Source organism: Heterocephalus glaber, unplaced genomic scaffold (assembly GCF_053883595.1).
Source record: "Heterocephalus glaber isolate CG9 unplaced genomic scaffold, H.glaber_assembly_v1.0 deba00000122, whole genome shotgun sequence".
Taxonomy (NCBI): Eukaryota; Metazoa; Chordata; class Mammalia; order Rodentia; family Bathyergidae; genus Heterocephalus; species Heterocephalus glaber.
In genome coordinates, this window is record NW_028258138.1 from 63,593,390 (window position 1) to 63,705,755 (window position 112,366).

Consider the following 112,366-nt stretch of genomic DNA (forward strand, 5'->3'; position numbering starts at 1 on the left):
TTAATTACAAATTAAATTTGCTTCATACTTAAGGCTATTCAGTCTTCCATTTTTTGTTTTGAAACAGTCTTGTTAAATATAATCCACATACCATACAACTCAGCTGTCATAGCTGAGTAGTAGTCCATTGTGTGATTATCACACATCTTGTTTATCTATCCACTTATCAGTTGATGACTTTGGATTATTTCTGCTATGGCTATTACGAATGTGATGAATACAAATTTTTGTGTGATGATATACAAGTTTTTGTGTGGACATGTTTTCCTTTCTCTGGCATATATATATCTAGTAGTGAAATTGCTTTATCATATACTTAACCTTTTGGAGAACTGCCAGACTTTTTTTTTTGAGACAAGGTCTCACTTTGTCTAAAATTTTAAACTTGCTGGATGAGTTAGAATATCCTTTTATTAGCAGTAAGTTCTTTTTTTTTTTGGTACCAGGGATCAAACTTGGGACCTTGCACTTGCTAGGCAGGCGCCAGAACCACTGAGCTAAATCCCCGGCCCACCAGTAAGTTCTTAGTGATGTCCCTTCTCTCATTACTAATATCAGTAATTTGTGTCACTTTGTTAGTTTTATTTTTTCAAAATGGCTTTTGCTTTCAGCTCATGTTGGCTTCAATTTACTGGCTTCTGCTCTTTATTATTTTCTTCCTTCAATTTTCTTTAGGTTTAACTAGCTCTTTTCTTTCTCTCTTCTTCCTCCTCTTTTTTCTGCAGTACTGGGATCAAATCCAGAATCTTTCATATATCAGGCAAGTGCTCTACCACTAAGCTACTTGCCCAACCTTCTTTGAGACAGTCTTGCTAAATTGCCCAGGCTACCTTGGAACCTGCAATCGACCTGCTTCAACCTCCTGAGTAGCTGGGATTATGACCTGCACCACTATGCCTGGCTTCTGGTTTTTTAAGTTGTAAATTTAGATTCTTATTTCCAAACCTTTCTTTTTCCATATATATATTTAGTATGATAAATTACTCTTTAAATACTTCTACAGCTGCATTTGGCAGCTTTTGATGGATTGTTTTAATTCTTTCTGTTCAATATTTTCTAATTTCTTGTGATTTAAGACACAAGTTATTTAAAAGTATACTTAATTTTCAAACATGTAGAAATTTTTCCAGATATGGTATCAAGCTTCTTAAATGTACAGTGATTTACACTATGACCCATAATTTGGTCTATTTAAAAAATTTACTTGAGCTATGATTAATATAGAAAACACTGTACACACTCAATGTATACATATTGATGAATTTTGATAAAGTACATGTGTAGCCATCATCACAATGTCGTAAAATACCCATCACTATTAATTATCTTGTGATAAGAACACTTATGTAAGGTTTACCTCTTAGCAAATTTCTAAAATGTAATACAGTATTGATAACTATAGGCAGTATGCTGTATAGTAGCATCAATCAGAGTGCCTAATACATGATAAGCTCTCCATAAATGCTATTGTAAAGAATCAATCCAATGCAAGGCAGTGGGGTAGGCATGGCATAAAATATTCTTAAACTTATCATTAGGCAAATGTAAAGCCATATTTTTGAAAACTGCCTATTTTGATTCCTTTTTCCTTTATCAATTGTATTTCCTTTGTGAATTATTTCTATTATCAAAAATCCCAGTTTTCCTTAGGTATGAAGTCTTTAAACACTGAGTAAATCAAAATCTCCCCGGTCCCAGCATGTGCTGGGGATCAAACCTCTGCTAGACACACCAGACAAGTGTACCAGTCACACTCCCGGCCTTAAAAGTCTCTTATGCAGAAATTTCCAGTTACTGATGCATACAGCTGTCACTTTGCCAAGTCTGACATTAAAGTCATTATAACTCAACTCCAAAGCTTTCCAGATCACATTCAACAACTGTAGTATTCCTTCCTAAAATTTCCTGTTTTGATCTATTAGTTTGGTCCTCTATTATTTTTCCAAATGCTAGCAAGTTATCTTATACCTGTATACCTGTTATCGTATACCTTGTATCTTATACCTGTTACTCTTATACCTCCTATAGCCTTATGATGCCTCTGTGGAGATACCCTCAAAGCACATTTATCTTGTTTTGATGTAATCTTATCCCCCCTCCCAATACTGGGGATTGAACCCAGGGCCTTTGCTACAAAGCTACAGACGCAGTCTTTTTATCATTTAAAAAAATTTGTTGAGACAGGGTCTAAATTCTTCAGGCAAGACTGTTGGATTTGCAATCCTCCTGCTTTGACCTCCCGTTAATTTGTAACTTCTATAATTCTAACAGGTGAGTATGCCTGTTACAATTTGCTAAACCTGTTTTGTGAACATTTTTGTAGATGTGGTATACCATCCCTTTATCTAATTCACTCAGTACACGTTCCTTAAATTCCAAAGGAACCTAATACTATGTGTAACCATTTTTACTGAATGGTCCTTTCTTTTGTGATCATTGTGAATATTTTCATTTTTGGCTATTATGTGCTTGCAGAATGCTCCTAGAATTTGTCTACCCTTTTATTAAACTCGGTTCTGTACTGAAATATTGCTGAGACATCTTAAATTTTTCAGTTCCAGTCTTACAATGACTTCCATTTTTTTCATTCATATGTAAAAATGTTTCAATTTTTCAATGCCATTTGGACTCACACCTATATTGGTCAAAGGCGGAAAAAGAAATTAAGTGTTAAAAAAATAATTTGACATATCTTAAAACTCAGGCAAACTGTCCTGTAATATATGAAAGGGAACAAATTTGGAAAGATGTTTTCATTTACAATTCTGGAAAATTATGCCTCTCATTATAGTACCTCATGGCAACTGAAAAAAAATAGTATTTGTTTCCTATCAGTTTACTAGGTGTCACCAGGGTAGGATCATACCCCTTTCCCAGTATCAGTGCCCATTTTATTTCGAGTCCCACCTCATGATCAAATTTCATGTCAGTGTACTGAGCCTGTAAATTACAAGGAACATTTTATTTTAACCTTGAGGACTGATGATAATCCAGGAAAGATGCTCTAAATTTGTCCCAAGGTACATATTATAGGCCAAACTATTTGGTGTGGAGACAGTTATTTTATGTTGGCAAAGGAGAGCTACCAAGAAAAGGGGAGGCTAGTAGATACCGAGTATTCTGTAGTCATACTTGTGGGAGTTGTTTTAACTATACCAAAGTAGAACACGAAGTGCCCGGTCACTTGCACATGTTAAATATAAACAGGAGCTATCTTGCTTATAAGTAAAATAAGTGAAATTTCTAGTAAGTAATCATTCCTAGGGTCAGTTAACTGCAGAAGACTCTGCACTGACCAAAAAGCAAAATGATGGAAGACCTAGGGAAGCAGATTGCTTTGGATATAAATTGTTTGGGAAGTCACTCCTAATCTGACAAGACCCAGCTACGTCACCAGATTTGAGCCTGTTGGCTATTTTTTAATTGTAGCTCGAGAAAGGCAGGTTAGGGTGGGATAAGCTACATGGCTCTAGGGAGACATTATACATGATGGAATCAGTCTTTAATGATAGCTTCTGTGGCATAAATCCTGAACTTGCATGCCTTTTGCATTCTTCCATACTTCTACACCTCAGTACTTTAATAGCAAAAGACCTTTTGTTTATACTTGAGCTGATGTTAAAACAGGCCAGTGTGGGGAACATTTCTGTCAAGTTCCTTCCAAAGTGACAGTGAAATCAAGATCCTTAGGAGAGCTGGTCTGAACTGGTAAACACGAATTCTACTTAAAGTAGAATTTTATTTACCCCATGGGTCTTATGTGGCATGGTCACTACCATATCCCCAGAGCTTGGAAGAGCAGTACACAATACATTTGTAGAAACAATTTAATACACTTGTAGTATCTGATGGTTTTATTACACTTCATGGTTGGAGATTGCTATTGTTGACAAGTCAAATTCAAGATTGTCCAAATCTTTATAGAAGACTGTTGATACTGCCAATATCGTTTCTCAAAGATGAATAACTAAAGCTGGATGTGTTAGCACACATTTGTAACCCAGCACTCTGGGAGGCTGAGGCACGATCCCAAGGTCAAGCCCAGCCTGGGCAACTTAAGTGACATGAGACCCTTCGTCAAAATAAAAAAAAAAAAGGACTGCAAATATAGTTCAATGTAGAGGGTCCTGGGTTCAATTCCTACTGAGGATGGGGGTGGGAGAGCTCCAGAAACTTGGTCCAAAAAAGACCCTTTAAGTCCGTTCCCGGTAATAACAACAAAAAAAGACAGACCCTTTAATCAGATACTGTTAAAGCTACAGACATTGAAAATATGCTTTAGACATTTAGATCCCTCATGAGCTCAGATAACCTGAGGTTGGGTTTTGTTTTTTATTTTTGAGACAGGGTCTAAGCAGCCCAGGCAAACCTCCAACTTGCAGTCCCCTGCTTCCGCCTTCCATATGCTGAGATTGCAGGCATGCACTACCACGCCTGCGGAGGTTTTGAGGTCAGTAAATAAATTAGGAATGTCTAATTCATTTTCAGAAAGTCCAAAATACTCTACCCAAATAGGTATCTCCTTATATGTTGAATTTAAGCTTTTATCACAAACATAAAAAGGCCACATGGGCCGCGGATGTAGCTCAGTGGTTCTGCCACCTGCCTTGCAAGTGCAAGGACCCAAGTTCGATCCCCGGTACCCCCTCAAAAAAAGGCCACATACAAGACTTTAAGTAGCAACTGCTTCACATTACTTTCAGCTCCCAATTATTTCTGCACCAGACTTTTAATTCTAGATAATTTTTACCTAAGAAATCAAGTGTTTTGAATGCTGCAGAATTCAAAGGTTGAGAATTTCTGCCCTAGTAACAGATATAACATCACATTTCTCCATGTTTTGCCAAATCATACCTACATTTAAAAATCTGACTCAGTAATGTTACTTGACTGTATCGTAAAACAGGATTAATTTCCTGTGCCTTGAAGTTTCTGTATGCTCATTGCTGAGTCTGAGACAGATTAATCCCCCTCTGAAAACCTAACCACAAGAGTACAATTATGTCCACTCCCTAATTCTTTTACATTGAATTACAAAGTACATTGCTTTATCATTTAGGAATCCCTTCAGACTAATAAAACATGTTACCAACTGACTTTGTAATTAACAAAGCCCAACATTTTTCCTAAGCACTGTGACAGCCAGTTAGCCTACAAAACCCAATAACCCCCATTTCCCAGCATTCACATCCTTGTGTAGTCCCATCCCTTGGTGTACCATGGTGCTATATTTGGTCATGAAGAGAGCTTCTGTTTGTTCTCTTGGATTACCTGCTCTGGGGGAATTTAGATGCTGTCAGCCAGGCAGCTTTTTGGAGATGTTCATCGTGAGGCGCTGAGGCCCAAAGGCCATGTGAGCGAGCCACCTTGAAGGTCCACTTCTCCAGCCTTAGTCAGGCCTTCAAGATGATGCAGCCCTGGCCGACAACTTGACTACTGACTTAAGAAATCTCAAGTTGAACATTAGGCAAGCTACATCTAGATTTTTGAGTTAGAAACTGTGGGGAATAACATGTTTGTTGCTTCAAGCTGCTAAATTTTGGGCGATAACTAAGATATACCAGAAATAAGTAAAAATTTTACTTATATCTTTTTAAACTAGAAATATTAAGTACTGAGTTAATTTTGTCAAAGAGAAAATTTTAAATTCATGTTTATTTGATTAGAGGGAAAACATTCTCAAACTGACTCAACTACGAAAGAGAAAAAACCCTGTATACCATTATAGTTAAACAACTCAAAATACAGCACAACAGGACAGCTCCTTAGATCTTTTCTCACAGGATTAAACTGCAGATAGTGGATAGTGTTTCTAGCAAGGTGCAAAGGGTCTGAATTAGGGATCAAACTCGGGTCCTTGCGCTTGCGAGGCAGGCAGTGGCACCACTGCGCTAAATTCCCAGCTCCCTGTACTATTTTTATTAGTTCTTAAATATAAAAGCAAGCCAGGCATGGTGGCACAGGCCTATAAATCCAGTGCTGAAGGAGGTTGCAGCAAGAGGATCAGAAAGTTCAAGATGCCTCTACACAACTTAGTGAGATCCTAAAAAAATAAAAAGGGAAAGGCATGGAGCTCATCACAAAAGGTCTAGGTTTGATCCCCAGCCCTAGTATTGGGGGAAGGTGAACAAAACAGTATGGGCAACAGCATACAATGACTACCTATAGTTGCTAACTGCAGAATTCAGCACAATGTGGGTGTTCCTTTGACATTTCATTTAGACATCACAGATCACTACCAGAACATCACGTAAGTTTATTTCAGATGTAACAGCAATGTTAAAATTGAAAAGTTAAATTTTTAACTGCACCAAGTAAACTTAACCACTTAAGTATTTTTAACGTTATTCCCTCCAAAAACTGAGGGAGCTTTTCTTTTCCACCACCACAAACCACGGTTTCCCAGTAGTTCTTTCTGAAGGATTTTTCAACCGATGAAAAAACTGCTTTGGAGATATTTTAGAACTCTTTTCCTCAAATGAAAACTAATTTGGACAAATTATATATTGCATAGATTTCTCTACAGATTCTTTTTTAGACCTAAATGCAACTTATCATGTGGTATAATTTTAACCTATTTGCCCCACAGTAAAAACCATCTATCCTATGTCTGGGGATTTAGCTCAGTGGTTTCACTGCCTGCTGCGCAAGCGCAAGGACCCTAGTTCAATCCCTGGTACCAAAAAAAAACCCCCCCAAAAAACTCAAAACAAACCATCTATCCTGAAAAGTATGATGGATATATCCTGTGATCTTCTAGTAAACAGAATTACTGATTTATCTCCAAGATTATTTTTACCATTTGTCAAAATAATCAACTCAACGCTGGATATTAGTCTTTATTGACTCAAAGATATATGAACTAGTGCCCAGTTTCTATCTCTTCCACATTGTCCTTCCTATATGTGGAATTATTTAATACCAGTTTGATGGAGGACAATTAACCCTTTACAAACACTAAGAATTTAGATTAAGTCATTGACTAGTGTAGAAAAAGAAACTATAATGGGAAGCCTACACACTCAATTCAAACTTGAATATTTTTCTTCTGTCTTTAAATAACATGTACTTAATTGTGAGGCAGCTATTTGGCTTTCAATAACCACATTTAGGGATACATTCATAGGACCGCTTAGATAGTCCAAGTGAAATAGTTATAGAAATAGAGGCAGTGTTGTCTCAGAAAATTCATATATATCAAAATCTATTTTGATATCCGGAAGTTTACAAAAAGGCTGAATTCTTCATGCTAATTATGCTTTCTGTAACTCAAGCACTCTTTTCTTGGCAAGAGCAAGCTGAAACATCCATGAAGGTAAAGGTGCTCAATGTTAAACGTTTCTTCTAAGCTTGGATTTGGATTAATAAACAGATACCAAAGAAATCACAGCACGGTCTTTCTACATTTTCACTAAGATTAGGACCCTACAGACTCATTCATTAACCATCTTTCTTAAAAATTTTTCTTGGCACTCAAGACTGAAGTCTATTTTACTTTGTACTTTCACATTTTCAAATGAAAACTTAAGTTTATAAAGTGTGTACAAACATTTTGTAAAGTAATTTTGCCATGTAACTTATTTGGAGATGAGACTTTTACATATAAGGATAATTATAATTATTACAAGTCAAATTTCCTTTTAAAGTCAAGTAACAGAGAACTCAAGTTTTGTGCGTTTCTTAATTCTACCAAGAACATTTCTTGAGCCACCACCGACAATCTAAACAAACTGCAAATATTAGAGATTGGACAACTGGAGGAAAATGTAAGTATTTCAAGTGTCTCATCTTATAAAAAGTTATCAACCTGTCAGAGCCACTCCCTACTTGCCAAATAATGATCTAGCATAAAACCAGTCCTGTCACTAGAGGAAGGAGGTCACAGTGATATTTGTACTATTAACACTTTACGCTTCTACTTTTCCAAGAATAGAAGCAATTTGTTTAACAATTCCTCTTATCCCAAATCCTTAAACTCAATATTGTAGGCACAGAGTTATAAGCAAATCTGGGATATTCTCCAACAGATAAGGAGTATCATAACTATGTTATTCTCAAAAAATACTGTCTAGATATTCTTTCCTATATAAGCAAACACTGGCCACATTTTTAACAGCCTGTATTAGTTGACATTAAATGCATTTATTGTGCCACAAGTCCATCTAAGCTTTCCTTTAGGTATTTTAAATATGTCTAAGAGAAAATCATCTGCTTCAGGTTTATTTAGGTGTGTTAACCTGTAAGTACATCAACTTCATTTTAAAAGTTAAACTCAATATAGTATTGTTGGGCTTACTGAAGAAAAAGGACAGGAAAAAAAACTAAATCACAATAAACTTCTTTAGGTCAGTTAAAGGCCATTATCTCTAGCTGGGATATTAAAAAAATTTAATCTCACCAGCTCACACTCTAAATGTTAATACCTCTAGTAACAATAGCAGGAAAAAAAGACCTGCTGACTACCAGTCCACTTGTTAACAAAAAAAGTTTAACTCAAATACTTAGGCCAAAGTATAACACTACCTACCCAAACTGTCCCACCCATCAGCAAGAAGAGAAAAATCAATTGCTTTAAAAATCTAAATAAGCTTAATATTTCTTATAAGGATAACAATGGTCCAACTCCTGAGAGAGTGCTCAGAAGGACTAAAGGTGGAGTGAAGGCAATGTCCAGGGATAAGCATCCCAGAAATAGTTTTTAAAAACCCAAAGTACCACAAACACACTAAACTTGTCTATGAAATCAGAGAAAAAGATATTGCTGCTGCTTCTTTTAGTCTTTTGGAATAAACAATATTTGTAGGCTCTGCCCTTCAATGTGAAAGCAGGACATTAAAAAAAAAAAGCTAAAAAATTTGAAATAATTTGATACCCAAAATTTTTGGGTTATACATCTTAACTATGAAACTGAACAGATCTTCTTCCTTCAATCCAACCACCTCACAAAACTGAGAGAACTAAAACAATCCAAACATGATTATTTTTAGAAGTCCTCGAAATAAAACTTTTAAAGGATCAAAGGGCGGGGGGGACGGGACCAAGAACAAGAGAACAAGGAGGGAAAGCTTAACAAAGGGGGCTGGGGAATTAATGGGCCTCTCTTTTTATTTGGCGACAAGCAAGTGCAAGAAAGTTCATTTGTAATTTGTTCAGTTGTCTGTCTTTTGCGCATCTGCATTCTGACCAGAAGGGACTTTGAGGTTTTTCTGAAGCACATGAGCATCAGCAGGCTCTATCCTCTTATAGTAGTTCTTCTTTGTCTCAATAATCTCAAAACCAAACTTCCTGTAGAAGTCAATTGCTGACTCATTGCTGATCTGGACGTGCCTAAGATGTAACAAGGTATAAAGATAAAATAATAAATTAAAATTTATCAACTCTATGTCTTCTCCACAGACAGGTTCAAATTGGTTCTGGAACGTTACATTCTCTTCACAATTGCTAGTAACCAACCAAGATTACTTCATGCTTATCACAGAACCTTTTGATGACAATTTGAAAATTTTAACTTTTTAATTCTTTCATTTGCAAGACAGATGGCTGAGATTAGGATGCCCTCATAGTTAACAAAGAGTAAAGTACTATGTCTGTCATATTTTTGACTATAAGGGAAGATTTCTGTAATTTAAAATGGGTTAAATAACCATATGGATGAATCAAAAGTCACATTAAATGAGCCAAAATAAAAATGATTAAAAAAACAAAACAAGAAACTAGGGTCTCAAATGCCTGAATATATCCTATCATATATACATGAAAGAAATGTTGTATTTTAAATGAAGAAATCTAAGCTTTCTCTATTACTCCTCAAAATAACATTGCATAATTTAATCTCTCCCATCACCTAAACTGAATTACAAACAATCCATGGCTATGATTTTAGTATTGGCTCTTAATCTGTAAACTCTTGAGATCCAAATATAATCTAAGCTAGGTCATTTTTGATTTTGATTACTAAACTCTACTACAAAAACACACAGGACTGATCATCTTGAACAAAACACACAGAGTGCTAACTACATGGCACAAGAAAAATGCTATTAATGATATTAATGGTCTTGAATTCTGAACGGTTGTGTTTTAATCCTGGCTTTATCATAACTTGAGCTCTCCTCCCAATATAATTAAGCTATGTGTTGTACCTTAGGTTCCTTTCTATTATTAAAACAAAACAAAACTTTACTAAAAATTATAGTTGGTGTTCCATATCCATGGAATTTGCACCTGTGGATTCAACCAACACCAGACTGAAAAATATTCTGAAAAAACAAAAAGCTGCATCTGTACTGAACATATACACATTTTTGACATTCCCTAAATAATTCAGTATTTTTACATAGCACTTAATTGTATTAAATATAGTAAGTAATCTAAGTCGGTTTAAAATATATGGGAGGATATCTGTAGGTCCCATGTAAATACTATACGATTTTATATAGAGACTTGAGCTTGTCAGATTTTTATATCTCTAGGGAGTTCTGGAACCAACACCCTACGGATTCCAAGGGACAACTATACTTCCATGATATTTTCAAGGATACAAAGTGGCCTGATTTTAAAGTTTCTAGTAAAGATTTCTACTGACAATTTATTAAATTCATAGAACATTAAATATTATTTTACTTACAGATAGATGTTGTCAAAAGTGCCATCTTTTTCACAGATGTTTAAGACATGATTTAGCATTTTAGTTCCTATTAATGAGATAAACAACAATAAGTAACTTTAGGAATCAACCTTTAAATTCTACATCTTTTTATGTCCTAATAGAATTTACAAGATATCCTTATTTTCCCAAATTCTGTTCTCTCTATAACTACATATGTTTAAAACTATTAGTAGGAGAACAATCTTTTATTACAAACTTTTCCAGACAGATTAAAAAAAAACCAAACTCGCCAGGGATTTAGCTCAGTGGTTCTGCTGCCTGCCTTGCAAGCTCAAGGTTCCGAGTTCAATCCCTGGTAACAAAAAAAAAAAAAACAAAACCAAAAAGAAATAAACTATACTTGTTAAAAAACCAAAAAAAACCAAACTTGATCTAAAGGATATAAACTTACAGGGTTTTCAATTGAATTATGTTAATAAGTAGACTTATTAGGTCATACAGATAAACAATGTATTTATACTTGTTTGAAGAAAAAAAAAAACACAAATAATTTTACCTATTCCTAGCCTTCGGTAAGGTGCAAGACATCCTAGTGTCATGATGTAAAGTCTCTTCTGATTCTGTGAATGATCCACCCTGCAGCATACTGCGCCTACAGCAATATCATTGAAATAGGCTGCCATGGAAAATATAAAGATAAAATGTTCAATGAACAAGATAACACATTTCATTTAATCTCTTCTAAAAGACTAAATTGTTTCTATTACTGTTAAATTTTAATCAACTACCTGATGACTGTCAGTGGCCTCAAAAACCTCTTACATTATCTTAGGAAGGTTAAGCCTCCTTTGAAGAAAAGCCAAATCCGTGATAACACACAGGTACATGCTAAATAGTAAATATTTTGTATTTCTTTTTAAAATTCAATTATTCTCTCTAAATTGTTTCTCAGAACTTGGATCACTCCAATTTCTCCACTTGTATAATATAAAGACTAAATTAGTTAATGTCTTGCTCTATTATTAACAGGTACAGTTCAAAAATACACATTTTTAAAAAGGATTAAAAGAAAACAGTATACCAAGTTTTGCTAGCTCGCCAACCTCCAGCACATCCTTGTAGAACTTGTCATTATAGCTGACTGGAAAGATGACCTGGTTTAACCTCTTCAACTGTTTGATATTGTGTGGTGTTACATCTCCGAGCTCGATCCGGCTACTGGAACAAATCAAAAGGTACTCAATAAAATATAATCAGGTTCATTTGTTATGATGAACATTAAAAAGAGGCACAAAACCTTTTTTTATGATTGACAAATCCAACCCTTTCACAGTGACTTTATATTCCTCTAAGATTACCATTTAGGTCTAAGTAAACTTCATCAGACATTGAATTCAAACTCTACTCAGAGCTTTTGTACACATTTAGTGACAAAGACAGCACACAGCAACTACTAAGCAGGCCAACGGGCCAGGGATTTAGCCCAGTGGCACCGTACCTGCCTCACAAGTGCAAGGTCCTGAGTTTGATCCTCAGTACCAAAAAACCCCCCAAAAAGCCAGAATATCCTACAGTTAAGATGCAACCATCATTGATCAAAATAATTAATATTTAATACTGGCAAGGTGATAGCAAATGATATTCTTAAACCTTGTGCATGAGGATGTAAATATCATCTATCTCTTGAGGAAAATCTAGCACTATGTATTGAGAAGCTTAAATAGTACATCTTCTTTATCTAAGTAATCCTACGTCTAAATTTATTTTAAGAAAATAATTCAAATATGCAGTATGTGCGTTCTATTCATTAAGAACAGTGGGGACTGAGGATTTAGCTCAGTGGTTCTGGCACTTGCCTTGCAAGCGCAAGGACCCGAGTTTGATCCCCCATACCAAAAAAATAAATAAATAAATAAAAAACAAACAGTGGGCCAGCCCAGTGTGGTGGTACACACCTGTAATCTCAGCACTCAGGAGGCTGAGACAGGAGGATCACTATGAGTTCGAGGCCAGCATGTGCTACATAGTGCCTTCAAAACCAGCCTGAACTAGATAAAGTCTTTGTCTCAAAAAACAAAACAAACAGAAAATCCAAAAAGTTGTCCAGGAACTACTTAATATCAGATTCACAGATGTGATATTTAAAATTCACATTCCTAGACACCTCCTATTTCAGAACCAGAATCTCTGGAAATAAAACATTTTGAATGGAATAGAATCCACATTTTGAAAAACACATTTGAAATTACCTATCAAAAATGCAACAGTATTATTACTAAGAAACCATCATGCAATCGAAATAATTAGTTCCACTGAAAAAGGGACTAAAGCCCCAAAATTTGACTTACAGTAACCAAGCTATTTTGCCTCCAAAGCTGTCAAATTAAATTTTTAATAGCTCGTCAACTTTACTACAAGATAAAGGCTCATCAAATGTGATAAGGCAAACCTAAACCAAAATCTACACAATTTTTATTCCTATCATAGCCAGCACTATGAATAATAGAATTGCTTATTACTACTTGCTGCCTTTTTTTTTTTTGCAGTGGTAGGGACTGAACCCAGGGCCCCATGCTTATAGTATCTATCACTGAGCTACACTGCCAGCCCTATTTGACTTCCAAAACATAACAGTGGGTGATAAAAACAACAACAAAAGAGAACACTAAATAAAAATAAAGTAAAAAAAATTAAAATGATGTGATGCCCATCAAGTGGCCAGAAAATCATGGCCACTAATTAATTCATTTGGTGCTAGTCACCGTGGTCAACAGCAGTGACATCCAGACAATGTTTGTTAATTAATCATTTGTATTCTATTTGTAGTATGAAAATTCTTTGTTGGAGAAATAACTAAACAAGAATCTTAATTACTGTACTTTAATAATAGTAAAAAAGAAAAAGGATGAAAGTGTAAGTGTTCATGTATATAGACTGGTTAAATAAAACATGCTATATTCATGCTCATACATTACCATAAATATGTTGTAATATATTTTGTAAAAAAAGCACATTCCAATGACATACATAAAAATCCAACTTTTGTTAATATATACAGAAAAATATTTGAAAGGATACTCAGCCTATTATCCTGTTTACTTTAGAGGCTAAGGCAGGAGCAGTGTAAACTCTGGGCTACCCTGGGCAATTTACTGAGAACTGTCTTACGGGGCCAAAAAAAAAAAAAAATCACAAATTATAGGCAATTAAACAAACAGTATTCTCTGAAATGTTAAAATTTAGATACAGGAGAGCTCGGTGTGGTGACGCATGCCTATAATCCCCAGCACTTGAGAGGCTGAGGCAGGAGGATCACCTCGAGTTCGAAAACAGTCTGAACTACAAAGGGAGACCCTATCTCACCACCACCCCAAATTTAGATACAGGAAAACCTAGTCTGTATAACATTCTGCTTCCTAAGGAATTAGAAACAAAAAATAAGAAAACTTCAATAATTTTTATGCCAATGTTTTTCAGCATTTACTACATCTCAATCACCCTTGTATATCTTTATGTATTTTCCTAAAACCTGAGCACACACATTTTCTCTGCAGTTACAGATTTTTATTTTCAATACTGGGGAATCGAACTCATGACCTTGCACCTGCAAGGCAGGTGTGGGTGTCACTGAGCTAAATCCCCAGCCCACAGATTTTTATTTTCCTTTCCAGTTTCTAGCCACTAGTGAAGAAGGTAGTCTTCTCCCAAGCATTGGCAATTACAATGAATTCCCTGTGTAAGACTCATGTCTTCTTGTAGGTTATACCTCATTCACAGAACTCCCTCTTTATTAAAGCATATCTTGTTTTTTTTCTTAATCTTGAAGTAAATGACATTTTACCTAAAACTTTTTTTTTCTATCTAAACTCTTAATAGGCTTACTGCCCCATGGTCTACCACTCACATTTTGAAAAATAATGCAGATGTTATCCTGTAAAACTTGAGATCCTTTTAAATGTGGAAATCAGGAGCCAATCAAGCAGCCAGAAGGAGGCTCCCCGGCCACCACAGCACTGCTCCCAGCACAGAGGAGCAGAGCCATGCAAGTGCAAGCAGCACCAACCACCCCACCCACCCCAGTCAAAATGAGAAGACAGGTAAACAAGCCTCAAAACCAGACTTGCAGATCACCTAAAGCAACCCCAGTGGGAAACAAGATGGAACAATCTGATACTCAACCACCTGGACTCCCTGACCTGGCAACAAGAGAGGATCTGGAAAAAATGAAATCAGAAATACTTTCTCACATAACAGCAGAGAGTGTGTGCATAGTGCAAGACATGATTAATACTCTAGAGAGGACACATTAAAAAAATAGAGGAGCCAAGGAGCATGATGGAATCCCAACACAGGAAACAAATGGAATCCATAAAACAGATACAAATTTCCAGGAGAGTAAAATCTCCATCGAAAACTTACATGGCAGAATGAGCCAATGTGAGGACAGAATTTCAGATATAGAAGATACGACTGCAATTAGTGACCAGGAAAAGAAAAATTGCTTTAAAATTGTAAGGGACCACGAGAAATCAATCCAGCAGCTGCTAGACGATACAAAGAAGAACAACATAAGACTCACTGGAGTCAATGAAGAAACAGGAGAGAGTGCAGATGACATAAAAAAACTGTTCACAGAACTGATGGCAGAAAACTTCCCAAGCAGGGGAAAAGAATTTGACATACAGATAAGTGAGGCATATAGGACTTCAACTACCCTTGATCAAAAAAATTCTACACATAGGCATATAATAGTTAAGATTCCAGAAACCCAACAGAGGAACAAAATTCTCAAGCAGTTAGAGAAAAAAAAACAAATCACATACAAAGGAAAGCGCATCAGAATCACACCAGACTTCTCAATGCAAACCCTCAAGGAAAGAAGAGCTTGGAGTGAGGTATTCCAAGCCTTAAAGGAAAATAGCCTTCAACCCAGATTGATGTATCCTGCAAAACTATCTTTCAAAATTGACAGAGAGGGCCAAGGATTTAGCTCAGTGGTTTTGCCACCTGCTGCGCAAGCACAAGGACCCGAGTTCGATCACCGGTACCAAAAACAAACAAAAAAAAATTGACAGAGAAAATACTTTCATGACAAAGAGCACCTTAGGAACTTCATGAATACCAAACCACCACTCCAAAAAATTTTAGACAATATCCTAGGAAAAGACAACAAGGATCACAACCCCAGGAAGGCCAACAGAATGAATCTGTTAGGCATGACAAGAAATTAAATGCAAAGGGGGAGAATCCAACAAAAAGAAAAAGTCATGACAGGGATAAGTCAATGAGTAGCGTATCAGTTATAACCATCAATGTTAATGGTCTCAATTCACCATTCAAAAGAAATAGACTGGCAGAATGGGTCAAGGCATTTTTGGTGAAGTATGGACTATACGGCTTATCCGTTGAGAAAGTTCTGTTCTACTTCTAGTCTCCTGATAGCTTTTACCATGAATAGCTGTAGAATTTAGCCCAATATGCTTTCTGCAACTACTGACAGGATCATATGGCTTTTCCCTTTCCTCTGTTAAAATGACTTATGGGGGTGGATCTTCCAATGCTGAACCAACACTGCCACCCCTATAATAAAACCACTTTCTACATACTGCCAGATGTGACTTCTAATTGTTTTGTTAAACAAATTTTTATCTATGTTCATACTTTTTTCTTCCATTATCCTTATCCAGTTTTAGTATTAGCACAATGCTGATTTCCTAAAATGAGCGGAGAAGTGTTCCTTTTTTTTCTCCTTTAAATGTTTGATATAATTCATCAGTTAAAATGTATATGAGCCTGTTGTTGTCATACAGGTAGGTTTTCAAGCTAGGAATATACTTTAATAGGTGCTATTCAAATTTTATATTTCCTCCGAAGTCAGTTTCATTAATTTGTCTTCCAAGGTACTTCTTAGAAGTTGTCAAATTTATTTCAAAAAGGATTTTTATAATATGCTTTCTATATCATTTTAAATTCCGTAAAATCTGTGGTAATGTCCTCTAAATTTTGGTACTTTAATTTTAAAAATGTATAATTGATATTGTGTAATAGGAAGAAAAGGTCTAAAGAAGTAGGGGAAGTGGGAGGGGTTGGGGAAAGGAAAGAAGGGAAAAGAAAAAGTATGAGAAAAGAAAAAAAATGGAAACAGTCTTTGCAAACAGAGAAGGGTGGAGCGGGTGGCAGGCAGGGGAAGGCGGAAAAAAATAAGAACCAAGATACATCATGTAAAGGTACAAGATCCCAATGATGAATGTAACTATTTCATATCTAAAATGTATCAATACACTTAATGGAAAAAAAATATGGAGATCATCTTTCACTCATATTCTGTTCTTTAATTTACTATAGTGCCACAAGTTAGGTGCACTAATTTTATATATAATACAGCTTATACTGATTATATTCAGAGTATATCACTTAAAAATTCTACACAGCATTTTAATTTAATTTAAATTTTGCTTTCTTGAGACAGGGTCTTGCTATGTATGTATTCCAGGCTGGCCTTGAATTTATGGTGAACCTCCTGCCTTAGCCCTCCCTCTGAGTGCTGGGATTACAGGCATATACTACCATGCCTGGCTACACTGTACTGTATTTTTTTTGGTACCGGGGATCGAACTCGAGTCCTTGTGCTTGAGCAGCAGGCAGCGAAACCACTGAGCTAAATCCCCGGCCCCTGTACTGTATTTTTAAAAAGGCATAACCTCTTGTATTTTAAAAATGATTTTACAATTACATTATGAAGTTTAATTAAAAACAATAATAAAGAGTACCTTAAGAACCTAGGAAGCTAACTTTCTACATGTAGAGAGAAATGGTTGAAGTTTTTAAAATTTTAAGAAGGATTTCATGGTAATTACCAGGCTTCAAGTGTATTTACAATTTTCAAAAGGATAATAACCAGGAATTTCTTGGCTTCAGACAGAAGAGAAAGGTGGTTAGTGCAATGTGCTAGACTGAGTCTAATATAAGTAAACTACTTAAAACTATTTGGGCCCATCAAGCCTAAATAGAGGAAACAACAGTGAATAATTAGAGAACAGGCAGAGTAATGTTTCTCTGCCCAATTTTAATGTCTTGATTTAAAAAAAAAAATTATAGAAATGACTTAGAAAGTGAAAAATTCTGTAAGAACTGACCAAAAATAAGTTTAATATGGTCTTCTAATATTTTTCTATATACAGTTGTGCCTTAAACAGAATTGGGATATGATAAATATTGTTTGGTAGCTCTTTGATAATTTAAACAAGTTTAATTCTTGTTAGATGGTTAGGACATACTAGAAGCAATTCAAAGTAGCCATTAAATATAACAGTGTCAGCAAATCAAGCTTCAAATATAGTTTAACTTTCATAAACATGTCTCAATGAAATGGAATACTTCTGTAATCCTGATCATGTAGCTCCAAATTATTTAAAGATGTGGATATTCTAAATATATCAGAGTAATATCATCAGCTTGTAAATATAATTTCACAAAGAACATGCAAGAAGGGAATAAGCATAAAGAATATGTAGAAGTCAAGAAAATGAGAACATCACATGACTATAAACCAACAAGGAGTTAAAAAATTGCAAATCAAATTTTAAAAAAGCCGAGTACACATCACTTCTCAGCCTTTTGGCTAAGATCAAATGTAGTAAAAAAACCCCAGCATTGCTATTAGAAAATTAGTCTAAGATCAGGGATGGTATCTCACACTTGCAATCCCAGAACTTGAGAGGCTGAGGCAGAAAGATGGATGCCGAGTTTGAGACCATCCTGAAATATGCAGAGAGACCCTGTCTCAAAAAAGAAAAATCAAGAAAAACACCAGAAAAGAAAATTAATCTAAGAATATCTTTTATGAATTCTGTGAATCTAGCTGGGTCTGGTGATGCATATCTCTAATCCCAGCACCTGATATGCTGAGGCAGGAGGATTCCAAGTTCTCGGGCAGACTGAAATATGAGTCCCTGTCTCAAAAAACAAAAAGAATTCCATACCTCTAAATTTTTCTGGAGTTACCTACTCAAAGCACACATCATTTCTCTTTCAATAAAAATATTTCAATACCTAATATGAAATGCAAAGACAGATATATACTACATTAACGTGCTAGTAACAGCATATGTACACCAAGTACTAAAATAGTACTAGAATAGAGATGACCCTGGGAAAGATTTTTAAGGATGACTAGGAGTTTGTTCTGTGTGAAAGCAAGAGACACCATCTCTGAGAAGGAAAGCATGAACAAAATAGTGATGAGTTTCCAAAGCTATAATGAGTTGATAAGGCTGAAATATAAAATGCACTTGTGTGTGTACATAGGAAGCTAGAGTCTGAGAACTAATTCTAAGAGGGCCCTGCAAAGCAAGATGTGGTTATTATCATTACTTATTCTTAGTGACTGTATGACATCTCACAATCTTGACTTTAATGTTGCCACTTCCAAATTTCTGTCTCTAACCTTAAATTCACTCCAGAACTCCAAACTCTTGTATCCAAAGCATCTAATAGACAACTCAAAGTAAAAACTCAAATTTCCCATCAACCCCTCTGCACAGTCTATTTCTTGTGCAGCTTTCTGTTGATGGCTTCTTCACCCTTGGCTACATACTCTCCATTTAACATGACAATCGGAGTATCTAGTCTAGTCAGACTTAGCATGATCAACTTGGTCAAATCAAGTCTACAAGTTTGCAATTTTCAGTTTGTATAAACTTAGTTGTTCTTTACTTTCCAGTTTTTTTGAGGGGCCATTTTCTACAGGACTTTAACCTTAAATTCATTTTTTGGGTGTGCAGTTCTATGAGTTTTATCAAATGCTATATTATCACACAATCATCATTACACAAATATGTATAATTATGTAATCATGTTATCAAACATATAACAGTTCTATGACCCCAAGAAACTTTTCCATAAACTTTTGTAGTTCAATTCTACCACTCCTAGGCAACCACTAATCTCTTTTCTGTTCCCTAGTTTTGCCATTTCAAGAATGTCACATAAATAGTATTACAAAATACATAGTAATTAGCTTTTCATTCAGCATGCCTTTGAGATTCACCATGCCGTTGTATCAATACATAGTTCATTTCTTGTTCATCTGAGCAGTATTTATTAATATAGATGTATCATGGGTTTTTAAAAATATTTTTGTGCTGGTGGCTGAACCCAGGGCCTCATGCATACAGAGCTACACTCCTAGCCCTATCCTCTTATTGAAAGAGATTCTGAAGTTACTATAAACATTTGCATCCAGATTTTTGTGTGAACCTAAGTTTTTATTTTTAGTAAATACCTAGTTGCCGGAGAGGGCAAAATGGATCTGTAAAAGTTAAATTTTTTTTTCTTTTGGAAACAAGCTATTCCAAAATTCCTCTAGTGAAGGGTGTAAACTGTTTCCCAGCTGAATGGACAGAATATGCAGAGTCTGTCCCCAGAAGGTCAGGGTCTGATTTTGTTTACATATGGAAAAGGAGCCCAGAAAGAGAGGAGTTGATGATTTTAAAACAAGCCCAGTCATCTATTAATCTCACTGTATTTCTTCTCCCCTCTCTATAAAGGCCCTTGCACATCTGAACACAGTGAGATGTTGATTTGAGACAATATGAGGCCCCTTCATCTCCTTGGAGCTAGCTTTGAATAAAATCTTTTTTACTTTTTACCAAGCCTCCTTTTTTGGGGGGGGGGTGAGCACACTATTTGAGCGATCTTTAACACTCTGCGTGGGAATGCTGGGTTATAATGTAAGTGTACCAGAATTCTAGTTTTTCTGCACTCTCTCCAACAAATGGCACTGTCAACATTTAAAATGTATGTTATTCTATTAAGTGTGCAATGGCATTTATTGTCGTTTTATTTTTTAGGTCCCTAAATAAAAAACAAGCTGAGCTGGGGCGGTGGTGCACGCCTGTAACCCCAGCACTTGGGAGGCTGAAGCAAGACGATTATCTACTGTGAGTTCAAGGCCAGCCTGAACTGTACTGAGACCCTGTCTCAAAACAGAAACAAACAAACAAAAAACAAAGCTGAGCATCTTTTCATGTACTTCAGAAAAAAATTTTACATTTTGATCATTGTCCTTTGGGATTATGCTTTTCAGGATCTAAAGTTTACAATGAGTTATGTGCCCCCCCCAATCCATCTCATTTCCATTTCTCTTAGAAGTTTTACACTTGATTATTTGAGTCTCACCACCCCCCTTTCTGACATGCATCTCATTTCCTTTTTGCTTAAGTAGCCACCTTATTATGTTTCGTTTTGTTTTTTGGGGGAAGAGGCTGGCCTTGAACATGCTGCAATGCTGGGCTCAGCCTCCTGAGTGTTGGGATTACAGGAATGCGCCACCACGCCCACCAAGACCTTATTTCTAAATAAAGTCACATGCTAAAATTCCAGGGGGAGATAAATTTTGTACCCGTCAGCACCTTGATTTTAGCCCAGTGAAACCTATTTCAGACATCTGACCTCAAGAACGATAAGGCAAATGTAACACAAGTGTGTTATATTGAGCCATAAAGTTTGCAGTAACTGTTACAGAAGGTAATAGAAAACTAATAGTCACTACACTGTTTCCCCCAGGTGGCTGCCCCATTTATATTCCTGCCAGTAAATTATCAGAGGATTCCAAATTTCTCTACATCTTTGCCAGCACTTATTACCTTTGTGTTCACAGCCATTTTAGTTAGTGGAACGACTGATAGCTCACTGGACACACATTTCTCCAATGACCAGAAATACTGTATGTTCTTTGATAAAATGTCTATTTAAATCTTTTGCCCATGATGTATAGGCCTGGGAATAAACCTGTGATTCTGACACTAACTTGATTCATAAGGAAAGAAGTTGTTGTAAAAGTTCTTCATATATTCTAGATACAAGTTCTTTGTCAGGCATAACTTTGCAACTACTCTGTCCCAATTGTGGCCTGTTTTCATTTTCTTATGAGTGTACCATAAAAATGTTTAACATGTCAATAATAAACTGAAAATTTTCTGCATCATGTCTGTAATTTTTAAAAACATAAGTATTTAAAAAGATTATGATTAGGCATTAACCAACCAAATCTGGTGCAAACAAATCTATTTTAAAGGACATTTATAAGACACATGAAAAATTCAGATGGAATATTAATACCCTAGTTCCAATGGGCTATTATAATTTTTTAAAGTCTTTTTTCTGTAAAGATTCATATTGAAACACACAGGTAAGTAGGATAGTATGTCTAGAACTCCCTTTTAAGTCCTCTAGCTTTAAAAAAATTATATATATACACATACATATATGTGTACACATGTATACACACACACGCATATAAATAGTGTTTTAACCAGGTGCTAGAAATGAATCCGGGGTCTCCACCGAGCTACACTGTCAGTCCCTAGATATTTTTTTTAAACTGGAAAAAGGATATTAAAAATTTATTACATGCCTAAGACATGAGTGTTGAGAGTATTGAGTCCATACTTTTCATTGGACTAGCACTAAATACTTTTAAGGAAATAACCATTTAAAAAAATTATTTACATAATGTAGTTCAAGTGTTAACCAAATATGACTGGAAGCAATGCTAATATTAACTGATATAGATAGCAGAGGGAATGCAGTTACTTTTTACATGAAAAAAATACTTTCATAACATATTATTTTTAATTTCTTCCTCCAACACCAAATAGAAATACTGTACTTTAAGTAACACTTAATTTAGGAGTAAAAGAACAGAAATCCATAAGGATGACCAGGACACAATTTTCAAGAGTAGAGGAAAATAACCTGCAGTGTCACAGAATCTAAGAATGGATTCCAAACTTGTGTATACACCACAATCACCTTGCCAGTTCAAAATTCATGGTACAAAGTTCCACCTTGGAATCTTTTATTTTTCAGCTTTTTATGTAAACCAGCCAATTTTACACTTAAATACAGTAGTCCTCCCTTATCTGAGGTTTTGCTTTCTATAGTTTCAGTTACTTGCAGTATGAAAATAAACGGAAAATTCCAGAAGTAGTAAGTTTAAAGTTGTGTACCATTACAAACAGCATGATAAAATCTCCTGCCTTCCCAATCAGTCTCACCTGGGACATGAATCATCTTTTTGTCCAGTGTACCTGCAATGTATACGCTACCCATTTGTTAGTCACTTGAAGCCATCTTGGGTATCAGAGCCTAATACTGCAGTGCTTGCCTTCAAGGGACCCTTACTCAGAATCCCCATGCTACATCAATGCCATTTGCCTCACTTTACCTCCCCACATAAAAATCATCTTACATCACCATTAGAAGTAACAAATTTTGAGAGACTGCATTCAGAAAATTTATTAGAATGCTGTATATTTTTAAATGTTTCCTACTCTACTATTACTTATTGTTGTTAATCTCTTACTGTGCCTAATTCATAAATTAAACTTTAGGAAAAATGTAGTATGTATATACAGCGTTCAGCATTATCTGTAGTTTCAGGGAACCCACCAGCGGGGTTCTTGGAACATACATCCCTCACAGATAAAGGGGAACTACTTAAACTTCCCACTGTATGTAATTTCTAAATCTGAGGAAGCTTATGAGGGGAATATAGTCTAAGAATGGATACTAACAGGATAGGTCAGTGGAAAAACAGGCTATATGATCAAAATATATTGTTAAAAATGCCGAGCATTTCTCTTATGCAAGTAGCACAGTATGGTACCCTAGAGTATTAATTTATGTGTGACAAAGCTAGAAGAGCTGTGACTCAAATTCAAGTCAGCTTTACCCCATACATGGAGTTTTAACTAGTATACTGATTTTTTGGTTACTTCTGATTAAGAATTCAGTAATTTGGCTAGGGATTTAGCTCAGTGGTTTCGCCATCTGCTGTGCAAGCGCAAGGATTGGAGTTCGATCCCCGGCGCCAAAAAAAAAAGAATTCAGTAATTTAACAATGTAGACTATCCTCAAATTATTGGCTTAAAAATTAAATCTGCCAAGTGGTCACACCTACTTGAACCATAGTTTTTCTTATGATTTTTAAATTAAGTTGACTGCTAATACTTAAATAAGATTTTTACATAAAGCCTAAATTTGCAGCTTCTCTTGATTTACTCATTTATCTTACCTGCTCAGTCTGTTGGGACTAGTTTATAATCCTAATAACAGAAAACTGAAGACAGCAATTATTAAAGGAACAAATTATTCTTAGTGCAAATAAATTCATGTGACTTTTGTTCTTGATTTTTAAATCTGTAACACTCAAACCCCAAGTCATAAGCTTTTAGATTAAGGATCAAAAGTGGGGCAATCTGTGACAGAAACAAACAGCAATTTCAAAAGTATCTACAAACATTTGTACTAAGTGCTTAGATCTGGAAGTTGCAGCTAATTGCTTGCCTCTTCATACAGCCCATTAACTATTAATTAGTGTCAGCACAGACTAGTCTGTTTAGTAAAAAGGGGAAAAAAAAATTTTTGGCACCACTAGGGAATAAAGCCAGAGCATTGCCCAAGCTAGGTAGCACTCTACCACTGACTGCATTTTTTAAAAATTTGAGTCAGAGCCTTGCTAAGTTTCCAGGGTTGCCTTGAACTTGTGATCCTTTTGCCTCAGCCTCCCAAGCTAGGATTGCAGGAGAGCATCACTATGCCTCACTTTCAGTCAAATTTTATAACTGTAATCTTTGGGTTTAGAATATGAAAGGAGGAAACCTTTACTCTTGGTTTACAAAACAAGCTGTGTGATAAAAGAAATAATACATGCCAAAGTTCAGTACAGCAACTTCAGATAATAAGCACTGTCTTAGTCCATTTTCTGTTGCTGCAATAATACTAAAGACTGCGTAAATTATAAACCACACTTGTTTATTAGGCTCACACCACTGGAGGCAATGGAAACCAAAATCAAAGGTTCAAGTCATACCCTGGGTAAGAGGTATCAGATGGTGAGAAAGGGAAAAGGTGGCCCACCCAATCTCCCCTCTTTTGAAAGTGACTCCTCTGATAAAGGTATTTAATTATGATGGTTCAACCCTCATAACCTAATCACCTCTTAAAAGGTCTTATCTCTCAGAACTGTCACAATGGCAATTAAACTTCAACATGGGTTTGGAGGGGACAGTTAAACCATAGAAAGCACATATTTATTTTGAGCTATTAAAGGCAATGCCAAGGCCAGGGATTTAGCTTAATGGTTCTGCTGCCTGCCTCCCAAGCACAAGGTCCCGAGTTCAATCCCCTCAATCCCTGGGACAAAAAAAAAAAAAGGCAATGCCAATCATGTCCGTGATTGCGCAAACAAATTTAGTAGCAATATTTTGAAAGGCCACAAGATGGGGATATGACTCCAAATTGCAGGTCTCTCTCTGTAAAAAGTATGACCTTAAAAGATATATAGCAAAAAGTGAAAATAAAAATACAAAGAAAGCTTAAAGCTGTTAATACTTTCACTGAGTATGGTGTACAATGGCACAAAAATTTAACTATTTGGTCATTTTTTTGTGCAATGTTTGATCTGGAAGTGACCTCAGAAACCACTGAATCTATTTTCCCTTAATTTTACAGACAATAAAACCAAAGCCTTGAGAGAGAAATGTGCTATAGAGAGTTGTTGACTCAAAAGAATGGCTCCAAGTTCTTTGATTTAAAAATCTCAAGGTTAGAGGCCGGGGATTTAGCTCAGTGATTCCGCCACCTGCCCCACAAGCACAAGGTCCCAAGTTCGATCCCTGGTACCAGATTTAAAAAAAAAAAAAAAAAATTCAAGGTTAGAAAATAATTAACTTTTACTTAGTGAGCAATACTCTTGTTGTAAACTTTTGGCTTCAGTAAATAACATGAAAGAGTGATTCCTCTAGAGAACAAAGTTCTTCAACAACTTAAAAATAAGTCTGTTCAGAATTTATACTAACAGTTCGTGAAATCTTAACCTACCCTTCGCCCCAAGATGTCTATCTCACGTGAAATATGTTTCTGCCCTTCCAAGACACAACTTTCTTGCATGGCTACCATCTGTTCAACTAAACTTTAAGTATTAAAATATAATACTTAAAACAAGTATTCAAGGACTCTCTAGCCTTTAATATAATTGATGGGCTCTCATCCAGATTTTAGAGTTTCTCAATTTCAGTATTACTAACATTTGGGGCTGGGTAATTCTTTTGGGTGGGCTTTCCTGTGCAACACAGAATGTTTAGCAGCATCTCTGGCTTCTACCCACTCGGTACCAAAACTCTCCCCGCCTTAGTATGAGAATATGTAAAACGTCTCCAAACATTTATCAACAGAATAACCGGGAAGGGTGTCTGTGCTTGTGTGTGGGGGTGCCCATGGTTGACAGTCATTGCTCTGGTGGTCTGGCAGGCATCAAAAAAATGTGGGTGTGGTGGACCAGCTCTCCAAATTGTATAAAAATCTCGGCAATTATATAGTTACTAATGCTAATCATGGACATTATTCAAGGACATAACCAAATTATTCTGTGAAAAACTATCTACTGTCATCCACAATTAGGAAAGCTCTTTTCCAGGCATGGTTTTTCTTTTGCTACCATCTAAATGTTAATGTTTTCATTTTCAAATCTCAAGCCAATCATGTACTTCTGACTGATTTCTGGCGGTAGACGCAGGAACCTCAAATTCAACTTATTCAAAACTGACCACTTCATTTTCCCATAAAAAATTAGAGCACCAACGTCTATTCTCTATCTTTGTGAACAGCCCCATCATCCTATGTAGAAATTTAGTTTTGATGTATTCTCAGATGCTAATTCCTGTTAATTCTGCTTCCCCAAATAGCTTCGTAACATAACTTCATTAATAGCTTCATAATAGTTCTTATACACATTCTCTTAGCAATGATTTGAGCCATCTAGCCTAAATTCTAATAGCTTAATAAAAGAGAGTAAGTCTAGAACTATAAAGAGAAAACAGCACCACAATGCAATCAGAATAATCTTTCTAAAGGACAAATTTATGTCTTCTCTGCTTAAAATCTTTCAATAGCTGCAGATAACCTAGAAAATGAAATTCAAATAAACACAGACACACACACCCCTCCCTTCACCACTTGTGATCCCTGATCTAGTTTTCCTTCATCATTTCAACTGCTTTTTGCCCATATAGAACTACTCAAAACCCACCTACCTAGCTTTCCTTCTTAGCTTACTTCTGTATCTACTTTTGCACTAATAGATTATAAATATTATACCATTCTTAACAGCAATATTATGAAGATTAAGAATACAGATGGGCATGGTGACACACACCTACCTCTGAGGCAGGAGAGTCACAGTTAGTTATGAGGCCAGCCTGCGCTACAAAGTGAGTTCAAGTCTAGCCTGAACTATGCAGTGAGATCCTGTCTCAAAAGAACTACTTCTTGGTCCATTAGGTTTATTAGGTAACTGTTAAAAGACACACACACACACATACAAACACCAAAAAAAAAAAATATTGAGAGGAAGGGATGAGAAAGTAGGCAGGCACAAGAACAAACTAATCCGTTTAAGAAAACAATTCAAATATGACTTTAAAGTTTTGTTTCTTGGTTTCATAAAGTGCTGATGGAGAACAAAAATAGCAAACACCTGACCTATGTCACAGTAGTCATGGTAGGTACCAATATAAGTACCTCTGTTTTCAGTCTGAGAATTTATCAAAGCCATTGATAATTTAGACAACCACAATGGATTAGAACTTTCGTGAGTTAGAATATTTGGCCATTCTGTCAGGTTCAAGCCCTTCCCTTTAAAGAGAAGGGAACCAAGGCCCAGAGGTCAAGAAACTTAGAAAGTGGCTTTACTGCTAGCTACTATTTGTGGCACACTGAACAAAAGCTTAGTTGCTTTTAGTTAAATGCTATTTGTGTTGCAGTAAGTTTCCTTTAAGTTATACAATAAATTATATAAACTATGGGCTGGGGATTTAGCTCAGTGGTTTTGCGGCCTGCTGCGCAAGCGCAAGGACCAGAGTTCAATTCCCAGTACCAAAAAAAACCCAATTATATAAACTAGAAAGTGCATTCATTCCACATCCTTTTAAAATTTTCTTTCAAATGATCTGGATCTTAAACTGGCACCACTCTGAACATTACCTTTTTATTATTTTGTGATCTGAGATACATGCAATCTATATCTCAGTTAAAAAGCTGGTAAATTATATGAACATGTAAGTCACAAAGACATACAAATGACCACTGAAAAATAGAAAATGTCCACCTTCAATAACCATTTTTAAAAAGCCATTTATTACCTAATCCGCAAAGTAATATACTACAGTTAAACTTACACATAAATATGTACTCAAACCACCTCATAAAGAAACTTATTTTTTTCATTTTACAAACATTCAATGTATATAGCATACTCCAGACAAAAATTTATACCAATCTTGGCTAGACAGCTGCTAATGCCTTCCTTCAATTTCTTTCGATTTTTACAAGTTTCCCTCCTCTTTCAAATCTGCCCTTATACAAAAAAAATGTATCTCATACACTGCTGACAGTATAAATTGCTACCTTTGGAAGTCAACTTGTCAACAAACATTGGAGTTTACAAAAAAGTATCTTTTGATCCAAAAAATTCACACCTAGAAAATTAACTGGAAGAAATAAGGATTCATGTCCTGTAGTTTTAAGAACAAGCACTCACTACAGCATTTAGGGGGCTGGGATGAGAAGCCTAAGGACTTGAAACACTCTGGGGTTTCTTACAGCTTTAGGAACAGCAGCAGAACTCAGGTTGCACTAGCTCAAAGAAGGGATATACACACTGCCAGTTATATTCTCCATCTACAGCAGACAAGACGATTGAAATAGAACACTTCAATCAAACACTGGAGTGGTAGTCGGGGATGGTAGCATGTGCCTGTAATCCCACCAGAAGTGAGGGTAGGGCAGGAGGATCGGATCGCAGAGTTCCAGGCCAGCCTGGGCTACACAGAGATCCAAATATATGTAGATCTTATTAACACAAAAAACTGGAATGGTGGCCTCAGAGTCCTTTGCCACAGAGGTATAAACAGTTATAAATTAACTGTTGGCCCATAAGTTGAAACATTCAAAAATATCTACCATTTAAACTAGATTCTAGGGAAGAATTCTTGTTTTTATACCACTTTTTTAAAAAAGCAGTTTAGCAGTAATAATTTCAGGTAGATACATAATTTAAAGTTTTCTAGGCTCCACATTAAAAGGTAAACAGGAGAAATCATTTCAACATGTTTCCAAAACAACACACTAATGACTAACCATTTTTAAACCCCTTTTATACGAAGTTTTAAAATTCCAGCTTTATCAATGTAAATTTTTATGTATTTTCCTTTCATAAAACTTACAGTAGATCTACATTTCCGAGTTGTCTCAAACATTCTTAAAAACTGTCCAATAACTTGAGTTTTAAAATTTTAATGTATGCGCAAGGTCCCGAGTTCGATCCCCGATGCAAAAAAAAAAATTTTTTTTAATGTAAAATTAACTTTTTATTAAACTTAAATATTCAGCAGTTACTCAGCCACAAAGGCATATTTCAACTGCTCAATACCCAATCATAACTACTGCACTAGACAGGACTAAAGTTTTGAGAGCAAGTTAAGCACTGAATTAATTTAACTAGTTGATAGAAAAAATAAAAAGGAAAGCAGGGTGGACGATAGCACCTTTGTGTAATTTTGTACCTTTAAACTATAATCCATACAATGCTAATATTCTTGACGGAAAGAATGGTTCCACTGGCTACTACTGCAGCTCTATCGGTTATTGTAGGCCATATTTCTTTAAAAAGACGAAGGAAAAACATTTGAATAATCGGGTAAGTACATCTCTTCAGAAGTCTCAAAGTTGAAAGCTAGAGTTAATATCTAAAAGAGAAAATTCATATTTTTACAGGACGAAACACCAAAGTGAAATTTAATACAGGTATTAGTTTGATCTGGCAAAAGCACTGGCTTTGAAAAATAATACTTTATGAGCTTAGGAAGAAAAATAAATTGTTTTGAGGCAGGGTCTTGCTATATATGTAGTTAAGGCTGGCCTCGAACTCCTGTCCTGCTTCAGCCTCCTGAGTGCTGGGATAAGTTTGTGACACCACACACAGTGGGAAATTTTAATTGATGATAATTAATGTCCTATAAGGTAAAATTAATTGGGCCACAAAGCTCAATAACAGGAACATATAACGTAAACCAATTATAACAGTAATCCCACTTACCCATTCTACAGATCACATGTGCACTAAAACTCAGCAATAATCAGGATGTTAAAAATGATAATCAAGGAATATATATCTTGATGCAACAGACAAGTACTCAGCCCCCTCGATAACCTTTAAAATCTTTTCCAACAAAGAAATTCTTAAGTACCTTTTGTTAAGAGCTTTTCTAAGAGTTGCCCACAAGTTTAGGAAAAGAAATCACACCACTAACGGCAATACAGCACAGGTCACCAGTACCCAAACCTGTGTAGGTTACAGGTACTTTCTAAATTATATAATGATTCTTTTTAGGGCCAGGGATTTAGCTCAGTGGTTCCAGCGCCCGCCTCACAAGCGCAAGGACCAGAGTTCAATCCCCGGTACCGGAGGGGGGAAAAAAAAAAAAAAAAGATTCCTAATTTGTTGAGAGGAGTTCTTAAATAATGATTCTTTTTACAGATAGATGCAAACAACTGTCTTATGTTTTGCAGTATAGCTGTACCTGACCGGTGCATACTAAGATTGTATCACTTACTTTTCCATTTCTCTTTTGTAGTAGGGCAATAAATGGATATTTTTTAGAAAACTGTAGCATATGTAAGTTATTTTTTATATGAACTGATCTCTACATAGCAAAGGGGACTTTAGAAAGTATTTGTTAAGATTCAGCATCTCAATCAACAAACATAAACTACTGGTTTCACAAAGCAAGGAGTATGAATTGCAGGTTTATAAAAATTGTCAAGTGCTATTTTAGCCTGACTTTTCCTTGTTGACAAAAACAGTAATATAATCTTAAAAATGTTTTACTGACATATAAGATACATACAGCAAAGACCACAAATCTTGTTTATAACTCATTTTTTTACATATATATTATTGCGTGTGTACATATATATCCTATGTAATCAATCACACAGATAAAGACACAGACTATTTCCAGCACTTTCCTGTACCCCTTCCTAGTCCAAATGCTACTAGAGGCAAGTACTATTCTGAATTCTTCAAAATAGTTTTGTTTCTGACTGCAGGATCTTATATTTCAATTGTATTTTCTAGTAACATTTGGTCAAAATGGCTCCTTTAGATATTTTAAGTAAACTACACTGTTACACACTTACAGTTTTGTTACCTACTTTTCTGCCTATACTTTGGTCACAAGTATTCATGTTAAAGCCATTTTTATTATAATTTGCATTTCTTTTCTAAAATTGAAGGATAAAAAGGTTAGTTTTTCTTTCTATTATACTATTGACTAATTACATTGCCACCACAGTCATGGCTGTCTATGGCAAACATCTTGCTTGAATATCCTCTTCCCTAGAAAGGACTAAAAGATAAAAACAATCAGCTTACCATTCACAAATTCAAGCCATAACGTCCCTGGTTCATAAAAACAAGCAACCTCAGCCTAAAGGAAGCAACATTTCATGCAGAGTTGCTGGCACGAGATTTCCAAAACTCAGGTTTCCTCTAAATTTAGTAGCTCAGTGGTACAGTGCTTCCCTAGCATGCCTGAGGCCCTGGGTTAGCATCACAAACTCCACCACCAACACCACCACCACCATCAAAAAAAAAAAAAAAAAAGTCTCTAAATTAGTCGTTAGTCTTTTCTAGGTATCTGCATCCATCACGTTACACTTAAATATTCACTAAAAATGAAAAGACAATTGTTTCATGAGTGTATTAATTTACACTCAGTGTAATAATTTACACTCAGTAATATCAACGGCCCCATCTCAGTTGCCAAGTTAGGTATCAGAAAGATTCTTACACTCTATGGAGACAGAGCTAAATTTTGGATCTACACATCCAGAATAATCTCTTGGAAGACCCCCCCTTTAATCCATGGCAATTGCAACACGAGAAACGCTTCAGCCTTATTACTTTAACAGAATGTGATAAATATGTATTAAGTACATGGCATTGAAAATACAAAAAAATGAAGTCAGAGAGCATCTATACTCAAGGAATACAGCCTACCAGAAAAACAAGACTCTCTAAATATGTTGTATAACACATGAAATAGTCAAACTTCCTGAATCAAGATTTAAGTGGAGCAAATACTTCCAAGATATGCAGTTCAACACTGCAATGAATATGCAGTACTTAATGCAAAATCAGAGTAAAAAATACATGCAATAGACCTAAGAGCAAATAAAACTTTTCTCAGAATCTTGTAGGTGCGTTCAAATACAGGTACATGGAAATACTATTTAGGCCCTTATTTTAGGCAGCAAGAGATTACTTTGAAAAGTGATTTCAGTCTCAAAAGAGCTGATGAATAGTTTAAATAGTTTCACTAACTTCCAGCATAGTTACAATTCCTTAATCAATTTTTTTTTTTTTTTTTTTTTTTTGGTGCCGGGGATCGAACTCAGGTCCTTGCGCTTGCGCTCCTTAATCAATTTAAAAGAAAAAAAATCACCTGGAGCATCTCAGAAAGCTTTTAACGTTTACAAGCTTCCATTTTATTCTCAAAAGATTGTAAAGGCAAACTCCCAAACGGCTTTTTAAAGCAAAGCTTTATATAGTGCTGTGTAACTAGTATTGTTGCAGTATCTAACTTAATGATAAGGAAACATTTTATTCAAATAAAAACAGGTAAACCAAAATAATTCCTCATTTTATTCAAGACGGTGGCTGAAAGATCGAACCTTAACTTTGCCAACAGACTGAAGAAAAACATAGTAATCAGGAAGCCCCTCACTGAAGTCAGGGGCAATTCAAACTGTTGAAAGCAACAGCTCCATCTACTGATGCAAATACTTCCTTAAACATGCTGGCACCCCAAATCGAGCTCATTCCCCCTCCTCCACTCGCTCTGACCCAACCCAAATCTAGTTGAGTCATTAGCTGTTAATACTCATCCCTAGGCTCTTTATTCCAACTCCTTCTTCCTCCAGAAGGTTCTGCAAGGCTCCCAAGTGGGAATAAAGCCGAAAGATGTCAAACACAGCAGTTCCAGCGTCCAGCCTGGACTTGAACAACAGGATAACCAGACCACTGCACCTGAAATAGTGGGCTGGAGGTGGCCCAGCCGTGCGTTGCCGGCTAGGAGGCCCCAGGCGCCTCACAATAACTCTTCCCTGCTGCCCTAGTCAGCCCACACTCGTCCTCCGGGCCGCAGTCCTGGTTACCTTCCTCTCTCCTCCGTCGGCCTTTCAGCCCGCCAACAGCCTCGCCTTGCCTCCGCCCCCTCCGGGAGTGGAGTTCAACCGAGAAGCCCAGAACTCTCCCTCCGCCCCGCTTCGCTGTCTCTCCCTTCCTTCGCAGCACTCCGTTCACACGGGCCCGGCCCTTCTACCTTGCCCGCTGGCCCCTGCCCGGCTGCCCTTCCTCACCCTTTCATCTTCCCCGCCTGCAGAGGCCGTCGTCCCCGCCGCTCTGAGCTCTCCGCGCCCTCCGCTGGGGCCACTCAACCCAAGCCGGCCTCCTCGCCTAGGGTAGAAGTTGAGGGGGTGACGGAGGCCGCAAAAGTCGAGCACGGCCCTGAATCTACGGACCGGGCAGGGACGTCTCCCGCCGGCGCGCAGGTACCTCCGCTCCTCCACACGTGCACACGGGGCACTATCCTCCCGCCCGCCGCCAGCCAGACCCGCCGCCGCGCGGTGACCTTTCACCCCGCCCCCTCTGCGCGCGGCGCGTCGGCCGCCTCACGCGCAGCCGCACTGCTTGCCTCCGCGCACCCCTCCCCCTCCACTCCTGGGCCTCCATCTTTCTCCTGGGTTGGGCCTCCGGGTGTCAAGCCCCGCCTCTCACCCCTTAAGACACTTCTTGTGGGGCACGCTTGGTAGGCCCTGGCGGTAAAATCCGGATTTTTCCCAACCCTCTTCCACATCAGCAAGGTCATTCTTTCTTGACCCCGTTATTCGCAGTCTGGCGTCTCTGGTGACCTTCAAATGCTCTTGTATCCTAATAGGGTATTATAAATGGCTCTTATGAATGTAAAGAAGTCTGGAAAAGTCAAATATATTCGGTGATTTTTTAAAAACAAACGTAATTAACAATCGGCCCGGTAACTTAGCTCCTCTTCTGCACACCTCGTTTTACAATCACGTGACTGGTCCAAACCTCACAGCGCTGGATTTTGCCGGCGGGGCCCAGAAATACCGAACTCTGCCATTTCCGGTCCCTAGATTATGGCTTGAACGTCACTTCCTTAGCGATGCTCTTTAACCCTTGCCATCCTCGCTTTCTGCACTGCATCTCACAACAGTCTTTGTAAAAATGTATGTTTATTTTTTCCTTTAATCCCAAATACATTAATATTCAAGCGATCCGCTAAGGTTCAAGTCCGTGAGACGCCGCGAGCCAGGATGGGGGAGACAGGGCGGAGCTCGAGGTCACGTGTCTAGCTGGACCCGCCCCCCCTGCAGTTGAAGACATCCCCTCCCACAGTGACAGAGCCTCCGGGTCGGCGGTCGGAAGTGTCTGCTTTTCCAGTCTCAGCAGGTGAGCGGCCACCTTGTGACTGACTGGGGTAGTAGAAGGGGTGGAGGCTGTAAAGAAGGGAGAGTGTGAATGGCGGCTTTCACTGCTTGGGGCTTCCTCGTTGCTGTCACCCTACACTGGCCAGGCGCTCATTTCTCCAGATCTCCTGACCCCCGATCCCTCCTGTGGTCGCCCTTGTGCCTAGGAGTTGAGAGGACCACCTTTCCCGAGGTTGAGAGTGAGTGCGGCCATTATGGTTCCCTACTGAAGTCTTTGGGGCTCCACCTGGTAGGAGTACTTCAGCCATTCCTTGGAGTCTGCAGCAGCCCCCAAGTCTCATTCCCCAAAGCTCGTTCTTTGGCTAAGGCCCTTACCCGAATGAGGGTAGGAAAATCCCTGGAAGCAGAGGCATCTCCAGTGAGATAGGCTTGGGAGGGAATGTCACTGATACAGCCCTCACCGCAGTCACTGGAAAGCTTCCTTCCAAATGTGCTTTCTCAGTAATTCTAAGGATTTTATCTGACGAGAGAAGTTCTGTGGATTTTCACATGCTTCGGGTGGTACTAGGAAGCAGGACTTTTACCATTTTCTCCAGGAGAAAAGATAGTCGAAGAAATAAAAATGTACTGTCTTCAAAACGGTGTTGTTAATGCGACAGTCTCGATTGAATGGGGGAGCACTGAAAGATGCTGTTGCCTGTGTCGTGATGTGCAGGAGGCCCAGGCTAGCTTATGGAAGAGTGGCCAGGTTTTTCTGAAAGGGAAATGACTCTTGGGAAACTGATTAGACTGGACGTATAATTCAACCAAATCTGTTTGATCATGACTTGGAAGGCAAGAAGAGTTAAGTCAGGATATTTCTGACTTCATGTTTTCTGCCTTGCGTCTTCTCCTCTTTGTCATTCCTTCCTAAAATCCTGCTAAATTCCTAGTCAGTTTCTTGACCAGCTTTCTGGTAAATTTATGTTAAGTAGCAGTTATAGTCCTCCTTTGCTTTCTCCCTATGTAAAACTAGGTGACCTCTTCTGATTTTGGTGCATAGTATTTTGTGAAAATATAGAAATTGTTTTGCCTAGGTTTTTGCTCAACCCAGTGTACTCCCATTTTATATGTAATGGTGTAGACAATGTTTTGACCCCAAACATTGTACTTTAGGAAAGAATGTATTTTAGTTTGGGGGTAAACTTAATATGCCAACTTACAGAGTTGTTTCTTTTAAATAGAAATTTGATTTTTAAAATTTAAATTACACATTTTCTTAATATGAAAAATCATGTTCTCAGTTAAACCTTGTAGTTTTCTAGCCGTAAAATTGAGGAATCTACTAAAAAGTCAGCTGAAAAAATGAATATGGAACTATTATCTTTCAGCAGTGGATGAGACTGACTTTTTTGTATCTTTCAAATTCTCTACAATAAACGGGTCTCACTGTTAAGATGAGCTCAAAATCAGAACTCTAGGATAGAAGCAATATAACAAAATAGAAAAATTGGCCTTTTGATACTCCTTACTAGAAAACATAACCTTGGTCTTGTTATGCCCAAGTAATAAAGAAGATCACTATTGTCTTTCATGGATTTACAATTTTAACATTTTGTATTTATGACCCATACTGGACAATGGCACTAATTTATTGATAGGTCTATGTAGCTAGGCCTGTTACAGATATAAGTACAGTACTATAGTTTTATCCATTACTTTTCTCCAGAGTAAGGTTCTCCTGAGAGGAAAGAAAAAAATAAGAAATGTTGCTTCCTTGCCCGGGTGACATTCCATCAAATAGGGACAATCACTTTAGTGTTCTGGAAGTCCAAGCCAGTTCTGTCCAGGTGCACCAAAATGGACAAGAGAAAACCAGCTAAAAAGTATTGAGTACTGGAGAGGAAAATGTTAATATGAAAGAGGTTGAATGAGTCTGCAGTTTTACTTCACAGTTTTTCCAATTTTAGGGAACTTAAAGCAGTTACTTAGACCACTGATGAAGTCTGGAAGATTAGCAGCAGGAATGGTAACTGAATTGCTGCAGATGTTGGATATAAAAAGAGAGCTTCAACGTACACCGTTCATGTATATATACACAGTGACTTGAAGCTTGGAAGACATTTATGAAACTAGCTCTATCAGGTTTTTTTAATAGTCTAACAAATAAATATTTGCCCACCAAAAATGACATATGTTTAAAGTTATATTGAAAAGTTAATTTTCCAAAAGATATGAGGAGATTGTCACCATGAGCTCAATCAGTGTTAATGATCTATGAGTGTTAATGTAGAAATCTTAACATTTGGCGAATTGTGCTATAGTCTCCCATTAAACAACTTACTCTGAGGTCTTGTTTTCACTGCCTTTGTAGATTATCATTATCAGTACCTCCAAGGATGCTTCTTTCCCCCATGGTTAGAGCCACTGTTTGCTAGACTGTTTCTCAGTAAACTGTAAAGCTCCTAGGAGTCCAAGGAGCTATTGTGTCTTCTGTGCAAGAATGCTGACGTATCTGATAGATACTCAGTAAATTGTTTATTGAGTGAATGTTGAACAATCAAACAAGATTAAACCACTTTAGCTCTTGTAGATCATAGCTCCAAGGTTGTCCACTAAGTATTAGCTTTTTTAAAAAAAAGTCAGTAATTTTCCAAATCAGAGTCAGTAGATATAAACCTCATGTGCAGTGACCAACTTACCCTTTACCACATGTATGTTCACTGATGGGTATGGTAGTCATCCAGATATGACAGGGAAAGGAAGAGGAATGAGTTGTACTGAAAAAAAAAGTGACTGCATAAGCCACAAGTAGCATGTTGCTAGACTAAAAGTCCCCTGATATTTTTTTGGGGGGGGTGTTATTCTGAGGCTTGAACCCCAGTCTTGCACATGCTAGGCAAGCTACTGCTGGGCTATGTCCCTGCTCTTTTAAAAAAATTTTATTTTGAGGCAAGGTTTCACTAAGTTGCCTAAGCTGAACTGGAATTTGCAATCCTCCTGCCTTAGCCTCCCAAGTAATTGCTAGGATTATAGATATATTACTACACCCCACAGTCAAAGGATCTTCATTCAGCTCTGCTACCTTATTACATGCCTTTAAAGCTGAGTGGTAGGGGTTTGACACTTATAAACCTTCCTCTCAAGGATATTGTGAGTTTCAATGAGGAGAAACCGGATACCTTATTTGAAAGTATTTTAAAAACTAAATGGAAAGTGAATATAAAGCAGGATAGTCCAGACTACATGAATAGACTCCCCAATCATAAAAAACTAGGTTTAGGTTCTAGCCCTCCCTGTTATTAACTGTACGATGCTGGATACTTTACTTAAATAAGATTAAATTTCTTCTTGTTTTAGTTTGTCTCAAAGGTGCTGTTAAATTATATCATGAATGTACATTGTCTAGTATATACTTCGTAAAATTTTTTACTATTAACTTACTGACATCTGCTTTGATTTTAATATAGTGAACTTCTAAAGGAGACTTAAGATAAACTGCAGAATTGTCTAGTGCCTCTTTTTGAGCAACAGATTTTAGGTATGGAGAAATCAGGCCATTATGGGGTGGGAGGAATGGAGCAGGAAGGTAAATACTTCTAGCAAAGGTTTCTTTTCTTTTTTTTGAGACCGAATCTATGTTGCCCAGGCTGCCTTTGAACTCCTGGGCTCAAATGATTCTTCTGCCTCAGCCTCTGAGTAGCTAGGACTACAGCTACAGGGCCTGCTTCTAACAAAGATGCCAGAATAGATTTATTCATAGGCACTGACAAATAGCAACATAAAATCCCTTATCTTGATAAATGCGATGATTTAGTATTTTCTAAAGCTTTTCCAAAGCTTGTGATCATTAATATGTGGAGTCAGTTTAAGGAGGCAGTTCTATTTCTAAATTTGTATTCCTACAGTGGATGATAGAAATATATTAGAAATTTACAGACTTTAGAGCAGGGTCTTTTGAGTTAATGCAAAGTTTAAAAATTTTGGTTTTAAAGAAACTTGTTTTTCATATCTTATTTTTGTCCTCATATGCAATAGACAAAGGAATGTAGGGAGGAGTGGAAGCATATAGTGAAATTTCTTCTTAAATTGATGACTCAGAAGGATTAGTGGTTTTGCAATGGAAAATATTAGTAAATTAAACAATAAGTATGGCTATGATCTTGTGTTTCACTTTAATCTTAAAAATTATTACTCATTTGTTTAAGGAAAGATTTTAAGAGATTATTGAATATCAATTAGTCTTTAATGTCAATTTTCTATTGTAATAAATGAAATATAATTATGAATGAACTCATTTTTAAATAAGTTTATGAATAAATTAGAATGTTTTCTAGTTAATTTCTGTAGAGAATTTTAAAGTTTTGCTGTTCTCTTTTTTTCTATCATGAAATGAAAAGAATATGGTTCATATTATTTTCTTTAATATATAGTATGTATACAGTATATATAGTAAATGTATGTGTGTGTACAGAGACAGCCGAAATGGAAGTATATCTTCATAGTAACAGATCTTTGTTTTTTAACCTAAATTTTTTGTTTGTTTGTTTGTTTGAGATGGTCTTTGTAGTTCAGGCTGGCCCTGAATTCACTGTGTAGTCCAGGCTGGCCTTGAATTTGCAGAGATCCTCCTACCTCAGCCTCTTGAGTGGTGGGATTACAGGCCTGTGCCACTACGCCCAGCTTTTACCTAAAATTTTTAAAACTAAGTGCTTCTGGAAATAAAATCTAATTTATGTGAAAAGCCATCTTTTTCTTTGTAGTTAGTTCTGTTCCATTTCTCAACTGTGATTAGCCCATTTTAAAAAATTGATATATCCTAAATATTTTCAGATTTGAATTCTTATATCCCATGTTTTAAATTCTTATAGCCTACGCTTTTTTGCCATTATTATTGATACCGTGACTAACCTTTTAAAATTTCACTTTTGAATTTTTTTTTCTAGTACCAGGAATCGAACTCGGGACCTTGCACTTGCAAGGCAGGTAGCGGAACCACTGAACTAAATCCCCAGCCCCCACTTTTGAATCTTAATGCTATCTCTAGGAACTATTATTCTTCTGATGATAAACCTTTTTAAAAATTAGGCCTACATCATTCAATATTGTTTCTGAAAAATAATTAAAGCTCATTTCATTGGAAATAAAATGAGTCATGCATAATATGATGCAGAATAGTTCCAGGTGGTTTTAGCAATGAAAAGCAGCCAGTTGTTAAGTTTTGTTTTAGTTATTTTTTAGTTTAATTTTCAAAAAAAAAGGTAAAATGGAGAAGACTAAATTGGAAAATACCTGTAAAATTTGAAGAAAAGGCATGTATGTAGTTGTGATTATACAGTGGAAAAGTTGGAAGAAGATGCATCAGAGTAAATAAATATCTCTAGATTTGAATATTAAAAATTCAGAATGTATTATGCCATCTGTATTTCAGTTTAATCTATAGAATTTGCAAAAAAAATTATATTGGTATGGAAAATTAAGACATTGAGATTATTCTTTCATCTTATTACTTGAATATTTTAAGTGAATCATTTTAACACAACTATATAAGTTAATTTTTTAGGTGTAGTTATATTTTTAGGCTTATGTATATAAGTGCAACAGCATTAATTGCTGTTAGCATTAAGCATTAGGTGCAACAGCATTTAAGGGGATTTACTGTATGATGAAGTGGTATTCAGTACAGTGGGAAAAAGGGACACACATACGGTATATAGTAAATACAACTGATTCAATTTATCCATCTAGAAGAGAATAAATTGAGTCATTACTTTGCAATATATGTAAAAACCTATTTCAGATTGATTAAAGGAATGCATAAATGTAAGCAATCAAATATTAAATATTATTCTCCTAAATTTTCTTTACACATATAATCTAAACCAAAATGGAAAACCTAAAGGTCATAAAAGTATATATAGACATATGAGATTACACAGAAAATAATTCTTTAATGGTAAAAATAAGGGCAAAGGATTGAAAAAATGTTTAAAATACATATATGGAATGAGGAGTTAACATTTGTAAAAACTCTTACAAATTTAAAAATACTTCATATAAACAGATAACGCATGTAACCAGAACTTCCTAGGAGAAAAAAAAATCTGACATTCAACAAGCATGAAAAATATACCCTTATGTAGTAATCAGTATATTAACAATAAGTATTATATATCTGGAAGAAATTAAGTGGTAAACCTATTGCTGGCAGGGGTGTGTGAAGAAAGATTTTCTTGTAAAATGCTAATGGAGGTATGAATTGTTACAGTTTTTTGGTTTTTTTAGTTGACAATTAGATAATGTGTGTTAATATTGAAAATACATTCATTCTTCCTTCACTCAATCTCACTGTATGGAATCTTTTTCTTAGAAAACACCAATAGCCAGGTCTGGCAGTGCACACTTATAATCCCAGTACTTGGGAGACTGAAGCAGGAGGATTACCGCAAGTCTCAGGCCAGCCTGGGCTACAAAGTGAGTTCAGGTCCAGCCTGAACTATATACATAGTAAGACCATCTCAATAAAGAAAGAAAGAAAGAAAGGAAGGAAGGAAGGAAGGAAGGAAGGAAGGAAAGAAAGGACGGACCAATAAATGTATGAATGGTGATTGCTGTAATGTTGGTAAGCACCAAAACCTGGGAACAAGGGGAGTGCCTGTTAATAAGAGTATTATGTAAATTGTAGCACAGTCATATTATGGAATGTTGTAGGAGTTGACTCTATCTATAATGGCAATTCAGAAGGATTTCCTAATACCATATGAAAGGATTTCTATCATGTATCTTAAGTGATAAAGGCAAACCATAGAGAAACATATAATGAGATTCCATTTTTATAAAACTGTCTGAAAAGCACTGTAAGTTTTGTGTCGGGTAATCTACATTGAAAGGAAGAAATAACCAGAAAAGGAGAGAGAAATAGAAGGGAAGGGAAAGAGAGTTCTATAATAACATATGCACTTAAAACTACATGTTTGTGCATGCCATGAAAATGATAGATATTAATCAGATAAGGTTACAAATTGACATTTTATTTTTGGTGTGGCTATTAAATGCTTTTTTCTTAATTGTACAAGTACAGTATCTGTCACCTAACAACTCATATGACAAAATCATAAAGTCCACATTTCGGTTTTGGTGAATAAAGAAACTAGACTACAAGATTAACATTCCTTATAAAAACTTCAAGTTAGAATTTCTTTAACAAAGCAAAATTTAGTTATAATTATGTAATACTTAATTTCAGTCCTATTAGAGGAACCTGAAGTTAATACATCATTCAAAGCCAGAATAAAAATGACAGATGCTTTAAACTGAGTTTGTCACATAAAGTAGTTGTGTTTCTCATGTGGCTATTTGTTTCCCCATTTCATTACCAATTTCATGTTATTAATTATGTGTATGTTCTTAATCGAATACTGTACAAACTCCTTTTGAACTCACACAGGATACATATACTGTAATAATAAAAAGTAGTTTTAGAGCGCATTAAGAGGTCACAATCAGGAGGTTAAAGTCACAGATACTGGCACCAGCCACTGTGGAGTTTCCAATTCCCAGTGGTGTGATTTCCGGGGAATTACTTTAAGTTGAATGGATAGTACAAATAAAAATATGATAAAAATTACATACTGTATTGAGACATTTCTGTTTTTCTACTGTCCCCATTTTGTTCTTTTCTTTCCATGTATTTGTCCACAAACAGTAGCACCTCTTTCTGCTGTTCTGGACCTTTCATTTTTCATTTTGCAGTGTTATCTTAGAGGTCTCCACATTGATACGGTTAAAGCTACCTCATTCTTTTTTAGTGATATTTAAGTATCCATTTGTCCTAATGAATCATGGTCATAGGGAAAATATATTGAAAGCTTATTGGTTATCCAGGTACTTTTCTTAATACTTTGTTTTATTTATTCATGGAAGCCTCACTACAATCTGATAAAATAGTTAACTATTTTTAGTATAACATAATTTTTTTTTTCTGGTACCGGGGATGGAACTTAGGACCTTGTGCTTGCAAGGCAGGCATGGCACCACTGAGCTAAATCCCTGGCAGGATAACATAATATTTTTGAGGAATGTTAGGGGTGGTTAAATGTCCAAAAATGTAATACAGCTGGTAAGTGGTAAGACTCAGGATGTGAATCCAGGTAGTCTGTTTCTAGAAGTTTCTGTCTTAATACTATCAAGCATATAGCCTCCCTTACCACACCACATGTTATTACTAGTCTCCATATTAGTGGACATGCCAGTCTTTTGCATGGAAAAAAAAATAGTATATAGTGAATATTTTTTTATTAGAACATTTTGTACACACACAGTAAATTCCTAAAACTGAAATACCTGGATCAGGGAATATTTTGACTTTTGGTAGCTATTGCCAAGTTCCTCTTCAGTTTAGAGATACGCAGAAGTTCGGCTTTGTCATTAGTAATTTGCTATTTAGTTTGAGTGAAGACTGAATAGCTGAATGCCTTTAAAATGTCTAGCGCCCGTGAACTGTGTGTGATCTTCTATCGTATGATAGTATGAGTACAGTCCTAGACAATCAGTATTACAGGGTCAATGTAAGGGCATCTGAACTTAGTATTTTTGGGGGGGAAGGTACCAAAGATCAAACTCAGGACCTTGTGCTTGCCAGGCAGGCGTGGTACCACTGAGGTAAATCCCCAGCCCTGAACTTAGTATTTTAAATAACATTTATTCTACATATAACTTGAAATGCTTCTTATATGATTTATACAATGAAATTAAAGTTTGAACGTATGTGGGTTGATCAAAAAGTACAGTGAATGCCTAAATATTTTGTGGGGGCCAGGTTTCTTATAGTAAAAGACATATTACCATTAATCCACATCAAAATACTCCCCTTTGCTTCAAACACATTTATGTCATCATTCTGAAGCACTTCTAGAAGCAGTTGTGAAAGTTCTCTTTTGTGAGTGTCTTTATGAGGTGTGATTAAAAAATGAGATAAATGCTTCTGCTGAGCACATCCATCAGAAAAGCAGGCTCAAAAAATTAGTGTCCTCATCTACCCTCTTCAAGGAATCTGGCACCATACGACTTCTGATCTTCCCTAAAGTTAAAATGACCATGGGAGGTAAACTTTGAATCCTTTCAGGACATTCAGGTGATCGTGACAGCACAAATGAAGACACTCACAAAACAGGATTTAGAAAACTGCTTCAGAAACTGGCAAGAATGATGAGAAAATATGTTCAAAGAAGGGGACTGTTTTGAGACAGATTAATGGCAGTGTCTCTTTTACTGTAATGATTTTTAAACATTTTTATCACATCATATTATTGAAATAGTAAAATACAAGTGTTAGCAATTGTGAAGGTTGTTGACTTTATATACCAAAAAAATTGTGTAAGATTTCAAATAAATGAGGAACCGCTTTGCCAACTAATATGAGCATGAGTGTGGTCAATAGCTAAATATAAGAATAAATATAATCCTGGGGCAGGGATTTAGCTCAGTGGTGCCGCCTCCTGCCTCACAAGCGGAAGGACCTAAGTTTGATCCCCAGTATCAAAAAAAAAAAGAACAACTATATCCTTTCTTGTCAAAAACAGCTTTGTAGTCACACATGAGTCTAAATGTTAGGCAATGCAAAATTAGACAGTGAGAGGCTTTATTCAGATAAGTTACAAAATTGACAAATTATTTTAAGTGTAACACATTTCTGTTCAGTGTCTTTTATTTCATTCGTTTCAAGAAAGTACGAACTATTTCTTATAATGAATCTTAAAAAGTGGATTGACATCTAATTCTTCAATATGATCTAAAGTAGTAGACACTTAAAACTACAGAATCTGCTCAGGTCTTAGCCTAGTATATCTGTTGAATTTGAAGGTGGATTCATAATACCTGCTATTGTTCAGTGAGGTATGTGTGTGTATATGTTTTTTAAATGATCTCATCCTTCCAAAGACACTGTTGATGGTAGGGAGAATTGGAGAAGTAGCTATCAATGAAGATAATCAAACTGCCAATAACAATTTTTTATTGTAAACTAATTCTCTTACAGTAGTGTAAAACACAGGAAATAACTCCCTCTCTCCACTCTCCAAATGAGCCATTGAACCGTATCAACTTTGATGTCTAAAATACCAGAGCTTAGCCTGAGTCTTGGAAGACAAAACCTTTTATGCCTCATGCTACACAAGTTCAGGATATGTTAAGATTTTTCTAAATCTTTACCCAAGATACTGTAACCTAACATGCCATTAAGCCCTATTCTGAAAATACAGAAGAGTAAATACTCTAGGTATGCATCTGACTTCTATGTTTCTGAGCTATGAAGGGACTGGAAATTCCCAGGATTTACTGAACTTGGCAGGACAGGAAGGTATCCACACAGCTTATCAGGAATCACCTAGACTCATAACAGACAAACCAGTTTGGTTAACTTTCCACCTGTTCTCTTACCTGTTCCCAAGGTTAAAAGATTTTCTTATCAAGGACAGGGGATTTAGCTTAGTGGCACCCAGCCTGCCTTGTAAGCACAAGGTCCTGAGTTCAATCCCCAGTACCGCAAAAAAAAAAAAGGGTTTTCTTACCAAGATATCATAGGCCATGTAGACCTTTCTGTGTTGTTGACAAGTAAAAACAAAAATATGTGTTCTGTGTAAATAGTATGGCCTTAAAAGACTCATACTGCCAATATGTTGTAGTTTTAAAAAAAATTATTGTTATTGAGGTATAAGGGAGATACACTGCATGTGTTTTAAGAGTATAACTGGAAAGTTTTGATGTATGTGTGTATGCCCCCATGAAAACATCACTGCAGTCAATATATCCATGTTGAACATAACCGTTATCCTCAAAGGAAGTTTCCTCTTGCCTCTATGTAGTCCCTTTCTTCTACACTTCTCCATACCCCATCTTCAAACAGTCACCCCAGATCTGTTTCCTGTCACTATAGGTTAGCTCGCCTCTTTAGATTTTTATGTTAATATAATTTTTTTTTCTGGTTTGCCTTTCACTCAGCTTAATTATTTTGACCAAGCATAAAAATATTAAGCAGATTTAGGATTCCTTTTTTTACAAAGCTAAATTGTGTATGATGATAAGTAGATGGAAAATTAACTACCCTGATTTGCTTATACACCATATATGTCCAATTATCACACTGAATTTCATACATTTGTATAATTAATAAAAAAAATAAGTATTTGATTGTAATCTACTGGTTTCATCTTTTAAAAAATATGATTTCCAAAGATAATCTTTAATGAAATAGAATGTACTTTTTTGTGTCATGTTAAATACTACTTTTTTTTTTTTTGGTACAGGTGATCGAACTCAGAACCTTGCGCTTGTGAGGCAGGCGCTGGAACCATTGAGCTGAATCCCCAGCCCCTAAATATTACTTTGTTACCATTAAAGTGAACCAGAATTTTATATGTGAAGAAATATTATTGCCTTGGACCCTTGGTATTTTTACCTTTTCTCATCTTTTTATCCCAACATCCATATCATCCAAAGCTCTGGTAATAAAAACAATTATTGCTGGGATGATGAAATTATTAGGCACGTAGTGCATTAACCAGTAGCAATTTGGAGTTAACCTTACAAAATGGCAGGGGAAAAAAAGTGGGCTATGGTGTTATTTGCCACTGCAGTGTTCTGCAGTTCCTGTGGGAGAGAGAATGATGATTCATTAGCTCAGATGGTTGCCTATGCTGCCTTCTGGAGTTTTCCTTTTCTACAGCAGGGTGTGTATGTGTGTGAGAGAGATCTTTCACAAATATGGGGGAGAACCCTGTAATTTGTGACTAAAGAAATCTTAGTTGTAAATTGCATTTTCTTTTTATCCTTAAACAGTCTAGGAGTCAGATAGCTAAAGGCAAATTTTTTGTAATCAAAGTTGATTTTTCTATGAATGGAACTATGTGTACCACATGATTTGTGAAAGAATATAGTAAATATTTTACTTTTTAAATAAGAACAGCAATGATAATAGCTGCTAGTTGTATTGGGAAGGAGTAATTAAGTATCCTATAAAGCTATTTTATGTAGCATTAAATAATATAGTTTAGACCTTATGTCAGAGATTTCGGATATGATTATAATCAGTTTTGATATAATCTAATTTGCTTACTGAAAGTCAATATTTTAGGAAGTTTTTAAACATTTTTTAAAGACTTTGCTTTTTTTGCATGATTACAAAATCATGTAAAGGTGAAAGAGATTTTAGCAGGGTATTTTGGGGGGTGTTTTGTTTTGTTTTATTTGAGACAGGCTGGCCTTGAACTCTCTATATAGTCCAGCCTGGCCTCGAACTTGCAGTGATTCTCTTGCCTCAGCCTCCCGAGTACTGAGATTACAGGTGTGTACCATCATTTGACTATTTTCAAAAGATAATAAGGAAAGGTTGCTGATAAATTACTATGTTGTATGAATGTGCTTATTACAGTGATACATGTTTATCCCCATTGAGTCATCAAGACAGTTGTAACAGGCCGGGGATTTAGCTCAGTGGTTCCGCTAGAAAGCGCAAGGTCCCGAGTTCGTTCCCTGGTACCAAAAAAAAAAAAAAAAAGAGTTATAACATGTCTACCTGATGTATAATTTTTATTTCTTAGAGAGAAAGTGCTATTTTCATTATTTATAGTGAAATTTGTACTAAAACTCATTTTATATGTGATGAAGTATAAAACTTGTTTGAATTTAAGGGCATCCCAAGAAATTTCTTTGCTTTCAGACTGCTGTAGCATACTATTCTTGTCCAGATTCTGGAATATTAGGAGATGGATGGAAAGTTACCTGTATTCTTCAATGTTCACTTGTTTTACTGTAATTTGAGTGCTTTGCTGAAAAAAATTGAGATGTATATATAATAGGAACATCCCAGTACTATGGGAATTACAAATTTCAGTGCTTTAAGATGGCCAGTGTCTTGGTTAGTTCTTCATTGGTGACAAAACACCTGACACCCACAAGTTCAAGGAGGAAAGGTGTATTTCAGCTCACAGTTTGTAGAGGTTTCAGTCCATAGTGAGCTGGCTCCGAGACAGGACACCATGGCAGAGGACATCATAGAGGAAAAACAGTTCATACCATGGCAGGCAGAAAGCAGCAACAGCAAGCCTCCCTTTCCCTTTTATCCCAGGCCGGCAGCCTTTTGGGTGGTGCCACCCACACCCAGAACTGAGATAAACCATTTAGTGAACTAATACAGTACCACACACCCTTAATCCCAGTATCACACCCTTAATCCACATTCACACACCCTAGATCCAGTCACATGAAAAGCCCTACCTACCTACCTGTGGGAAGACATCAAGATACAAGCCATAACACCTTGTTACCTTGAGCCAATCCTAGAAGTTTTGTGCAGTGTTTACTTGTTAAGAGCTTGGAGCTGGAAACTCCTGGACCTAAGAACATATTTTTCCAACTCTGTCATAAAATCATGGTTTAGAAACCAAATAGACTATCACTGCTGTTAATGGGTTTTATCTAAGGTTTATGCTGAAAAATGACAAGGAGCTCCTTCTAGAAACAAAGGCTTTGGTTGTTTGGGAGCCTGATGTTTTTGGGGTACTATACCCACAGACCCTTGGAAGCCTGACCTTTAACAGCCAAACACCCTGTCATTTGATTTCATAGAGGATTGCCCTATTTCCTTGATGTAACTTGCTTTCCAAAGCCAGTTCTGGATTCTCTTCTTTTACAAAACAACTAATTATAAGAGAAGACAGAAAACAGGCCAAAATTTATAATGACTCAAGGGTGAATATAACTTTCAGTTAGCCAGGGAGTGATTTTCCAGTTTGTTCATTATTTGAATATTTTGACTTATCCAAAAGCAGATGTTAAGAGAGAGTTTGTTGCAGAAAGTGTTTATTGGGGATCAGTGTATGTGAAAGGAAGGGTATGGAAGCAGAATTGGGCAGAAGTGGGAGTCAGAATAAGATGCAAACTTGACAAGACCTCAGCAGGTCTACCCAGCAGGGAGATCTTGAGTATTATTTGTGAGAAGGTCCCACATCTGGCTAAAATGGCTGAGCCTTACACTCACCTTTGTTCAGTTACCAGGTACAGGCCCTGCAAAGGATGTGAATGTCTGCATCTGAGGCTGACTCTTGAAGGGGAGGTAGTTGTCCGTTCACTGATCTCCCCCCACCCTGTCCTTCTCTGAAGATTAGTCTGGGTGGTGCATCTCACATCTACCATAGGGGTCATGATATATCCTCTCCTCAGTGTCTCACCATGGCCCATTTGACCATTTCTATTATTCATGCTTCTGTAGTAGGACTGGAGGATTGTACAGAAGTCATAACAGCAAATTGGCTAACTTGCTTACATTTTTTTAAAAAATTGATGCTACCTGGAATCCTAGCACTTGAGAGGCTGAGGCAGGAGGATCCTGAATTTGAGGCTATTCTAGGCTCCATGGTGAGATCCTGTGAGAGCCTAATTTAAACAAAAAAATTTTTTTTGTGAAAAGATAAAAGATTTGGTAGAAAAAGCAACTGCACAGAATGGTAGTTTTGAGAAAAGAGTAGTTCTGAGATCATCTGATATGATCTCCGTCTTAAAGCAGAGGTTATGCTGTTCTCTTTAACAGGTAGGATTTTTTGATATAAATAATCAAATTCACCTTAATTCAGGATTTAGGAGACTACAATATTTAAAATAGCATAGACTTTGCAACCTGCTTGCCTTGGTTCAAATCCCACCTGTATTAATAACTAGTTTTTTGAACTGAGTAAAGTTAGTTAAACTCTCCATTTTTTAGTTTTCCAATTTGTAAAACTAAGGCAGTATTAGGGGATTTGACATTATTCAGCAGCTGCTAGCTTAACACATTTTCTATGCCTTCGCAAAACTTAACATTCTAGGGAGGACATAGACAGTCACAGATAAATTTTTAAAAGTTATATTCTTTCCATATAAGTGCTATAAAGAAAAGCAGAGTAAGAGAATTGAGAATGACAGTGAGAAGAAAACTATTACAGGAATGCTTCTTGGGATGGAGATACTTGGGCAGACACACAAATGAGAAGCAAAAATGATCCACAGAAAGATCTGAGAACAAATATCAAGGCAGGAGCACAGCAAATATAAAAATTCATTTTGCTTTAACAAAGAGTAAAATTTAAGCATGTTAAAATATCAAGTGGACAAAAGTGTTTGGAATTTTACACTTTAAAAACGTGGGTTTTTTCATAATTGTCTTATTCTGAAACATGTAATAAGAGCTGATTTTGTGATGTCTTTGAAACAATTTCTTTGCATATGATACAAAGAAAGCTAAATTGCTCGTAATCTTATTTTTCTCTTAACATTGACTTTTTAAAAAGCAGAGTCATCAAATTTACGAATCTGGTGAAAATCATCTCTAGGCAAATTTGTGGAATTAGCATTTAGGCACATAATTTTCTTATTTGGTGTCACTGTTTATAATATTTGATGTCTTTGGCTTTGATTAAATAATATATGCATAAATGCTGGGCACGGTGGTGCACAAGTGTAATTCTAGCACTGAGGGATCCTGACACAGGAGGATCACAAGCTCAAGTTCCACCTGGGAAACTGAACAAGACCTGTCTCAAAATAAAGAGTATAAAGGGTTAGAGACGTAGCTCAGTGGCAAAGTACCCATGAGTTTGTTCCCCAATACCCAAAACAGAAACACATGTATAGATATACATATATATATGCCTAAAAATTTAAAGAAGTTGAAAACTACAGAATCATTAAATTTTTCATGGTGTCTAGGATTATCCAGCTGAGTGATAAACCCATAAGATGCTGAATCATGAGCAAGCCCATTTGTTTTCCATTAATCATTGCTCATACATTTGGAAGGCTGTACTGTTCAGCTTTAAAGGGAAAGTATGTTAAGACTTAGTTTTAAAAATCAGAATGAACACCAGTTTTGCCTCTTGAACTCTTTAGAACACCTTGCACCCAATAGACTTGAACTATCATCTTGTAAGGAAGCTTTAATGTGTACTCTAATGCTTCCTTGTTCCCATCTTTCAAGTCTCAGCTTAAATTGCTCTGTCATTTGTATCTTGCCCAAGTTTGATAACTTTGCTTTTTGCTCTTCTAAGTCATCTTGTAGTATTCCTATGAGAGCACATATGTCACTTTATTGAAACTCCTGTTTTTCTTTTTATCCCACCACACCAGAAGATGATTAGAGGAAAGAGTATGTCTTACTTTTCTATATTTTCTACCTGTGATATAGTAACAGGCACATCATTGAAGCTTTAAAAAAATCCATTTGGTTTTAGAGAATAAATTTATGGTAAATCATATATCTGTGAAAAAAACTTAAGTGACTAGATTTGTTTCAGTTAACAAGAAGATAATACATTAGACATTTTGTAGAAATTAGGCAGTTTTAACTTGTATTAACAATAAAATTAGTACTAATCAGAATTTCTTTTCTTTTAAGCATCCTGTTAGGCCTCAAGGCCCAGATGATATTGAGGTGAAACTGTTGAAACTGAGGCCCCAAAGATGAAAGAATTTTTTTTTCCTGAAGCCATAGTTTATAAAGTTTATAAATTCATAGTTTATCAGTCAGTCTGTCTGACTCAAAGTCTTGATCTCTGTTTCTCAATAGAAGCCTCTAGAGTAGATTAAGTGATACACTTCAGTACTTATACAACATTATTTTGTTTGCCCTGTTTTAAAAGAAATACAGTATCATGAAATGCTTCCAGAAAAGGATAGCCTAGACCCTAACTCTAGGGAGTGAGGGGTCTGCACTGGATTTTCCTTTGAGGGGCTGTGGAAGGTATTGAGGAGGATTTGTTTGGAGAGGGGATTTGACTATCAGAGTTGGAAACAACAGAGCCAAAGGACAGAAGTTACAGGGAAGTAGAATCAGATTATCATAGGCAAAACTGTCTTAAGAAATTTCTGAAAAGTATAATGGGTTTGTCAAAATTGAGCCCCATTCAAATAGTAGTATTGCTGATGAAATTTTTTGCACATTTCACATTTTACAAGGAGCATTTAAACACATCTGTAATCTAACCATAGCTCTGGAGTAAATGGTAGCATTATTCTTCTTTTTCTAATGAAGATTTTACACAATTTTGATTTGTTTAAAGTATCTGCAGCATGTCAGATCTAGACTGGATCCCAAGTCTTCTGACTCAGGATCTCATGCTGTTTTCATTTTAATAGGCAGATGACTGTGTATCATGAATGAAATAAAGGAAATACCCGTATTAGGGAGGAGGAAGTTAAACAATATGATTTGATTATCAAGGGCTCCTCTGACTTTGAAAATACTTGATTTTCTGAAGACTGAAATTCAGTCTCATTAGCTTGTTTACTGTTTCTTTGAAGACTTTGCCCGAACTCATTTCCCAACAACATAGGTTTATCTTCAGATTTTGTTCTTCTTTCCCTATTAATTATTTCTAGTAGTTTCTAGAAAATTGATCTGTCTCTTCTAGTCTTTTTCAATCTCATACTTATTCTTACTCAGTGTCTTCATCTTCGAGAAGCCAAAAATTCTAGTAAACCAATTTCTACTTCCTTCTTTGACCTTCTTCCAACTTATTTTTCTTATTGAGGGTACCTAAAATCTGTTTCCTTTACTGTAACTTTGGTAACTGTAGTATTTGGCTTATTTTTTTCTAATTCATTTCTATTGTTTCAAATTACTTATGCTCTATCCTCATCTTTATCAACAAACTACTATCCTGCAGCTGTCTCTACCTTACCATCAGTGCCATCTCTATGTTCTTAACAATTTTATTTTCTCTCTGATCTTATTCTGGTAACTTGTAAGGCTTCTCATATCTCTCTATGGTTTTACTGTTTGTTTTCACTCTTGACTGTTACTTTTTATAAAAATAGAGGGCTTTTTAAAAGAGCAGTCTTAGGTTCACAGCATTATGGAAGGTACAGAGATTTTCCATGCCCCCTCACGTGTGCAGCCCCTCCCTGACCAAAATTACCCTGCTGAGTAGTATATTTGTTAAGACTAATGAAAACTGCATTGTTATTATTCAAAGTTTATAGTTTATATTAGTTTATTCTTGAGCATTCTGTGAACTTGGACAAATATTTAATGACATGTACCCACCATTACAGTAACATACAGTTTAACTACTCTAAAAATCCTATTCATCCCTCTCTCATAACCTCTGGTAGCCACTGATTGATTGATTGATTTTGATTTTGATTTTGTGAAACTGGGATTGAACCCAGGGCCTTTGCACTGATCCACCCCCACCCCTTTTTAAGATAAGCTCTCACTAAGTTGCCCAGGTTGACTTCAATTTGGAGTCTTTCTTCAGCCTTCCAGGATGTTGCAGTTGTGGGCATCTGCCGGCATGTCTGGCTACTACTCATCTTTTTACTGTTTCCATACTTTGTCTGTAATCCTTCAGTCCTTCCATGTAGACCTGTCTAATATCCCACATCTGACAGCACTAAGAAAACCAAACCAGAACTTTATTGTTACTGTCTTCATTGTTACACTGCCCTCCCAATTTTTTGATATCTTGTCTATTGGATTACAAATTGTTTTCCTTGGAATGTATGATAATCCTTCGATGGTTCCAAAAGAGACTGAAAAACACTCCCGAGTCTTGCCTCAGTTAATTGCCAAAGCTCAGAATTTGCTTTTCCTTTCTGTATTCTTTTTATCTGGACTTAACTATCCTCATAACTTACTTTCAAGCCATCTGTTCACTATATATAGTTCATCCATGTCTATCTACACTTCTACATTCTCTTCCAGTTTTGAGTCCGTTTCTCTTCTGTTCCCAAAGTGTTTGTATGTCATTTGAACACTTTGGTAATTTTGCTTTACTGTATAGTTTAAAGCCAGCAAAAGCTCCTTGAGAATAGTCATGTGTTTAAGTCACAACTCATACCCTAAGTCTGACACGGTGCCTTTCCCACGGGAGGAGCTCAGTAAGCATTTAATAATTTGAATTCTGTTGGCCTTTAAGCCTTAACTAGCTTTCTCAACTTCTCACTCTGCCTGTGCATTGCCTCTCCCCCTGTCATCTGTTGGAGTGATTGCACTCCATTTTTTTTCTTAATAGCTCCTCTTCAATCTTCCTACCACTTCCTTTTGTTTATAAAGTACACTTATTTTCTTGACATTCAATTCAAGATGCACAAATTAGTCTCTCTACCTTTACATCTTTGTCACTGTTACCCTACTACAAACTTTTTATAACCAGTCAGGTTAGCCTTATTTACTATTCCTGAATATTTTATTTCTTTTATTATTGTTGCATCTGGAGTGCCTTTACTACTCTGCCTTTCCTAGTTTATGTAAATTATATCTGACCATCAAGATGTCTTCCTAAACACTGTAATCTTTGAACTTTCTTTAAATAAGGATGTAATTTAGCACTTTATCATTTAATGTTCAAAGACTTAATTTTATGGTTGTTGGGGACATTGTTTAGTTTTTTTATACATACATGCATTTTATCTCCCTTATTAAATAATTATTAAGTTAGGTCAAAAGTCAAAAATAAGCTTTCTTTCCTAGAATTTATTACCAATTTTCTGTTTGGACTTAAATAATTTATATAGTTTTAGAGGTTGAACTGAATGTTCTTAAAACTATTTTGTGCTCTTCTAAAAAAAAGATAGAAAAAATGCTCAGATAAGTTTTAAAGATAGATAAAAAAACTTTCTTTTGTCATATTTGGGGTTTTTTTGTTTTTGATGCTAGAGAGCAAACCCACAACCTTGTATATGCTAGGCAAGCACCCTACTATTGAGCTATATCCCCAGCTTCATAAAAATTATTTAAAATGTAAAATATATAATTTGTTTCATTGTGGAAAGTACTGTGATAAAAAATAAAACAGGTAAGGAGGAAAGTATGTTGTGATTTAAATAGATGGGCAGAGCAACCTCATGAAAACAGTGATGTTGAAATAAAGACCAGTTACGGGAACAACCTGTATGAATAATGTGCCTGTGTTTGGGAAGTGGCAGAGTTCAGTGTGTATATGTGGAAAGATTAAGAGTAGTTGGAGAGGAAGTCAGAGAGATATTTGGGGAAGAAGAGGGTTTTGTAGGGCTGCTTTGGTCATTAGAAAGATTTTGTCTTTTTTTGCAATATTGCTTGGTATTTAACTAAACTTTAAGAATTTGGTATTGCATTTTACTCTGAGCAGGTATAGTAACTAAACAGTTAACCAAAAATGAAAGTTGGGTACTTAATATTGGTTCTTTTGTGTTAGGATTATAACTTAATTTTTAAGTTTTAGGATTTATAATTCTAACTTAATTTTAAAATCTTTTTTTCTTTCCTTTTTTAAAGCATAGGTAAATTAACATGATGGATTTCTCCAAACTACCCAAGATACTTGATGAAGAGAAAGAAAGTACATTTGGTTATGTGCATGGGGTCTCAGGACCTGGTAAGTAAAACATAATCATCTCAAGAGTAGAGATTCTTAACTATGATTGTCTTTTCAAGGTGCTTTTGATGGTAATACACAGGTTTATTTTCACCTACATAAATTCTTTTTGCTCGTCAAAGTCTCATAGTTGCTTTATGATCTCCATCCTAAGGGCTCATCTAGTGTTGCTCATGTAAATTTGATAGTTATTGAGGTGCTACTTTGTGATATCCTGTTTATGTTATGTAGATGTATTAGTGCTCAGTATTTACCTATATCTATTAATTTTTTGTTAAATTTGAGATTAAAGTTTTAATATATAAAGACCTTGCAGAAAATAGGCATTCAGTTAATATCAGTGTGCTTTGAACTTCAGCATTTGTCTTCGGAGTATTTCTTAGTGATACCAATTTCTGCTCTTTGTGTTTATAAATCCTTCTGAATGACAATTTCAGGTGCAGTATCACATAACTAGCTACCTGTGAAGAAGAAATCTTCTGACCTAATCCATACTAACAATGGAAAGTGACTTTAAACTTTCTGTCTACTCTGCCAAAACTTGGAGTTCTGTGTTTTAAATAATAAATCTCATTTCAGTATTCATTTTGTTCTTGAGCATTCCCACGGCAAAACACAATTCACAATTTCTCTAGGTAAACTTGCTTCTTGATTTTTATTTATTTATTTATTTATTTTTTGGTTCTGGAATTGAACTCAGGACTCAGAACCTCTGCACTTGGGAGGCAGATGTGGTGCCACTGAGCTAAATCCCCGGCCCCATTGACTTATTATTATTAGAGCTATGAAAATTCAGTTTTCCTTGAGTCTTTATCAATCTCACATTATAGTCTTTCTTTCTCTAGTCACAGAGGATATGATGGTATTTTTTTGGTGCTTAGACAAATGAAGGCTGTCAGTCATTGTGCCTCTTTCTTCCTCCCCAAGAACTTGGTGTTTAAGCTTGAGCTCCTTAGCAAGTAATAAAAAGGTTATACATTTTATTAATTTCACTATTTAAAATCTTTTTTTGCCATTCAGAGAAATAATTTTCCCCTTTGATCATAAAGATATGTCTTTAGGACATATAGGCTAAACAAAGGAACTTCCAGAGAAAAGGCTAGAGAACAACACCAAAGAATATAGGTGAAAATATTCTACAGAAATATGTAGTAAGCTTCTGGAACCAATTTTTAATTCTCAACTACTTAATAGTGTAGAAATGAAATGACATCAATTTTTTGCTTACAATATATGATTTTAAAGTTTTTTTATCTATGGTATTCCAATGTATCATAGTTTTTTTATATAATAGATATAGAAGTAAACATTTAAAAAATGAATAAATCTTCATTTTTGTAACAGTTTAATTAAATATCAATAATTTAAATTCCGCTGAAATACTATATTACCTATTCTATAGTTGTAACTAGTTGTATCTGTTCTTAGGCGTTTCTGAAAATGTGGCAGCCTTCCCTTCTTTACAGAGAAGTAATTTTTGCTTACTAACCAACACAGTCCAAAGTCATAAGTTTTCATTCTGGCTCAGTATTTATAAGAAATAGAGGTTCTTAATTGGTTTTTCTTAAGTGGTAGTTTCTGATAGTACACATCCACTGTTCTGTAAAAAAAAAAAAAAAAAAATTCTAGATGTATTGTTTGAGTCTTCCTATGTAGACCTATAATTAGTTTATCAAAAAGGTTATGTGTCCCAGAAAAGTTTTAAATACCACTGGTTTAAGGTATTCCAAAGTAAAGATGTTACTTTAAGTATTATCTCTAAATGGAAATGGTGACAACACAGTAAACTTGGGTGGCATTCTAAAGCTAATTTTACTTTTTATTTTTTAATTATTTATTTATTTTTTGGTACCAGGGATCGAACTCAGGACTTTGTGCTTGCAAGGCAGGCGCTGGAACTACTGAGCTAAATCCCCAGCCTCTAAAGCTAATTTTAAAGGTTTTTTAATTCCAAAACCCATCATTCCGTGTATTGTAGTAACCTGGGTTGATCAGAGCATGTGTCAATACTACCAGATACAGAACTTCAAACACTGAAAATAACTTTCATGTATGTTAAGCAAATTAATAACCTTTAGCTTAACAAATTATTTTGTTTACCAATTTATTGGTTTTGTTTTTTTGTTTTGTTTGTTTTTAGTTTTTTTTCTGGTCCCAGGACCTTGCACTTGCCAGACAGGCACAGCACCACTGAGCTTTCTCCCCAGCCCCTGTTTACCAGTTTGTGTCATGTACTAAAATACATTGTTATGTGAAACTATAGTAAGAGTTTTATCTTTTTTGAATATATGACAGGAGGCATGTTACTGGATTTATTGGAATTTTAAAGTATCTATAACTCTTCTGAGAGCACTTGAGTCTTAAATCATTAAAGCAATCTTTTGTCCTTTTAAGTTGTTACAGCCTGTGACATGGCAGGTGCAGCCATGTATGAGCTGGTGAGAGTGGGCCACAGCGAGTTGGTTGGAGAGATTATTCGGTTGGAAGGTGATATGGCTACTATTCAGGTGTACGAAGAAACCTGTATCCTTTTTGGTTCAATTTCCTGCTGCTTTCTATGTGTTAAAATATAAGGATTTAAGCCAAAGATAAAAATAGCAACAACCAGTGATATTAGAAGCATGAAATATAGATGTCATGAAGAGACCTGATTTATATTGGAATAACTGAAGAAAGGAGAAAAGTACACTAGGGATTAGTATTCTTATTTTAGGAAATTAGTATATATTCTGAACTTTCATTGCCCTTAATGTTTTAGTAATTCACAAACTTCAAAGGGACTAGTTGGAAATTTTTTTATTGGACACATGTTGTAATACTAGTAGTCATAAATGGAATAATACTGATTTATATTGCTACAATTCTCCAATCATGATTTCTATTTAAAATAATAAGTCTACAATTAGTCACTACTCTGTAGTCTAATGAATAGCACTGGGTGACATGTTACAGCTTTAGCACAAGAAAGTCCTTACTGTTTGATTATTAGAATATTGGCCTTTAGTTAAGCTGGGCATGGTGGTACTCTCCTCTAATCCCAGCACTCTGGGAAGTTGAGGCAGGAGGATCTCAAGTTAGAGCCCAACCTGGGCAATTTAGCAACAAAGCAAGATCATGTCTCAAAATAAAAAAGGCTTGGGGATATGGCTCAGTGAGAAGGCACTAGGCTCAATCCCTAGTACTGCAAAAAATATTTTTAAATTCACTTTTAAACATAAATTTCCTACCATGCCTGCCTAAACTATCATATTATATGTTATTTTATTTACATTATTTTTATATATATTGAAGAAGAGTAGATAATGTGATAAAATGTTAATGGTAGAAGGTAGAGATAGAATTCACTGAAAAATTTTCTCAACTTTGTAGGTTTAAAAAATTTCATAATCAGATATTGAGGATGAAAGTACATGTTTTGGAAGTCATTCTAGAGCAATTTATAGATGTCCCTATTCCTTTTTTTTATGGCTACATAGAATTCTATCATGGGTTTCCATTAGTTAATCTCTTAATGATAGAAATTTTAATTTTGATTGCTTTTCATCTTTCTGTCTTATCAACAGTGCTACAGTGTAAATTTTCAGAAGTTAGATTCCTAGGTCAAAATTTATCCATTTTTAATTTTGATAGATAGTGCTAAATTGCTTTCTGTAAAAGGTGTACTGACTTTTACTCCTGACAACGAATACTAGAGAATAAGGCAGATTTCCTATGCTCATTTGCAGATTTTATTGTTTTCCTTTTCAAAGATCTTTTTCCTAGATTTTTTTGTGTTACTAGGAAATCAACCCAGGGCCTTCTCACCAAGCTGTATCTCTAGCCTTTTTAAATTTTTTATTTTGAGACAGGGTATCACTAAGTTGCCAGGTTGGATTCAACTTGTGATCTTCCTGCCTCAGCCTCCCAGTGTTGGGATTACTAGCATGCACTACCATGCCAAGCTTTTTCCTTGGATCTTTGTGGGGTTTTTTGGTACTGGGGATCGAACTCAGGACTTTGCACTTGTAAGGCGGGCAGCAGAACCACTGAGCTAAATCCCCGGCCCTTCCTTAGATCTTGGTGTTGTAAAAGTTTTTGTCCAGGTACTACTGTCTTTTTTAGGAGACTGCTGTTCTTCAGTAGTATGTCTGAAATGATGAATTAATAAGAGGTTCTTGCTTCTGTTTTTAGCCCTGTGGTTCCTAAACTACAAAGGCACCCTAGGTTTCTGTAACAAACTCACGATGTCTTAAATTTTTGAAGTTAACCAGGAATATGACATTTTGTCAGACTCTAGTTGCTTGAGTTAATAAACAGTTTCATTACTTTGCTATATCACATTTTTGTCAGTAGTGTCATGTTTGCAAAGCTGACTTTTCTCAAAGGTTGCTAAGCTAAAATGCAAATAGGTGAAAATCAATGTGAAAGAAGTTTCCAGTCTGATTGTAAGGTTTGAAAATTATGCAGTGCCCAATAAGCATTCACATCCTGCTCATAAGAATTATGGATAAGACTAAAATTAATATTCTTTTTCCTTTCAATTTATGTGTATTCTTTCATTGCTTCTCAGTTCTTAGCATGTATATACGTATTAAGTAGTATGGACAGAACTATTTAATAATTGGAATTGTTGGGTATATTATTTGTCCTAGGCACTGAAAATATTACTGAAACATTAAGATTGCTGTAAAGCAAGAAAGTTTGGGAGGCTCTCTTTTAGCTTATTTCTCTTTTAAACTGTGATATATCCTATTATTAATGTCTTTCAACTTTCAGAGTGAGTTTTCCTCAACCACCTTCTAGCTGGTGTGTCTGTTGGAGACCCTGTACTCCGCACTGGTAAACCACTCTCAGTAGAGCTTGGTCCTGGCATTATGGGAGCCATTTTTGATGGTATTCAAAGGCCTTTGTCGGATATCAGCAATCAAACCCAAAGTATCTACATCCCAAGAGGAGTAAATGTGTCTGCCCTTAGCAGAGATATCAAATGGGATTTTACACCGTGCAAAAACTTACGGGTATGTCTGTATAATCAAGAATTTCTAACCTTGGTAAAAGAAGGTGAAATGAATCTTTGGTGAACCATTTAGTACTTTTAACCTAAATAAAAGTAGGCTATAAAAGATACTAAGTTTTTCCTTAAATGCACATTAATAAGATTACAGAACCATTATATTTTATTAATAAGTGAGACAAATCATTTAATTGATAGCAACAAGGGTGGATCTACTTTGGGTTTATTTGAGCATTAAACAGATAAAATGCATTTGATCTCTAGGTTGGCAGTCATATCACTGGTGGAGATATTTATGGAATTGTGAATGAGAACTCACTCATCAAACACAAAATCATGTTACCTCCCCGAAATAGAGGAACTGTAACTTACATTGCTCCACCTGGGAATTATGATGCCTCTGTAAGTATCTTTTAAACTGTCCCACAGAATGGCCCTATTTATATATGATAGTTGCCTTGTTTCAGTGCCCTAAATAAAATATTTAATATAGAATTTCTAAGTAGCTTTGTGTGTGTGTGTGCGTGTGTGTGTGTTGCTGGGGATTGGCCCCAGAAACTTGCACATGCTAGGCAAGTGCTGTACTCCTGAGCAACATCCCCAGCCTTACATTATCTTGTAAGGATATTTTGTTTTGACTTGGACTTGAGAGTACAAATTAAGAAGTATAACATTTCCCTACCTTATTAACTGATGCTACATTTATTTAAATCCTTTGTTGGCATGGAATGAATAGACCTGGATTTTTACTGTCAAGCAGTATTCACATCATTAATTGTATAATGCATTATGTGAATTCTTACTTTGGGTAACTTAGTCCTTTAATTGTATTTATAGTTACATGTGGTAATATATAATTGACTCAAATCAATTTTGTGAGTTTGAGGAGACATGATTTCCTCCCAATAAAATGTGATAAGAGATCATTTTTAAATCTTTTCACAGAAGTCTGTGCTCTACAACATATAGAGGACAACAAGAGTTTGTGTGAGGAGGGTATTTTGAACAATCATCTAGACTTACTAGCTTAGAAACACACTCATTCCAAATAAAGGAACCACCCAAAAGCAGATAATTCAAATTCATGTATCAACAAGATTACAGATTTCTTTAGGGCCTTGAACTTTGGAATTCAGTATTCTCAGATGTTACCATACTACTCATTATCCTTTTGCTTTTATAAATGTTTAATTTAGATATTTAAAGACTTCTAACTATTTTAAATAGTTGGAGGCTTTTAGCAGGTATTTTTCATTAAAGTAGTATAAGTTCTGTATAATAAATAAAACAGAGAATGGAACATAAATATGAAATTTTCACTTCTCCCTAGGCCCAGGGGCATTTTGCTATATGCTTAGCCTTCTTTTTTTGTTTTTTTTGGTTCCGAGGATCAAACTTGGGTCCTTGCACCAAGCAGCGAAACCACTGAGCTAAATCCCCGGCCCATCATGCTACATTCTTTAAGACTTTACTGTTTATTTACACATAGTGAAATTAACTATTTATCTATTGCTTGGTGCACTCCTTTCTAAAAGACTCCACTAAATTTTTTTTTAAATCATCGAAACACACCTGATTAAAAAAAATAAAGACTATATGTAAATGTTCACAATTAAAAGTGTAAATCTCCTTTCTCATGTCTACATACTGCCTTTCTATCCCAAGAGGAATCTGGGGTTCCTTAAATTTTGGAGGAAGAAACATCACAAATTAGACCATACTCAGAATCCTCCTATATTTTTACAGGATGTAGTCTTGGAGCTTGAATTTGAAGGTGTAAAGGAGAAGTTCAACATGGTCCAGGTATGGCCTGTCCGCCAAGTTCGGCCTGTCACCGAAAAGCTGCCAGCCAACCATCCTTTGCTGACTGGCCAGCGAGTCTTGGATGCCCTTTTTCCGTAAGTTCGTGATGTCTTCCACAGTTTTTGCTAGTCATTATATGTGCTTATCTTCTCATTATCATTGTAGGTTAATGTTTTGCATGTTTAATACAATCTTAAATTTTATTTAGAGTATAATGGTGAACTAAATATAGTTATTCATTGCTAGTATTTGTTATAGAGCCAAACCATTGGAGATTTTTTTTCCACAGAGGTAAACAGAAAGCATTATTTCTAAAATTTTCTTGAAAAAATAGTTTCCAGAAGAATGTCTATAGTAGAATAATGTAACTGACTTAAGTTGTCCAAGAATAAATTTAAACTTGTTACTATAAATTGACTTCTACAATCTGGTGGATTTGTATGGTGCTAGAAATCTTTCTTAATTTATAATCTGCTCTTTTCTATTTTCTTTGACTGCTTAAAATCCTCGTTTCTCCTTAAATCTCAGGCTTCATCATGTCTTATCATACTTTCAACAAATGGCTCCATCATTTAATTCATAGAAAAGACTGAAGACATAAGGCAGGACTTCCTTCAACCTTTGACCACCAAATCCATGTACTTTATTGAGCTTTGTACATGTTCCACCACTGAGCCATATCCAGCCCTCCTGTGTATTCTTGATATAGTCTCTTACCTTTCAAGCTCTGAGTTGTTCTTCCTATTACTCTCAGTAAGACCTCCATTCTTTGACATTTCTTTAATAGTACCTCCTGTTAGCATATCCTTCATTATTGAGCTTAGATCCCGTAGTCTTATTCCTGTGATTATTTACCTGTAGTACAGTAAATTTTCTTGTTCCTCTACATTTTATCACACCCATCTGGCAAAATTCCAAATATAAATCACTCCAGCTATTTCCTTCTCCTTTACTGTACACATAAGCTTCTGAGAAAAGCCAGCAATCAGTACAAATTGATATCTAACCTCACTACTATGTGAGTTAATCCTTCTGCATTTCCCTGCTTATGATTCTCTCCTGTTTTCCTGAGCAGCTGTTTCAAACTGCTCTACTTGCCTAAGATCTTCAACTCTACCTTTTTTGTTCCCCTTGCTCTACAAGTAATCATGCTAGATCTTTCACAGAGAAGTTTAGAGACTTAGAGATTTAGAATTCCTTCAGTTTCCTGCAGAATTATTATTTAATTCCCATTCATCTTTTCCTTTCTTTTCTGGAGCTTACCCCATTTTATGTCTCTCCAAGGACTTCTGCCTATGTTATCTTCCCATCTTCTATCTGTGAAAGAAAGAATCTGCCTTCCATCCCTTCCCATCTTTCACTACTTTTTTCTGTATCTTATGAAACAATAAGTATATTATTATATCTACTTCTGCTGTAATTCACTGCACTCTGCCCTTGGCTTTACCACACTCTTGAACTACTCTCACTCATGTCATCAGTCACTCCCATACTTGATCAGTTCAAGACATAAATTTCAGTATTTTCTTAGTCCCTGTAGCTTTGAATATTGTCTTCCACTCTTCCCTTGAAGCACCCTCTTTTTTGTTTTTTCTGGTACTTCTGTCCACAAGTTCTTATTCTCTGTTATAAACTTTTTCCTTAAGTTGTGGTGTTTCTTAGGGTTTTTCCTGCATATGAGGCCTCTGCCTCTGTTCTGTCTTACCTTTCTTTGGATGGCTTTACTGCTTACAGACTTGACCTAAATATTTATCTGTGTGTTTTGACTCCTCCTATCTGTATCTTTGTTCCAGGTCTCTCCTGAGCTCCAGACTCACCCACTTTCAATTTTCAATTCAAAGCTAAAATCATCTTAATTACCATGTCCTTCTTTCTCCTTTTGTTGTTGCCTATCTCCACAAATGTCATTGTCATCCATCTAGTGGATCACTAATTTAAAATCTGTGACTTCTCTCAAGGATTGATTTGATTCTCATATACCTAATCCCTACTCCCTGACCCTAATTAAGGTTCTCACTGTAATTCCTGTAATAATCACATTTAACTAGCATATTTAATTCCTGTCTTCAGTCTGTATCCATACAACACAGTAGTCCATCTAGAACATATATCTGATTTTGTTTTACTTGAAACCCTTTTCACACAATTGTTAACTTCTTTTAAAGCCATCCACGATCTGGTTATTGCCTGCTTTCTAGCATTGTCTCAGCCACTTGAGTGCCCAAGTGCATCCTAAATGTCTCCTTCCAGCCATAATGAAACCCTTTTCATTTCTCAAGCAGTGGTGTCTCTTGTCCACGGACCTTTGCACGTGCTGTTCCCTCTGCATGGATTGTTATTTCTGTTTCCTTTCAGTTCTCCCTACTTTCAGGAAGAATTTACTAACCTTAATCCCATCCACATCAAACTTTGCACGCTTTCCTGATTTACTTCCGCAGCTCCCTGTGACCTCACTTTTCACATTGAATCAAAGTTCCAAAGCAGGGCACACCCAGCCTGGTCTTACCTCAGGTTAAAAATGACTTCACAGAGCCATAGGAGAGATGTGACATGCTTGCTGCTTAGTTTATCAAATGGACTGAAAGGTTTGGAGAAGAAAAAAATTTTTTTTGCCTTGTTTGTTTTTTGAGACAGGGTCTTGCACTATAGTTCAGGCTAGCCTCAAGCTTGGGGAGGAGAAAAAAATTTAAATGTGTATTTAGTTTTCTATTGAAAAAAATGTATTATCATAATTAAAGATGCAGTGTTTCTCTGAATTTTTATGATAAAACCACAGTATTGCAAAGACGTTGCCCTTAACATCACATCCTATTTCTCCTGCTCAGACTGTGTACACATACAGAGAAATACCCACTTTGTCTCCCACAAAGAGTATTTCATTCTCCACTGCCACTTTTAGGGAAAATTTGAAAGTGGCTGCTAAATGTTACCATAATCACCAATTGATTGACCAGTTTCTCGCACTAAAATCTGAGCTCTGTGAGCATAGAAACATCGCACTCTTACTGGCTGTTTGCAGTCTCTCCATTAGCTTCTCAAAGCACAGTTTTCAGTACCTAGAAAGTACTCAGTATATAGTTACTGCATAAAAGGGGATTGGCCCAACACCTTAGCAATCTGTAATAAGCTATACATTTTCTAGGTCTTATTTTTTGCCACAGTAGGAAAGTTTCAAAAGTGGTTTATAGTTTTCTTTTAGTTTTATTTTTTCTATTGTCTTTTTAGGAACTAATACATATAAGCATTGAGAATATCATTAGTATTTATCTTACTTTCATATCCCTCTTTGGCTGGGGCCTTATGAAATATATCGTCACTTTTCAACTATTAGAGGTGATACATACAATGAAAGCCTTCACTATTATAGGTACAAACTAAGGAAGCAGTTATATCTTTATATCTCTTGTATGTATGTATATAGATTAGAATGCATTCTTTCCTTAACTTGTATTTATTGTCATTTATCTACTTTATTTAATAGTATTTATTAGCAAGTAGAGTAATCCCTACTTCTTTTTTTGTTTGTTTTCTTAGGTGTGTACAGGGAGGAACAACGGCTATCCCTGGGGCTTTTGGCTGTGGAAAGACAGTAATATCACAGTCTCTGTCCAAATATTCTAACAGTGATGTGATCATCTATGTAGGATGTGGTGAAAGAGGAAATGAGATGTCTGAAGTTCTCCGGGACTTCCCAGAGGTCTGTATCTGGAAAGCTTCAAATAACATTCTAGAGAAAATACCACGTATCAATTTTTGTTGGCAACTTTTTGTTGGGTCTGAACAATGTTCTCATTTGTCAAGAACCTTTTAAAGAATTTCAATTATTTTTGTGATTAATTTATATCATTAAAGAAAAGAATTTGAATTTTTCAAACATTGGCAAGTTTCTCTTGTTTTGTGGTTTTCATTTAGTATTGAGAAAAGATAAGAGACAACGTTTATATACATGAACTTTGCGTAGGCTTTGTGAACTACTAGGTTACTGTAGTAACATTTCTTCCTCCATAAAATAATAAATTTTATTTATGAAATGGAAATTATATCTACTTTCTACTGTATACCATGGAGAAGTCAGGAGAATGATGGGGAATATTACTTTGGGGAATACTGATTAGAGGGATTAAGTATGGACTCTTTGTTGGGAATACTGATTAGAGGGATTAGGTATGGACTCTTTGTAAAAAAGAAAAGTAACTAAAATGTTAAATTTAGAAATTTGAGGATCACTAATGGATTTCTTTACCTCTAGCTCACTATGGAAGTTGATGGTAAGGTAGAGTCAATTATGAAGAGGACAGCTTTGGTAGCCAATACCTCCAATATGCCGGTCGCTGCTAGAGAAGCCTCTATTTATACTGGTGAGTTAGTTATGAATCAGAATAAAAGCAGTTAAGACGTGTTCTTAAATTTAAAGGTAGGGCCAAACATTTCCTTTCCTCCAAAATTTCTTTTATTCCAAAGTACTTCCATACAAACACATTTTCCTAGCTTTTAAGAAAAACTATACATATTTTATCTTGAGAATAAGTGAACAGAAACTATTTATAAAACTGTCCTGGGCCGGGGATTTAGCTCAGTGGTTTCGCCGCCTGCTGTGCAAGCTCAAGGACCCAAGTTTGATCCCCAGTAGCAAAAACAAAACAAAACAAAACTGTCCCAGTCTTTTATATTGGCCATAAAATGGCCATCAAAAGGGTACAACATACCCTTTTTTCATCATGTATTTTGCCACTGACCTCTTTAAATATACTTGTTCTTCTGTAATTTGAATTGTTAGCTTTAAATTATTTTGTGTTAATCAGGGATATAAAAGACAAGAAAATTGTTATGTTTATACATTTTCTTCCATTTTTGCTCCCACTTCCCTCACAGTTTTTCGTACTTTTATTCTACATCTTTTTTTCTTCTTTTTTGTGGTACTGGGGATTGAACTCAGGACCTTGCGCTTTTGAGGCAGGTGCAGTGCCACTGGGCTAAATCCCCACCCCTATTTCTACATCTTTAGGATTTAATTACGTTTATATTCTGTTCTGGAACAATCCAATATTTGATTTAGCATCAGACTTGCCATAAAGTGGACTAAATGCTCACTGGTATTCTTTTGGCCACACTTTCTCCATTTATTTCTTGTTTAGCTAAAATTTTCCTTTCAAAAGTCTCTTCAAGAAAGTCCCATGGAAACAGTTCCCTGAATTCTTGTTTCTTCCTAAGTTGTTTTGTTTCTTTTGCCTTTAAACTTTCTCTCTCTCTCTCTCTTTTTTTTTTTTTTTTTGGTATAGGGCTCGAACTCACAACCTTGTGCTTGTGAGGCAGGCGCGGTGCCACTGAGCTAAATCCCCGGACCCAAATACATTTGATTTTTCTTCTTTGTATTTTCTTTTCTTTTTTTTTTTCGGTACTGGGGATCAAACTCAGGATGGTCCACTTGCAAGGCAGGTGCATTGCCACAGTGCTAAATCCCTGGCCTTTTTTGCCTTTAAACTTTAACAGTACTTTGGCTGAGTATAAAAATTCTTGGATCAATATTTTTTATAGTCTGGTATGCTCTTGTGGGAGAAATGTAAAATAAAAACATTTTACATTTGTTGTGTATGTGGCCTGGGGATTTAGCTCAGTGGTGCCACTTCCTGCCTCTTAGGTGCAAGGTCCTGAGTTCGATCCTCAGCACCCCTCCAAAAAAGAGAAATACAGTATGTATATGAGTTTTCATAGTTTGTAGTCTACTAGGTTACTATAGTAATATTTCCTTTTTCATAAAATAATGGATTTTTAACAGTAGTTTAGCTGAGTATAAAGTTCTTGGATCAATTTTTTTTATGAACTAGCATTATAGTGTTACATGTTGGGGAGAGATTTGAGCCTGACCTTTTTTCTTTTAAGAAGTGATTTTTCAGCCAGGGATTTAGCTCAGTGGTTTCACTGCCTGCTGTGCAAGCGCAAGGACCCGAGTTCGATCCCCGGTACCAAAAAAAAGAAGTGATTTTTCCTTTTGCCCAAAGGAATTTTTCTTTAAATTTGAAGTCTCAGAATTTTATAGGATATATCTCAGTATTAATAGTGTGTGTGTGTATATATATATATATATATATATATATTTCCTGAGACATGGTATACCCTTTCAATTTATGAATGTCATTTCAGAAGACTTAACAATTGTATTTGAAATTTTTTCTCTTCCATTTTGGCAGGGTTTTTTAAATTTTTGGGGGGGGGTATCTTTTAAAATACCAAGTAGACATATTGGATCTCCTTTATATGTTTTTCATTATATATCAGTCCTTTCTAGTCCTTTTTATTTAGCCTTTTATGTACACAGGTTAAATAAAGTTTATCCTTTGAGTAGCTAATGAAACTATCATTTCTATGGTAGTTTTATAGCTTGTTTAGCTCTTGGTGGAGTTCTGCAAGTTCATGAAACATCTCTTATCCAGCTAGATAGTTCTTGAGATTTTATGATAGAATGCATTGTTAAGATTTTCTTCTTTTAATTAACTTGGTTTTCATCATTCCTTGGTATGTTCTTTAGCCTTGTAGGATTCCTTTCTTTTTTCTTGTTTTATCTTGTTTAGATATTCTATACTGACATTGTTGGTACTGTTACTCGTCTGTGTAGGAGATGGGAGGGGCTGGCTATGACTGGGTCTAGGATAGCAGGGATTCTACATTGTGACCTGTGAAGTTTGTTATGGCATGCAGTTATATAAATAAGTTACCTTGGTCTACTTTTTCCTGCCAGCAAAAGTCAGTAGCTGTAAGGCCATTCACAGTGAATTCTTTCTCTTCCATCCATTTCATCCATATTTTATGTAGTGAAAATAGGGTATGCCTATATTCATTTCACTCGCCTTCATTTTCCTACTTTTTAATCAATGCCGAAATGGATCTAAGGAACTCCTTCCACTAGCCATGTAGCTCTTTACAGTTCCAAAGGATTCTTGGTTTTGCTTCTTGGGATGTATCTGTTAGTTTGCATGAGCTTAATCTGACTTGTACTGCATCAGATGAATTCTTAATGTTTCTCTACACCCTTCTTTGGTTTTCATTCACTTAGATGACTTTCTTCAGTATTTTGTCACATAGCCAAGTGTATCTTCTAGTTTTTGACAATTGAGTTTATATTTCCGTGGTTGTGTTTTCTTTATTTGGTGGTAACTTCTATGAAAAGGAAAAAGTGATATATTTATCTGCCATTTTAAGACAAGTTATTTCATTCTTTTAAATGGCAGCGCGATAGTATGCCTTTACATGGATGTGGCATATTCTGTAACCAACATCCTGTGGTGGGCACTGACATTAGTTAGTTTTTGGCTATCACAAATAGTGAAGCACTAAAACATGTTTTACACTTTTTTTTTGGTATGCTTGGTTCTCTGCACATTTTTTGTAGAGCAAGTTTTTAGAAAAAAAAATTTCTGAGAATTTTTTACATACTTATGTAAAGTTTAAATTCTGATAGCTCTTCAAAAGGGATAACTGGACAAGAGTTTCTCTTTTTTTTGTTGTTTTTTGGTACTGGGGATCGAACTTGGGTCCTTGCGCTTGTGCAGCAGGCGGCAAAACCACTGAACTAAATCCCTGGCCCTAAGAGTTTCTCTTTCTACAAATCTTCACCAGTGCCAGATTTTGAAAATATTTTCTTGAGATAATTATCAAACATATAAAGTTGAAGGAATATTACAGTGAACACCCACGTACTCTGCATCTGGATTTGACAATTGACATTTTTACAATTCTTGGTTTATTAAATACTTTTCCAACCTGTATTTTTCTTTTTTTTGGTATGAGGATTGAACTCAGGACAAGTGCAAGGCAGGCAGTGGAACCACTGAGCTAAATCCCCGGCCTTCCAGCATGTTTTTTTTTGTTTTTTTTTTTGGTGCCAGGGATTGAACTTGTGACCTTGCGCCTGCAAGGCAGGCACCAGAACCACTGAGCTAAATCCCTGGCCCCATAATTTTACACTTTTTTGGGGGTACCAGGGATCGAACTCAGGACCATGCGCTTGTGAGGCAGGCGGCGGCACCACTGAGCTAAATCCTCAGCCCTAGCCTGTATTTCTTAACTATGAAGTTTTTGTTTGTTTGTTTGTTTTGTTTGTTTTTTGGTACCGGGGATCAAACTCAGGTCCTTGTGCTTGTGCAGCTGGCGCCAAAACCACAGAGCTAAATCCCCAGCCCCAGCCTGTATTTCTTAACAAGAAAATAACATCTTTCCTGTATGTTAACCATTTAAAAACTGCCTTGGCCAAGCTTGATGGTGCATGTCTGTCATCTCAGCTACTAGAGAGATTGAAACAGGAGGATCACAAGTTTGAGGCCAGTGTAGGCAACTTAGTAAAACCCTGTCTCAAAATTTAAGAAAAAGGAGGTGGGGCATTCATAGGGATGTAGCTCAGCACTCCCTAAGTTCAATCCTTAATACTAGGGAGCAATTTTTTTAAACTATCTTCTGTACCCTTCCCTTTGGATGGTAGTGTTTTTTCATACTGATTTGTAGATGTCCTTTGATTAATAAAGAAATTAATCTTTTGTCAATCACAAGTACAAATATGTTTTCTAAGTGTGTATTTTGTCAGATTTTTTGTTTTTTCTGGTAGACACTGATGTCTGGTAGGTCAATGAGAGAGGTCTCATTTACGCATGTATATCTATCTTTTCTACCAGGTCTTTTTAATATAAATGTATAAATAATGGTGCTGTTTCATCACAGACTTAAAAACAGCCATGTCTCTATAGAGAGGATATGTTCTTATCATCAGATTGAAATAGTTGATAATTATTGGGGTTTTTTTAAAGCCTTAATATTGATAAGTAATGTTTAAGACTTTGTTTACGGAACCATTTAATGAAAGTCTCAGAAATTAGTTTTTTTTATTCTGAATGATATAATATGACACATAATGAAGTGCTAAATTTTTCAGCAACTCTTTTATATATGTTTCTGGTTTTTTGCTAGTAAAATAAAGGAATTTTGGGGATTAGATTTTCAGACTCATAAACTGTGGCAGTAACTTCACATTTCTGTATCTTAGAGTTATATAGTCCTTTATATTTTTTTGGAGGAGATACATAGATAGATAGATAGATAGATAGATAGATAGATAGATAGATAGATGATTGATTGATTTGGGGGGTAATCTAGTTATTTGGTAGGGTTAGTGATATCACAGAAACCAGAACCCAAGATTTCTATTAGCTTCTTTTTTATTTTATTTTAGTTTATTAGTATATTTATACAGTACATAATGTTTACATTCCTTGTGTGGAGTTGGTGCCTATACATAATAAATCTTAATTCCACTTTTCATCACTTTCCCCTTCCTGCCTTCCTGTTTATTAGCTTCTTGGACATATTTTATGTTTGTGAATTTATAAGGACCTGATCTACATAGCAGAAAGAGCAACATAATTGAGATATTACTCATGTTAATAACATTTGTTAATTTTGAAAAGTAACTGAACAAGCTAATTAGTTGAATTTTTTAAGAGTGTATATGTGAACTACATTTGGAAATTAATTTCAGAATTAATTATTTTAACAAAGAGTGGGGGGGGAAGCATTTTCCTGTTTTAGGTTAGACTAGACTTTGGCATCAGATAATTCCAAACATGTAATTGCTTACTGTAATAGATACTTATTTCATTTGGTTAGGGAGCTCTTTACTCTGTTATTCTGGGCTGGGGCCCAGGCTAAAAGAAGCTGCTCACTTTCTTCCTACTTAATACTTTAAAGTTTTCTTGAGGGTGAAAAGTTAGGATTATATATTCTAACATTGTAACTTGTATTATTCTTCCCAATTTAGGAATTACACTGTCAGAATATTTCCGTGACATGGGTTACCATGTCAGTATGATGGCTGACTCTACCTCCAGATGGGCTGAGGCCCTTAGAGAAATTTCTGGTCGCTTAGCTGAAATGCCTGCAGGTAAGTCTTTGTTTTACTTATCATGTAAGCAAGACTGATAGAATTGGGGGAGCTGACTTAGAGCCTTTTTAAAAATTTATTTTCATCTTTCAGATAGTGGCTATCCTGCATATCTTGGTGCCCGTCTGGCCTCTTTCTATGAGCGAGCAGGCAGAGTGAAGTGTCTTGGAAATCCTGAAAGAGAAGGGAGTGTCAGCATTGTAGGAGCGTAAGCATCCAAACTCTTTTACTTTTCAAAGGAAAAGGGTCACTTTTTTTTCAATTACCAATAACTGAGCCTCGGATAAACTTTGTTGGCTATAATACTGCCATTCACAGAGCTAAAAGTTATTTTAAAGAAAGATATTTAACTTCCTGTAGGAGCTGGTTCTTAATTGGGCTGCACTCCAGTGTTACCCATAGAGCTTCAGGGAGCTCTTTGGAGATGCACTGCATGCTCAGGTTCCATAGATAGGACTTCACTACTTTATTATATTCAAGTTACAGTATCTTAGGAATAAGTTAGAAAATTATACACATGCTCGGGTGAGGCTATATCGTGGTAGATACAAAGATTCACAATTACTGCATAAAGGCATCCTTTTCTCTTGAGCTTTTCCTTCCATCCTGCTTCATTTATTTGATTAGAAAATAATGAAACTGATTGTAATAAAGATAGTCACATTTTTTATAGTAGAAAATACACAGTAATCATCAGGTTTAAAGCCAGGCACAGTGGTGCATGCCTATAATTCCATTTACCTTGGAGGTTGAGACAGGAGGATCTTGAATTCCCAAGGCTAATCTGGCATCATAGCAGGACTCTGTCTCAAAAAATAAAAATAAAGATAATTGTCATTCTTATTTACAGCTTAGTAATGGCTTTTGGTTAAGAATTTTATAAATGATTTTTCTTCCCAAGGGTCATTCATTTCTAAAGTTATTTATATCACAAAGGGCTAGGGGTATAGCTCAGTGATAGAGCATGTGGTTCTCATGCATGAAGCAATGGGTTCAATACCAGCACCAAAAATAAATGAATGAATGAGTGTTATTCAGATTAAATGCCAAAGAAATTTGACTTCCATGTAAGTATTTTTTGATAAGCATTTTAATGTCTATTATTTTTATTAAGTTTCAAAAAATTGACTTTTATATATATTTTTCCTAAGCATTTCTAATGATTATGTGTATTTCTTTAATCTAGAGTTTCTCCACCTGGTGGTGATTTTTCTGATCCAGTTACATCTGCTACTCTTGGTATTGTTCAGGTATGTCTTTTCCTACTGTAGTCAATTTCTAAGCCCCCTCAGCTGTTCTAATATTATTGTAAATCATCGTGAAATATTTAATTTCATCACCAAAGAGTAGTACGTAGCAGTGGTAAATTGTGTTTTAGGAACATCCTAAACACCGAGAGCCTTTAATGCCATCTGATTTTGTTGGCTCTTTAACCAGTTTATAATAAACTAAACACATAAGTGGAAAATACATCCAGCTAGCAAATACACCTAGAGTTACCCTATCCTTTAAACAAATAGACCCAATACTGTATAATGACAAAAATCTAGAAATTTATTCCTCCTCACAGTATGATCTAGGGCAGATGATCCTGTCAGGAAGTGTCTGTCTTGCATTCATCATGCTAGGAGGCCCACGTTCTTCTGTCCTGTGGCCCCTCCATCACTTAACTTCTGGGCCATCTTCATCTGGCTGACATAGGGGAAACAGTGGAAAGGACTCAGCCACTTTTGGGACCGTGGGCTCACACATTCTGTTAACTATACTTAGATGAAAACAAGACTGGAAAATGTAGTTTTTGCCAAGGCAGTTGCTTCTGTAAGACACATTTTAGTGGATAACTACCCACCTTAGCCATTAAAAGAGGCTTAAGTAAAGGGTGTGTTAGACTCAGGTATAGTTAAAAAATAAAGTAGATATTTACCTGTTTCAACCAGTATCACATGAAATGGCAGAGGCTAAAATTTGCAACTTTGAAATTTTTCAACATTTACTAGAAATTTGAGTTTTACATTGTTGGGGTGGGGGTATCTTAGTGGCATCATGCCTGCCTCGAAAGCTCAAGGTCCTGAATTTGATCCCCAGTACCCAAAAAAAAGAATCTTGGATTATATTGTGGAGGAAGGTGGCACAAAGTTAGGAATGCATGAAACATCTATGAATGTTTGGCCTAAGAAAAATGAATGTCAAATTTTACTAGATTAGCCCTTAATGATAAGGAACTGAATTTAATCAGAACATTGAAAGGTTTTTAATCAAAGTAAAGCATCTCTTTTTTTTTTGGTACTGAGGATCGAACTCAGGACCTTGCGCTTTCGAGGCAGGCGCCAGAACCACTGAGCTAAATCCCCAGCCCAGTAAAGTGTCTCTTTCAAGCCAGGTCTGTTGGCACATGCTTGTAATCACAGTATTCTGAAGCTGAGGCAGGAAGATTGTAGGTTTGAGGCCATCCTCACTACATAGTGAGACCTTGTCCGAAAATAAAAATGTATCAATTTTCCTTTTTGCTGTCACATTTGGCATGCTATTAAGGAAATTCAGATAAAATTTGAATTTGATTTATACATGATACCTCGAAAGAGATAATTTTTTTTTTTTTGGGGGGTACCGGGGATCGAACTCAGGACCTTGCTCTTATGAGGCAGGCAGCGGAGAGGATTTATTTTTAATTAACAGTTTCTGTAAGTTTTATTCTTTCAGTCACACTTAGTATATGCTAAAGATGCATAATTTGACCAATAAATTATAAAATTGCATATTTAGAACAAATATACTTTTAAAAATTTCAAGAAAAATTTGTTTTTCTTTTGGGGGGGTTATTTTTATATCAGGTGTTCTGGGGTTTAGATAAGAAACTGGCTCAACGTAAGCATTTCCCCTCGGTCAACTGGCTCATCAGCTACAGCAAATACATGCGGGCCTTGGATGAGTATTATGACAAACACTTCACAGAGTTTGTTCCTCTGAGGACCAAAGCTAAGGAAATTCTGCAGGAAGAAGAAGACCTGGCAGAAATTGTACAGCTTGTGGGAAAGGTAAGTTGTTAAAGTTGATGTAGGACAGATCTATAGGCTAAAGTAGTAGAGTGTAAAAAGACAGCTAAAACTTTTGAAATGCAGATTCTTGTCTAACAAAATGAATAAATACTAGATTTAAATTATAATGTTAACAGGTAATCAATATCAAATATTTTTTAAGCTAGTCAAAAATTTTTATTCTTCATTGAACTTAGCATGATCCTGGGTTTCTTGTAGGTAAAGAGGAAAGCTTTGATTTTCTTTCAGTTCTTGAAATGGATGTATCTGTCACCAACCAAATTAGAGGTGGTAGAGTTAGGATCTGTTAACTGAAGGAGCACTAGCGCTAGGAATCAGAAGGGCTAAATTCTAGTTTCTCCAGTAATTACCTATGTGACCTTCAGCTAGTGACTTACAGTCTTGTGTCTGTCTTGATGCTTCAAAGGAAGATGGTCTGATTAAACTTACCTCAATTAGCTGGGGGTGTAGCTCAGTAGTAAAGTGTGTGCCTAGCATATACAAGGCCCTTATTTCAATCCCCAGTTCTGCAAATAAAATAAAATAAAATTTTAGCAAAATTAAATTTCAGAATTGAATGACTTCACAGAAAGTACACAGAACACAGTTCTCTGATTTGTTCTTTTTTATTGTGTCTTATAAACTCATCTCCTAATTTTTTCCTATAGAAGAGGCAATTATTAGAGAGAGAACATGTACACTGTGCTTTGAGTATTCATTATAGAATACTGTGGCCCTCCAAGAATAACAAGAAACTGAAAACCTGCAAAACCATATAAAGGCAGTACAAGAAAAGAAAATTATTATAAGTTCATTTTGTTTATGAATAGATATAAAAATAGTACGCATTTGCTTATTAGATGCAGTAGGATATTTAAAAAATAGAATAATATATCATGAGCAAGTATAGTTTATCTGAGGAATACAAATTTTTTCAACACAAAATATATTCACCAGTGTAGTTGATATAATAGAAAAAGGATATTTCAGTCAACGTGGGAAAAATATTTGAAGTTTGCTACTTATGTATAATTTTTAAAACCTCTTTACAAGGAATAGAAAAGAGCTTTCTTAGGTTATTAAAGTAATGTTCTAGGCTGGACATGATGGTATGTACCTGTAGTCCCACCTACTTAGGAGGAAGGATCACTTGAATCCACAAATGCCAGGCCAGTCTGGGCAACATAGCAAGACTCTGTCTTAAGGAAATAAAAATAAGCCAGGTGTGATAGTGCATGCCTGTAACCCCAGCAACTCAAGAGGGTGAGGCAGGTGAATTTCAAGTTCAGGGCCAGCCCGGGCAACATAGCAAGACCCGGTCTCAAAATAAAAAGGGCTGGGAATGTAGCTCAGTGATAGAGAAACCCTGGGTTCAGTCTCTAGTGCCACAAAAAAAAACTTAGTAAAATAAAATAATTTTTTTTAAAAACCCCAAAACCTAAGAAAAACATGTTACTGGAGAATGCATTTAAAGATCAGGAGGAAGACAAGAATGCCTGCTATCATTATGTTTAATTGAAAAGAGTTCCTGAACAAAGATGTAAGAAAAGTTGTAAAATATCATTATTTATAGATACTATGTTCATACAACTAGAAAAATAACAACTAACAGGGAAACAAATAATAATAAAGAATTTGGTGAGGGGTCCTGAGTCAGTATAAACAAACCAAGACAATTTTTCTATACCAACAATACTAATTAGAAAATAGATTCACAACCTTTTTAAAAAGGTAAATAAGGAGCTTTCTCCTTATTGGATATTAATACAAAACCATAGTAATAAAAACTGGTATTGGCAAAATAAGTAGACCAATGGAACAGAATGGGTAGATATGCATATATATGAACCCTGGATATTACAAAGTAAATAAATCAAGTGACGGGAGAATAGATTGTTTTAGTGAACAATGAAAAACTGTTTACTATTTGGAGAAAATAAAACTGGATTGCCACCAAATTCCACATACAAAGATGGGCTTCGGGTGGATTACCATTTTAACTGTAAGAAGGAAGACTTTCAGGTCAACAAAACAAATGTTTAAAAAATATCTGTTTGATCTAGGATTGAAAAAGTATGTCTTAAACTCCCTTAAAAAAACATTAAAAGAAAAGCATAATTTTAAATATAAGAATTTTTGTTCAACAGAGCCCTAGCTATGGATCAAGTTAGTAAATTAGTGCCAGATTGAAAGAGAAGGTTTGCACCTAAAACTGATGTGATGCTATTGAAAATGTACAAAGATTTACTTTAAGGTAACACAAAAACTAAAATGCTAAGAGAAATGTGGGCAAAGGAAAGAGCAAACGGGTTATAGAAGAGACAACCCCAAAAGTTACAGTTCTGTGGAAAATGTCCAGACAACAGTACATAACACATCACACTGGTGAGAATGGCTGAAATTGGAAAGCTGGGTATAGCTAAGTGTTGTGGGGATAGGAGGACAGATGTGTCATCTTTGGATGTCTCATCTGGTGCTACCCTTGTGGAGTACAGTGTGATAGGACTTGTTTTAATACCCTGGGACTTAGCAGTTCACTTTTGGGTATTTATCTTCAAAGAAAATTCTAAAATGAGACATTAGGTGTACAATTATGGTAGCAGGTAATTAGAGGAATTCTGATTGCCCTCAGCTAGGGTCAGAAGGTAAAGTGTGGAAGATGAGCACCTCAGAAAATGAATTACACAAGAGCAGGAAGCAGCAAATTATGTGGCACACAGCAATGTGGGTGGATTTTTTTTCTCTTTTTTTTTTTTTGGTACTGGGGATCAAACTCAGGACCTTGAGCTTGCGAGGCAGGCAGCAATTGGTGGATCTTAAAAACAAAGCAGCAGACACAGTAATGTTTTGCATAATGAAAAATACCTGCACAAAATAAAATACAACTTTCACATAAATTTAAACAAAAGAAAACACATAAAACATTTTAATATTTACCTGTGGTTGAAGAGGGAATGAAAATAAAAAGGATTTTTTTTTAAAAAAAAGAAATTTTATCCTTACCTAAAGAGCTTAGTACAAATAAATAATACTAAGGTACAGTTAACTCACAATTTCCAAGGAATCTTTACTTGTTAAAATGAGCCTATTGACAGTGTGGTATTATCTGTCAAGGCTGACAGTGATTACAAACTTAGAGACTTGGAGGCAGTGATATTTAAAGACTGAAGCTCTATAACTTAGGTATACCCATATAACAGCACTCAGACAAAGGTTAAGTGCACACTTGCTGTCCTTCATAGTTCTAAACATCATGTATTGTTAAAAAAAATTAATGATTTAAAGGCTATATAGATTACTGGGAAATAAACTCAAAACTGAGAATTTAGCCAGGCATGGTAGCACACACCTGTGATCCCAGTTATTTGGAAGGTAAGGAAGGAGGATGGCAAGTTCAAGGTAAGCTTGGGCAGTTTTATAAGATGTCTGAAAAAGGTTGGGGATGTAGCTCAGTGGTAGACTGTCCCTGGGTTCCATCCTCAGTACCACAAAACATTCAAAACACTGAGAATTGAAATTATTAAGATACCAAACCAGGATCTGAAGAAGTACTTTTTTAAAAAAGAATATTAATCAGTTTGCACACCTATATTATAGCAGCACTATTCACAGTAGTCAATAGTGAAAGTAGCACAACATGGATGAACCATAAGGATGTCATGCTGAGTGAAATAAACCAATCACAAAAAGGCAAATACTATATGACTTCATTAATATTCGGTATCTAAGTAGTCAAATCACAGAAACCTAAAGTAGAATGGTGGAGTTACTATTTATGAACATGGAGTTTCAGATTTGCAAAATATTTTGAAGATCTCCAACAATGTGAATATACTTAACATTATTGAACTGTACTCTTGTAGTTCACATGGTAAACTTTGTCATGTGCTTTTTGTCATAATTAAAAAAGAACAATCAGAAATCACTTACAAAGTGAATTTATTACTGATGGATGATTATGTATTGATTATATAATTTCTGCTTGCCAATTGATTGTCAGCATTGGTCACGCATCATGGAAATAAATTTCTAATTTTCTCTTCCAGGCTTCATTAGCAGAAACCGATAAAATCACTCTAGAGGTAGCAAAACTTATCAAAGATGACTTCCTGCAACAAAATGGATATACTCCTTATGACAGGTAAGCTATATTGATTTCCTTTTTTATTTGAGGATTTTTTATTGTGTTTTGGCAAAGGAGCTGCCAACCCATTAAAAACTTTTTCCTCTCATACAGACACATTCTGATTCAATATATTGGCTTCTTTTATGTAATCATAGCAGACATCTAATGATGTAATATGTTCCATGTCTTGATTTGCTCATTTGTCAAATTATGACAGTATTTTCGTTCATACAGCCGTCTATAATTATGTTAAATTGTGGCTTAGTCTGCAGATCTTGGGGATCATTGCCTCCCTCAGAAGCTTTCTCTCACTGTTACTTTGCACTGCCCATGTCTCTTTTACCCTTTGCCTAAAAAATCATATTCTTCTTTCCTGCCTCATTTCCCAAAAGTTCTCATATGTCTTTTTTTCTAGCAGAGTCTTTGTTACATCCCCCAACCAGCTCTTTCTACTCCTCCCCAGTGCTGGCTTTTTCTTCATTATTATCTCTGCTACTATTGTAGCTTGCTTAGCATTCCCATTTCTTTTAAACTTTGAGAATTTTAGCCTTTTCATCCAATGCTACTTTTCTCCCTCAAATCATATTAGATTCCATATAAAAACCAAAGAGAGAACTGAACAAATAGAAGGATTAACCAAAATGTAGGGCAAGCAGAAAGTGTGCCGGTATATTATCAAGCTTCAGAAATCTGCTATATCAGGTACTTAAGAAGCTCTAGGAACCAAACCATCCATACAAACATTATTCATTGAACTCTTTTGGAAAGGGTGTTCTAGAAGTGTGTATGAAATTGTGTGGATGTCTTAAAACATAGCAGATGGTCAATGAGAACAAGTGTGACTGAGTATTTGCTCATTTGTATACATCTTTGTTATTAAAAAGGTATGGATAAATGAAAATGACATTAGAAGGAAAGGAGCTACTATTAACTTTAATAAATTGCAGTTTCCTGCTTTCCTGTTGTTCATTGAACCTTAACCATTATCACAAGGGAATCTTTACGACTCAGTTATTTATTTTACCATTTGAGTTACTTATTTAACTGCTTTGTACAAAAACCAACCCTTGGAAAATTTTTGTATTGTGGCAGTACTGTTTCATTGTTCTTCCTATGTGACTTTAACAGAAAAATAAACATTATCCTTAAAACTAGTAAAAGGAATATATTTCTCCAGAGATGTCTCAGTCCTTAAACTCTCATTAAGCAGTTACTGTTTTCTCTGCTTTTCTTTTTTCATACTTTATGTATCATCCAGTAAATATAAACAGTCTGGCTATTTAAATAAAGCTAATGCCCAAGTAATTTATACCTAAAGTTTTATATATGTAAATGTGAACCTGCTTTGGGAGTTGTTTTTGTTAACTCTTTTGGCCTTCATTTGTCCCAGGTTCTGCCCATTCTACAAGACAGTAGGAATGCTGTCCAACATGATTGCATTTTATGACATGGCTCGTAGAGCTGTTGAGACCACTGCCCAGAGTGACAATAAAATCACATGGTCTATTATCCGTGAGCACATGGGGGAGATACTCTACAAACTTTCCTCCATGAAATTCAAGGTATGTTTTGTTTCTGCTTTAACTTTAAAGTAGGAAATGTTTATTTTTCTTTGAGTTCCAGATCTGGGGTGTGAAACTTGCATTTATCACTTTCACTCATACTTAGGCTATGTAAAACCAGAACAGGCCTCAAAGTTATGTTCAAGCAGGAATTCCAGTCATAAAAATTATAGTATGTCACGTCTAAAATAATTGCTGACGTGTTTTCTTTTGTGTCTTAGCTGGCTGACAGTTTAGAGCTAAATTCTTTGTTGAACAGCAATTACCTTAAGTACCTATTAACATCCAGCCCTTATATTCTTTTGAAATGACATCTGTTTTGTTTACTTCTTTCAGATACCAGCTATTTCTTTTCCTTTTTTTTTTTTTTTTGAGACAGTGTCTGGCTCTGTTGTCCAGGCTGTCCTCAAACTTGATATTCTTGTGTCTCACTCCTGAGTGCTGGTGTTACCAGTATGTACCACCATGCCTGATTCTATTTTATTTTATTTTTTGGTACTGGGTTCGAACTCAGGACCTTGCACTTGCAAGGCAGGTGCTGGAACCACTGAGCTAAATCCCCAGCCCACCTGATTTTATTTTTAACTTTTGAGTGACCTCTTGTTTATTTGAAAATAAAAATAGATAAATGAAATTGCCAGTAGAACAAATGTAAAGATTATTTTAAAATATTTGATCAATTAGGTTGTATTTACTGAATTTCTAAGTCATGACATCCAGGAACATGAACTAATCACCTATTAAGAATCAGGCTCTGAGTGTTTAATATAGAAATTTTAGCTGGGCGTGGTAGCACTTGGATGCTGAGGCAGGAGGATCATCACAAGTTCAAGGTCAGTCTCTCTCTCTGTCTATACATATATATATACATATATATATATAATTTTGGGGTGGGGTGGGGTACCAGGAATCGAACTCAGGACCTTGTGCTTACGAGGCAGGCAGTGGAACCACTGAGCTAAATCCCCGGCCCACATATATATATATATATATTTTAAGGCCAGTCTATATTGAGTTCATTTCTAGCCTGAACTACATAGTGAGAGAGACCCTCAAAAAAACCAAAAAAAATTAACATAATGTGTATATATATTATGTTAATTTTTATTATATATATAGTGTGTTTCTTTACACTGTAGTTTGAAAATATGACCCTGTGTAAATAAACATTCTCTATAATCAAGAGTTTAAAAATACTCAGATCTGCCCAGGCATGGTAGCACACACCTATAATCCCAGCACTCAGGAGGTTGAGGCCAGAGGATTGCCTAGTATTCCAGGCCAGCATGGGCTACATAGTGAGTTCAAAGCTGGCCTGAACTACATAGTGAGACCTTATCTCAAAAATCCAAAACAAACAAACTCAGAACCTACAGCTCCTGTCATTCCACTTGAAATATACGAACCAAGGCAATAATCAGAGATATTTTCTTTTTTGTGCTGGTAACCAGGATCTTGAACATGGTAGGCTAGCACTCTACTGCTGATCTATACTCCTAGTCCAGAAACTTTTGATATGAGTATATATTAATGGTTATTTATTACACTTCTTAAATGTCATCCAAGAATGAACTGAGCCAATAGTATATTATGGCATGAACATAAAATAAAATATATGAAAGCATCAGTATCTTTTTTCCAAATAATATCCAAAGGCATAGAGAAATCCTTGTGGCCTAAAATGAAAAAAATCAAGTTACTCAAAATTCTGTATGTAATTTCATGTAAGTTTAAAAAAAATTTTTAGTACCTGCTTTCAGTACATGATTACATTTATTGTGGGGAGTGGTATATGTACATTGAATTTTGTCTTTAAAAATTATATATTCATAGGAAGTGGATGGAAAAATAGACCTATAAAATTTCTGGTAATATGATTAAAGGTGAGATCTTTTTAGTTACATGTTCATTGAATCAAACATCAGAGGTGGGTTGTTTTTTTTTTTTTTGGTTATTAAATATTCTCCTATAGCATTATTTGGGGCTACAGAGGGATATCTCCTTGTTAGACATTTAGGAAATTTCCAGTTATTGGTGTGAACAATCATGTAGTTGTTCATGTAGTTGGTTTTGTGTATTTTCCTAGTATAGATTCCTAGAAGTCAGTGATGGCAAACCTTTTAGACTGAGTGCCAAACTGCCACCCACTTATTTATTGCAGAGTGCCAGCACTTCAATTAAACCTGAATACTGAGGTTTTAGTGTAGAAAAACAACTCTACATTAACATCTTTCATCTTAAAAGAAAAACACAATAACATGCATGCCATAGGTTTGCCACCACTGCTATACAGTGGTGAATGATGGGTCAAAGAGCTGGAAGATTTTAGTACCTTCCTTCTTTTGTTTGTTTGTTTGTTTGTTTGTTGGGGACAGGGGGGTTGCAGGGCTAGGGATGAAACCCAGAGCCTCAAGCATACTTGCCAAGTACACTACCATTGAACTACACCTCTGGCTTGACCTCTTAGTCTCTTTTATCTATATTACTTTATTAACTTGCTTTTCATAAGGATTGTAAGGTGGGCTTTAAGATTATTTTCCCGATTTTACTTCTCTGTCCCAGTGTTACAGTATCAAACCTTAAATCATAAATTCTTTTGATTAAATGAATTCCCAGCTATCATACATAGTCATATGCATCTAATATGTGACACTGCGTGATTTCACTCAGTTATCCATATTGTTCAGGTTTGGTCAATAAATGTGTTTAGCAGGCAAAATACAGAATTGTTATTTTGTTTTCTTTCTGTTTGGTTGGAGTACGAGTCCATTTATACATTTTTGCCTGTAAAGGAAAATAAAGATAATTTTGACTCCTGCCTATGGTTTACCAGTATGCCTCATTTAACTTTGTTCTCAAAACCTATTAAGTTAAAGTAAATTGGATATGTAATGTCTGTTTTCAGGATCCAATGAAAGATGGTGAGGCAAAGATCAAAGCCGACTATGCACAACTTCTTGAAGATATGCAGAATGCATTCCGTAGCCTTGAAGATTAGAACTGTGATTTCTTTCCTCCTTTTCCTCAGCAAGCTCATATGTGTATATTTTCCTCAATTTCTCATCTCAGACTCTTAGCTTCTTTATTGTGCAGCTTTGAGACTAGTGCCTATGTGTGTTATTTGTTTTGCAGTTTATTTGGTAGGTCTTATATAAAACAAACATTCCTTTGTTGCAGTGTTTGATGGTCCTCCCTGATCCTTTACCTGAAGTGGTGAATGTAGTAAATATGATAAACAATGGCTATACTACTGTAAATGTGTGTGAAAGATGACAACCCTCTTTATCCTGGGTTTTCTCTTTCCTCGTCTCCATTAAATTGTAAACAGGACTACTGCATGTATACTCTTTGCAATTAATTTTGAATGGAAAGTCCGATTTCTAAACCTTTCAACAGATACTTGTGAAACAACTCAATATCTATCTGGTAAGGCCATGTGTAGCTTAGCGTTTTGCTAAGTAACTGCAGGAAATACTTTTTAAAAGGTGAGTGATTAATGTTCCAATTATGCATTGCTTTTCCAATATAAATCAGGAATATTTATGGGAACCTGTTGGGAACTAAACTGTTTTAAAACAGGCATTTTTGAGACTCAGAATAGATGAATCAGTACCCTCTAAAAAAGTGGAAAAAAGAGACCAGATAGTCAAATTTAGATTAACATCATTTTTTAAAGTAGGAAAAGTTCAGTATCAAGGACTATTACACACAACATTACTAGAAAATCCTTTTTAAAAATATAATTAAAACAATAATCAAAAACTTGGTCCACATCATACTCTCTTTCGTTTCCTCAAACATCATATAAGCCTGAGCTTCTAAGTATGTAGCAGTATGATGGATAGTAAAATACCACAGAGAAGATATTTTACTAGTGGTTTAAGGCTGTTTGCATTGTAAGAACCAGCTGGGCTGTGGCAATTCTTGGGGCCAGAGTGGCATGATGTTTTTACAGAGTATTAACATGTATTGCTTGTTTGCATGTTTGTTTGCTTGTTGAATTTTTGAACAACTGGTTTACCAGTTGTAGAAAATTTTATTTTAATGTGGTTTTTCATTCACTGGCTCAGAAAATTTTTCAGACTATCCATGGCTACAGGACCGTAACAGTTTCCATTCTGTTTCATGAGGATGAAATTAATGCTTACATTGACTGGTAACAGAATCTGGGTCATGTGAAAAAAAAAGATTATTTTGCCCTACCTTTTCAATATATGTTTAAAAATAATAAGGCACACTGTAGAGTAGCTCTAAGATCAAGTTTCTTATCAAGTCTTTCTGATAGATACTGCTGGCACCATTGCTTCGTCTTTGGGAAGAGGAAAGAGTATGTGAACATGTCTAACAATCTCAAATACACAAATGTAATAGCATAAATAAAAGTATTTATTTTATGCCTCACTATGTTATTTAAATTTGTATGCAATACATTTCTTTTGTTCATATAAAGAAAGATGCAGCCAGTAGAGAATTCAGATGTAGTTCTATGTAAATTCTTGCAGGTTACATGTTTTTATAGTGGACTGCTATTCAGGAAAGATTTTTCCACATAACTTTTTTTTAACCTTTCAGAATATTGACAGGTAAGAATTGTGCAGTGATTTGTTGAGATGTGGACTTAATGGTGCTGCTTAATCAGTTTGCTTCCAGTGAGACCTCCTTCCTACCTAGAGGCCCTAAAACTAGTGAAAGTTAAAAGGATTTCAAAAACTTTTTATTCCTACTTTAAACCTACCAGCAAACAAGAATTGTGGTCATAATGAATGATATGAAGAAACTAATTGACCAAGTTTGTTTTTTTTTGTTGTCCTGAATTTGAGATGTACATTTTTATTCCTTTTAAGGATATTGATGTATGAATGTGAAGATGCTAGAGAAACTATGCTCAGATATTCATTGTAAGTGTCCCTTCACCTATATGTTATAGAATTTCAGATTGATAATTGATAGTATTTCTGTAGAAAGAATGTGTTAAAATTAAAAGTGATCTTTTAAAAAGATTATGCAGCTTTATATTTATTGTGCTGTGCCTGGTCCTAAGTGCAGCCAGTTAAACAAGTTTCATATGTATTTTTCCAGTGTTAAATCTCACACATTGTACTCTTGGGAAATTTCTTAGAATTTCTTCCATCCTGAAGAACGAATGAAAGAGGCCGTATATCAGCTCCTCATCTTTGAAATTTCACCATCTTTATGTTAAAAGTTGTGTAAAATTAAAAATCTATGAAAGAATAAAAAGTGGATTTAAATTAACTTTTTTTCTTTTTTTTGTTGGGGGAGATAAGATTTGCTAGAAAACCTTCTGTCTTGTATTTTGATTTATTGTTTCAGCATGACGTTTTGCATTTTTTATTTTTTCCTTTCTTTTATCAATTTTAATTTAAAATCATGAAATTGAATTGGGCCTTTACTGAAGTCTACAAAACATCCTACAATTGTATTTTTCAATAATTTGGAATTATGGTATACAGAATTTTATACCATTCTGAATATTACTTTAAATTGAAAAAGTGGTTTCTAAAAATTCACTTCTAAAATAAAGATCAGTGGTACTTATTTTAATTTGGGGGAATGAATTAAAGCATTACAAATCATAATCTTGCAAGCCAGATGATTTTAGATTCAATGTAACAGTGTAACAGCATCCATTGTAACAGTCCAATATGTTACCTAAGATACATTTTATTTCCTTTACTGTTGTTGTTGTTGTTGTTGTTGTTGTGTTGTTTTGGTACTGGGGATTGAACTCGGGTCCTTTCACTTGCGTAGCAGGCAGCGAACCCACTGAGCTAAATCCCCAGCCCTACTGTTGTATTTTTAACAATTTTCACAGGAGTGAGGAAGCAATGTGGAATGGACAATTTTGTATTCCTATGGAGGGCCAAGCTTATGTAGACATAAGCTTAAAAATGGGAAGGCTATTCATTATAGATGGGTTAATTTTTAGTCTATGAGATAATATCCCAGCATCTTCAGCATATTGGTTTCAATGTATTGCTATAAGAGGATAAAGAGAACTTTCTCAAGTAGGGTGTAATAAAATGCTAACTTCTAAAAAGGTTTGCATTCCCCTCAGAGTTGACTGAGACTTGAGTTTAAGTAGTAGTTTACTTGGGAGGTGATCTTGGGAAACACCAATAAGGGAATAGAAAATTGGGCCAGATGGAAGAAACCAATAAAAGTGCTCATAATCAACTATGTTCACAGTTCCTATGGAACATAATCCTGCTGGGGATTTCTGGGAGCAACTAAAGGACATATCTTTCAATTATCCCACCTGGGAACAAGGAAACAAGTCATTGATTGGGAAACAATTCCTGTCCTTCCATTGAAAGCTGCTCCCATAAAGAGGAACAGTCAGTGCCCAGCACATGCAGGCAGGCAGATGTGGCACTGGTGGCCACACAAAAATCCTCTGGGATATTGGCTGGTGTGCACTCAGTTCATGACTCAGCAGATAAAGATGGGACACAGCTATCAATCCTCTTGGGCTTACTCAGAACCCAGGAGAAAATCAGTCAACAACTGGAAAGCCATTGTTCTGCAAAATAAGACAACACCATTAAAAGGGATCAGGAGAGGCTCCTTAAGAGAAAAGATTTTTTTTTTAGTATGGGGGATTGAACTCCGGACCTTGTGCTTGTGAGGCAGGCGGCGGAACCACCGACCTAAATCCCCAGCCCAAGATGTTTTTTAAAGACCAAAGAGGTCATCAATTATGGTTATGAGTAGACAGATGGGCGTTTAATGCCCCTGAAAGTAAAACAGCTCTTTAGATAATGATTTTTTAAATCATTTATTCTAACCCTTCTATTATACAGAAGAGGGATTTGAAGTCTAAAGAGGTTTATTTGGTCAAGGTCACACCACTGAGGATCAGAATTCAGTCCTGATTTCTAGGTGTTTCTTTGCAATAAATGGTACTTTTCCTTATATGTGCGCTTTCCACTCAGAACCACAGAGTTAAATAAATGTGAGAATATGTAGCAGAGGAAAGGCAGGGAGAAATTACTGGCTAGATAAGGTGGGCATAAGTATTTTGATGACTCATTTTAAAAAGGAAAATACATAATGTGGTGTGTGCCTGTAATTTCAGCACTTGGAAGTCATGGCAAGAGGATTGCTGTGAGTCTGAGGCCAATCTGGGCTGTGTAAGTAGGCTCAAGGCCAGCCTGTACTCCATAGGGAGGTCCTGCCTCAAAAAAAAAAAAAAAAAAGGAAGGAAAGAAAAGAAGATTGAGAAATTGGTAGCATTTAAGCCAGAGTTTAGGAGGATGAATCTAGAAGTAGATAAGTACAGTTTTTACCAAAATTATACAGAGGTTTTTAAAGAGAGAACAGGAATATAAACACATCTTACAAAAAATTTGTATCCAGCAAATGTGAAGAACTAAGAAAAACTCGAAATGAAAAAAGTACGGAAAGATAAAAGGATAAAACACTGAACAGGCATCTTTAAAAATAGCCACTTACGTGAAAAAGGTGTTCAACTTCTAGTCAGAAGTTTCAGGGAAAGGCAAATTAATACAATTGATACCTTTCTTCATAAATACAATGTGATACTTTTCTTCACACCACCCAGCTAAGGTGGAAGGACAGGGAATATCAATTGGTGAGGATACTCAATAACTGAAACTTAAACATTTTTGGTGGAAGTGTAAATTTGGAAAAGCACTTTGGAAAACTATGTTAAGAATTCTATTCAAGGGCCGGGGATTTAGCTCAGTGGTTCCGGCACCTGCCACACAAACACAAGGTCCCAAGTTCGATCCCCGGTACCAAAAAAAAAAGACTTAAAAAGAAAAAAGAATTCTATTCTAGGTGTCTATACAACAGAAATGTATACACATGTTCACCAAAGCCATATATCAACATGCTCATTGCTGCATTATTTATAATAGCACCAAACTAGAAATTACCTAAATGGTAGTTTGAAAGAATTGTGGAAATTTGTGGTAGAGTCACAATGAAATACTATACCAAAATGAGAGTTAGTGCAACATTCAGAAGTCTCACAAACAATAATTAAAGAAGCCAAACAAAGAACACATCATATGTATGATTATATTTGTATAAAATTCAAGAATATAACATTAATCTGTTTCAAGCAGAGTAAGTTACACATAATGGGGAAGGGGTTATTAATAACAGAAGGATGGCATAAAGAGGGCTTTTGGGGTACTGGTAACATTTTGAGTCTTGTAGTTCCAGCTATGCCTTAGTTACTTTTATTGCCTCTGAGACACAATACCCAGCACCAAAAATTAAATTTTGTCTTGGTTTGTAAAGGTTTCAGTCCATAGCTAGCTCCAAGGCAGGGCAGCATAGCACAGAGAAGAAACAGCTCATGGCAAGGCAGGAGGAATCAGATCAAGGAAGGGAGGGACATACACTCTTCTAAGCCACACCCCCAGTGACCCCCCTCCTCTGACCAGTCTTCACCTCCTAAATCACATTTAGCCCCCATGATCCAATCACCTCCCTAATGTCCCACCTATGAGTCCATGATACTTTAAGGGGGGGACATCTAGATACAAATCATAAGCTAACAGGTGTGTTCACTTTGTAAAAATTCATATTACATGTATTGAAACATTACATGATACACCATTTATATATAATTGTTATGTTTTTATGTATCAAAAATAAATTTTGGGGCTGGGGATTTAGCTCAGTGGCACTGCACCTGCCTCACAAGTGCAAGGTCCTGAGTTCGATCCTTGGTACCAAAAAAAAATAAAATAAATTTTTAAGAATTCACACACAATTCAAGCACTTTTCTGTATGTGTGCCAGTTTACAAAAAAGTAATGATTATAATTAAGGTATTTCTATACTTAAAATAGTTTTGTACTACCAAATATATAGTAGTTTAAAAATACTTTTTAACCTAATAATAGAATACTATTTTGTATGTTTGAGTTTTAGTTGTGCTTTCTTAACAGTAGTGATAGATTTAATTTTTGTTTTGTTTTGTTTTGTTTTTTTGGTTTAGTGCTTGAGATCAAACTCAAGGCCTTGGGCACGCTAAGCAAGAATTCTACCACTAGCAACCTACAGAGCCATTCTCTGGATTTTTCAATTCAGGAGATTTCAGTTTTCTTTGCAACTAAAAACTTGTTTTGCTTTGTCAGATATCTGATAAGGATTTGGGGAATAATCTATTCTTAGAGTGAAGCTAACTGAACTACAAAATCATTCAGTAGTGAACTGTGGTCACATTCACAGTGTTATCGCTATTGTATGAAAATATGTATTCATATGTAGACCTCAAAGAAGCAATGATGACTGCCAAAAGAAGTATAATGTTTTAAATAATTATATATTTTAATTTTATTTTTCCAAACTTGTCTGAATAAGAGCTGGGGATTTAGGTCAGTGGTTCTGGTGCCTGCCTCGTAAGTGCAAGGACCCAAGTTCAATCCCTGATACCAAACTTGTCTGAATACAAGTGGCATTTGGGATTGTGTTAATAATAGAAACTTTTAGACTCTGCCCTAAACCAACTTGATTTGGAATATCTTGTTTAAGGAAAGTGTAGGGAAATCGATTTAACAAATGTCCCAGATAATTCTTACTATAGGACATTTTAGAAAACAACTATCGTTATTCAGTGCTTAGCTATAAAAGGTAACGTAAGAGACATTTAAATTGTCTTTCCAAACACTTAACTAGTTTTATCACAATCTCAGTATTATAAGACTGCTGAACCATGTGTACTTTAACCATTCCCTGGTACTGGCCTTAAACAGCACTCTACAGAGTCACATGTGTTGGTTCACTCAGACTCAAACAGGACAGTTTTCTTGAATCTTGAAATTTAAGCACTAATTATTGTTATACCAATGGATGTCAAACAATTCTATTACAGCAGTTTCACATACATACTTACTGGACCTGCAATTTCTCTTTTTGCTCACTTCTCCATATATACGAGAGGGGTTTTTATTTTGTTTTTTGGGGGGTATTTTTTCCCCTGGTACCGGGGATCAAACTCAGGACCTTGTGCTTTCAAGGCAGGTGCATTGCCACTGAGCTAAATCCCCAGATCAATAGGAGAGTTTTTAAAGGAATAAAAATTCTGCAATGTATTTCAAGCTTAGTCTGTGAATATAATTATAAAAAGAATATAATCTGTTTTTTAAGAACAACATTTGTCCTGGGATTCAAATTTTCTTTTTCTTTAATCAATCATTTTTTTAAGTTTCATTTTAAACCATCTGAATAGTTCTTGTATTTTTACAATTCCCAAATAGCTGGTACATTTAGCATTACTTGATGACTTAAAATTGTACTAAGAGTTTGGGGACACCTTGTATAAAAGCCTCAAATTGCCTTCAATAATATAAAATCATTCATGGCCTTTTATTTTTAAAGTGCATGTTATATTTTAAAGTTGTTATGAAGCTCTTTTGATGCTTGCCTTAGGGTAGTATTTCTCCAAAAATGGTATTGAAGGTTGGGGTCTTTGGAAGCAAATGCTGAGATGGAGCTTGGGTACAAGTTTAGGAATCAACAATTTAGAAAGGAAGGAGCAAAAAGCAGAGTTGGGTAAAGAAGTCAAAGTACAAAGCAGGCTTACCTTAGTCTTAGGTTCTCCTGGGGAAGGCCTCAGGAATGCATACTGCCAGCACTGAGACTCATCAGCCTGAAATGGACAGGTCTGTCTACTCTGGCCTCTCTTGGGTCCCAGAATCAGACTACCTGAGAGGACGTGACCTCAGACTAGGTGGCTGTCAGTGTCTGCAGACTTGGAAGGAGCTGTCTGCATTCAAAGTTGAATATACACAGCACTACTTTGTGTCCATGAGAGATGGAAGGAGAGAGAGTGATAAATAATATAAATTCAGGTATATTTAGAGACAATCAGTACTTTGTGATTTCAAGTATTTGCTTAGGGAGGAGGACAAACTAAATATTTTTAAAAATGATTTATTTTTAAAGAAAAATACTAACTATATCAAATCATAAAAAGTAAGAAAATACAAGAAGAATCATGAAGGTAGTCTTCAAATGATAAATATTTTAACAACCTTGCTTGTCTGTTAAAAGCTGGGCTCACTATCTTAGCATCAGCATTAAAATGCAGATGGTTACTAAATGCTTTTAGAAGAATCTCAGGTAAGTGCCTGATTGCATTCAGAAACTCATCTTCAGATGGAAAACTTCAGGAAATGACTACATAAAAATTAATAGAATATATTTCTTGATATTTGAATCATGTGACATTACCTAATCAAAAAAAATTAAAAGTAAAATAGATAAGACACCAGTTCAAATACCTATCTTTCAGGGCAGGCGGCGGAACCACTGAGCTAAATCCCCAGCTTGGAATACATATCTTTCTTGTAGCACCTATTGGTATTATTTTCATAAACTGCTAAGTAACCTTTGAGAGTTCACTCATTTTATCTTTTGCGAAGCTCAGGAGAATTTTTAACAATAGCTATATAAATAAATCCCTGCCATTTACAGAATTGCTTAAGTGAGAAATAGTACAGTTGGAAATCCCTGTAGCTGCTTTATCTCTTTGAAGTTTTTTTGCTTCCCGAAGGAAATTTTGCGTGAAGCACACTGCCTGTATTTAAGTGGCACTACCCAAATTAAGTGACCAACTTACTTGAGTAAGTTGAGACTAATTTATAAATTTAGTTACAGCTCTTTGCTTATAGAAAGTGATGTTGCCATAATCAAGTGTCATCTATACCACAGCCTCACTATTCACTTTTATGAGAAAATTAAATTAGTCACTAGAATCTTGGTAATCAGAAACACAGGCTATATATTTAGCAAAGATTTTTAAAGCAAATTGGAAAGGAGTGCTTGCCTAGCTTTCAAGAGGCCCTAGGTTTGATCCTGAGTACTGCAAAAAAATTTTTTTTAATTGAAAGAGTATCTGCATATATGAAAAACTAGGGTAGCACAAGGGATCCAGTGGTACTTGAGCTGTTCTGATGTTGACTATGGAGTTGATTCCACAGATTACCCAGAATAAAACTTGCTAGGATTAATAAACTCAGATCTGGACTCTGTCTGCCCATGTTGACTACTGGCAAAGACATGCCTTGAAGTGGACTTTTTTTTTTTTTCTCTTCTAGTACTTCTCTTTGTTTTGTTTTTTCTTGATTATTTGTTTTTGTTTTTATATGAGTATGAACATGGTTTCTAGGTTGTTGTTTTTTTAAGCTTTTGAGACAGGGTCTCACTTTACAGTTCAGGCTGGCCCTGAACTCACTTTGTGGCCCAGGCTGGCCTCAAACTCACAGTGATCCTCTTGTCTCAGCCTCCAATTGCTGGGATTATAGGAGTGCACCACCACAGCTGCCCAATGGTTTGTAGTTTTTGTTGTTCTGTTTTGCTCTTGTTTTTATTTCTTCCTTCTCTGTTTTCCTCCTGTCTTCTTCACTAGTTTCCCAAAGTTTGCATGATCTTCCTTTGTCCTCCAACCTTGCTTCTAATCTCTTCCTCCTCTTCTATTTCTCTATTTTCCCCTCCTAACCCCTTTTAAATTTTCTCCCTTGAGTGTGAAATTGCCATATTGAGGGCTTATTTACTACATACAATTTTCTGACTCATTTTAGATTTTGTTATATAACCACAAATCTACTTTGTATGGTTAAAGGTGGCAAATTAATAGTTACCACAGTTTGACTTAGCCCGCTGGAGAGAGGTCCCAGGTCACCAGGAGCGCCACTCCAGCCTGAGCCAAGCACACTGGCCGGGACCAGCCAGAAGGTGAGGACCCCTCACCATTGGCCACGCCCATGATGGCAATCCGCTTAGCCACGGGGGCTCCTGCAGGACCCCCCCCCCCCCGCCCCGCCTCTGGTCTCCTGGCTGTACCGCTACCTGGTTCCACACTACAAAGACACAGGGGACACCAGACCACGGTACTGGGTCAGTTGGAGGGATCATCACCTCCCATCGGAACCTGAGCTATTTTCAGGGGAAGGGCAGTTGGAACCTGCAGTACAACCTTGCAGAGTTCCACCCTACAGAAGGACAGGGAGCTCAACTTGGGACTTGCCGTCAGAAATCTGCCTGAATCCCACGGGTCTGCGACTGGCTTGCTGAGATTCACTGACTTATATCTGCATACTGTTGCCCACATTGTCTATTGTGACAGCAGAGACATACCCTGAAGGAGGCCCTTCATTTGCATTTTTATTTTTTATTTCTAAAATTATTATTGGGTTTTCTTGCTCTTATTTTTAATTTTTTTCCTACTCTTTTCAAATTTTTATTTTCTCTTCTTTTTTTTCTTTCTTTTCTCTTTCCTTTCTCACACTCATTCTCTTGCTGTCCCACATTGTTCTTCATCTTCCTTTTTGTTCCTGTTCTGGCCCTAATTTGGATTTTTTCTTTATTTTTCTTTTATTCTCTTTTTTCTTCTCTCACCTGTGTCCTCTGGCCTCACTGCTAACCTTCCCCTACCATTCTACCTATCTATCCCTCCCTCTCCAACTCCTAACTCCCCATCCTGAAGGGTAAAGTTGCTATATTGAAGAGTTTGTTCACTATAAACATATGTTGGGTTGCTCCTCGATTTTAATTTAATTCACACAGTTAAAGGTGACAGATTAATAACTTTCACAAATTGTGATTTTCTAAGATGTATTTGATGCTATGGTGTTGCTGATTGTATAACTTGGGCTAAGGTATTGTGACTGATCTAGTCAGTGGTCCTTCCTGGTATAATGAAAATAAGATAGCCTCAGAGTCATTAGAGACTGAAAACCGAAAGACCAGCTATATCTGGAAGACACCTCTGAGAAACAATCATTCCATAAGCATTCTAATTACAAGCAACCAAGATACTTACAATAAGCAATTTTGAAGTATCAACCCAGGAATTAAACCAAAGACAGTACCAAAAACAAAAATGAGAAGACAGGGCTAGGGATTTAGCTCGGTGGTTCTGCTGCCTTCCTCACAAGCACAAGGACCCAAGTTCCATCTCTGGTACCAAAAAAAAAAAAAAAAAAAAATGAGAAGACATTTAAACAAGGTACAAACTCAGACTTCCAACCTACCAAGGGTAAATTATGGGGGAAACGAGGTGGAAAAGTGTGATAACCACCTGGACACCCTGAACTGATAGCACGGGAAGTAACAAAACAGATGAATGAGGCTCTAGAAAAATTCAAAGCAGAAATAATCTCCCAGATAGGTACAGAGATGGTGAGCAGAGTGAAAGAAGTGATTAGAGGCTCTAGAACAGAAACAGACAAAAAAATAGATGAGATGGGCCAGGGATTTAGCTCAGTGGTTCCACCGCCTGCCTACCAAGTACAAGGTCCCAAGTTCTATCTCTGGTACCAAAAAAAAAAAAAAAAAAAAAAAAAAATTATATGAGCTCAGAAACATGCTGGAAGCCATGAATAAGAAAGAAATGGAAACCATGATCACCCAACATAAGAAAGAAATGGAATCCATGAAACAGATTCAAACACATATTCCGGAGATTAAAAACTCCACTGAGTGCCGGGAATTTAGCTCAGTGGTTCTGCCGCCTGCCTCTCAAGCACAAGGACCCAAGTTCAATCCCTGGTACCAAAAAAAACCCCCCAAAAAACTCCATTGAAAGTATGCACAGCAGATTAAGGGAATCTGAAGATAGAATATCAAATATAGAAGACAGTATTGCAATTAAGGACCATGAAAACAGAAATTTCTTAAAAATAGTAAGGGACCACAAGAAATCAACCCAGCAGCTGCTAGATGATGCAAAGAAGAATAACATAAGACAGATATGAGTCCACAAAAAAACAGAAGAAAGTACAATTGACGTTAAAAAAAACTGTTCACAGAAGTAATAGTAGAAAACTTCCCAGACAGAGGTAGAGAATTGAACATACAGATAAATGAGACATATAGAACTCCAACTAGCCATGATCAAAAAAAATCGACACCTAGACATATGATAGTCAAGATCCCAGAAACCCAACAGAAGAACAAAACCCTACAAGCAGTTTGAGAAAAGAAACAAATCACCTACAAAGGAAAGCCCATTGGAATCACAGCAGACTTCTCAACACAAACCCTCAAGTCCAGGAGAGCCTAGAATGAAGTATTTCAAGCCCTAAAAGAAAATAACTTCCAACCTAGACAGTTGTATCCTGCAAAATCATCTTTCAAAATCAATGGGGGAAATTAGATATTTCCATGATAAAGAACACCTGAGAAATTTCATGAACACCAAATCAGCACTCCAAACAATTCTAAGCAATATCTTAGAAAAAGGCAATGAAGGTCACAACTCCATGAGGCTCAACAGAGGGAAGCCACCAGACAAGGTACGAAACTAAAGGGAAAGGGGAAAAAGAAATAAGAGCAAACAACAGTAAAACATCATGGCAAGGATGAGTCAACATCTGCCAATTATAACTATCAATGTTAATGGCCTCAATTCACCAATCAAAAGAAATAGACTGGCAGAAGGGATTAAGAAGCAAAATGCAACAATATGCTCTATACAGGAAGCACACCTAACTCAAAAAGAAATTCATAGACTGAAAGTAAAAGGATGGAAAACAGTTCTCCATGTGACAAGAACCCAGAAAAAAGCAGGGGTAGCAATCTTATTTGCAGATAAAGTAGATTTCAAACCAAAACTAATTAAGAGAGACAAAGATGGTCACTACATCCTTGTGAAGGGAACAATTCAAGAGGAAGAGATGACAATCCTAAATATATATGCACCAAATACAAATGCCTCCAACTATACAAAACAAATACTAATGGACATGAAAAACCAAATAAGCACTATTACAAATATAGTGGGGGGACCTCAATACCCCACTATCACAAGTAGACAGATCATCTAGACAAACAATTAACCACGAAATTCTAGAACTGAACCAAGCTATTGAACAAATGGACTTAATAGATGTTTACAGAGTGTTCCACCCCACAAAATCAGAATACACATTGTTTTTGGCTGCACATGGGTCATTCTCCAAAATAGACCACATGCTAGCTCATAGGACATGTCTAAGTAAATGTAAAAGAATTGAAGGTATCCCCTGTATATTATCAGACCATAGTGGAATAAAATTGGAGATCAATAACGTAAGAAACCGTAAAACTCCCACAAACACATGGAAACTGAATAACACCCTCCTGAACAACCAATGGGCCACGGAAGAAATTAGACAGTTTCTACAAGTAAATGATAATGCCAGTGCAAAATACAGGAATCTATGGGACACAATCAAAGCAGATCTACATGGGAAATTCATAGCAATGAATGCCCATATTAGGAAAACAGAGATAACTCAAATAAATAACAATGCAGAACCTCAAGCTCCTAGAAAAAGAAGAGCATAGCAAACCTAAAGCTCGTACAAGAGAGGAAATTATAAAAATCAGAGCAGAAATCAATTAAATGGAGACAAAGAGAATGATACAAAAAAATCAATAAATCAAAGAGTTGGTTTTTCAAAAGAATAAATAAAATCGATAAACCTTTAGCCAACCTTATCAAAAAAAGGAAAGAAAAGGCTCAAATCCATGGAATTAAGAACAAAAAAGGTGAAGTCACAACAGACCCAGCAGAAATCCAGAGGATCATCAAGACCTACTTCGAGAACCTGTACTCTAATAAAATGGAAAACACAGAAGAAATGGACAGATTCCTAGATACATATGAATTCCCAAAGTTAAATGAAGAAGATATAGAAATTCTAAACACCCCAATTACAATTAGTGAAATTGAAAATGTAATAAAAATTTACCAACAAAAGCTCAGGTCCTGATGGCTTCACTGCTGAATTCTACAAGACATTTAAAGAAGAACTATAGCCATTACTCTTTAAACTCATCAAGGAAATTGAAAGGGAAGCAAGGCTTCCAAATTCATTCCTGGAAGCAAGTGTTACTTTGATTCCAAAACCAGGGAAAGACCCAACCCAAAAAGAGAACTACAGGCCAATCTCCCTAATGAACATAGATGCAAAAATCTTCAACAAGATACTGGCAAACAGAACACAGAGGGTCATCAAGAAGATCATACACCCTGACCAAGTCGGATTTATCCCAGGGATGCAAGGATGGTTCAACATCCATAAATCAATAAATGTAATACACTATATTAACAGAGTCAAGGACAAAAACCATATGATCATCTCAATAGATGCCGAAAAGGCATTCGACAAAATCCAACACCCATTCATGATAAAAACCCTACAGAAATTTGAAATAGAAGGTCTTTATCTCAACCTGATTAAAGCTATCTATGAAAAACCAACAGCCAACATCATACTAAAGGGTCAAAAACTGAAAACTTTCACACTAAAATCAGAGACAAGACAAGAATGCCCACTATCAGCACTCCTGTTCAACATTGTTCTGGAAACATTATCCACATCAATTAGAAAAGAGAAAGAAATAAAAGGAACAAAGATAGGAAATGAAGAAGTTAAACTGTCCTATTTGCTGATGATATGATACTTTACATAGAAGACCCAAAAAACTCTGCCAAAGGACTTCTCGACTTAATTGTCAGATTCAGTAGAGTAGCTGGATACAAGGTCAACACTCAAAAAACAATAGCGTTCTTATACACAAATAACAGACTCACTGAGAGAGAAATTAGGGAAACAATCCCTTTTACAATAGCATCCAAAAGAAATGAAATAGGTAGGAATCAACCTAACAAAGGAAACAAAAGATCTCTACACTGAAAACTACAGCACTCTGAAAAAGGAGAGCACACAGGATATAGGAAAATGGAAAGACATCCCTTGTTCCTGGGTAGGAAGAACCAATATAATGAAAATGGCCATACTTCCAGAGCTGATTGAAATTCCAACAATATACTTCACAGAACTAGAGAAAACAATCCAAAAATTCATTTGGAACAAGAAGAGACCTAGAATAGCAAAAGCAATTCTAGGCAACAGAGATATGACATGAGACACAAAACTATACTACAAAGCTACTGTGATAAAACAGCATGGTACTGGCAAAGAAACAGACCTGAGGATCAGTTGAATAGATGAGAAGATGCAGAAACAACTCCAGACATACTCAGCCACCTCATCTTTGACAAAGGAGCCAAACACCCTCATTGGAGGAAAGATAGCCTTTTTAATAAATGGTGCTGGAGAAATTGAGTTTCAACCTGCCATAACTAAGATCACTAACATGCACTAAACTAAGATTGAAGTGGATTAAAGATCTAAATATTAAGACAGAAACACTAAACTTCCTGGAAGATAAGTTAGGTAAAACTCTTGAAGACACTGGCATAGGAAAAGACTTTATGAACAAAACCTCAGTAGCACAGGAACTAGCACAAAGAATCAACAACTAGGATCTCATCTTATTAAAAAGCTTCTGCACAGCAAGAGAAACCACCAATAGAGCCAAGAGACAACCTACAATGTTGGAAAAATTTTTAGCAGCTGTACCTTAGATAAAGGACTACTATCTAGAATATATAAAGAACTTATAAAACCCAGAGACCCACATTCAAAGACCCAATTCAAAAATGGGCATCTGAAATGAACAGACATTTCTCAGACAAAGAAGTAAAAGCAGCAAATAAATATATGAAAAAATGTTCAGCATCACTTGTCATTCCAGAGATGCAGATGAAAACAATGCTGAGATTCCACCTCACCCCAGAAAGAATGGCTGCTATCAAGAAATCAACCAATAAGGGCTGGGGATTTAGTGCAGTGGTTCCAGCGCCTGCCGCACAAGCACAAGGTCCCAAGTTCGATCCCCGGTACCAAAAAAAAAAAAAAATCAACCAATAACAAATGCTGGTGGGGTTATGGGAAGAAAGGAACCCTTCTCCATTGTTGGTGGGAGTGCAGACTGGTGCAACCACTGTGGAAATCAGTATTACCTCAAAGCACTAGGATTAGAGGTCCCATTTGACCCAGCTATTGCCCTGATGGGTGTCTTCCCAAAAGAATTAAAAGAATCATACCACAGCGATATATGTGCACCAATGTTTATAGCAGCACAATTTGTAATAGCTAAAGCTTGGAAACAGCCCAAGTGCCCATCAACTGGAAACTGGATAAAGATGTGGTTTTTTTATAAAATGGAGTACTACTCAGCCATAAAGAACGAGAAACTAGAGACATTTATAGCTAAGTGGATGCATATTTTGGCCAGCCTCTTAAGTGAAATAAATGGGACACCATGTGTAAATACCGAATAGTTTCTGTAGTGTGAGAAACTGAAAGTGTAAATAAGGGTTAAGATGATTAAAATGAATAATTGATAATTTGAAATAGGAAGAAAAGATCCAAAGTGGTAGGGGTGGTGGGAAGGGAAGGGGAAAGGAAAGAAGGGAATGGAAAAATTATGAGAAAAGAAAAGAAAATGGAAATGAAGTCTATGTAAATAGGGAAGAGTAGAGAGGGCAAAGGGCTCACAGGTAATGGGGAAAAAATAAGAACCAAGATACATCATGTATGGGTACAAGCACCCAATGATAAATGTAAATGTATTGTATACCTAAAATGTACCAATAAAAGAATGTAAGGAAAAGAAAAAATTTTTCACCTTGAGGCAAGTCTTTTATTTTAGAGAGTGCTTTTCAAAGTAAGGTAGCGAACATTTTGACATGTAATGGCATTGTTACATGCGTTATTTTGCTTTGAATAAAGAAAAATAACATGAGAGATTTTTAATACTGGAGTTTGATTACATTAGATAGTTAAGCTCCTATACAGAATGATGGCCACTTTGAGAAACTCCTTCTTATCCAGAAACATTTTAATCTCTTAGAAAACAAAACAGACAAAAAAATCCAAAACTACTTTGCTCCTTTTCACAACAGTGCACATTTTAACCATAATTTAGTTATGGCTATAAAACAGCAAAAGATTTTTTAAATGTATATTCTATATGGTATTTGCAAAAATTTTTGTGCCCTTCTAGTCTTTATTTGCCAGAAATGTCCCCCCCTAAAAGAAGCTATTGTATTTAAGCCACATCACCAAAAACAAAAAAACAGACAAAATCCACAAAAAAACAGAGCACAATACACTTTTACTGATGTGCCTTACAGATTGACATGACTGAAGTCACACATTTTCATTTAATTTCCAATTCCCTTTTTCACAATATGCACCAAATGAATATATGCTCTGAGAGCCATAAAATGTACCAAACATCTATCTCTTCAAAAGAATGGATAAAAGTATTTTTAAGAATGTTTTATATTTTTTAAAAGGTGAAAAAAAATAATAAAACTGATTCACTCTCTTACTTCATGCATCCATAATCTAAACCAAAAACAAAATTTCAAAGCAAGAATGAACTACTGTTGCAAGTTTTTATAAGTCTATTTTCTCTGTACATACAAATTGCTCACTACTGAAGAGAAAAAAAGAATATAATACATGGTGTCTCCTGATTCAAAGGGGAGAAACAAGACTGTCATTAATATCCAAAAACTGGTACATGTATGGTCTAGTTTTTTAATGTATATTTCTTTCTCTCTTCTGTTTTTCATATCCAAAACATCTAAATGCTATTTTAGGGTCACAGCAGATTAGACTGCAGCGCTTGGTGAACAGAATTCACAAGCTGTGACAAAACTCTGTCATCTTCAGGGTATAATTTTGTTTATATACACTGGTATGTATATATTTCTTTTAGATTTGGCTGCAGTGGACTGGCCATGGTTCAAGTGGCACTATAGCAGGACACAGGTCAGGGACAGTCATTTTGGCTATGTACACATTCATAGTTGGTCCATGGGTTCCAACTAGTAGCACTATTTTCAAAGATCTAATACACCAACTGAGCCATCTGATACACTGGTTCCAACTTTGTCTCCTACTGCATTCCAGAAAATTTCAAAAATTCCACCTGATCCCCTATATCTGTGAACTAGAGCAACTGTCTGTATGTTCTTTTTGTCAAAAGAAGCACTTGCTGGATACCTGCCATCAGGACTGAAAGCTATACTGTACACAGGCTCTTGGTGTTTTGTCAAAGTATGGATACAAATCCCTCCATCTACATCCCATAACCTAATAGTAGAATTGAAGGATGCACTTGTTAACATAAGGTTGGCATTTGGATTATTCATCCCTAGTCCTGTTGCCCACTTAATAGTATAAATTTCTTTATTATGTGCTTGCAAATCATGGACACAATTGTCTTGTTTCATACTCCATATCTTCAAAGACATGTGATCAGACCAGGACACCAGAAGATTACCAGTTGGGTCCCATTTGATAGCATTTACTTCATTCCTATGTCCCTGGAATGTTTTAATAGGTCTGTCTTGTCCTAATTTGCAGACACGAATGCACATATCTGTACTACAAGAAGCGAAGGTGTTGTTGCTCTACCAGTCAAATCCAATGCTGATGTAGTACAAACAAGACAATAAGTTTATAGCAATAAGCTTGCACAGCAAGCTGAATGAAAAGTGCTGAATGAAAAGGAAACTGTTGCTTGGCTTCACCAGTATGTGCATCCCAAATAATTATAGTCATATCTACTCCAGCACTTAGGATGAAATTTCCTTTTTTATTCAATTTTAATGCAAATATAAGGTCTTTATGCTGCCCTAAGTTACTAGCAAGATTATCATCTTTAGTCCATATTCTGGCAAATCCACCATATGAACCAGTTGCTAGAAGTGTACCTTCACTATTCTAAGCTAGAGATGCTACCTCCTTGTTACTTGGAATATCCTGTCCTCCTTCCCGTATGCAATGTCTAAGTACTAACTGTGTGGAACTATTGGTGCTATTTTCACTAAGATTCCATATTCTTGCTGTTGAGTCTCCCAACCTTGATGCCAAGAGATCACTAATGGGTTTCCAAGCACAGACGAAAACTTCAGATTCATGGCCCTGTGACACAACTGCTTTATTAAGAGGGATTTCAACATCTCCATCTACTTCCATCATATCAGTATGATTGCTGTAGTATGTGCTCCATTCTCTTCCCCATTTGCTGTATTTTCTCCATTTTTTGCAGATTCTTATTGTTTTTTGTAGCAGCTGCCAGCTTTGCTGTGCAAGCTTATCTCTGTAAGCTTGTTGTCTTGTTTGTACTATATCAGGCATTATGGCATCTATCGGAGACAAAGATTCTGTGGGCCAACCATCAAACAAGGTACCATCCTCATTTATACTAACTTCTGCCTCTACATACTGTAGATCTTTCTGGATGATAGAGATCAATGCAGCAGGTGGGACAAGTGCACCATTTATATTAGACTGACTTGTATGGCTTTCTATACCAAAGGTAAATGCTGAATGAGAAGATCCTGACTCTTGCAAGTATCTATATACCAAGAAGTTGACCTCATCACTGCTAATACTCATCTTTATCCCCATTTAAACCATGAAGTCACAACACAGCATATAACCCTTCAGTTATTTGTCAATCTTGTCTTTCAGATAATCTCATTGGAAGTGCATTGATGTGGGGATATACAACTGAATATTCAGTATGGCCAATCACAACCTGCTGTTGCAGGAAGCTGGCAATAACTTTGCCAATTCTACACTTTTGAACCCAACTTCAAAGCAGCTCTATTAAGGGGCCAGGAGTGTAGCTTAGTGGCACCACACCTGCCTGGCAAACACAAGGTCCTGAGTTCAATCCCTGGTACGAGGAAATAAAAAAAGAGGCTCAGGCTCTACCAAACACCTCCTAAGAGGACAGAGGCACCAAGTCATGCAAATGCATCCTGACCGAGGCCAGTGGCCCTCCCCTCCCCCATCAGTACCTCCATTAGGAGAAGACACAGTTTGTCATTTTCTAGGCTATGTTAGATGCTAGCTATTGTTATTGCTGATTTTACTACTTTAGCCAAGGTGACATAATGGTGCTAATCAGCTGTTCTTCTTGGTATACCAAGACTGAAATTTCCTAAGGGTCTTAAAAAATGCTATAGGCTAGTGCCAAAGAACCAGGGGCTGGGCCAAGTAGGTAGCAACTTCTCATGCCTAATAAATTGAAGAAGTAGGGTCTTGCCACAAACTCAAAACCCAAAAGCCAGCTACGCCTGGAAGATACCTCTGAGGAGTACTCATTATTTAAGGGTTCTAAATACTAGCAATAAAGCTACTTACCATAAGCAATTTATAAGCATCCATGCAGGAATTAAACTAAAAAAGAAATTTAGAATACACTTAAACAAGATGCAACCTCAGACTTTCAGTTCACCAAAGGCAAATCCAGGGGGCAATGAGGTGGAACAATCCAAAAGCTACCCACCTGGACTCTCTGAAGTAGTAACAGCAGAAGTAACTCAGTAGGTGAATGAGGCTTTAGAAAAATTCAAATCAGAAATAATTTCTCAGATAAGTACAGAGATAGTGACCATAATAAAAGGCATGTTTAGTAACTCTAGAGCAGATACAGATAAAAAAATAGAAGAGCTTGGGAAAATTATGAATACCTAATATAGGAAAGAAATGGAATCCATGAAACTAATTCAAACATATCCAGGAGATTAAAAGTTCCATTGAATGTATACACAACAAAATGAGCCAATGTGCAGACAGAATATCAGATATAGAAGACAGGATTGCAAGTAGTGATCATGAAAAGAAAGATTTCTTAAAAGTAGCAAGGGACCACAAAAAAATCAATCAAACAGCTGCTAGATGATGTAAAGAAGAACAACAACATAAGACTGATCGAGGTTGATGAAAAAGCAGGAGATAGCACAAAAGACATTAAAAACCTGCTCATAGAAGTAATGGCAGAAAACTTCCCAAATAGGGAAAAAGAATTTGACATACAGATAAGTGAGTGATAGAACTCCAATTAGCCATGATAAAAACCCATATAATAACCAAGATTCCAGGGCTGGGGATTTAGTCCAGTGGCACCATGCCTGCCTCACAAGCACAAGGTGCCGAGTTTGATCCCTGGTAACAACAACAACAAAAGACTTCAGATGAATCCTTTAAGATTTTATGATCTACTTCAGGGAAAAAGAGTAAGAGAAAGTCAGAGAGATATTCCTGCTTCTATAGTCTTATCAAATTGTTTCTGTTTAAAAAATTAGCTTTTTTCAGTTTTTATTTTTTTATTATTGTTTTTATTTATTTTTCAGTACAAAATGATTGCATTCTCCCTGTGGATTTGGTAGAGGTACATAACAAATCTTAATTCTTTTCATCCCCTCCCCTCTCCTTCCTCCCCTCTCCCTCCACCTCTCGGTTCCATTCCCTTTTGAAAAAGATCTACCTCCCTTTTTCCTATTATCTACATTTTATTTTTCTCTCTTTATATTTTGGGTTTCTCATATAAGATAAACCATTCAGTAGGTAAGCTTGTATATTTTGGACCTGAGTGTGGTGGTGCATGCCTGTAATTCCAGGACTTAGGAGGCTAAAGCAGGAGGATTGTTTCAGGCCAACCTGGGCAACTTGGCATGTTCAAGGCCAGCCTAGGCCCAGAGACTCTGTCTCAAAAAGCCAAATATATTTAATTAATCGATTAATTTGGTAGCATGTCTTCAACCCAGTGAACTCTAAAATGGCGACTTCAGGTCTTGCCATCAAGCCTACATACAACATTCCAAACGTTCGGAAGAAGGAAAAGGAAAGAACATGTTCTTTCCCGATAAGAACATAGCTACTAACAGATTGGACAGTGCTTAGTTGCAAGACCATACCTATCTGTAAAAAAAATTGGAAAATATGGCCTTTATCCCAAGCAGCCATTTGCCAAGGTAAAGGTCTGCATTTCTCAATACTGGTAGCATCACCCTTGGGGAATTCTGGAAATTTCAAGAGTGTCAGGAATGAATATATGTGTGTGTGTGTGTGTGTGTGTGTGTGTGTTTTGGATAGGGATCTCTTTGCCAGTAGTATTTAGTGGGCAAGCACAGAGATGCTACATGTTTTGATATGTGAAAGAATGAAGAGTCACCCTGTACCTCCATAAATTTCGTGTGTTCTGCAAGATATTCTCATAAGTTAAACACCTGTTTATCTGTGCCTACATCTAAACTCCGTATTACATAATAATATCAGTCCACGGATGTAGATTAGTGATAGGGTGCTTGCCTAGCTCTGTAAGGCCCTTATGCCCAGCACCACAAAAAACAAAACAAAAACACATTACTTTTTGCGTGGTGTTAATATACCCTGATTTTTTCAGGAATATAAACATTATGCATATTAATAAAAGATTGTATTTTGTTTCTTGGGGAAAATTATTCAAGAGTTGTTCATCATTTTAGGAAATAATATCCTTGATCATAGGTAGTTTTATTTTTGGTGGGTGGTGGTGGAGTTGTCTTTCAACATACCAGTGAGTCTATATTGGTTCATGACAATCTAACTATTTATGTAAGTATGTGACTATTTAATTATGTTTTCTTTAGTAGAAATGCCTGGAGATTTACACACTAAATTGCATATTATTGTATGACAAAGGACTTTTTCCTTTATTTCTTATATTTAGGCTGAAAAATTGTGATTTTCAATAAAATGATGTATGCATAAAATATCAATTTTGTTTCTGAATTGTAAAGATAACATTAAAAATATCAAAATCAGGCATTGAAGAGCTGGGGTATAGCTCAGTGGTAGAGAGACTGTTTAGCATGCACAAGGCTCTAGGTTCAATCCCTAGAATCATTAAAAAACAAAACAAAACACTGCTGTGCTTGCCTGTAATCTCAGCAGTCTGGGAGGCTGAGATAGGTAGATAAAAATTTTGAGCCCCTGTTTGGGCAATTTAGCAACTTACTGAGATTTTGTTACTCTTCTCCTTGCTGAGACAAAATATCCAACACCCAGAGTTAAAAGAGGAAAGTTTTATTTTGGCTCACAGTTTGTAGAGGCTTCAGTGCATAGTCAGCTGGCTCCAAGGCAGGGTGGCATGGCAGAGGAGCATCTCAGAGAAGAAACAGTCCACGGTAGAGCAGTCAGGAGGCAGGGAAGTGAAGCAATGGCAAACCTGCCTTCCCCTTTTATCTCATCCAGGCTATAAACCTTTTGGGTGGTGCTACCGACACCCAGGGTGGGGTTTCTGTTTTCAGTAAATTCATTCAGCCACACTCAGAACCATGCAAATTGTAAACAGTGGGCTATAAATTTAGTGCCACACTCCCTTAATTCCAGTATTACACACCCTAGTCCAGCAAGCCGCAAAAAGCTGCACCTATGAGGACATGAGTCTTTGGGGCTGACATCTAGATATAAGCCATAACAGAGACCCTGTCTCAAAGTAAAAAATTTAAAAATGGTTGGGCTGTAGCGCAGTGCAAAGGCCTCGGGTTCTGTCCCCAATAGCACACACACAATCAGGCACAGGGTAACATATACAAGAACCCCATTTCACATGCTATAAGATCTCAGATGAAAAGGAAGAATGGATACTGGGGGACACCAGCTGTCTCTGCTGTACTACTTCATGGGATTTGTTGTGAAGATTGAAAAGCTTGAATCTCCATCAGCCAGAGGAGAGAAATCTTGGTGGATACAGGAAACATTCAATAGAAATAACAAAGCCATGCCTTAGAAGTGGTGCTCCTCTAATCTGCAAGTGATTGCCTCTCAGAAAAAAAATTCAACCTACTTTAAGGAAATATAGCAAAATCCAGCATTCAAACCTATAAAATTCACAATGTCATGGGATACTGCCAACTACAGCTAGGAGAAAAATCAGTTGACAAGCAAACTCCAAAATAATAGTTGATGGAATTAGCAGACAATGGGCTGGAAAATGTATCATTAAATGTACTCCTTATGGTCAAGAGAGAATTTAATGAGAAAGAAAAGGCAAGAAGAAGAAATGAATAGAACTTTTAGAAATTTATGTACAAAGCAGAAATGGAAATTTCATTATATAGGGTCAGGAGTCTATAAACAAGAAGAAAATAGGGCCTTCTGCCTCATTAGGTCTTCTAGTTAATGCTGACTAGAAGGAGTTAAAAACAAACTTTACTAGGGCTGAGGATTTAGCTCAGTGGTTCCACCTGCCTGCCTCACAAGCGCAAGGTCCTGAGTTTGATCCCTGGTACAAAAGAAAAAAAAATCTTTGCTAGAGAAATTTTCCTGGGAGGCACGTCAAGGACAGAGGTAGAAAAGGGAAAAAACAGATAAAGAAAGGCACCAACTAGCTTTGAGACTAGCTTTGAGACTTGCACCAAGAGATCAGAGAAAGAGCTGACAGGCAGGGCACAGAGAGAAAGCCCATGCATGAAGCCAAGGAGCTGAAATAGCCATCCCTCCCCACCTCCAAAAAATAAGCTAGGGAAACAAGGGAGGGAGCTGACTAACTTTGGGAAAGAATCTTATCCAGTGTACCCTCACACCTATGCACTATTATATATGTGTGTATTCACTCTAGGGTCACTGTACTCATCATACAATTTCAGAATACAATAGATATCCACAAACCCCCTTCCCAACTCTAAGCTAACCATGAATAAAGCACCTCCTTGCTAACCAGCTGCTCACTCTAGAGATAAGACCCTGTCAAGGACAAGTAAGCAAACAGAAAAAAGGCTGCAAATAGACTACTGGAAAATATGACATAGGTAGGGATGCCCAGAAGCCAATCTCGTTATGGCAAGTTATGGGTAGAGAGAAGGACCACTGACCCCCTATAAAATCAGCTGGGAACAAAAGGGCCACAGTCCTCCATCTTGCCAGAGCCTCCTGCCCTGATTCTTTCTTATTAGGGTAGCTATCTATCCCCCCTTTCCTTTTCCTCTTTACAAATAAGGTATCTTCCTTTTGTTAAACTTTGTCCCTCTAATTTTTTGTTGGGGCTGAGTTTATGATCCTGATGGACTGCCCAGACAGCATTAATAGCAGATTAAATTCTGCAGAAGGAAAGATTAGTGAGCTTAAAGAGAAAGCAACAGTATCTGTCTAAAATAAAACACAGAAATAAAAAGAACTACCAAGAGAAAAGAGCCTTGATAGCCTGTGGCTTAATAACAACGAATTACAGTTCCAGTTGGAGGGAGGGCAGAATAGTATATGAAGAAAAAATAGGAGAAAAGTTAAAATCTGATGAAAATTAAAAGCCTACAAATCCAAGAAATTTAACGAAACTCTGTCAGGATTAACACACAACAGAACTACACCAAGTTACATTATAATCAAGTTGGTGAATGCCAATTAGAAAATTTTAAAGGTAAATTAAAGATGAAAAAACATATTATGTGTTCATCTGTTGAAAAAACGGATGAAGCAAATGAGGCACATAGGAAGTATGATTGTGGTGAATCTTTAAATTTAAAATTATTACACTAAAAGACATATTGCCATTACTCCTCCTCAGAATACTCCTCCTCACTTTGAACTAATTTATATCATCATTTTTGCCACTTTCTGAAGCAGTTCTGGAAGATCTCTTTTGTGTCTTTAGTTGCATTCTCATGGCTGCCTTCATATCCTTAATCGATTTAAACTGTTTCCTGTCATGGTCATTTTGACTTTGGGGAAGAGCCAGAAGTCACATGGTGCCAGATTCATAGGAATAAGGTAGTTGAGGACAATTGTAATAGTTTTCTTTACAAGCTTCTCTTTCTGTTGGATAGCATTTGGCAACACTATTCACCATATTTTTGATAAAAGCTATATGAAAGAGGAATTCTAGAATTGCTTCAGAAGGTGGCAAGAATGATGGGATAAGTGTGTTTGGAGCCAAGGTAGTATTGAGGGGGAGTAATGGCAATGTGTTTTTTACTGTAATAAAGTTGTGAAATTTAAACATTCACTGTACATTTTGATCACCTCATGCAGAAGTCACACCTAGTGAGCAGTGGGGCCAGATTTTAAATTCACTTCTCCTTTACTCAGTCTTTTCCCTTAACCAATCAACTACATGTTTTACTTAAATTGAAGATGTTCAGTGTACTTTTTCAAAAGTAATTTAACCTTTTTATTTAGCTTTTAAAATGTCTTAAGGGTTGGATGGTATGGAGGATTAAACCCAGGGCCTTCACATTGAGCTACATTCACCTCCCTTTGTTTAACTTTGAGACAGGCTCTCACTAAATCAAAAGGTTGCCCAGGCTGGGCTTGATCTTTCAATCCTCCTGCTTCAGCCCTCCTCAAGTATTGAAATTACAGGTGTGTGCCATCATGCTTGGCTCAAAAGTTTTTAAAAGTGCTGTTTAAATAATAATGAATCAAGTTACAAAAAAAAAAGGTGTTTAAATATTAGAAATCTGTTTTATTTTTGACATATTAATGAATAGTACCAAACATTCTTGAGTCAAAATATGAATATAAAGTAGATGGTGAAGTTTAGGTTAAAAGAAAAAAGAACACAAAAATATTACCTGTAGTAGGCCCTGTTGGTGAACTGCCCCAACCTCCTTACCAGGCTAGTTCACCCACTCTGAGTGAGTGTTGGCTGAAATGAGCCCTCAACCCACAAGAGCTGCCATTTCTGGCGATGCCTGGAAGCTTAAGCCTTTTGTTCCACCCACACAAGCCACCTGAGTCAATATGAAGACGCCAAAGTCCAATGCTCTTGCTTCAAGATTTGTGATTGTTACTGGATATCGTGGTGTCCAGTGATCCTTTCCAGGCTCTTGTTGTCCTGATCAAAGAATTGGATGAGACAGCCAAAGATTCTAAATGTTTAACATTTACTAAAGGTAAAGATAAAAGAGGCAGAAAAGTGAAAAAGAAGTGCTCTGGAGAAGTGCTATGAAGAAAAGAGAAGAGAAAATATGCCCTGTATGCAGGGCCGGCCACTCCAAGCGTGAGAGAACACTGGTGACAAGGCCAATGGCCTAGTCTTTTCTATCTTCTTCTGATGTTAGATTCGGGCTGTCCCATGCAGGACTAAGTAGTTTCTCTGTGTCCCAATCATGAGGGGCAAGTCTCCATGATTGACAGGTCACACCCAATTGCCCAGTCACCTTGCCATACCCTAATCTACCTCATGAAGAATATAAGCTCTGGAGCTCCCTGAGAGATCAGTTTGAGGATAAACTCTTGTGCACCCACATCCATGCCTTCTGCTTCTCTTCTGCTTTCCTCATCTCTTCTAAGTTTCACTTAAATAGCCTTTCCTCAAGAAATCACTTACACAAGAATTTGCTTCTGGGCAACACAACTAAAGACCTTTCATTTACTCCTACACAGAAATTCTCACTGAGCAGAAATAACTGCTAAGACATTTTCTAGTCATGTTGCAGATGATCAGAGGAGCATCTTGTTCTGAGAAGTGCTGATGGAAAGAAGGCCTTCAGGTGATATGTTAAGAGTGCAGGGCAGGGGATTTAGCTCAGTGGTTCCGGTGCCTGCCTCACAAGTGCAAGGTCCTGAGTTCAATCCCTGGTACAAAAAAAGCAACATTAAGGGTGGGGTGTAGTTCAGTGGTAGGGTGCTTGCTGAGCATGCACGAGGCCCTGGATTTGATCCCCAGCACCACAGAAAACACATGTAATGAAGACATTTACCAATGTTGACTAATTTTGTCTCATTTTACCAAAAGTGTCTAGAGCAGCTTTCATTTTTTGAGAATTAAGAATTAAAATCCTCATTTTTTTTCCTTTCTTTTTTTCAGTATTGGAAATTGATTAAACTGCATCCCCAGTCCTTTTTATTTTTTATTTTGAGATAGGGTCTTGATGAGGTGCCCAGACTGGGCTTGAATTTGGGATCCTCCTTCATCAGCCTCCCAAGTAGCTGGGATTACAGGCATTCACCATCAATCCTAAATTCTTATCTTTTTATCCAGTGTTTTTCTTCTGTTCTAGGAACTGAATCACTTTTAAATGCTATTTTCAAGGGTTGTACTTATTTTTTATTTTATTATTATTATTTTTTGCTACTGGGCAGCACCACTGATCTAAATCCCCGGCCCAGGTTGTACTTATTTTTAAATGCACTGAGATTCTAGTTGATCTTTATATTTTCTTCTCCTTTTCTAACAGAGTTATAAAAAATGCTATTCATTTTATTTTTTATGTATACTTAGCCTGGGTTTCTAATTACAATAACACAACTTCTATTCTTGTCTTTAGTAGGCAGAATTAACACTTTACCCATGAATTATAGCTGCTAAATTGCTAATGATCTAACTAGAGATTTTTACTAAATTGTACTCCTGTGCCTTGTTAGATTCAGTGAAATAGATAATATAGTTTCTAAAATAGTCTAATTTCTAGGAAGTATCTTGAATAAAGGAAAACATTGTCTTAACATGTTTAGTGATCTCTGAATTTAATCACACTATCAACAGCCTATTGGAAAATATTTGTTTACATCTTTGTAACGGCAGAGGATTTCTACTTAAAATGGCAATGCTGAAATGAAGAACTTTGTAGGAATCATTGAGACACAAGAATAGAAGGAGAGTGAGAGAGAGGGCAGGTCAAGTTAGGTGTGTTTATTTATTATTTAACACCATAGATTATAGTGCTACATTTGATAATATAAACCAGGCATCTCATTTCAGAAAGTGGCTCAAGGAGGATTTAAATAATTTGCAGTTTAATGAAACATGAATCTAGAAACCTAATCCCCTTAGGAAATGACCTAGGAACACACTCAGAGTCCACTTTTCTCTTTGTAACCCAATGCTAGCTTATATTCTACACATCTTTATTTTTCCAGTTCTAAAGTTTGTTCTATTCCATGGATCTCATCCTACTACCCAGGAAATTTTACCCCTTTTTCTACCCAACTTATCTCAAATGTCTTTTTCTCTATTGGCTCTTTTCTATTAGATTATCTCTATTCCAGCCACTTTCATCTTATGAAAACTATTCAAATCCTAACAAAAATTGATCTGTCAATCCAACATTGAATAAACAACACTTAAACAGACCATTACTTTTATTAATTGTTTATTTTTAAAAATATGATATGTATCATGTATACTGGAAAATATATAGTATTTACACAGTTTCAAAAATAACATAACTATGTATGTAAATATTACTCAGTTTAAGAAATAGAACACTGGAGCTAGATAGGCATCCTGTGGGGCTTACTTCCTGATTGCAACCATTTTCCTTCCCTCAAGTACTACTCTGACTTTTGTGTTAGCCAGTACCATATTTTAATTTGCAGATATGTCATTCACATATGCATCCCTAAATATATTCCTTAATTTGAAAAAAGAAAGCTGAGTACCAAACACCACTTCCTGTGTAAGGAAAGATTGACATTGTCACTATCAGAAAAAGGCTTTAAGAGAGTAAGCTGATCAGAGTCTGTGGGTCATGATCTGACTTCAGGTAGCCTGAGAGTTCAAGAGCCTTATAGGGAAGTAAAACCTGTGCACTATGGTGTATGCCTGTAATAAACACTGAGAGAGGCTGGGACAAGAGGATTGCAAGCTGGAGGCCCAATTTGGTGAGATTTATTCTCAATATAAAAAGATAACAAAAGCAAGGGATGTAGCTCAGTGGTAGAGTACTCCTAGGTTTGATCCCCAGTTT

At 36.1% G+C, this 112,366-nt stretch overlaps 2 protein-coding genes and 1 pseudogene across 6 annotated transcripts; 1 reads left to right on the forward strand and 2 right to left on the reverse strand.

Annotated features, from left to right (window-relative positions):
• Positions 1 to 6,236: 6,236 nt before the first annotated feature.
• Positions 6,237 to 33,391, reverse strand: Naa50 (N-alpha-acetyltransferase 50, NatE catalytic subunit). Of its 2 annotated transcripts, none has more exons than XM_004835702.4 (5): positions 33,095 to 33,391; positions 11,691 to 11,827; positions 11,166 to 11,285; positions 10,628 to 10,694; positions 6,237 to 9,327 (listed from the first exon to the last, which is right to left on the reverse strand). In XM_004835702.4, the coding sequence occupies exons 1-5, from the start codon at positions 33,100 to 33,102 to the stop codon at positions 9,150 to 9,152; spliced, it is 510 nt and encodes a 169-aa protein (XP_004835759.1). In that variant the 5' UTR covers positions 33,103 to 33,391; the 3' UTR covers positions 6,237 to 9,149. The 2 variants fall into 2 exon arrangements, with proteins under 2 accessions (XP_004835759.1, XP_021119240.1); XM_021263581.2 differs by having other exon boundaries at positions 11,691 to 11,824; positions 33,095 to 33,380.
• A 535-nt stretch (positions 33,392 to 33,926) lies between these two features.
• On the forward strand, positions 33,927 to 85,243 carry Atp6v1a (ATPase H+ transporting V1 subunit A). 4 transcript variants are annotated; one of them, XR_015452825.1, is made up of 16 exons: positions 33,927 to 34,205; positions 54,447 to 54,546; positions 56,941 to 57,069; positions 59,329 to 59,543; positions 59,804 to 59,941; positions 61,286 to 61,437; positions 64,877 to 65,039; positions 65,592 to 65,700; positions 71,145 to 71,267; positions 71,361 to 71,475; positions 72,454 to 72,517; positions 74,099 to 74,302; positions 78,349 to 78,443; positions 79,819 to 79,990; positions 82,896 to 84,888; positions 85,070 to 85,243. XR_015452825.1 is itself a non-coding variant. In XM_087215728.1 (16 exons), the coding sequence occupies exons 3-16, from the start codon at positions 54,462 to 54,464 to the stop codon at positions 82,986 to 82,988; spliced, it is 1,857 nt and encodes a 618-aa protein (XP_087071854.1). In that variant the 5' UTR covers positions 33,927 to 34,205; positions 45,466 to 46,502; positions 54,447 to 54,461; the 3' UTR covers positions 82,989 to 85,243. The 4 variants fall into 4 exon arrangements, 3 of the variants coding, with proteins under 3 accessions (XP_087071854.1, XP_087071857.1, XP_087071852.1); XM_087215728.1 differs by adding an exon at positions 45,466 to 46,502 and having other exon boundaries at positions 82,896 to 85,243; XM_087215731.1 differs by having other exon boundaries at positions 82,896 to 85,243.
• Positions 85,244 to 100,738: 15,495 nt separating this feature from the next.
• On the reverse strand, positions 100,739 to 102,400 carry LOC101716759 (F-box-like/WD repeat-containing protein TBL1XR1; annotated as a pseudogene).
• Positions 102,401 to 112,366: the final 9,966 nt, after the last annotated feature.

Bases quoted from the DNA above. Each gene is read 5' to 3' on its own strand.
- Naa50 (XM_004835702.4), bottom strand. The intron at 11,286-11,690 runs GTATACTGTTTT...TTTCCATGGCAG, and splicing joins TGGCGAGCTAGCAAAACTTG to CCTATTTCAATGATATTGCT. The intron at 9,328-10,627 runs GTAAGTAAAATA...GTTACATCTTAG, and splicing joins ACTTTTGACAACATCTATCT to GCACGTCCAGATCAGCAATG.
- Atp6v1a (XM_087215728.1), top strand. From the start codon at position 54,462: ATGATGGATTTCTCCAAACTACCCAAGATACTTGATGAAGAGAAAGAA. The intron at 65,701-71,144 runs GTGAGTTAGTTA...TTCCCAATTTAG, and splicing joins AGAAGCCTCTATTTATACTG to GAATTACACTGTCAGAATAT. The intron at 78,444-79,818 runs GTAAGCTATATT...CATTTGTCCCAG, and splicing joins GGATATACTCCTTATGACAG to GTTCTGCCCATTCTACAAGA.